General features: G+C 43.9%; 2 protein-coding genes and 1 long non-coding RNA gene across 11 annotated transcripts in view; 2 read left to right on the top strand and 1 right to left on the bottom strand.

The window, feature by feature from the left end:
- The first annotated feature begins 62,267 nt into the window (after positions 1–62,267).
- plekhh1 (pleckstrin homology domain containing, family H (with MyTH4 domain) member 1) lies at positions 62,268–125,821 on the top strand. 4 transcript variants are annotated; one of them, XR_005037696.1, is made up of 32 exons: positions 62,268–62,595; positions 77,887–78,102; positions 92,489–92,551; positions 92,880–93,032; positions 93,264–93,347; positions 94,223–94,304; positions 94,401–94,586; positions 94,682–95,283; positions 97,312–97,443; positions 97,622–97,834; positions 98,914–98,992; positions 99,293–99,384; positions 99,505–99,652; positions 101,012–101,151; positions 101,232–101,342; positions 101,463–101,549; positions 105,458–105,619; positions 106,573–106,653; positions 108,468–108,647; positions 110,267–110,378; positions 110,816–110,928; positions 113,552–113,728; positions 113,943–114,040; positions 114,317–114,494; positions 114,686–114,841; positions 115,360–115,457; positions 115,629–115,770; positions 115,908–116,098; positions 116,309–116,438; positions 118,977–119,060; positions 120,746–120,861; positions 123,847–123,872. XR_005037696.1 is itself a non-coding variant. In XM_036954593.1 (32 exons), the coding sequence occupies exons 2-32, from the start codon at positions 77,950–77,952 to the stop codon at positions 124,045–124,047; spliced, it is 4,575 nt and encodes a 1,524-aa protein (XP_036810488.1). In that variant the 5' UTR covers positions 62,272–62,595; positions 77,887–77,949; the 3' UTR covers positions 124,048–125,821. The 4 variants fall into 4 exon arrangements, 3 of the variants coding, with proteins under 3 accessions (XP_036810488.1, XP_036810489.1, XP_036810490.1); XM_036954593.1 differs by having other exon boundaries at positions 62,272–62,595; positions 120,715–120,861; positions 123,847–125,821; XM_036954594.1 differs by lacking the exon at positions 92,489–92,551 and having other exon boundaries at positions 62,272–62,595; positions 120,715–120,861; positions 123,847–125,821.
- An 8,933-nt stretch (positions 125,822–134,754) lies between these two features.
- slc25a21 (solute carrier family 25 member 21) overlaps positions 134,755–144,179 on the top strand; it is a 276,710-nt gene continuing 267,285 nt past the window's right edge. For 2 of the 6 annotated variants that reach the window (XM_036954588.1, XM_021573850.2), the window contains exons 1-2: positions 134,761–134,888; positions 135,196–135,283. In XM_036954588.1, coding sequence (XP_036810483.1) covers positions 134,855–134,888; positions 135,196–135,283 — 122 coding nt within the window. In that variant the 5' untranslated portion in view covers positions 134,761–134,854. The other 4 variants (XM_036954592.1, XM_021573854.2, XM_036954590.1 and 1 more) reach the window with 3 other exon arrangements.
- On the bottom strand, positions 137,527–140,329 carry LOC110497618. The gene is made up of 3 exons (XR_002469692.2): positions 139,304–140,329; positions 139,011–139,081; positions 137,527–137,583 (listed from the first exon to the last, which is right to left on the bottom strand). It is a non-coding gene; the product is annotated as an uncharacterized LOC110497618 (long non-coding RNA).

The following is a 144,179-nucleotide window of genomic DNA, read 5'->3' as shown; positions in this document are numbered from 1 at the left end:
TAGGAAGTTAATAGTTGTATCCCACTGGAGAAAATCACTTACTACTTGAGGAAAAAGTTAGACATTTTACAGAATTTGGCAACCTTTTGTTGACTATATGGAGAATCTCCCCCCACATCACATTGATTGAATCTCTATATAATCCTCACATAATGTTTCACACGTAATGTATAATATGTAGCTTAAGATCCAATGTCTCATTATTATTTTATTTTTTTGTATGTTTGTATATATAATATATATGTATATTCTTTGTTACGCTCGTCTGTTACTGTCACTTTGTCCTATTGTTGTCTAATATCTTTTCACTTTTGTTTTGAATGTTCTTAATTGGAAAATGCTAAAAATATATATTAAAAAAACAAAAAGAACATGGTGAGATTGTAGACTCCTAAATTGATAGTGTAGTTTGTTTAGCCGATTTTACAGCTAACTATCTACCTTACATGCTGATATGGTCTTTGGTATGATTGTGTGTAGCTAAGTTTTGCTAGCTAGCTAGCCAGCCAGCCTGGAGAGAGAGCATTTCATTTTCGATTTTGTAGTCGACTTGAGCTGCTGCTTGTTTATTTATATACACAAAGACATACTTTACAAAGGAAGCATTTGTGTTTAGTGAGTCCACCAGTTTAGGGGCAGTAGGGTTGACCAGGGATGTTCTCTTGATAAGTGAGTGAATTGGACCATTCCTGTCCTGCTAGGTATTTAGAAATGTAACGAGTACTTTTGGGTGTGAGGGAAAATGTAAAAAATAAATACATAATTTTATTTAGGAATGTAGTGTAGTGAAAGTAAAAGTTGTCAAAAAACATAAATAGTGAAGTAAAGTACAGATTCCCCAAAAAATACTTTGAAGTATTTTTACTTAAGTACTTCACACCACGGAATAAGCCTAAAAACAACCAGTCCATACAGCCCTCTGACCTCTGTGATGCCCTCAGACTTCATAACCTCAGACCCAAGTTATAACTCAGGGTCATTACACTCAGAGATGGAATCTGTCGGTCACAAAGTTGTTCTAGAACATGTTTCTGGTCGACAGCAGCAGCTCTGTGTATCCTTTGTCTCCCTCATCTATTTCCCTGGACCCTCTCCTGGTGCAACACCAGACTGGTCACAGATCTGTTTGTGCTGTCTTGCCAATTATGGCGTTTGGCTATTTCACGTGACAATGACCGCATTAGAGTTGGCAAGAAAGCACAAACAGATCTGGGACCGTGTTGGTGCAACACAATGGTGCTCCCTATACACAAGATACAACTAGGTTCTTACCAGGTAAAGATGCTAAATCACAACAAGAGTTGATGCTTTGAAAATGGTGACGCAGGACCAGGAACCAAATTCCACCTGGACCACTCAAACCCATTGCCCAGAGCATTACCACCCCTCATTGCATAGGCCGTGGTGGAGGTTACATTACATTAAAGGAAGGGCCAGACAGGCTCATTGGTAAGTTTAAATAGTCCTCCACTACTTCCTGTTAATGACAGAAACAGTTCAAAACGAGCTTCTGGAAAACAACGAGCCAGAATGTTTTACGGTTCTTTAAAACCCCCAGACAACATGTTGCATTACTGTGACCTTGTTGTGTTGTTACTGTTCTCAGAGGTGGAAAGACAAAAATGATGTCGATGCTGTTACTCTAAAGGTAACATAGGTTTTAGTATAGTGCATGTAACTGACTACTACTTGTTGTATTGTTTGTTTCTTGACTGTTGAATGTCACATTTTACTGAAACACAAGTGTTTGGCAGCAAACCTAGAGGTAAGCCTAAGGGTCCTTGCAATCTAGAATCCTTGGGACGTCCCTACGCCATTGAAGTTGACATTTAAAATGGTTAAGGTAAGGGTTACGGTTCAGGTTCGGGTTAGGGTTAGGGTAAGGGTAGGGGGTTAGGTTTTAGGGTATGGACGTCCAGAGGATACCGGATAGCACTATTCCTTGCCGAAGGGGGTCAGGCAGAGGAGGATGTTGAATGTGGCTGGGGCTCACTAAAATGCTAATGTTAAGAAAATAATGTCCCTAATTATACCATCAAGCCTGGATAATTTCCTGTAGTGATGCTTGAACTCTGCTATTTCTGCCTGGTTTTATTTATTTTCATAGGGTAGGAGGAGGAGGAGAGGAGGGGGGAGGCTGTGTGTGGACATATCACCCTCTCTGAGAAAAAAAATGTATTTATTTGTTAATTCCAATACAGAACCTCCCATTCCTGGTCTCCTCTTCCTCCTTATTCCCATCTCCTCCCTGCTCTCCCTTCTCCATTCTCTGGCCTGCTCCTTGCCCTGCTTCCAGCTCCCTTCTCTACTCCTCTCACAGCTCCCTTCCTTGCTCCCCCATCCTCTCCTCCATCCTTCCCCATTACTCCCACTCCCCTCCTCCTTCCCCCTCTCCTCTCTTGCGAGCTTAACCGGCCTGCCAGAACTCTGTTGGCTGATGTTTACTGGAATGGATGGGCTATTTCCCATGGTGCACGGTGCCTGCGGTGATATCTTATTTATACAAGGCCCGATATGGTAGAACAGAGGGTTTATTTTGGTATATTCCCCATAGATGGATCTAATTTCTCCTGATTCATTCGTTTCCCACATACATGCTGCTCTTCAGGTTGGAGAGCCTGCTGGACCGGTCGCCTGGCTACAGTTGACTGGCTACGGTCGGACAAAGTTTGTGGTCAATCGGCAAAGTTAAAAGGGCTGAGTGAGTGGCCTCCAAATCGTAAGGTCGGAAATCTAAAAAGTTAGATTTACGATAATGGAGTGACTTCAGGCACTTCACAGGGAGTTGACTGTTAAACAACAACAAAAAACAAGCACTGTTTGTATTGAGTTATTACATAGAGCTTCTTATCTTGTGGTGGAGCATAGTTATTGGTCAATAGAATCACTCTATTAAAGTTTATCTGAGGACTACAGTCTGGAATGAATAGATTAGATGATGTACAAGTAACTGCCAAAATAAAGGAAACACCACCATAAAGCGTCTTAATAGGGCGATGGGGCACCACAAGCCAGAACAGCTTTAATGCACCTTGGCATAGATTCCGTAAGTGTCTGGAACTCTATTGGAGGGATGCGACACAATTCTACCATTAGAAATTCAATCATTGGCCTCCTGAGTGGTGCAGTGGTCTAAGGCACTGCATCACAGTGCTAGCTGTACCACTAGAGATTCTGGGTTCGAGTCCAGGCTCTATCGCAGCCAGTCGCAACCGGGAGACCCATGGGGCTGCACACAATTGGCCCAGCGTTGTCCGGGTTAGTGCGCGTTTCCTCCGACACATTGGTGCGACTGGCTTCCGGGTTAAGTGGGTATTGTGTCAATAAGCAGTGTGGCTCGGTTGGGTTGTGTTTTGGAGGACTCTTGACCTTCGCCTTTCCCGAGTCCGTACAGGAGTTGTAGCGATGAGACAAGACTGTAACTACCAATTGGATATCACGAAATTGGGGAGAATAAAAAAAAAAAATGAAATTCAATAATTTGGTGTTTTGTTGATGGTGGTGGAAAACCCCTGTCTCAGGTGTCACTCCAGAAGTGTTCAATTGTGTTGAGATCTGGTTACTGTGAGGGCCATGGCATATGGTTTACATTGTTTTCATGCTCATCGAACGATTCATCGACTACTCATGTAATGTGGATGAGGGAATTGTAACCCCATGGAGGTATAGCCATGATAGCCAAAATGAATGGCCTGCCCAGCAATTTTTATACATGACCCAAATCATGACCCTAATCATGACCCTAAGTTAATTGATGAATTAACTCAGGAACCACACGTGTGTGGAAGCACCTGTTTTCAATATACTTTGTATCCCTCATTTCCTTTATTTTGGCAGTTACCTGTACACAATGAGATTGTTCACAATATAGATATTGCTGTTATTGACTGGATGATGTACACCGAGTTATTGGGTTGTTTTCTATTCTGAAATATGCAGTAGTTCAAGAGGGTATGAGGAAAAATCCCCAGTTTAAGTGTTGTGTTAAAATGTTCTAATGAAGACAAGCAATGATAAGTTATGGGTCTTAAAATAAACTTTTTCTTCCGCAGCTTGACTCAACATGTGCTCATGTATTAAATGATGGAGATAATATTTGTAATGCTTGGCTCTGGCGGTGTCTCTGAAAATGCTTTCGCTATGAAGCACAAACAAGCAGCAACACACACATGGCACGTTTGAAGCATTAGACTAGCATCTGCCTTTTATAACCTCTCTTGTTATAATTAATCTCAGACCACCACTGGTATAGTGCATGATGATGCCAGTTAGGATGAGGTACCCTACACCTCATCCTAACTGGCATCATCATGCACTATGCCAGTGGTGGTCTGAGATTATGATTCCAGGTAGGATTGGGTGTAGGATGTATGATTCCAGGTAGGATTGGGTGTAGGAGGTATGATTCGAGGTAGGATTGGGTGTAGGATATATGATTCTAGGTAGGATTGGGTGTAGGATGTATGATTCCAGGTAGGATTGGGTGTAGGATGTATGATTCCAGGTAGGATTGGGTGTAGGATGTATGATTCCAGGTAGGATTGGGTGTAGGATGTATGATTCCAGGTAGGATTGGGTGTAGGATGTATGATTCCAGGTAGGATTGGGTGTAGGATGTATGATTCCAGGTAGGATTGGGTGTAGGATGTATGATTCCAGGTAGGATTTGGTGTAGAGGTATGTAGGAGTTTCCGGTTGTTCTGTTGAGCTGAGTGAGCTCTCTCTCAAATCTCTTCATTCTCGCTCGTTTCTCTCTCTCTCTCGCTCTTTCTCTCTCTATAATTGTATTTTTCAGGTTGTGGCGTAGTCATACTACTATGTACTGATTGTTCTGTGCTCTCTCTGTCCCTCCCCATCTCTCCCTTCCCATCTCTCCTTCCACATCTCTCCTTCCATATCTCTCCCTCCCCATCCCTCTCTCTATAGAGCACCCAAACAGAGTGAGAGGTATTTGCAGGCCAGGACACAGAGAGCATTAGCAGTGAGCTAATGACTGAGGATTGAGCTCAGGAGCACAAGAATTTCTGGTGGATGATGTGAAAGCAGACCAGAGCGGAGTGCAGCACCCCTGACTGTGTCAACACCCTGGCCCAGATGTGCTGCATCGCTCCCAATTATTTAACATAATCTCTCTCTATCTATCTCTCTATCTATCTTTCTCCGAGGCTGTCACCCAGAGAGCTTAGCCCCAGTCAGAAGGCTGCTGCATTGCAAGACTGTGTGTCCATGTATCCTATACTACCAAGTTAGGAATAGGGGCTAGAAGCCCAAGGTGGCACCTCCCCAGCAACAACATCTGGTGCGGAGCAGAGCGAAGCAGCGTGCTTTCCTCTGATCGCTGCTCTCTGATCCAATGATTTACGAGTCCTGGATGGGATAATTACGACCCGACTGGAACACAGCTTTTCCTAAACATATCATCCAGGCCAATTTGTAACACTCCCATCTCTTCAAAACCTTTTAAAAACAAGATGGATCACAGCTCCTCTTAGTGCTCACAATGATAACAGGGAACTGTGTGATGAGATGAAGGGAGAGCTGTCTGTCTGTCTCTCGGTCTGTCTGACCATAAGCCACAGCGCTCCGTCCATCCAATCCATGGGGAGTCTCAATTAGCTCAATACCACGTTTCCTGGTTTAGATGAAACAGATGTCTTTCTATTCCCAAAATATGAATGTGGGTGTTTTTCCACACCCTATATCCAACTCTACACCTAAACACACATACAGCACAAACTACACACACACACACACACACACACACACACACACACACACACACACACACACACACACACAGACACAGACACAGACACAGACACACACACACACACACACACACACACACACACAAACATAATGTTTCTGTTTTCTAATTATACACATAGGAAGTATGTGGTTCGCAACACCTGAGACCGTTATATTGGTTTGAGACATCATCCAGACTCAGGGTCTGGAGAAAAAGGTGCTTGACCATAGCATGAACCGTGACCATAATCCTAGAACCATGACCAGAAACACGACCATATCTCCGGAACCATGACCCCACAGGCTCATAACCATGACCATAGCTTCAGGACTGTGACCAGGGCTGTGGTAGTATAGCATTCACAGGGGGTCTTAAGTTCACTGCCCAGATGAGCTATTCCCGTGTGCATGGCGCTCTACCGGGCCTTAACCCAATACAGGCCAGTTGTGTAAAGCAATTTGGACCAGGTGAACCAGCAGAAATCTACACACACTCCTCAGAAGAACCAGGAGAAATGGAGGTGTTTCACTGATCAAATCAAATCAAAGTTTATTTGTCACGTGCGCCGAATACAACAGACCTTACAGTGAAATGCTGACTTACAGGCTCTAACCAATACTGCACAAAAAAGGTATTAGGTGAACATAGGGAAGTGAAGTAATAAAAAGAACATTAAGATGACAGTGAAAAATAGGCTACATACAGTAGAGAGGCTATATACAGTAGAGAGGCTATATACAGTAGAGAGGCTATATACAGTAGAGAGGCTATATACATTAGAGAGGCTATATACAGTAGAGAGGCTATATACAGTAGCGAGGCTATATACAGTAGAGAGGCTATATACAGTAGAGAGGCTATATACAGTAGAGAGGCTATATACAGTAGAGAGGCTATATACAGTAGAGAGGCTATATACAGTAGAGAGGCTATATACAGTAGAGAGGCTATATACAGTAGCGAGGCTATATACAGTAGAGAGGCTATATACAGTAGAGAGGCTACATACAGTAGAGAGGTTATATACAGTAGCGAGGCTATGTACAGTAGAGCGGCTATATACAGTAGAGAGGCTATATACAGTAGAGAAGCTATATACAGTAGCGAGGCTACATACAGTAGGGAGGCTATATACAGTAGAGAGGCTATATACAGTAGAGAGGCTATATACAGTAGCGAGGCTATATACAGTAGAGAGGCTAAATACAGTAGAGAAGCTATATACAGTAGCGAGGCTATATACAATAGAGAGGCTATATACAGTAGCGAGGCTATATACAGTAGAGAGGTTAAATACAGTAGAGAGGCTAAATACAGTAGAGAGGCTATATACAGTAGCGAGGCTATATACAGTAGAGAGGCTATATACAGTAGAGAGGCTATATACAGTAGAGAGGCTATATACAGTAGTGAGGCTATATACAGTAGCGAGGCTATATATAGTAGCGATGCTATTTACAGTAGAGAGGCTATATACAGTAGAGAGGCTATATACAGTAGCGAGGCTATATACAGTAGAGAGGCTACATACAGTAGCGAGGCTATATACAGTAGCGAGGCTATATACAGTAGAGAAGTTATATACAGTAGCGAGGCTATGACAGTAGTGAGGCTACATACAGTAGCGAGGCTATATACAGTAGCGAGGCTATATACAGTAGCGAGGCTATATACAGTAGAGAGGCTATATACAGTAGCGAGGCTATATACAGTAGAGAGGCTATATACAGTAGCGAGGCTATATACAGTAGAGAGGCTACATACAGTAGCGAGGCTATATACAGTAGCGAGGCTATATACAGTAGAGAAGTTATATACAGTAGCGAGGCTATGACAGTAGTGAGGCTACATACAGACACCGGTTAGTCAGGCTGATTGAGGTAGTATGTGCATGTGGATATGGTTAAAGTGACTATGCATATATGATGAACAGAGAGTAGCAGTAGTGTAAAAGAGGGATTGGCGGGTGGTGGGACACAATGCAGATAGACCGGTTAGCCAATGTGCGGGAGCACTGGTTGGTCGGGCCAATTGAGGTAGTATGTACATGAATGTATAGTTAAAGTGATTATGCATACATGATATACAGAGAGTAGCAGCAGCGTAAAAGAGGGGTTGGGGGGGCACACAATGCAAATAGTCCAGGTAGCCATGGTTACCTGTTCAGGAGTCTTATGGCTTAGGGGTAAAAACTGTTGAGAAGCCTTTTGTACCTAGACTTGGCACTCCGGTACCGCTTGCCATTCGGTAGTAGAGAGAACAGTCTATGACTAATAGTATTGATACTCTTGTTCAATATCCAAAAAAGGCCTCTACATCACTACTGTGAGACAAAGATCAAAGACCAGTAGACAATAAGCACAGTGACAAGTGTCAGCCAGCTCTGGCCTGACAGTCCCCTGGCCCACATTTGTATTTAACTAGGCAAGTCAGTTAAGAACAAACTCTTATTTACAACGGTGGCCTACCGGGGAACAGTGGGTTAACTGCCTTGTTCAGGGGTAGAATGACAGATGTTTACCTTGTCAGCTCGGGGATTCAAACCAGCAACCTTTCCGTTACTGGCCCAACGCTCCAACCACTAGGCTTCCTGCCACTACCTGTTAAGCCGCGAGAGGAGAAGTTCAACGGCTTGTTCTATTTGTGCCATGTCATGTAAACAGACTAGAAACACAGTGACAGGAGTTATGTGATTGTGGATGGATGGACGGACACTTTCCCATCCTCCATTATAAGACTCATTCCTCTGCGTTGCGTCTCCGACAGCCCATAACAGAACAACACAAAGCAGATGTGAGTGAGGGTGTGCTCAATGTGGCCTGAGTGGTGCAGGGGTTTAAGCCGCCGCCTTTCAGTGCAAGAGGCGTCACTACAGTCCCTGGTTTGAATCCAGGCTGTAACACATCTGGCAGGGATTGGGAGTCCCATAGGGTGGTCCTACCACTCTCGTCTCTCCACACACACCCTGGTCATCCTACCACTCTTGTCTCTCCACACACACCCTGCTCATCCTAAAACTCTCATCTTTCCACACACACCCTGCTCATCCTAACACTCTCATCTCTCCACAGACACCCTGGTCATCCTACCACTCTCGTCTCTCCACACACACCCTGCTCATCCTAAAACTCTCATCTCTCCACACACACCCAGCTCATCCTAAAACTCTCATCTTTCCACACACACCCTGCTCATCCTAACACTCTCATATCTCCACACACACCCTGCTCATCCTAACGCTCTCATCTCTCCACACACACCCTGCTCATCCTAAAACTCTCATCTTTCCACACACACCCTGCTCATCCTAACACTCTCATCTCTCCACACACACCCTGCTCATCCTAAAACTCTCATCTTTCCACACACACCCTGCTCATCCTAACACTCTCATCTCACCACACACACCCTGCTCATCCTAAAACTCTCATCTTTCCACACACACCCTGCTCATCCTAACACTCTCATCTTTCCACACACATCCTACTCATCCTAAAACTCTCACCCCTCCACACACACCCTGCTCATCCTAAAACTCTCATCTCTCCACACACACCCTGCTCATCCTAAAACTCTCATCCCTCCACACACACCCTGCTCATCCTAAAACCCTCATCCCTCCACACACACCCTGCTCATCCTAAAACTCTCATCCCTCCACACACACCCTGCTCATCCTAAAACTCTCATCCCTCCACACACACCCTGCTCATCCTAAAACTCTCATCTCTCCACACACACCCTGCTCATCCTAAAACTCTCATCTCTCCACACACACCCTGCTCATCCTAAAACTCTCATCCCTCCACACACACCCTGCTCATCCTAAAACTCTCATCCCTCCACACACACCCTGCTCATCCTAAAACTCTCATCCCTCCACACACACCCTGCACATCCTAAAACTCTCATCCCTCCACACACACCCTGCTCATCCTAAAACTCTCATCCCTCCACACACACCCTGCTCATCCTAAAACTCTCATCCCTCCACACACACCCTGCTCATCCTAAAACTCTCATCTCTCCACACACACCCTGCTCATCCTAAAACTCTCATCCCTCCACACACACCCTGCTCATCCTAAAACTCTCATCTCTCCACACACACCCTGCTCATCAATATTATTATAGTAAAGTAAAACTGAAACTAAAACAAAAATGAATGATGAAAAAACAATTTTGTAAACTAAAATAAAGTAATTAACAACTATGATCTTTTACTCCAAAACGAACTAAAATCAAATAAAAAGCATGATTTTTGTTAAATTTGATATTTTATGAGGGGAAAAACTTGAATGGGGTTTTTAATGGGGTTTTCAAGCTTTTTTCTAGTGGGTTTTCAAGCTTTTTTCTAATGGGTTTTCAAGCTTTTTTCTAATGTGTTTTCAAGCTTTTTTCTAATGGGTTTTCAAGCTTTTTTCTAATGGGTTTTCAAGCTTCTGAATCTGGCAGGTCACATTTACTGAGATTTACTTTAGAATTTAAAGGTAGACTCAGGGGCATGATATTGCCACAAGCAGCACCTCAGATATTGGGTGCGTTTTAGTGGTAAGGCTAAAGCAACCGACTGTGGACAAACATCGAGGAGTGAAGTCGAAGGAGGTGCATCTGTGACAGCCGAAATTCGGACTCTAATGTGTCTCAGATCAACATGGCAGTGTTGCCATTATTTTAAAAAAGCTTTTATTTGTAATGTTGAAATGAACATGGCTCCAACCTCTATATCACACTCTCACAAACTAAAATCATAATATAATATGTGTACATTGCACAATCAATTAGTGAGAGGAGCCTCAAATATCACATTTATTCAAATCAAATCAAATGTTATTTGCCACACGCGCCGACTGCAACAGAGGCAGTAGACCTTACCGTGAAATGCTTCCTTACAAGCCCTTAATCAACAATGCAAAAAGTAACACAATACATTTACATAACAATAATGAGGCTATATACAGGGGGTTACCGGTACCAAATCAATGTACAGGTTAGTCAAGGTTATTTGTATGTATCCACTGTATGCATAAATCTCAGCAAATACTGCATGTTGCTGTTTTAGTCAAGTCTTTAGTCAGGCAAAAAAAAAAACTGATGATTGCTTGACAATAGAGCGTCCCACAATGCAGGCGATAGCTGGAGGATGACCTTGGTGAAGATCAACTGCTGACACTTGTAGTCGACTGCAGTTTAAAAAGAATCATGACCTTTAATCACATGATTTTTTTGTCAAGTTCATGCCGTCGACACGCAAGTCGCACAATTTTTTTGGGGACCACAGAATGCGTCACACTTTCAAAGGCGGTGACGATGGACTTTGACAAAAGTGATGAGCTCAAACGCATTGAGATGCAAGACTTTGCTCTCAGGCAGTTACACGTGTGCACGGGTGCGCTTCATCCTGCTACAGCGTGGTCGCTACGAGAACAAACCAGCAGAGAAGTTTAGCATCGCCCTTCAACGCTGCTGGTCATTGCGGAAATAGACACTACTGTTTACTTGGTGCATCTACGTCTACCTTCAAACCTAACCTCTAACCTATGACCAATCACCTTATGCATTACTGCCCCACAATGGCAAGAAGTGACATCCCCAAAAAAGACAACGATTGTAAAATATACTTTGTCTGTAAAATGTATATAGTATGTATAAACTGGAAGTAAAAGCCGAAATATTGTTGTCCATTGGTTTAGTCCAATTAGGGGAGGGGTGGTAGGGTTAGGGGGAAGTGGAGGGGTGATGGGGTTAGGGGGAAATGGAGGGGTGGTAGGGTTAGGGGGAAATGGAGGGGTGGTAGGGTTAGGGGGAAGTGGAGGGGTGATGGGGTTAGGGGGAAATGGAGGGGTGGTAGGGTTAAGGGAAAATAATAAAGAAGGAAAATATATTTTTTTATATAAACTCTTCACTTTTCAGGACCCTGTCTTTCAAAAATATTTTGTAAAAATCCAAATAACTTCACAGATCTTCATTGTAAAGGGTTTAAACGCTGTTTCCCGTGCTTGTTCAATGAACCATAAACAGTTAATGAACATGCACCTGTGGAACGGTCGTTAAGACACTAACAGCTTACAGACGGCAGGAAATTAAGGTCTCAGTTATGAAAACTTAGGACACTAAAGAGGCCTTTCTACTGACTCTGAAAAATACCAAAAGAAAGATGCCCATGGTCCCTGCTCGTCTGTGTGAACGTGCCTTAGGCATGCTGCAAGGAGGCATGGGGACTACAGATGTGGCCAGGGCAATAAATTGCAATGTTCGTATGGTGAGACGCCTAAGACAGCGCTACAGGGAGACAAGACGGACAGCTGATTGTCCTCACAGTGGCAGACCACGTATAACAACACATGTACAGGATCGGTACATCAGAACATCACACCTACGAGACAGGTACAGGATGGCAACAACAACTGCCCAAGTTACACCAGGAATGCACAATCCCTCCATCAGTGCTCAGGCTGTCCCCAACAGGCTGAGAGAGGCTGGACTGAGGCCTGTTGTAAGGCAGGTCCTCACCAGACATCACTAGATACAACATCGCCTATGGGCACAAACCCACCGTTGCTGGGCCAGACAGGACTGGCAAAAAGTGCTCTTCACTGACGAGTTTTGTCTCACCAGGGGTGATGGTCGTATTCACGTTTATCGTTGAAGGAATGAGCTTTACACAGAGGCCTGTACTCTGGAGCGGGATCGACGGACACCGGGGCCTGCCACTCCTCTTTCTATTCAACAGTGCAACAGTTTGCATTCAACAGTTTTTATTTTCCCTATTTTCGACCTTGATATATTGCAAACATTTTCCCTCCTCTTCATTGTGTGTGTGTGTGTGTGTGTGTGCATGAGAATCAGCACAGACCATGTAAGGCCCATGCACGTACCTCCCCATCACTCTCTCTTCACTAACTCAACTCCTGCCAATGTGATCCAGCTGGCCATACAGCATTACCCCTGGGACTGGAAAATATAAGCAGTGAGGACTGTAGAACACACACACTCACACACACACACACACACACACACACACACACATATAAACACACACACACACGCACACACACGCACACACACACATAAACACACACACACACACACACACACACACACCTGGGACTGCAGATTATAAGCAGTGAGGAGTGCTAGTTGGCTCAGAACCCTGCCTTGTGTCCAACAGTCTTCCTAAACCCCTTCCCCCCTCTGTTTCTGTCGTTCTCTTTATTTGTGGAAAAAGCCATAAACATTTGTATATGATTTGTGGAAAGCGGCTGGCTGGGGGGATACAGGGGGAGTGTGTGTGTGTGTGTGTGTGTGTGTGTGTGTGTGTCTCTCTGAGTGCATGCATGTCCAGCTTTTTGAATGTACATATTGTTCATGTTTAACAGCCTCTTATAAAGCCAGTGTAGAAGATGTGAGGAGATATATAGAGCTACTTTGGACGTGTGGTTGGTTGGTGTGGTGTTTGGAATATGTTGTGAATAGTACTGGTCTGGTTTGGTGGCCAAAGTAGCTCAATAGAGGTTAGGTTACTCTGATAGCTATGTTAGAGACTGATGGTTGTCTAAGGTTAGTTCATGGAAGAGATGTATTGGAGAAGACAGGTCTTGTTTGTGTTGTCCTATTGATGAGCGCAGCACTCTGGTGTTGTGCTGAAGCAGATCTCGATAGTGGAGACTGGGTCAACTGCAGGGCACTACTTGCGTCATCTTGTGGGGTAAATAGTTCTGTTTTTGGCAACGGAGAGACATCCTCCTCCTTCACTGCTTTCCTGAAAATCTGTAGAAAACTCAAACATGGTTGACTAAAAGTAGGGTGTTAAGTGTGTATTTCTGTGTGTGTGTGTGTGTGTGTGTGTGTGTGTGTGTGTGTGTGTGTGTGTGTGTGTGTGTGTGTGTGTGTGTGTGTGTGCGTGCGTGTGTGTGCGCGTGTGTGTGTGTGTGTGTGTGTGTTTGTGTGTGTCCTGTCCTGTCTATCTACCATAAACCTTGTGGAGGGAAAGGAGGAGGCGAGAAGGGGGAGGGAGCTGGGGAAGAGGCCAGTGTGCTGCTGAATGAGGGATGAGCTCTTCTGTCGCTCCCCATGATTGAGCAGATCTACGTTCACACTATAAGGCTGAGTGCACACTCACAGACCTAGCTAAACTTTCAAGTCCTGCCCCATACAAACACTATGAAGACATGGACTAGTGTCTTCTACACTGCGTGAAATAAACATTAGGAACACCTGCTCTTTGCATGACATAAACTGATCAGGTGAAAGCTGTGATTCCTTGTTCAGTGGTGTAAAGTACTTAAGTAGAAATACTTTGTTGTACTACTTAAGTCGTTTTTTGGGGGTATTTGAACTTTAGTTTACTATTTATATTTTTTGACCACTTTAACTTTACCTCATTCCTAAAGAGAATGATGTACTTTTTACTCCGTACATTTAGCCTGATACCCCAAAGTACTCGTTACATTGTGACAGGACTAATGGTCCAATTCACACACTTATCAAGAGAACATCCCTGGTCATCCCTACTACCTCTGCTCTGGCTGACTCATTAAACGCTCACGCTTCGTTCGTAAATGATGTCTGAGTGTTGGAGTGTGCCCCTGGCTATCCATACATTTTTTGTTTTTTAAACAAGAAAATGGTGCCATATTGTTTGCTTAATACTTTTACTATTGATACTTAAGTGTATTTTAGCAATTGCATTTACATTTGATACTCGAGCACATTTCAAATCAAAGACTTTCAGACTTCAACTCAAGTAGTATGTCGCTGGGTGACTTTCACTTTTACTTGAGTGATTTTCTATTGAAGTATTTGTACTTTTACTCATGCGTAAGAATTGGGTATTTCTTTCCCCCGCCGATGTCCTTTTTTGATGTCACCTGCTAAATCCACTTCAGTCAGTGTAGCTGAAGGGGAGGAGACCGGTTAAAGAAGGATTATATCAAACCAAGGCAACCATGTGGACGAGTCTCTGAAGTTCGCCCCATAAACGTCACATTTCGAATGGTTTAAGTTGAGGCGTTCATTCCAAAACGGTTATAGTAAAGGGTTAAGGTTTTGGACAGGGTTAGAAACATAAAACGTTAGAAATGATGGCCTAGACTGGGGATTGAACACGCCACCCTCGGAGCCAACGTGGTGGACTAAAAGAGTTACCTGGTTTTCACACTGGATCTTGAGCGACCTGGCTGCTCACTGAACCAGTGAGATGAGGTCATTTTTTTTCTGTTGTACAGGAGAGAAGAACGCTGTGGAAAAGTTTACTGAATCAAATCTATGTCAAGCTACCACTTCTAGGAAATACATTTCCCACAGGGAACAAACTGGTTTAATCAACTTGTGTCAATGTCATTTGTCAACGTATTGTGACGTGGGATCTACAGGGAATATACACTGGATTTGGAAAAAGAGGGTGAAATTTCAACCACAGGATTATGTCATCATGGTAACCAAATTTCGACATAGACCAACCTTGTATAAAATATGTTGAATTTGTACCTTTAAAGTACATGGTGATCACTTGCACCATGTACTTTGAATGTAATCTCAGCTGCAATCCAGGTCATTTGGTTCTGCTATTAGATGAAGCACTGTGATAACACATGAATCTGTTTTATAAATTACCAACATATCTGACATTGTATTCCCCGTTTGAACTTTGCTGCGCTTTTAAATGGTTGAAAGTGCAGTGATAGACATTTGGGTGGCAACTAAACCAAAAAGCTGTCATTGTTTTTTCAAAAGAATTTGGTTGTGATTTTAGATGGTTGAAAGCATGGTGATAACGCATTCGGTGTTCAACTAACTTTTGGCTGCCTTTTTGAGTGGGTGAATATAGGTTGTAATCTCATTGATCAATGTCTCAACCAAATATTACTCAATTATCCAAGTTGAAATTGCGTTGTGTGCCCAATGGGTTTCGTCTCCACTACCTTGTCAATGAGCACTTGTACAGCAGGGATCACAAATATCTACAATTGCAACAGCATATGCTGCCAACTACTGTTGACTCTGTGCCACTGCAATACAATACTCATACTTTCAGTATATGTGATGCTCAGATATTAAACGCATTGATATGGGGTCAGCACAGAGTTGAGATGGAGTGATGTCCGAGATAACAGTCTCTGCCAGGTTTAGGTTCGTAGGTGAGGACTGTCAGTGGTCCAGGTGGACTTTGTCCAACTCTCTGTGTCAGCCAGGGTCCACCACATCTCGCCTGTCTCTGGCTCCGGTACCCATAGCGCTGTTCTGCGTTAGGATTAAGGTCAAAGGTTAATGGAACGGAGTGGCGCCGGGCAGTCATCCCCCAGGATCCTCGGTGGATTTGGTAAACAGTGAATCTGTCACAGGAGATGAATAGTAGAGAGAGAGAGAGAGAGAGAGAGAGAGAGAGAGAGAGAGAGAGAGAGAGAGAGAGAGACTCTGTATGGGGGTTAATGGCTCCCAACTCAGCCGTGAAAGTGCTTGTCCACTACTCTCCACTCGCCATCGCCTATCAACCCCACAAGGTAAGCCCCTCTGGCTTAGGGGGATAGGGAAGAGAGGGAGAGGGGTAGACGGTGAGAGGGGGAGGAAGAGAGGACAGAGGTGGAGAGAAAAAGTAGGAGAGAAAGAATGTAAAAGCGGGAAACAACTTTACGTTTTTTTAAAAATCTGGATCATGGCCTGCAGGTCAACCTCTTTTATCTGGGATTGAACACGCCACCCTCGGAGCCAATCGCCAACTCTTTCTTCATTGGGGGATCTCCGGGGGAATTTTATTGAATGTTTGTACGCAGCAAGTTTCAGCATTGCCCTATCTGTCCCTTTCTGCAGCTTTGGTATGAGGGGGGTTGCCCCAGCCCTAGCTAACACCTCTCTAACATCACATTTTTAACGCAAAGGATGGCAAAAAAAATAATAATCACCGCCACACGAGAGAAACAAGAAGTATAGAAAGAAGAAAGAAAAAATAAATAGGGGATGAGGCTTGTAAAAATGTTTGGCACCATCAACCTCGATAACAGATGTATGTCCATACATGGAAAGGGTTGAGTATGAGAGTCCATCATTTATTTGACATTTATTTAACTAGGCAAGTCAGTTAAGAACAAATTCTTATTTGGCCTACCCCGGCCAATTGTGTGCCGCCCAATCGTGGCCGGTTGTAATACAGCCCAGGATCAAACCAGGGTCTGTAGTGACACCTCTAGCACTGAGACGCAGTGCCTTAGTCCGCTGCGCCCTCCGAGAGTGCATATTTTCATTATGGAATCACGTAGGCCTAAACCTAATATACAGTCAGTGTCCCCATATTGCTCTGAGTCTCGACTGAACAGGGAGTCTGAGAGAGTTTCGTTCGGACAACTATACTTGAATGTAGTGTACACACCCCCACCCTTCCTTATTCCTCCAATTAATCACCCCCCACTGGGCTGTCAGTTGGCCAGCAAGGGGGTCAGACCCCCCCCCCCCCCCCCCTGCTACGGCAACAGCTTCCATTGTACTGCCTCACAATGGGACAAAGCCTTTGATGTCCGAGGGGTGCACTCCTCCCCCTTCCCCTCCTCCTCATCCTTCCTTCTTCTCCTCTTTCTCCCTGTTTCTGATTTTCAGTTTGAGCCTTGACCTTCCACTCACCACGGCGGAGAGAATGAGAGGAGAGGAGGAGGAGAAGAAAGGAAATAAAAAATTTGACAAAATGAATGAAAATATAATGAATTGGAGAAAGGGAGTGAGGGAGAGAGAGAGAGTGATGACGAGACAAATATTTCTGTACCCCAAATGGTAGCATGGTTATGGCTAGTGGTGAGTAGGATTCAGGTGGGAGGAGGCTGGGAACAGGGATGTTGGGAGCTTCACTATCTGGGACAAGGACAACTGTAGCTCTTCTGATCAGGGCTGTGTTCCTCTTACTGTTACTCTTTGAGGTGTTGTGAATATTGTCATGGTCATGTCCGCAACGTTCCCTCTTGCTGTTACGGCCTATGTACTTGTGAATTGTGAATATGAATATTGGAGGGGCATGTCACCATGTACTGTAGCCCCATGCAGTCACAATAGAGCAGCACAGGCTGACATGTCTATAGTACTTGAACCACACACACACACACACACTGGGCCTTGCTTGGACAGGAATGATAATTCTGTTGCCCCAATACCCTACCGCCCCAATGCCCCACTACCCGCCTTCTCTGTAAAGCGCTTTAGAAAAGACAGCTCCAGTGAGTCTGTAAAGAGACCTGGACCTGCAGTGCAGTGTATTGTCTCTCCCTCTTGGCCCTCTGCCAATACCATGCCCAGCTTTGGAGAAGGTTGTATTCCACCAGCGTACTAAATCCTTTCTTTTCTTCTCCTTCTTTTCTTCCCTTTCTTTCCCCCCCTCGCTTTTTTTTCCTTTCTGCTTTCTGCTTTTTTCTGCTATTTTCCTCATATCGTGCCCAGCTGGTCAGTATTTACCGAGGCGCTGGCATTGAGAGTTGTTGTGCTGTTAAATGGATGGAGAGGGCGGAGGGCAGAGAACGGACTGACAGTGGTAGAAAAAGTACCCAATTGTCATACTTGAGTAAAAGTAAAGATTACTTCATAGAAAATGACTCAAATAAAAGTGAGTCACCCAGTAAAATAATACTTGGGTAAAAGTCTAAAAGTGTTTGGTTTTAAATATACTTAAGTATCAAAAGTAAATGTAATTGCTAAAATGTACTTAAGTATCAAAAGTAAAAGTATAATATTTTCAACTTACAGTATTAGCCTTTTCTGAGACTCACTTAGACATTTAATTTGATGATACAGCAATAGCAATTCAAGGATATAACATCTATAGAAGATACAGAAATGCTTATGGGGGAGAAGTTGCTGTATATATTCAGAGCCATGTCCCTGTAATGCTTAGAGAAGATCTTATGTCAAGTGTTATTGAAGTGTTGTTGTTGCAGGTTCACTTAGCACATCTAAAGCCTTTTCTTTTGGGATGTTGCTATAGGCCACCAAGAGCTTACAGTCAGTATCTAAATAATATGTGTGAAATGCTTTATCGTGTATGTGATGTAAACAGAGGGGTTTACGTTCTTGGGGACCTGAATATTGACTGGTTTTCATCAAGCTGCCTGCTCAAGATGAAGCTTCTCACTGTAACCAGTGAATGTAATCTGGTTCAGGTTATTAATCAACCTTCCAAGGTGTTTACAAACACTACAGGAACAAGATCATCCACATGTATAGATCACATTTGTGCTAATACTGTAGAACTTTGATCTAAAGCTGTATCCATACCCATTGAATGCAGTGATCACAAAATTGTGGCTATATCAAGGAAAGCCAAAGTTCCAAATGCTGGGCCTAAAGTAGTACACTGCTCAAAAAAATAAAGGGAACACTTAAACAACACAATGTAACTCCTTGTCAATCACACTTCTGTGAAATCAAACTGTCCACTTAGGAAGCAACACTGATTGACAATAAATTTCACATGCTGTTGTGCAAATGGAATAGACAACAGGTGGAAATTATAGGCAATTAGCAAGACACCCCCAATAAAGGAGTGGTTCTGCAGGTGGTGACCACAGACCACTTCTCAGTTTCTATGCTTCCTGGCTGATGTTTTGGTCACTTTTGAATGCTGGTGGTGCTTTCACTCTAGTGGTAGCATGAGACGGAGTCTACAACCCACACAAGTGGCTCAGGTAGTGCAGCTCATCCAGGATGGCTCATCAATGCGAGCTGTGGCAAGAAGGTTTGCTGTCTCTGTCAGCGTAGTGTCCAGAGCATGGAGGCGCTACCAGGAGACAGGCCAGTACATCAGGAGACGGGGAGGAGGCCGTAGGAGGGTAACAGCCCAGCAGCAGGACTGCTACCTCCGCCTTTGTGCAAGGAGGAGCAGGAGGAGCACTGCCAGAGCCCTGCAAAATGACCTCCAGCAGGCCACAAATGTGCATGTGTCTGCTCAAACGGTCAGAAACAGACTCCATGAGGGTGGTATGAGGGCCCGACGTCCACAGGTGGGGGTTGTGCTTACAGCCCAACACTGTGCAGGACGTTTGGCATTTGCCAGAGAACACCAAGATTGGCAAATTTGCCACTGGCGCCCTGTGCTCTTCACAGATGAAAGCAGGTTCACACTGAGCACGTGACAGACGTGACAGTCTGGAGACGCCATAGAGAACGTTCTGCTGCCTGCAACATCCTCCAGCATGACTGGTTTGGCGGTGGGTCAGTCATGGTGTGGGGTGGCATTTCTTTGGGGGGCCGCACAGCACTCCATGTGCTCGCTACAGGTAGCATGACTGCCATTAGGTGAGTTCCTCCTAATGCAAGACAATACTAAACCTCATGTGGTTGGACTGTGTCAGCAGTTCCTGCAAGAGGAAGGCATTGATGCTATGGACTGACCCGCCCGTTCCCCAGACCTGAATCCAATTGAGCACATCTGGAACATCATGTATCGCTCCATCCACAGACTGTCCAGGAGTTGGCGGATGCTTTAGTCCAGATCTGGGAGGAGATCCCTCAGGAGACCATCCGCCACCTCATCAGGAGCATGCCCAGGCGTTGTAGGGAGGTCATACAGGCACGTGGAGGCCACACACACTACTGAGCCTCATTTTGACTTGTTTTAAGGACATCAAAGTTGGATCAGCCTGTAGTGTGGTTTTCCACTTTAATTTTGCGTGTGACTCCAAATCCAGACCTCCATGGGTTGATAAATTTGATTTCCATTTATAATTTTTGTGTGATTTTGTTGTCAGCACATTCAACTATGTAAAGAAAAAAAGTATTTAATAAGAATATTTCATTCATTCAGATCTAGGATGTTATTTTAGTGTTCCTTTAATTTTTTTGAGCAGTGTATATTAGAGATCATACAAAATATTTTTATGTGAATCTTAAATGGATGATGTTAAAAATAAATGTTGGTTTTATGTGATTAATAAGGAGCATCCAGATGCTGCACTTGATGAATTTATGAAATTGCTTCTTCTATTGTTGAGCAATTGAAAAACTGTATGGTTGAAAGAGATGGGCAAAAAGGAGTGGCGCCTAAGTCTGGCTGCACATTTGACTGGCTGACCTACTGCAAATTGAGAAGTTATGTGACTAAACTCAATAAAAAAAAGAATAAACTGTATTATGAAGCCAAGATCATTGATATGAAGAATGATGGGGGGAAAATTGATTACTTTAAATGAAATTGTGGGCAGAAAAACAAATTCAACTCCATCTTTCAGTGAATCAGATGGCATGTTCATCACAAAACCATTTGACGTTGTGAATTATTTTAATGATAACTTCATTGGCATAGTGGGCAAACTTAGACAGGAAATGCCAACAATGAACAGTGAGCCATCGTATTCATGCATAAAAAAATAAAAGAAAGAAAGAAAAGCATTGCAAGTTTGAATTTTGTAAAGTTAGTGTGGGAGAGGTGGAAAATGATTGTTATCGATCAATAAAGAAAGAAACGGATAATAAGAAGATCTGTACTGTACTGTTAGATTTCAGTGCAGCCTTTGATATTATTGATGATAACCTGTTGTTGAAAAAACGTATGTGTTATGGCTTTTCAACCTCTGCCATATTGTGAATTCAGAGCTATCTAATAGATCTCAGAGGGTTTTCTATATTGGAAACTTCTCTAATGTCAAACATGTAAAGTGTGGTGTACCGCAGGGCATCTCTTTAGGCCCTCTACTCTTTTTTACCAATGACCTTCCACTGGCATTAAACAAAGCGTGTGTGTCCATGTATGCTGATGATTCAACCATATACGCATCAGCAAACACTGCTGATGAAGTCACTGAAACCCTTAACAAAGAGTTGCAGTCTGTTTTGGAATGGGTGGCCAGTAAAACTGTTCCTGAACATCTCTAAAACTAAGGGCATTGTATTTGGTACAAATCATTTCCTAAATTCTGGACCTCAGCATAATTAGGTAATGAATGGTGTGGCTGTTGAACAATTTGAGGAAACTAAATTACTTGGCGTTACCATAGATTATAAACTGTCATGGTCAAAACATATAGATTCAATGGTTGTATAGATGGGGAGAAAAAGCAAGTCCTGCAGGCTCTAGTTTTGCCTTACCTTGATAATTGTCCAGTTGTGTGGTTGACTGCTGCAATTAAAAAATTGGTTAACAACTTCTTGCTCCTACCTGAGACGCAGATGTCTCATCTAGACACCTGGAAATGCAAATGCGCTACGCTAAATGCTAAATGTACTCGTTAAAACTCAAACGTTCATTAAAACACACATGCAGGGTATTGAATTAAAGCTACACTCGTTGTGAATCTAGCCAACAAGTCAGATTTTTAAAATGCTTTTCGGCGAAAGCATGAGAAGCTATTATCTGATAGCATGCAACACCCCAATATATCTGAAGGGGACGTAAACAAAAGAATTAGCGTAGCCGGCGCTACACAAAACGCAGAAATAAAATATAAAACATTCATTACCTTTGATGATATTCTTTGTTGGCACTCCTATATGGTCCATAAACATCACAATTGGGTCTTTTTCCCGATTAAATCCGTCCATGTATGCCCAAAATATCCATTTGTATAGCCTGTCTGGTTCAGGAAAAAAGCTCCCTTCCAACACGCAACGTCATTTTTTAAAATTATATAAGTTGCCTATATTCTTTGACAAAACACTTCAACCTACGTTTGTAACCCAACTTTAGGTATTTGTAAACGTTAATAAGCGATCTGTATTCAATAGCAGCTACTCAAAATCGATTGCTGTATGCTGGACGAAATGAAGGATCTATTTGTCATTACACAAAGGATTTTTGTCAATGAAAATTACGTTTTTGGCGACATAGTGTGGAAGTTGTAGGAACTGCAAGCTCCCTGCTATATATTTTTGCTTGCAATAAACAATTCAGAGACTGGCGGATTAATACTTTTCTGGGGTTTTTGTGACCAGGTTTTTCTTGGGATTTCGCTTGCTGTTCACGTTCTGTTATAGTCACAGACATTATTTAACCAGTTTTAGAAACTTCAGAGTGTTTTCTATCCACACATACTAATCATATGCATATACTATATTCCTGGCATGAGTAGCAGGACGCTGAAATGTTGCGCGATTTTTAACAGAATGTTCGAAAAAGTAGGGGGTAGACTGAAGAGGTTTTAAGCTGCAGCTGGCCAGAAACAGAGTGGCACATCTTGGTCTTCATTGTGATCAGAGGGCTGATATAAATACTATGCCTACCAGTCTCTCTTGGCTAAGAGTTGAGGAGATACTGACTGCATCACTTCTTCTTTTTATAAGAAACATTAATGTGTTGAAAATTCCAAATTGTTTGCATAGTCAACTTACACACAGCTCTGACACACACACTTACCTCACCAGGCATGCCACCAGGGGTCTTTTCACAGTCCCCAAATATAGAACAAATTCAATAAAGTGTACAGTATTATATAGAGACATTATTGCATGGAACTCTGTTCCATCTCATATTCCTCAAATAAACAGCAGACCTGGTTTAAAAAAACAGATAATGCAACACCTCACGGCACAACGCCTCCACCCTATTTGACCTAGATAATTTGTGTGTATGTATTGATATGTATGCTCTGTGTGCCTTTAAAAAAAAAATGAATTTGTAATTTCTTTAAATGTATGTAGTTCTGTCCTTGAGCTGTTCTTTTCTATTAAAGTTCTGTATTATGTTTAATGTTTTGTGTGTAACGCAGGAAGTGTAGCTGCAGCTTTTGCAACAGCTAATGGGGATCCAAATAAAATACCCCAAAAATACCAGCAAACCAAAATTGGTTCTGTGAATGTTCCTAGAACATTTGTTAGGTCGCACCAAATGTTCGCATAACAAAAAAACTGTTCTGTCGTGGTGATGATTATAGAATGTTTGTATAAAACATTTGCCTGATGCTGCAAGGACTAGAACACATTTAATCTGTTCTTTTAAGGTTCCCAGAATGTTTCATTAGGTTGTGTGAACAGTCTGGGAAAAACATTGTGGGGACATCACAAGAGATGTGTTCCCAAAACAAGAAAACTGTCCGGTTGTGTGGATGATTAAAAATATATTTTAGGGTGCAATGGTTTATACAAACATTTTGCTATCATCACCATGATTGGACAGTTTTTGTGTTATGACAACATTTGCCGCGACCTAACGATTGTTCTGGGAACTTTCACCGAACCAACTTTGGTTTGCTAGGGAAGACTTTAGAAAAGCAAGCAATAATGTACTGAATAAAACCTTTACCCAGATTTTAGCAGAGATGCAGAGAAGCATATTTAGTTTCTTTAAAAAAAAGAAACACCAGTCAGGAGGATACAGACAGCTCAAGACGTAGGCTTAGATCTTTTTTTGACATAGAATTAAGCACGATGATTATGGCTCTAGATTGCAGGGAAAATATGTTTTGGGTGTTTCAAAATGCAAAATTCTCCAATTGAACCCTACAGACGAAGAACCACATATGTGACAATTTTTCAATTTTAAGATAATCAGTTATTTTTAAATTATTAATTGTGTGTACCACATTAGGTGTTTTATGGTTGAGAAATAATTCACCATACCCATATCTTCCAACAACAATTTATATATTTTTTTGTTATTTCAAATAATACTTTTTTTATTGCCGTTTTAATTTTTAGAATGTGGAAGAACAGTATATCTCCAGTGATGATTTCAGTTTGTAGAAGAACAGTATATCTCCAGTGATGATTTCAGTTTGTGGAAGAACAGTATATCTCCAGTGATGATTTCAGTTTGTGGAAGAACAGTATATCTCCAGTGATGATTTCAGTTTGTGGAAGAACAGTATATCTCCAGTGATGATTTCAGTTTGTGGAAGAACAGTATATGTGACATTTTGCATGACTCTTGTAAGATGTCCTTTTTTAACACCTGATATGATGTTTTAAGTACTTTCAAGTACAGATGCCCTTCATGTAAATAACTTAAATGCAATATGTAGTTAATTCATTTGTATGGAGGTTCATTTAAAGGTGGTCTATCAACTTTAGCACTGATGACTATTCTTAAAAGTTGAGTCATGAAATCTTAGTCTCATTTAAAATGAAGCCCTCGATGTGAACATACCATAGAACTACAAAAATAGAATACAATTAAATTAATTCAATCAAAACAAGCACAACTTGTACATATCAAATATGGATCAACGGTTCATTATGTAGCTTGGTTTAACAACAAATTATTCACTCTGCAGTGATTTATAAAAAGAGCGTGCAGCAGCTGGCAAGTCGTTGAGCAGGTCATCAGATCTTGGTACTTGTTTTTTTTGATGGGCAGAGGACTCTCATATTGGGGCGGCAGGGTAGCCTAGCGGTTAGAGCATTGGACTAGTAACCAAAAGGTTGCAAGTTCAAATCCCCGAGCTGACAAGGTACAAATCTGTCGTTCTGCCCCTGAACAGGCAGTTAACCCACTGTTCCTAGGCCGTCATTGAAAATAAGAATTTGTTCTTAACTGACTTGCCTAGTAAAATAAAAAAAATAAATATGCTCTAGGGTAGTGGCTTGCAAAATAGGGAGGTTGAGGTGTAGCTCCTTGTTTTGGTTTGGAGATCAGCCACGACTTCCATCCCTCAAATAGACTGTGGCTCTGTCTGGCGTACAGATTCCAAGGTTCCTCAACTGAAATTAGAACAGAAACATTTGAAGTTCCTGACATCAATAACAACTTTCACAGTCAAGCATTAGGATATTTTATTGTTAGAACAACATGTTGCATGTTGATGGGATGTTAGTAAACTATTCTCTGTGCAATACCTGTGACTTTTAACCACCTCACTGAGGTGATCTGTAGTCCAGCTGGTCGCTTGAGGACAGAATCTGGGAGGTGCCTGAAGTCTTCACATTGCATCCTGATCACTTTGAATGGTTTTGCTGGTTGTGCTTCAAGTATCATCTTTGAAACATCATCAGGTGTATGAAGGACTGACACCTTGCGCCTCTTCTCGATGGTGGCAAAAGATCGATCACAAGGAAGAAAAGAATGACCAGAGACCATGAACTTCTGCTCAACTTGGGTAAAGTAACCCATAGAGACGAGCATCGACATCAGATTGAGCATCCGCCAGTTGTTATTCTGCCCACAGCATCTGTCAGCATCTGTACAGAGAATACAATATGTTTGTAATTGATATTCATATAGACATTAATTCACATGTTCACTTGCCTGAAGATGGCTGTTGGTTAGCTGGAACACAGACATGAAAGTAACCTTGCACACATTCAATCTCTGGCCTGCTTGCTGTACATGGTATTTGAAGGTTTGTTTCCGTCGTTTGTTCTCCTTTGTATCCTCAGGTTTACGTCTCCGTTTCACCTCATGCTGCAATAAAAATTGACAATGATGAATTCAGAATTTAATATACTGTAGCACATTCAGGATATTGCTTGATCAGGACCTCCATCTTTCACACACTCCGAATCTATACACAGAATGAGTTTGTATTGCACCATTGTGTAACACAGCACTTTTAGAGTTAACGTTAATTTACGTATCATTACTGTCAAAGTTAAACTATGCAAGTGTTCAATATAGCTATTATAATAATAGGCGTTTTGTCTTATTTCTAACCTGTTCTAAGCCGGAGAGAATCAACGCTTTGTTGTTTCTCGTATGGGACAGTGTAGAAACTGTTGAACAGATGCAGCTTGCGCTCATCAGTCACTTTCCACACTCCTTTCTGCACGTCGTGGAACACGCTCTTCCCTGCAGGATACAGTGTAACTAGCTAGCTACTGTAGCCATGTCGAATCATCCGGTGGACGGAGAAAAAGTAGCTAGCTATGTTTCTTCTATAATCTAGCAATAACATTTGTAACGATAATGTATGAGTTATTAGCCAACGAACTTTAGCTAATATGTTTTCTCTATAGTTACAAATTAGATAACCCACAAGCTTGATTGTTTGATATACGGTTCTTCCACATACCTCTTTTGGACAGCTTTTCCCAGTTTTTTCTTGACCCTTACGATTTGTATAGGGTTTTCCCGCATCCCGTAAGATCTTCCTTTGCGTGTCTTTCCATTCTTTTTGTTTTGTTTTACGTTTCTTTCCCACATTTCTGCGATTTTCATCAGCAACAGAAAGGTTTTGCGCTTGTCCGTCCATTCTGAGTGGTGCACATAAACGGTTATTCCACGAGAGCCTATCTTTAAATTTAAAATTATTGTTAATTAGCGCGTGGAAAGCTTGTGAAACCGGTTCACTATAGAAAAATGGTGTCCAATAATGATTTTTCATGTATATCTCTTTTTTTTTTTTAAATGTCACATATATGGTTCTTCGTCTGTAGGATGAATTTACGGACAGGGGGCATAGCTAAGAATTTTGGGCTGCATGAAGTCCCTGCACTGGCTACATGATCGTACTCATGTTTTGCCCAGTGAGAGACCCACTTGTGCTACTCTAGAATTGTGTCACTTCAAGCTTTCCAGAGACACATCAGAGTGCACAAAGACCTTGTGTTTGTGATGTGTTTCCTGTGAAGACTTTTGTGTATTCACCAGACGCTCCCACTGAAACAGGATGACATGGACAATTGGCTGCTCTTGCTTCATCCGGGCTGACCCAGCTCCCTCTGACCCCTAACTTCCTGTCTCAATGTGTAGCTCTGGCTCGGGCACTTCCTTCATACATTAGTTTCACAATCGTGTTGGTGTGTGTATGCGTGTGCATGTGTTGCTGACGTCGTCGGTCCTCAATCAAGGCACTGTGCTGTTCGCTCACTCAACATGTAGGCCTGGTGAGCCACAAGCATCTGATTCACACACACACACACACACACACACACACACACACACACACTTTCCTCATCTGTGCTCCACAGATAAGAAGGCTGAGGAAACCAGAGTATCCCGCTATGGGGGAATCTTATGGATAAATTAAGCGTAGCCAGTTCAGAAGGGAAAACCAAGTGTGAATGCTTCAGCTGATATTGCACCAATTGGATTCAGAGTCTAATGACATGCAATTTATTTAAGTTGACCAGTTCTACACGTGCTCCTCAATGCCGGATGTCACGCGCTGCCGTGCTGCTGCAAGCTGCTGCTCGCTATGCTTGCCATTTCTGATATCCCACCAGCACTCCAGCCTTCATCTGTCTGGGTTCTGTGATTCTTTGTTCAGGGTACATTGTTATCTTTTCCAATAAATGGTTAACAAACGTACACGTGGTGTTTTCTTGGTTGTAATGGTAAATAGAGGCTTCTCTGGTTTTAATGGAAGACGCTCAGGGTTAGGTGTAGATCGGGCTTTCTGAGTCTCACTGTTTTGTTATCTTATAAATATTATTCTGAGACACCTGATACTGTGTGTGGCCCATTTGTCAGCCGTGATTATGTCTGGGGTGCAGAGTTGGGTTGGAAAAGCTTGCTGTGACAGACAGAACTCCAAGAAAGCTGGGGTTGATACATGTAAAGTGTAAAGATACATGTATACATGTAGAGTGTCTTTAAATCTTATATGCTCATATAAACTGCCCTCTGGAGAGGAAACATGTCTGGAGACAACACACAGGGAAAGAGACGTGGATACAATGCATTTAGAAATTCATTGAGGCCGATTGTTAGGGCATTATTAGGGCTTCTGAAAAACTATGATCAGTCAATGGGAAATACCATTACACTCTTGGGTATATTTAGAGCAATATTGGTAGAAATGTGAGTGCTAGCCATTTAGACAGATTACCTTGGCGTTCTCAGGCCTGGGGACTATGGTGGTGTCCGTGAGAGGTTGAACATGTCAGTGAATACTGCATGCTCTGAGTACGGGAATGTTAACCTGTTGAAAGGTCTTACTCACATCGGCTACGGAGACTGATCACACAGTCGTCCGGAACAGCTGGTGCTCTAATCATGGTTAAGTGTTGCTTGACTCGAAGCGAGCATAGAAGGCATTTAGCTCGTCTGCTAGTCTCGCGTCACAGGGCAGCTTGCGGCTGGGCTTCCCTTTGTAATCCATGATACTAAACCCTGCCTCATCCGACGAGCGTCAGAGCTGGTGAAGTAGGATTCGATCTTTGTCCAGTATTAAAGTTTTGCCTGTTTGATGGTTCGTCGTAGGGCATAGCCGGACTTCTTATAAGCATCCGGATTTGTGTCCCGCTCCTTGAAAGTGGCAGCTCCAGCCTTTAGCTCAGTGTGGATATTGCCTGTAATGGCTTCTGGTTAGGATATGTAGGTACGATCACTGTGGGTACTACGTAATTGATGCACTTATTAATGAAGCCTGTGACTGATGTAGTAAACTCCTCAATGCCATCGGATGAATCCCGGAATATATTTCAATCTGTGTTAGCGGAACAGTCCTGTAGCTTAGCGTCCGCTTCATCACACCACTTCCATATTTAGCGCATCACTGGTACTTCCTGTTTGAGTTTTTGCTTGCAAACTGGAATTGGAATTATGGTTAGATTTGCCAAGTGGGGGGCGAGGGAAAGCTTTGTATGAGTCTCTGTGTAGAGTAGAGTTTTTGTATCCTCTAAATGAGGTAAAATGGATATTGTTTCCCTGCATTAAAATCCCCGGACACTAGGAGCACTGCATCTGGGTGAGCATTTTCTTGTTTGCTTATGGCATTATACAGCTCTTTGAGTATGGACTTAGTGCCAGCAGTTTGTGGCGCTATATAGACAGCTACGCAAAATATAGATGAAAATTATCTTGGTAAATAGTGTAGTCTACAGCTTATCGTGAGGTATTCTAACACAGTTGAGCAGAACCATGTGAACCTCGAGATGTTAAGATGGCGCCAAAGAGCATTGCTGACGTTTTACATGCTCCTAATCAACTGTGCTATTTTTTATTTTTTTTTTGCGTTGTTTGTAACTAATGTTTTATTTAATGTTGCTGCTACCATCTCTAATGACCGAAAATAAATTCTGGACATCAGAACAGCGATTACTCACCTCAAACTGGAAGAAGCTTTTTCCTTTATCGAGTCCAACGAGAAGGACATACTGCTTCCCGGGAACAGGCCCAAATCCCCATCATTTGCGTGAAGAGAAGACAGAGGCACTCCTAGTGGCCGGAGACTTTAATGCAGGCAAACTTAAATTTGTTTACCAAATTTTTACCAGCATGTCACATGTGCAACCAGAGGAAAAACAACTCTGGACCACCTTTACTCCACGCACAGAGATGCATACAAAGCTCTCCCCCGCCCTCCATTTGGCAAATCTGACCATAATTCTATCCTCCTGATTCCTGCTTACAAGCAAAAACTAAAGCAGGAAGTACCAGTGATTCGCTCAATATGGAAGTGGTCAGATGACGCAGATGCTACACTACAGGACTGTTTTGCTAGCACAGACTGGAATATGTTCCGGGATTCATCCAATGGCATTGAGGAGTATACCACCTCAGTCATCGGCTTCATCAATAAGTGCACGACGACGTCGTCCCCACAGTGACCGTACGTACATATCCCAACCGAAAGCCATGGATTACAGACAACATCCACACCGAGCAAAAGGCTAGAGCTGCCGCTTTCAAAGAGCGGGACTCTGATCCGGACGCTTATAAGAAATCCCGCTATGCCCTCAGACGAACCATTAAACAAGCAAAGCATCAATACAGGATTAAGATTGAATCCTACTACACCGGCTCTGATGCTCGTCGGATGTGTCAGGGCTTGAAAAATATTACTAACTACAAAGGGAAACCCAGACGCAAGCTGCCCAGTGACGCGAGCCTACCAGACGAGCAAAATGACTTTTATGCTCGCTTTGATGCAAGCAACACTGAAGCATGCACAAGAGAACCAGCTGTTCTGGATGACTGTGTGAAAACGCTCTCGGTAGCCGATGTGAGCAAGACCTTTAAACAGGTCAACATTCACAAAGCTGCGGGGCCAGATGGATTACCAGGACAGGTACTCAATGCATGTGCGGACCAACTGGCAAGTGTCTTCACTGACATTTTTAACCTCTCCCTGACCGAGTCTGTAATACCTACATGTTTCAAGCAGACCTGTGCCCAAGGAAGCGAAGGTAACCTGCTTAAATGATTACCACCCCATAGCACTCACGTCGGTAGCCATGAAGTGCTTTGAAAGGCTGGTCACGGCTCACATCAACAACATCCTCCCGGATACCCTAGACCCACTCCAATTCGCATACCGCCCCAACAGATCCACAGATGGACAAAAGGAACACATGTGAGAATGCTGTTCATTGACTACAGCTCAGAGTTCAACACCATAGTGCCAACGAAGCTCATCACTAAGCTAAGGACCCTGGGACTAAACAACTCCCTCTGCAACTGGATCCTGGACTTCCTGACGGGCCACCCCCAGGTGGTAAGGGTAGGCAACAACACATCTGCCACGCTGATCCTCAACACTGCGGCCCCTCAGGGGTGTGTACTTAGTCCCCTCCTGTACTCCCTGTTCACCCACGACTGCGTGGCCAAACACGACTCCAACACCATCATTAAGTTTGCTGACGAACACAACAGTGGTAGGCCTGATCACCGACAACGATGAGCCTATAGAGAGGAGGTCCGGGAACTGGCAGTGTGGTGCCATGACAACAACCTCTCCCTCAATGTGAGGATGAAGACAAAGGAGCTGCACGTGGACTACAGGAAAAGGCAGGCCGAACAGACCCCCATTAACATCAATGGGGCTGTAGTGGAGCGGGTCGAGAGTTTCAAGTTCCTTGGTGTCCACATCACCAACAAACTATCATTGTCCAAACACACCAAAACAGTTGTGAAGAGGGCACGACAAAACCTTTTCCCCCTCAAGAGACTGAAAGGATTTTGCATGGGTCCCCAGATCCTCAAAAAGTTCTACAGCTGCACCATCAAGAACATCCTGACCTGTTGCATCACCGCCTGGTATGGTAACTGCCCGGCATCTGACCGTAAGGCACTACAGAGGGTAGTGCGTACGGCCCAGTACATCATTGGGGCAAGGCTTCCTTCCTTCCAGGACCTATATAATAGGCAGTGTCAGAGGAAAGCCCATAACATTTTCAGAGACTCCAGTCACCCAAGTCATAGACTGTTCTCTCTGCTACCGCATGGCAAGCGGTACCGGAGCGCCAAGTCTACAACCAAAAGGCTACTTAACAGCGTCTAGCCCCAAGCCATAACACTGCTGAACAATGAATCAAATGGCCACCGGACTATTTACATTAACAACCCACCCCTCCATTTGTTTTACTGCTGCTACTTGCTGTTTATTATCTTTGCATAGTCACTTCACCCCTACCTACATGTACAAGTTACCCCAACTAACCTGTACCCTGTACCGGTATCTCCTGCATATAGCCTCGTTATTGTTATGTTATTGTGTTACTTTTTATTCTTTTTTACTTTACTTTCTTTGGTAAATATTTTCTTAACCCTTCTTGAACTGCACTGTTGGTTAAGGGCTTGTAAGTAAATATTTCAAGGTAAGGTCTACACTTGTTGTATTCGGCGCATGTGACTAATAAAGTTTGGTTTGATTTGACTTCCTGAATACTGGAGATCGCGCACCAACAGTTGTTGCCCAAGAGACACAAAGAGACATTCCCCTCAGCTTACCGGGCACAGCTGTTCTGTTCTGCCGATTTATATTTCCATGTCCTTGTTCAGCCACGACGCTGTGAAACAGAGGTTAGTACAAAGCTCATCCAGTTTATTTTCCAGTGGTTGCATGCCAATAGAACGGAGGGTAATGGCGACTCATCCACTCGCTGTCGCAGTCTCGTTGATATATCAGTAATGCACTATCAAAACCACAGTGATTGATACCTCTATTATACCAACACAATCCATGTCATTTCTTAGCCTTCGTTTATTATGGGGAACACAGAGAAGTACAGAGGTCAAAGCAACCTTCTGTGACAAGCCAGGCCCCAGGGTCGGGGCTTTCCCTCTCGGCAACCCATACAGGTTAGTGATTGGTTGACAGGGCAGGACAGGGCGGGTCTGGGGTGGTTATTGACAGGTTGTCGGAGGGGATCTGTCGAGGGACAATGTGACTTGTGAGAGGAGGAGAGGTCAGCCATATAACAACGCCAACACACACACATACAAACACAAACATAAACACAAACACACACACACACACACACACACACACACACACACACACACACACACACACACACACACACACACCACGCACACACACACACACACACACACACACACACACACACACACACACACACACACACACATACACATACACACAAACACACACACACACACACACACTCACACACAATGTGCCCAGTGAAAGAGAGATCAACCACCAGTTTGCTTATATGTGAGGAGACCAAACCTTTCATCTATACCACTCATTAACAGAGCACATGCCCCCCACTGCCTAGAAGAAGGCTCCCTGTATGTGTGTCAGTGTGGGTGTGTGTGTGCGTTGTACCAGTACCCCTGTTTTGCAAGAAATGGAGCAAACACAATGTCAGATCACACAGTGATTGACCTGCATGGTAGATCAATGACAGGCCACAGAAGAACGAGAACACATGACTTCCTTTGTCTGTTGTAGCTGTCAAACCTCCATTCGATACATTCCCATACTTGTCCCAAGCCTAACTGTGAACTGTGAATGTTTATTTGGTCATTTACAGTTATTCTCAGTCAGAGGAGGAAGGGATGATTAAGAACGGGCCATGAAAGACGGTGCTGAACATAAGAGGGAGACACAAAATATATCGGATTGAAGCCCAGCGGAATCAGGACGAACAGTGGAGACACTGTGGAATAGGAGAGAGAGGAGGAGAAGACCAGATAGGTAGAGAAGGAGGGTACACGTTAAAGAAGAAGAGAGTTAAATGGAGTCACAGAGCAGAGACAGACAGGCTTATTGCTTTGAGGTAAAGAGAGAGAGAGACTGCAGGGGGGATGGGTCAGCTTTGTGGGTCAGCTCTAGCCTCTGCAGTGTCCCTGGAGAAGAAAGCAACCCCCTGTCCCCGTGCTGTCCTGTCCTGGGTCTAGGCTATAGGTCTACAAGCAGGCCCAGGTCGTTCCATGGTCTGACTGAAGCTCTGAAGCACAGCCTTGTTCAGACCTGCTCTGTTTGTTCAGCTGGCCCACCAGCAGCCGGGGGGGGGGGGGGGGGGGGGGGACTCTGACCAGGGACTTCCAGAGACTCAAAGCCCCCCACTCAGGTCCAGACGGACACCTCAGCCACCCCACCCACCCCACCCACCAGGGTCAACCAACCCTGAGCTCTGCTGACCCTTTACCCCAGGGCTATTTGCTGTGAGGTTTAAGAAGGGCATTATGTTCAGGCCTGTCAGGACTGAGTCCTCTGGCTTAGAGACTTGTCATCAGGGCCCTATTGATCTATTCCTAATGAGCTGATTATTAGGATGAGTGGGGTTTGTCCTGGTGAGTGAACTGGGCTTGCGTGAATGAGTGCCTGAGGGAAAGAACAGGCATGTGAGTGAGTGCGTGCGTGCGTGTGTGTGTGTGCGTGCGTGCGTGTGTGTTTATCTGACAGGCGACCATATAATCACAGCCTTAGTGTAATCTAAAACCCCTACCACTCCCTGTATAAACTCTAGTCCTCCTCCCCCTGGTTGCTGAAGGATTATGAACTGTAGGCTTTAGGAAGGGCAGCTAACACACACACACACACACACACACACACACACACACACACACACACACACACACACACACACCTTAGGAAGGGCATTGTGTGGATTTTAGTGTGGATTTCAGTCTACAATGCACGTGTAAAGATGTTTGTGTTATGGGGCCATTGTACAGATGCTGTGTTTAATAGTGAGTAAGCGTCAACTCTAATGACTAGATAAATAAAGTCAATTTAGATTTCTATGGTATAAGCACACACATAGGAGTCATTTCCCCCAATGTCACCCTGAAACAGTAGACTGGGGAACACAGTAAAGGCTTTTTGTCTGTGGTTTTTAAGGAAAGAGTTCCTCACCAAATTGTGTTTATTGAGCTCATTGTGCTTCAACACTCTCTCCAGTGGGATAGTGAGACGGAAATGTGTTGGAAGGAACTAAGTGGGATTATTTAGAGGGTTTTGTAATGGCAGTGTTCATTGGTGAAGAAAGCTCTTACACACACACACATACACACACACACACACGCACGCACACAAGCACACACACACGCACACGCACACGCACACACACGCACACACACACACACACACACACACACACACACACACACACACACACACACACACACACACACACACACACAGAAACACAGTTCAAAGACGTGCAGGGAAACACATTCTCTGGCCAGATCTCTTTCTCAGCTGGTGCTGGACTATGCTGTCATAGGTCAGGGCATGTGTGTGCGTGTGTGTCATAAGTCAAAGGTGACGGGGTCATGATGGACGACGGTCCTGTTTGTCCCAGCAGTCTACGACGTCCACACATCTGTCTCCTTCACAGTGGCCTGGAAGTCCTCATCGTGTCTTCACTCCCCAGGCCTCCGCCGTAAACTCTGTCTCTGTCTCTCCTTTCCACCCCTTACACTATCACTTCATCTCTGTCGGATAAACAAGGGGCCAATAGCAGAGAGGGCTTAGCAGTGTCAACACTCTATCAACACTGATATACTCTGGAGTAAACACATTTGACATTACATCACATTTGACATAAATGAGTTACTTAGCAGACACTCTTCTCCAGAGCAACTTAACAATAAGTTTGTTCGACATTAGGTGACATTAGGACTACAGTCAGTGAGTCATATAGTCTATGTTGTTTAAGCACCTGTTTCAATACGTTTCATTGTGGCTGATCTCATTAACTGTGGTTAATATGTTGTCGGCTACCCGTCTCCCAACTCAAGTCCTCAAGTACAGGAACAGCATGACGCTGCTGTACAGACTGGCTGAGTCAAGGGGCCTATCCCAAATGGCGCCTTGTTCCCTATATAGTGTACTACTTTTGAGCAGGGCCCACAGGGCTGTGGTTGAAAGTAGTGGACTATATGGGGAAAGGGGTGTCCTTTGGGACACACACACAAGCTGTCCTCTGTCTGTATCCAAACCAGACAAGACACAGCGCTGTGTGACTGTCCCTTCTCTACCAATAAGGACCTTGTCATAACAATGACATCACTCTGGGCATGCTTATTCTGAAGTGCTGAGAGAAGAGACAGAGAGAGCGCGAGAGAGAGAGCAAGAGAGAGAGCGAGAGAGAGAGCGAGAGAGAGAGAGAGAGACAGACAGACAGACAGACAGAGAGAGAGAGAGAGAGAGACAGACAGACAGACAGACAGACAGACAGACAGACAGACAGACAGACAGACAGACAGACAGACAGACAGACAGACAGACAGACAGACAGACAGAGCGGGAGAGAGAGAGGCAGAGAGGGAGACAGACAGAGCGGGAGAGAGTGGGAGAGAGAGAGAGAGACAGAGAGACAGAAAGAGACAGAGAGAGAGAGAGAGAGAGACAGACAGACAGACAGACAGACAGACAGACAGACAGACAGACAGACAGACAGACAGACGGACAGAGAGCGAGAGAGACAGAGAGCGGGAGAGAGCGGGAAAGAGACAGAGACAGAGAGCGGGAGAGAGAGAGGCAGAGAGATAGAGAGATAGAGAATGGTGAGATTTCAGAAAGAGCTCACTCAGCTCAGCTTAGCTCAGTGCTGTAGCTTGGCTGAACTCACCATGAACTGGGGCAGATTTATTTTCTCCTGAGCCTGTTGCTCTCCCGAAGGAGGCCAGATTTACACGCCTCTCTCCCTCGTTCCCCACTCCCTGGGCCGCTGAGGACCTGGGCTGGGGAGGTTGGGAAGTGAGGATGGGGATGGGGGGGTTGCAGGGATTGGGAAGGAATGGGAGGGGGCTCTGGATGTGATAGTGATGAGATGGGGGATGTGGAACGAGAGGGAGGCAGGGAGATATGGAGGCAAGGAGGTAGTGGGGAGGGGGGGGGGGACTCTGGATGTGAGTCGATACAGCAAGGCCTGCTGGCTATATAGCCTGCACTCGGGGCCTAAAATATTCTCTGAGCTGAGTGTTCACCAGGTCTGTGTTCTAACCAGAAACACTCCATCCATTACCAGGGGTGTTTCATTTAAACATCATTTAAAAACCTGATTCATGTCCTTCTCACAATGAGGTGGGCTATTAGAGGCCTGGTGCCAGAGACCCTGTGTAGAGGAGTGTGGGCCTCTGGTTCTCTTATTATTTCCCCCCCTGAAATAATCAGTATACTGACTGTTCACTCAGAACGTACAGTACAGTCCCTCACATACTGTTCTAGCCTACTCCTGAGCTAAAGTCAATCGACAGTACCACGTCAGTTTCCCAGTGGCAATCCCCACTCACAGCTTACTCCTACACACACAGTGGATCTGTCATGCCAATGTGGGATACCCACAGCGTAGTGACCTCCACTCAACTTCCTCTTTGGTCTGTTACTATTTTTACCTTAAGGAGAAATATGAAATATTTGAGGGCAAATATTGTGGTTATATATTTTGCATTCTGAACACGTTGATAGAGGATATGGCTGATTTGGACAGCAGTTTCTTTCTGTCCTCTCTTTTTCTGTTCATCTTTCTCCTTGCCTTGCTGTAATGCCGTAGAGTAGTCATATGCAGGCTCATGATACAGCCACGCTAACCGTCCCCCACAGACCTAACTCAACTCTCAGTGAACTGTAGTGTAGAGTTGGAGGTCAGCCTCATTGGGTTTCTCTCCTTCACTCCATCCTTCTCTGTTATTTCTCTGTTATTGTTGGGAGTTCGGGGGGGGGGGTGGCGGAGGCAGGAAGCCCCTCAGCTCCTGACCCCCAAAGTTCAGGGGCGTGTGTATGTGTGCGTGTGTGCGTGTGTTTGTTCTAACCCCCTCCGACTGACAGGTACTGTTCAACCCCCCTGGAGGAGAAGTAGAAGGACATATCTGACCCACAACAGAGAGAAAGAGAGAAGTGGGGGGGGGGGGGGGGGGGGGGGGGGGGGGGCTGATATGTTATTAGACTGGGATTTAAATGTTTATTTAGCTATTTGTGTGTGCGTGTGTGTGTGTGTGTGTGTGTGTGTGTGTGTGTGTGTGTGTGTGTGTGTGTGTGTGTGTGTGTGTGTGTGTGAGAGAGAGAGAGAGAGAGAGAGAGAGAGAAAGAGAGAGAGAGTGAGTGAGTGAGTGAGTGAGTGAGTGAGTGAGTGAGTGAGTGAGTGAGTGAGTGAGTGAGTGAGTGAGTGAGTGAGTGAGTGAGTGAGTGAGTGAGTGAGTGAGAGAGAGAGAGAGAGCACTGCGAAAAAGATTGATTTAGACTTGGATAAATGTAGATCAACTTTTTACGCCAGGACTTATACAGCATATTAACCTCAACATTAAAACCTTCAATCCAAATCAAAATTCTATACCTAAAACCTTGATTTTGGACAAAATGACCTGAATGGACTATTACTAACAAGGACTATCAAGGAAAAAAACTTCTAACAAACTAAAACCTGCAGAAGAAACAGTGGAACCTGGAAATACCCTCCAACACAAAACTGAGTGAGTAATATTCAGTCCGAAGCTACTAGCCAAAAATGAAAGGACAATAATCTCTAGGTAATTTTGTTATGTAAAGCTACTGTAAACAAGTATACTAAGCTTCCAAGCTGCTAGGACAGAACAGCCCTGGCAGCCCCTTCAATTAGCACTGAAGTCTGATGTGTGAAAACTCTTGAGCCCAACAATGGCAGGAGAGTTTCACAAACAAATCCAGAGGCCTTGGAAGCCCCAATGGCTTCTGCCTGTCCAGAGGTTATTACAATACCACATGGATATTAAAAATTACCCTGCGCCTCCCGGGTGGCGCAGTGGTTAAGGGCGCTCATTTCGCACCAGCGACTCCTGTGGCGGGCTGGGCGCAGTGCGCGCTAACCAAGGTTGCCAGGTGCACGGTGTTTCCTCCGACACATTGGTGCAGCTGGCTTCAGGGTTGGATGTGCGCTGTGTTAAGAAGCAGTGCGGCTTGGTTGGGTTGTGTATCGGAGGACGCCTGACTTTCAACCTTCGTCTCTCCCGAGCCCGTACGGGAGTTGTAGCGATGAGACAAGATAGTAGCTACTAAAAATAATTGGATACCACGAAATTGGGGAGAAAAAGGGATAACATTTAAAATAAATTATTAAAAAAACCCCTGCAAGGAATAAGTACAAAAAAGCTCCTCAAGGACAATTCAGAGACACTATTTGCTGAGCACTACACATTTCCACACAGACCATCCCCTGGCATGGCACAGTGCTATAAGAGCACACTACCACTATGTCAAGAGAGAGGATATTGGCCCAGAGTGGAAACTCCAAATACTGGAGGAAATTGAAACAACCCCCCCCCCCCCCCCCCCCCCCTCCAGCACTGAACACACCCAGGTCCCACAACTGCACTGCTCCTCTATCACTGAGAGAGATACATTCACAGAGCTGGAGAGAGACATGGTGGAGCTCAGAGAGAGAGATGGTGGAGCTCAGAGCGCTGGAGAGAGACATGGTGGAGCTCAGAGAGCTGGAGAGAGACATGGTGGAGCTCAGAGAGCTGGAGAGAGACATGGTGGAGCTCAGAGAGCTGGCGAGAGACATGGTGGAGCGTAAGAGAACCTAAAGAGGTACAGATGGCACTGGAGGATGCGGTCAGAAAGCTGAGGTGTGACAGAGAGCAGGACAATCCCCCAACCCAACAGACCCCACCCCCTCCTAACAGCCCCCCCCCCCCCCCCCCCCCCACACACACACACACACACACACACACACACACACATCCACTGAGGACACACATGACAGAGATTGTGCTCCTCATTGACTCAAATGGCAAATACACTCAATAGGATAAACTTTTTCCCAAACAAAGTCTAAACCCTGGTCCCCAAACACAAGGCATGTCCTGGAGCTATTGTCAGAGGACAGACTAGGGTCCCCCAGCCACATCATAATTCACACAGGCACAAATGAGCTGAGGGCCCAGCAATTAAGGATGGCAACAGCACTCAAGGGAGTGATTGAAAAAGCTTCTTCCACTTTCCCCAACGCACAAGTGGTAATCTCCACCCTGCTACCACAAAAATACATTCACACTGCCACCTTACAGCGGGTGAATGCAAGCATTTCACGAGACTGTGCCTAAAAACATAATGGTTCCAAAGCCTTGCAAATGTATTCACCCCCTTGGCATTTTTCCTATTTTGTTGCATAACAACCTGTAATTTAAATGGATTTTTATTTGGATTTCATGTAATGGACATACACAAAATAGTCCAAATTGGTGAAGTGAAATGAAAAAAATAAATTGTTTTAAAAAAAAAACATTTAAAAAAAATGGAAAAGTGGTGCGTGCATATGTATTCACCCCCTTTTCTATAAAGCCCCTCAATAAGATCTGGTGCAACCAATTACCTTCAGAAGTCACATAATTAGTTCAACAATGTCCACCTGTGTGCAATCTAAGTGTCACATTATCTGTCACATGATCTCAGTATATATACACCTGTTCTGAAAGGTCCTAGAGTCTGCAATACCACCAAGCAAGCGGCACCATGAAGACAAAGGAGCTCTTTAAACAGGTCAGGGATACATTTGTGAAGATGTACAGATCAGGGTTGGGTTATAAAAACATATATGAAACTTTGAGCAACCCACGGAGCACCATTAAATCCATTATTAAAAAATGGAAAGAATATGGCACCACAACAAATCTGCCAGGAGAGGGTCGCCCACCAAAACTCACGGACCAGGTAGGGAGGGCATTAATCAGGCAACAAAGAGACCAAATATAACCCTGAAGGTGCTACAAAGCTCCACAGCAGAGATTGGAGTGTCTGTCCACTTTAAGCCGTACACTTCACAGAGCTGGGCTTTACGGAAGAGTGGCCAGAAAAAGCCATTGCTTAAAGAAAAAAATAAGCAAACACGTTTGGTGTTCGCCAAAAGGCATGTGGGAGACTCCCCAAACATATGGAAGAAGGTACTCTGGTCAGATGAGACAAAAATGTAGCTTTTGGGCCATCAAGGAAAACACTATGTCTGTGCAAACCCAACACCTCTCATCACCCAGAGAACATGTTTTTCATCGGCAGGGACTGGGAAACAGGTCAAAATTGAAGGAATGGTGGATGGTGCTAAATACAGGGAATTTCTTGAGGGAAACCTGTTTCAAGTCTTCCAGAGATGTGATACTGGGACGGAGGTTCGCCTTCCAGCAGGACAATGACCCTAAGCATACTGTTAATCAACACACTAGTGGTTTAAGGGGAAACATTTAAATGTCTTGGAATGGCCTAGTCAAAGCCCAGACCTCAATCCAATTGAGAATCTGTGTTATGACTTGAAGATTGCTGTACACCAGCGGAACCCATTCAACTTGAAGGAGCTGGAGCAGTTTTTCCTTGAAGAATGGGCAAAACTCCCAGTGGCTAGATGTGCCAAGCTTATGGAGACATACCCCAAGAGACTTGCAGCTGTAATTGCTGTAAAAGGTGGCTCGACAAAGTATTGACTTTGGGGGGGTGAATAGTGATGCACACTCAAGTTTTCAGTTTTTTTTTCTTATTTCTTGTTTGTTTCACCTTAAAATATATCTGGCATCTTCAAAATGGTAGGCATGTTGTGTAAATCAAGTGATACAAACCCCCCCAAAATATATTTTAATTCCAGGTTTTAAGGCAACAAAATAGGAAAAATGCCAAGGGGGGTGAATAATTTTGCAAGCCACTGTATCTGGCCCACCACTCCACCCTGGACTTGAACAGCCTTTACGACCAAATCCACCTCTACAAGGCAGGAATCCTAACTTTTGCCAGGACTCTGAAGGACATCACCCTCAGCTGCAGCCCCAGCACCTCACACAGGAGCAACAGAGCAAAAGACACCCTGCCGAGACCAGCGAGACACCCTCCTTGACCTGCAAGACCCCCTCCCGAAGGACATGCACAGAGAGAACCCACGCCAAGGGGACCTACACCCAGACCACAGCATCACCAGCCACACCCTAACCAGCTAAGACCACCCCAAGCATACCCTGGCCACACCCTATATAGGCCACCCCATATCAGACCTATGACCCTTCTGCCCTGCCCATGCCCCCCGCCCTTGCGGGACAGGACCTTAACATGACAGCAACCCCCTGCTATTACACCAGCCCAAGCCCCATCCTGCGACCTAAAAGGTATGTATCAGAGGCTCAACATGCTCTGCTCACACCTACTGTGATAGTCTGTACCTAAACCACACAAAAACAACACTAGACACTATGGAACACAACGTTTTTACTATCTCATCTTGGAATATATAAGGTCTGAGGTCATCTGCCTTTGACCTAAAGAGCAGGAACCCAGACTTCATCAAAGAAATCAGAAATACAGACATTGTCATCCTGCAAGAAACATAAAGGAGACGGACCCACTGGTTGCCCTCTAGGTTACAGATAGCTAGTAACCACCAAACGACCAGGTGTGAAACAGGGAAGAGACTCAGGGGGTATGCTAATTTGATATAGAGCAGACCTATTCCACTCTATTAAATTAATCAAAACAGGAACATTTTACATCTGGCTAGAAATGAATAAGGAAATGATCTCAACAGAGAAAAATGTCCTCATGTGTGCTACCTATATCCCCCAATAGAATTCCCTTACTTTAACGATGACATCCTAGAGGAAGGACATTTTCAGGCTCAGGGACATGTGCTAGTCTGTGATTGACCTAAATGCCAGAACTGGACAAGAACCCAATACCCTCAGCACACAGGGGGACAAACACCTACCTGGAGGTGACAGCACTCACTCCCCCATATGCCCCTCTAGACACAACTACGACAACATACTGTAACCAACAAAAATGGTTCACAACTCCTGCAGCTCTGTCGGACGCTGGGTATGTACATAGTCAATGGTAGGCTGAGGGGACTCCTATGGTAGGTACACCTATAGCTCATCTCTTGGCAGTAGTACTGTAGACTACTTTATCACTGACCTCCACCTAGAGTCTCTTAGAGCGTTCACAGTCAGTCCACTGACACCCCTATCAGATCACAGCAAAATCACACTCTACTTAAACAGAGCTGTGCTCAATCATGAGGCATTGAAGCCAAATAAACTGAATAATATTAAGAAATGCTATAGATGGAAGGAAGAATGTGTGGAAAACTACCAAAAAACTATTAGGCAACAACAAATTCCATCCTTTCTAGACAATCCCCGGACAAATGGTTTCACTGTAATAGTGAAGGTGTAACCTTGGCAGTAGAAAACCTAAACAGTATATTTGACCTCTCAGCTTCCCTATCAAATAAAACAATGTCAAGCAGACAACCTAAGAAAATTAACCAACAATAACAAATGGTTTGATGAAGAATGCAAAAACCTAAGAAAGAAATTGAGAACCTATCCAACCAAAAACAGAGACCCAGAAAACACGAGTCTACGCCTTCACTATGGTGAATCACTAAAGACAGAAATACACTACGGAAGACGAAGGAACAGCACGTCAGAAATCTGTTCAATGTAATTGAAGAATCAATACAAATCTAACCACTTCTGGGAAAATTGGAAAACTCAAAACAACACAAAGAGTTATCTATCCAAAACGGAGATGTGTGGATAAACCACTTCTCTAATCCTTTTGTCTCTATAACAAAGACCAAACAGCTAAAACATATACATGATCAAACACATACAGTATCTTAGAATCAACTATTAAAGACTACCAGAACCCACTGGATTCTCCAATTACCTTGAACGAACTACAGGACAAAATAACAACCCTCCAACCCAGAAAGGCCTTTGGGGTAAAATATACAGACCACAAATTCTGATTGGCTATACTTAAACTCATTAACATCATCCTCAGCTCTGGCATCTTCCCCAATATTTGTAACCAAGGACTGATTACCCCAATCCTTAAAAGTGTAGAAACATTTGACCCCAATAACTACAGAGGGATATGAATCAACAGCAACCTTGGGAAAATCCTCTGCATTGTCATTAACAGCAGACTCGTATATTTCCTCAGCGAAAACAATGTACTGAGCACATGTCAAATTGGTTTTTACCAAATTACCGTACGACAGACCACGTATTCACCCTGAACACCAAATTGACAAACACACAAACCAAAACAAATGCAAGGTCTTCTCATGCATTGTTGATTTCAAAAAATCTTTCGACTCAATTTGGCATGAGGGTCTGCTATACAAATTGATTGAATATAGTATTGGGGGGGAAAACATACAACATTAAGAAATCCAAGATGCAACTTAAGCCCCACCCTCTTCAACATATGTTTCAACGAATTGGAGAGGGCACTAAACAAATCTGCAGCACCTGGCCTCACCCTACTAGAATCTGAAGTCAAATGTCTACTGTTTGCTGATGATCTGCTGCTTCTGTCCCCAACCAAGGATGGCCTACAGCAGCACCTAGAACCTAGAACCGATTCTGTCAGACCTGGGCCCTGACAATAAATCTCAGTAAGACAAAAATAATGGGTGTTCCAAAAAAGGCCCAGTTGCCAGGACCACGAATGCAAATTTAATCTAGACACCGTTGCCCTAGAGCGCACAAAAAACTATACATACCTCGGTGTAAACATCAGCGCCACGGGTAACTTCCACAGAGCTGTGAACGATCTGAGAGACAAAGCAAGAAGAGACTTCTATGCCATCAAAAGGAACATCAAATTCAACATATCAATTAGGATCTGGCAAAAAATGCTTTAATCAGTTATAGAACTCATTGCCCTTTATAGTTGTGAGATCTGGGGTCCACTCACCAACCAAGAATTCACAAAATGAGACAAACACCAAATTAAGATTCGACATGCAAAATTCTGCAAAACTATCCTCCGTGTACAACGTAAAACACCAAATAATGCATGCAGAGCAGAGTTAGCCCGATACCCGCTAATTATCAAAATCCATAAAAGGTCCATTAAATTCTACAACTACCAAAAAGGAAGCGATTCCCAAACCTTCCATAACAAAGCCATCCCCTATAGAGAAATTAAACTGCAGAAGAGCCCCCTAAAGCAAGCTGGTCCCGGGGCTCTGTTCACAAACACAAACAGACTCCACATAGCCCCAAGACAGCCACACAATTAGACCCAAACAAATCATGAGAAAACTAAAATAATTTACTAAAAAACTGAGCAAACTAGAACGCTATTTGGCCCTAAACAGAGAGTACACACTGGACTGACCCTAAATGAAGGAAAACTTTGACTGTGTACAGACTCAGTGAGCATAGCCTTGCTATTGACAAAGGCCGCCAGAGGTAGACCTGGCTCTCAAGAGAAGGCAGGCTATGGGCACCCACAAATGAGGTGGAAACTGAGTTGCACTTCCTAACCTCCTGCCAAATGTATGACCATATTAGAGACACATATTTCCCTCAGATTACACAGACCCACAAAGAATTTGAAAACAAATCCAATTTTGATAAACTCCCATATCTATTGGGTGAAATACCACAGTGTGCCATCACAGCAGCAAGATTTGTGACCTGTTGCCACAAGAAAAGGGCAACAAGTGAAGAACAAACACTATAGTAAATACCTATATTTAGGTTTATTTATTTTCCCTTTTGTACTTTAGCTATTTGCACATCATTGCAACACTGTATAAATACACAACATTACATTTGAAGTGTCTTTATTATAATTTGGGACTTTTGTGAGTGTGTTTAATGCTCATTTTGAATTGCTTATTTCACTTTTTTTTATTATCTATTTCACTTGCTTTGGCAATGTAAACATATGTTTCCCATTCCAATAAAGCCCCTTAAATTTTAATTGAGAGAGAGAGAGAGAGAGAGAGAGAGAGAGAGAGAGAGAGAGAGAGAGAGAGAGAGAGAGAGAGAGAGAGAGAGAGAGAGAGAGAGAGAGAGAGAGAGAGAGAGAGAGAGAGGCTGAGTTGTTATACTTAGCTGTAGATGTATGATACGGTACACACACACATTCCAGACACACGTGTATGCCCCAAAGGTATTTTTATGTGCCCCAATATATCAATCATAAAGTCATCTTCACACACACACACACACACACACACACACACACACACACACACACACACACACACACGCATGCTCGCACACACACACACACACACACACACACACACACAAAAACTGTCACCCAAGTCATAGACTGTTTTCTCTGCCACCACATGGGTAGCAATACCGATGTACCAAGTCTGGAACCAAAAGGACCCGAACAGCTTCTTCTCCCAAGCCATAAGACTGCCAAATAGTTAACCAAATAGCTAACCTTGCCAAATAGCTAACCTTGCCAAATAGCTAACCTGCATTGACCGGACTATAACACTTTGTCTCACCACATACGCTGCTGCTGCTGTTTATTATCTATCCCGTTGCCCAGTCACTTTAAATCAAATCAAATCAAGTCCAAGTTTATTTGTCACGTGCGCCGAATACAACAGGTGGTAGACCTTACAGTGAAATGCTGACTTACCTACATGTACTGTACATACCGACCTCAATTACCTCGTACCCCTGCACACCGACTCAGTACTGTTACTCCGTGTATATAGCCAAGTTATCGTTATTCAATGTGTATTTTATTCCTTGTGTTATTCTTTTTCTATTCTTTTTCTCTCTGCATTGCTGGGGAAGGGCCCGCAAGTAAGAATTTCCCTGTTAGTCTACACCTGCTGTTTACGACGCATGTGACAAATACAATTAGATTTCACATCTATCGGAACAGGGTGGGGAAGAGTGAAAACACATGACACGCGCAGAATGACAGAGTACAATCATTCATTACTGTAATTACAACCCGGGCCTGTTCCCTATTGCATTCAGTGAGAGGAGAAAAGAGAGGGAGGGAGTGCTCCTGTGAGCAGTGGTGTTTAACACAGAATGCACTGGCCAAGCGAGCACTGATAACTGCGTTCCAACCACTACCTGCCTCGGATGGAGAGGCCGGAACCTAGAGATGGTTCCCTTGTCAACTCCCTGGGAGAGCGAGACAGAGCACCAGTGTCCCCTGCTGGATAGAGCCAGTACTACAACTTCACTTCTTCAATTGGGATAGACACTGTTGGAAGAGGCAGGCAACAGTCTGGGCGATGCTCAATCGGAGAGTTTGCTCTCTACTCTTCGCCGTGACCCAGGAACCGATAAGTGACCGCCATATGTAGGAGACTGTCAATTCACATTTGATCCTTTCCTCCACTGCCTCCTCCTCCGGAATAGAAACACTCAGGCGTATCCTACCCCGGAAGAGTTTTGAAATCCACCACACCCCCTTTGTGTCAGCAGTGGTGTTCTCGGAGAAGAAAAGCACGCGCACATTTAAAAACATCACCTACCGCTATAAAACAACTAGAACAACTAGCCAAGAAATACCACTTCACACACGTGTTTTGGGATTCCTCTGTCAGCGTCACTCGACTGATGCACGAGTGGAGAAGTAGCCTCACGTCACACATGCGCATTATTTCCACGGTTCCCTCGCTTTCCCGCCCCTCCTCGGTTATCTTTGACCTTACTTCTAAAGGAGGAGAGCAGAGAACGGAGGAGACGACTCGAGGGAATCCAATTGCAGTTCTCCCTCTGTCTGGTTTTACACTGACAAACAGAGGATGACCGTGACCCAAAGCAAAGCAAAGCAAATAGTAATATGCCCTCAGTCAAGTCACTCTTTTTGTATAGTATATGCAGTATAATAAAAATATATAAAGTGCCTTGAGACCAATGCGAAATGCACTGTATATAAACCTGGATTGACTGTGTAAGGAAGAGTTAACAGGAGTAGCCTATGCTACGCTGGGTGGTGGGCTGTGTCAGGAGCCGGGCCTGTATCGGTCAGGGCTGTAGTGGGGAATCAGGAGGTCTGGACCAGGACTTGCAGTTCAAAATAAGATTCCGTTTCATTTCCCTATTCATTCACAATTCTAAAGTTCGGGAGAAAAGGGAATGCTAATGAAATCACAATGGAATTATCGCGCTCTGCTGGCCTTCTCCTGCCCATGAGAACATTCTAGTTCTCAGTAACCCACACTGGTGTGTGGAATCTCCGTGCTCCAGTGAGGATGCATCCCACTGATCCCCATACTGTACAGCCCTGACCCCTCCATCTCCCTCCTGGTCTCAATTACTTATAATGGAGAGGCAGGGGTCTGGTGATCAGTGGTATGGGCCCAGTCCTCCCTCCTCTCACTCTGGTTCTGCTCTGGCCCATTGTAATCCACACGCACATGCACGCATGCACGTGTCCGCGCATACTCACAAACACAGCCTTCCATTGGTTGGGCAGCTGTGTTCCAGATCTGTGCGTGGTGCTCGATGTTTTGGATTGGGGTGGATGTACGTGTCTGCATTAGTGTGTGTATGTGTAATCTGTTCACCTCGGTCTCCTCTCCTCTGGGTTTGGGGGACCAGCACGTCCCTTACCATGGTAACTCAGAGCAGATTTGGCACGCTGAAACAGGCGCGGCGACAAAATTCCTGCTCAGCGGGAGGGAGGCACGGAGGGTTTGTGTGTATGCTGTGACCACCCTGCCCATCTCTCCATCCCACCAGGCTGACACATTAGTTAGTCACAGCTGCTATGGAGAATGTGGACTCAAATCCCTATGAAGGCAGAAGAGCTGGAGAGGAGAGGAGAGGAGAGGAGAGGAGAGGAGAGGAGAGGAGAGGAGAGGAGAGGAGAGGAGAGGAGAGGAGAGGAGAGGAAAATAAAAGAAAAGAGAGGAGAGGAGAGGAGTGGGGAGGAGCAGTACACACCACCATTCACTTCTTTAACTGAATCAGACAGAGGTAGAGAAAATGGGGGAGAGAGAGGGCATGAGAGAGGGAAGGAGAGAGAGAGAGCTGGAATCCATCTTTGATCAAAGTGACCGTTACTCAATGAGAGTTGGCGGTGGAGGGGCAAAGGGAGTGGGGGCGTGGAGAGACAGAGAGAGAGAGAGTTCTTTGTTTTTTCCCTTTCTTTTAAGGATATGAAAATGCCCCAGGGAGGTCGATACAGGGGTCATGACCTTTCCACCCCTGGGGGGGGGGGGGGGGGGGGGGGGGGTTGAGGCTTGCACTTGAAGAGGACGCTGGCTGTCGTGTTAACTGTCTAACGGTCCTTTCAAAGACTCTCTCACTAACTGTCTTCTTATAGACAGGCACTTCTGTCTCTCTTTCTTGCTGTGTCTCAAGGGGGACTGTGTGGGGCAGGACTTGAAGAACCTAGTGGGGTCTAGGTTCTTCAAGCATCTGCTGTTGGTGTGTGTTGGGTCAAATAAGAGAAATCAGGAAGGAGGGGAGGGGGGTTGAGAATCTCATAAGACATGTGTAACTGTTATAGACACGGTGTTATTGACTCTTTTGTTATATCTGCCTCCGAAAACGTTGACCCGGGATGTTTGGTTATTAAAGGACCTGTTTGAAAGCTGCTCAACACATTCTGTACCAACAGCTGCTGTAAATGTGTCATGTCAGTTATTTCACTGTAGGATTCTCAAGAATACGACAGGCCTGATACTTTTATTTAACCCCTTAGAGTCTATTGGCGCACCGCTGCGTCAATTTAAGTAACATAATTTTAAAAATCCCCATCAACATCCGTCAATTCAGTCCACCCGCATCTGCCTATGGCAGCCATCTTTATCTGCTGTGGAAGGTGCCAGGTATTTGATCAAATATTTGTGTTGCATTTTTTTATACCTAAAGGAGTCCTACAATTCAAACTCAAATAGCCAAATGATCCCTGGTATGACCATCTTAAAACGATTCCATTTGTCAGCTTGGAATCCCCCACTCCTAATGGCTTAGACTCTCTTAAGAACTCATTTCAAAAACGGGACCAAATGTAACATACCTACAACCCCACCGCACAATTCAAAGGATCTCTAACCATCGAAATGATGATCTCTAACCACCGAAATGATGATCTCTAACCACCGAAATGATGATCTCTAACCACCGAAATGATGATCTCTAACCACCGAAATGATGATCTCTAACCACCGAAATGATGATCTCTAACCACCGAAATGATGATCTCTAACCACCGAAATGATGATCTCTAACCATCGAAATGATGATCTCTAACCACCGAAATTATGATCTCTAACCACCGAAATGATCAAATCAAATTTCAAATCAAATTTATTTATATAGCCCTTCGTACATCAGCTGATATCTCAAAGTGCTGTACAGGAACCCAGCCTAAAACCCCAAACAGCAAGCAATGCAGGTGTAGAAGCACGGTGGCTAGGAAAAACTCCCTAGAAAGGCCAAAACCTAGGAAGAAACCTAGAGAGGAACCAGGTTATGTGGGGTGGCCAGTCCTCTTCTGGCTGTGCCGGGTGGAGATTATAACAGAACATGGTCAAGATGTTCAAATGTTCATAAATGACCAGCATGGTTGAATAATAATAAGGCAGAACAGTTGAAACTGGAGCAGCAGCACGGCCAGATGGACTGGTGACAGCAAGGAGTCATCATGTCAGGTAGTCCTGGGGCATGGTCCTAGGGCTCAGGTCCTCCGAGAGAGAGAAAGAGAGAAGGAGAGAATTAGAGTACGCATACTTAGATTCACACAGGACAACGAATAGGACAGGAGAAGTACTCCAGATATAACAAACTGACCCTAGCCCCCCGACACATAAACTACTGCAGCATAAATACTGGAGGCTGAGACAGGAGGGGTCAGGAGACACTGTGGCCCCATCCGAGGACACCCCCGGACAGGGCCAAACAGGAAGACAAGAGACAAGGCTGAGACAAGGCTGAGTATAGCCCACAAAGACCTGATGATCTCTAACCACCGAAATGATGATCTCTAACCATCGAAATTATGATCTCTAACCACCGAAATTATGATCTCTAACCACCGAAATGATGACCTCTAACCACCGAAATGATGATCTCTAACCACCGAAATGATGATCTCTAACCACCGAAATGATGATCTCTAACCACTGAAATGATGATCTCTAACCACCGAAATGATGACCTCTAACCACCGAAATGATGACCTCTAACCACCGAAATGATGATCTCTAACCACCGAAATGATGATCTCTAACCACCGAAATGATGATCTCTAACCACCGAAAGTGCAACGTTAGAAACATTAGATGACAAGACGTTTGACTGATGTAATGTCCATTAGACAGAGAAGAACCTGGATGACAGTGATCTTATTTCTCTCAGATTTTAGTGAGCATTTCTCCTTTGCCAAGATAATCTTAAACCCTGCAGTCGAATGAAACGTGAGATCCCCCATTCATTCTGTTGGGTGGATTATCTTGGCAAAGGAGAAATGCTCACTGAAATCTGTGAGAAATAAAAATTTTGTGCATCTGGAAAATATCTGGGATCTTTTATTTCAGCTCATGAAACATGGGACCAACACTTTACAGGTTGAGTTCATCTTTTTGTTCGTTGTAGAATATATATGTATATTAATAGTTTGTTCTATTTTGGCGGACTCTTGTGGTTAGTTTCCTTCAGTTTATTCAGTCAACAGCAGGGGGCACTATGGGGTAACACTTCATTTGGATAGTCCATCTGCAGACTATCAGTATCATTTCAACTATCTACTAACCCTAATCCTTAACTTAACCCTCACCTTAACCCTCACCCTAACCCTTAACTTAACCCTCACCCTAACCCTTATTCTAAACCTAACTCTAACCGTAACCTTACCAAGCGGTTGCTTACCGACAGAGAGTTTGTTGATAGTATGACCGTCTGTGGAGCATCTACAGATGGAAAATCCTGACCATCCAAATTAGTGCGCTTCTAAAACTGTGAGGTGACAACACAATCTATGATCTAGTATTATTGATATCAATTCAATTGGAGGGAGGGATGTTTTTGTTGTTGTTGTTCGAAAGCACTAACACCTCTGTCCTCCCCCAGATACATGCTCATGAAGACCAATAGGAACGTCAGATACTAATGCATAACTCACTCATTTTTTGCACAAAGCTCTGGGTTACCACCAAGGTGTGAAGAACGGCTTGAGTCTCAAGCGAGGACCTCCACGAGCCAAGGCCAGTACTGCCAAATATGCACAATGTGGGCACAATAGACACAGGAAAACACCTACTGTGACAATAGAATATAACAGTAGAATTTCACAGTAGAAACTAACAGTAATATCGCACTGCAGAATCTCACAGTAGAGTCTAACGACCAGGGCAGAAGTGTGTTTTCTCCTGTGGTTTAGCACAGTGCTAGGGTTTAACCTTGGCTAGATCACTACAGAGGGAAACACCCATTCATTACATAAACAAGCCAGCGACTGAGGAAGGCCAGAGAGTGTGTACAGACACACACGCACACATACACACAGGCACACGCTCGCATGCACCACGGATTGAGTGGTATGGGTTTGTGTTTGTCTATAAAACTCTGTACTGTACAGCTGTTTTTCCCTCCTCTCTCCTCTGCTGTTTTCTACTCCCTCTCCTCTGTCTGTGTCTGGTATAGTCATCACTCTGCCCCCCTCCAGCCCTACAACCCTCCATCCAGCCTTACAACCCTAAAACCCACACCACTCTGTTTTTCAGCTCGCTCCATGAAATCCAGCTCAGCCCCCCCCCCCCCTCTGTCTCTTTTCCTCCTCTCCCATTCTTCCTCCCTTCCCCTCTCTCCTTTCTCTCTTTCCTCCTCTCCCCCGTCTTTCTCCGTTCTCTCCGCCTGCAAGCTCGATCTCTGTCTTCAGCTGAACACTGTCAAGGCGATTGACTGTCTGTCTATGACATCACCCCGGGTATCAGTGCTCACCGCTCATCTCCTGTTCACCTCAGAAGAAGCTGGCCCAGGGACATGAATGTGACACCTGATGACTCACAAAGGAGTAGAGGGGAGGAAGTGAGGGGGTGTTGTTTCCTGGACAAGCCGGACTTGGCTCTCCGGTTCGCTGTCCCTTGGAAGTAGAGAAGTCACATGAAGAACCTGTGGTGGGTCTCTCTCCCTCTGACAACAACAATAGACAGCCTGGTGTTGCTTCAACACTCCTCCTCTCTGTAACTCCCTTGTCTTGTGGATGTCTGTGTGGGCTTTACACCTCTACCGTCACACAGATAGTTACACACACACTGCAGTCTCATTCCCTATCCCCACGCCCTCTCCCGCTTTCTCTCTTTCCCTCTCTACCCCGCTCCCTCACTTCCCCGTCTCCTCCATTCTCTTTCCTCCCATCTCTCTCTTTCAAACCCCTTCCTCTCTCCTGTTCTCTTCTTCCAGTTGATTTCCCTGTGGTATTTCCCAAAGTAAACAGACGGCATGTTGTGTGTAGACAGATCACATCTGTCCACAGTACCGCCGCGCTGCTCGGCACACACACACACACACACACACACACACACACACACACACACATACACACACACACACACACACACAGTCTGTCTTGTCTGTGGCAAACACCATGAGTGATTGAGATCTCCCGATGCCTGTGGATCCGATGTGTGCAAGCGGATGTTTTCACTCAGCTCCTTCAGTCTGTTTTGACAGTCAGCAAAACAACACCATGATTTGGTTAGTCCATCTGTAAAACCAAGGGAGGAAGAAGAAGAACACCCTGCCCGGAAAATATTTAGGACGAGCTTCCTTCCTTTTTAGAATTTGCATCTATAATTATAATGCAACTTAAAGTACAGTAAGCGCATGCAATTTAGTGTGTGTATGTGATCGATGAAGGAAATGAACCCATGACCTTGGCATTGCCACACTTCTACTAACTGAGCCCTGCACGAGCTGTAGTAGCCTACTACTGCAACAGCCCCAGCCTCTGTCTGTCTTCTTGACAGCGTGCTGTGAACGTGGCTAGTTTTACAGATCCAAGCAGGATGGAAAACACTGCTCAACAATTATGGCTAGTGGTCCCTGGATAAGCTGTGGATGGTTGAAGTCGACGCACACGCAAACACACACACACACGCATGCACGCACACACACGCACGCACGCACGCACGCACGCACGCACACACACACACACACACACACACACACACACACACACACACACACACTGAGGCCAGCACTGACCAACAGAGTGTAAACATGTTGCCTGCATGGGGTTCTTCTGGTTAGTCCCCCTCACATAGAGAATCCACAAGATGAGAGCGTGCATTGTAGTTTAGATCTTTATACTGACATCATCAAGAAAACCGCGAGGAGACGCATGTTACTGTACTCACACAAACAAACACACGTAAAATGAAGCCTCTCCTGAAAGGCGTTTTTGTGTGATCCTTTAGCCCCAGTGATTTAAAGATCACCGTCAAGCCACACTCACACGGTCTGCATACGAAGCCACTGTCCTACACGCTCACAAACACACGCACACATGACGTACACACACACAGTACACACACAAACACACACATACACAGTGCACACACGCGCATACGCACACACACATTCTGCACCCACTGCCACCATTTTGCTGGCCTAACGTCTCACTCATACTCACTTGACCAGAGTGGATTTTACAGGCTGGTGGAGAGATGAGTTTGTTGAAAATGTGAACACAGCCAACTCAACCACTCACTATAAACCCTGTTACAAAATGGCAATGGTGAATCATGGGATGTGAATATTGAATATGATATATATGATTATAACATTATTATACAGTATACATATTGTGATTAAGAGTGTAAGTGGAGGGTAGAGGGTTTTTTTTCTCCTGTTTCCATTGCAACGCCATCGACCACAGTAACGCTAACTAGCCTTCACCCGCAGGTGTCTGCTTTGTCAGCTCCAGCACAACACCACAGCTAAACAGACCACACACAGAGTTCCTAGGAAAGGAAGAGGGAGAAGAGGAGGGGAAAGACAGAGCCAAAGAGGGAGAGGTAAAGCTAATGGCCTTGTCTTAAAGACAGAAAGACAAAAGAAAACCGTTTTTTTCCCCCTCTTTCAAACATTTTATTAGACATTTTCAGTACATCTCAGTCACCAACAACAATGCAAAACAACCTAAACATACTTTGTGTAACACGTAACACGTAACACGTAACACAAAGCAACAGGAGATGTCGAGGTCTTCCAAAAATAAAACATGTCAGAATAAAGCAAATGAGCAAATAATGTCGTTGTATTTTACTCAACTCATTACTCTGGTCCGAGGTATAATAACATCATTCATGAACACTGCCTGTTGTCTCTTTCTTAATTCTCTCTCTCTCTTCTCCTGTTCTCCTCTCATCTTTAGCTGTGTGTCGTCCTCCCTCACGTTGCTGCTGTAAAAATGGGATTTTGTTTATTTTCTTTTTATAGTGAGTTTCCATCATGTTGTTCCACTCCTCTCTGGCTGTGGTTCCCTCTGCCTGGCCAAATGGCAGTAGCACAGCTCCCAGGACATCAAGAGGGAAAAACAGACCTATTTGTTGGCCTAACTAAGAAAAGCTCTCCAGTCTTCAAACAACTAGTCAACACGTGAAATGGTGACATGGACGAGCCAAGGTTGTTCAATAAAAAGCTGTGGCAAGGTTAGGGGCTTCAATATTGCAACCTGTAGTGGCCAATCACAATCTTCCTTTCAATCCAGGTCACTGGCGTTGACAACCAATGAATGGGCGCCGAACTGGGTGATACTACTGGCTCAGTAGTATAAAGGTTTCCCTTTCTTCAGTCCTGGTCTAGTACAAGCCACAGACGCATGCAAACGACAACGTCGTACAAACATCAACGACATCACACCCTGCCCAGAGCCACTAGCACACACCCCCATCACTTTCCACCACCTGGCCTGAAACTGCACCTTTTTGTTTCTCTCTGTAGCCCACGCACTTTCAATATTTCAATAATAAATCAGTCGATTTTTCATTATGTTAACGGTGGCGTATTGATTCGTTTCCACGTTTTAGTATATGTTTCTCAAGATGAGTGATGAGAAGAGAATCGTCCAGCCCATTGGGTGTCTCACTACACCCCCATATGCCATGTCTTGAAATATGCAGACAGGCGGATTAAAAGTATGTTTACATTGTCATACTTCAGACAGTCAGCTTTCTAGCTCCGCCCACAACTGCCAGACTTTAAGGCATTCCCAGAAAGCATGGATTATTGAGTCAGTAGTCGGCTAGGCGAACCGAACGAATGTGTTCGCAAACTCCCTTAAAATACCTCTGCTTGAAAATAAAATGTAAAAGTGGGAAAAGTACTGTTTGTTGTCATGTTCTGACCTTAGTTCCTTTGTTTTGTCTTTGTTTTAGTATGGTCAGGGCGTGAGTTGGGGTGGGCAGTCTATGTTCCTTTTTCTATAATTTGGGATTTCTGTGTTTGGCCTGGTATGGTTCTCAATCAGAGGCAGCTGTCAATCATTGTCCCTGATTGAGAACCATACTTAGGTAGCCTGGTTTCACTTTTGAGTTGTGGGTGATTATTTTCCTTGTCAGTGTGTGTTCCACACGGAACTGTTTCGGTTTTGTTATTTCACGTTGTCGTTTATTGTTTTTTCACGTTGTCGTTTATTGTTTTGTTCAGTGTTCGTTATTCTTATTAAACAATATGGACACTTACAATGCTGCGCATTGGTCCTCCAATCCTTCCTACTACTCCTCCTCGCCATTTTGAGAAGTTGTTGCCAGTATACACTTCCTCAAAATAGTCTGAAATTATCTAAAATAACTCAAGAAATCTTTCTTTAAATATTTTTGCTGAGGAGATCTTAGTTCTGCAATTTTACATCTAACCAAGATGTTTAGTGCAGTATTTCTCAAAGAAAAAATGTCCATGAAAAAAAGTTGTCGTTGAATGACAACAAAGACTTTATTGAAGAATCCCTCCTGTTGACCAATCACCTACGAAGGGGCGTACACTTCTGTTACCGACTTCGGCTTGCATCCATCATTTTTTGTGTCCCAGCCGGATTCAGAAGTCCAAAACGAACAAAAAAGTCACAAAATGTGGTCATAATATATGCACGAACTCTTCCAAACTTTTTTGTCTCAGAATGCTGACTCCTTTACTGCACTGGCAACTCTAGAGCAGAGAGAGCAGACCACGTAAACCAGGGTTCCCCAAATGGCGGCCCGTGGGCCCGAATTCGGCCCACAGTTGATTCTATTTGGCTCCCTAAGTTTCCCCCAAAAATAGAGATAAATGTGATCTTATACAAATGTAAGCAAGGTTTGAAATGATTATGTTTTAGTAAAATATTATACACCACATGGCTAAAAGTAGGTGGACATCAATTAGTGGATTTGGCTATTTCAGCCACACCCGTTGAACATTGAGCACACAGCAATGCATTCTCCATAGACAAACATTGGCAGTAGAATGGCCTTACTGAAGAGCTCCGTGCCTTTCAACATGGCACCGTCATAGCATGCCACCTTTCCAACAAGTCAGTTCATCAAATTTCTGCCCAGCTAGAGCTGAAATGTCTAGGAGCAACAATGGTTCAGCCATGAAATGGTTGGACCGCCGAGTGCTGAAGTGCGTAGCGCATAAAAATAGTCTGTCCTCGGTTGCAACACTCACTACAGAGTTCCAAACTGCCTCTGGAAGCAATAACTGTTTGTCGGGAGCTTCATGAAATGGGTTTTCATGACCGAGCAGCCGCACACAAGCCTAAGATAACCATGTGCAATTCCAAGCATCGGCTGGAGTGCTGTTGGACTCTGGAGCGGTGGAAACGCATTCTCTGGAGTGATGAATCACGCTTCACCATATGGCATTACAACTGACAAAGCTGGGTTTGACGGATGCCAGGAGAACGCTACCAGCCCCAATGCATAATGCCAACTGTAAAGTTTGGTGGAGGAGGAATAATGGTCTCGGGCTGTTTTTCATGATTTGGGATATGACCCTTAGCTCCAGTGAAGGGTAATCTTAACGCTACAGCATACAATGACATTCTAGATGATTCTGTGCTTTCAACTTTGTGGCAACAGTTTGGGGAAGGCCCTTTCCTGTTTCAGCATGACAAAACCCTGGGGTGCACAAAGCGAGGTCCATACAGAAATTGTTTGTCGAGATCAGTGTGGAAGAACTGACGTCAACCCCATCGAACACCTTTGGGATGAATTGGAACACCAACTGCAAGCCAGACCTAATCACCCAACATCAGTGCCCGACCTCAATAATGCTCATGTGGGTTAATGGAAGCAAGTCCCCGCAGCAATGTTCCACCATCTAGTGGAAAGCCTTCCCAGAAGAGTGGAGGCTGTTAAAGCAGCAAAGGAGGGAACAACTCCATATTAATGCCCATGATTAAGGAGCAGGTGTCCACATACTTTTGGTCATCAGGTCAAATTATTTTTATTATGTTCCAGCCCCCTGACCATTCGCTCAAGAAGAAAATCAGCCCGCGGCTGAATCCAGTTGATGATCCATGATGTAAACCCTGTAGGCCTGACAGGCAGACATTGTTGTGACTGGGAGCACTGGAGCACATTGTGCAACTCAGGCCAGACCAGCCATCCAGCCATTCTCCTTTCCAGCCAGGCCCCTAGATAGTTCTCTGAACATTTCCTCTGCAGCCCCAACAGACAGACACAAGCCAGTGATAAACCAGCGGCTGAGCTATTATACCAACAATGGGCTGAGAGAGAGAGAGACAAAGAGAGAGAGAGAGAGAGACAGAGACAGAGAGAGAGAGAGAGAGAGAGAGAGAGAGACAGAGAGAGAGAGAGACAGAGAGAGAGAGAGAGAGAGAGAGAGAGAAAGAGAGAGAGAGAGACAAAGAGAGAGAGAGAGAGAGAGACAAAGAGAGAGACAAAGAGAGAGACAAAGAGAGAGAGACAAAGAGAGAGAGAGCGAGAGAGAGACAGAGACAAAGAGAGAGAGAGACAAAGAGAGAGAGACAGAGAGAGAGAGAGAGACAAGGAGAAAGAGGCAAAGAGAGAGAGAGAGACAAAGAGAGAGAGAGAGACAAAGAGAGAGAGACAGAGAGAGAGAGACAAAGAGAGAGACAGAGAGAGACAGAGAGGGAGAGAGAGAGAGAGAGAGAGAGACAAAGAGAGAGAGACAGAGAGAGAGAGAGAGAGAGAGAGAGAGACAAAGAGAGAGAGACAGAGAGAGAGAGAGAGAGAGAGAGAGAGAGAGAGAGAGAGAGAGAGAGAGAGACATAGACAGAGAGAGAGAGAGAGCGAGAGAGAGATATTATGACTGGTGAGCTGGCTGATGAGTGCTGGCTAAAATAAGGAGTGTTTAGAGTAGCAGAGGGGAGAGAGTAGCAGCACAGTACATTAGCTCTGTTCAGACCCAAGTACATATATACCATATACAGTACACTCAAAGAATCAATCATGATGTTCTGAGGACTTAATAAAGACTTTATACACCGAGTATACATAACATTAAGAACACCTGCTTTTTCCATGACATAGACTGACCAGGTGAATCCAGGTGAAGTCTACGATCCCTTACTGATGTCACTTGTTAAATCCACTTCAATAAGTGTAGATAAAGGGGAGGAGACAGGTTAAAGAAGGATATTCAGGCCTTGAGACAATTGAGACATGGATTGTGTGTGTGTGCCATTCAGAGAGTGCATGGGCCAGCATCCCTGTGGAACACTTTCGACACCTTGTAGAGTCCACGCCCTGACAAACTGAGGCTGTTCTGGGGGCAAAAGGGGTGTAACACAATCAGTGCCAGGGGTTCCTGATGTTTGGTATACTCAGTGAATATGTGTTACAGAAGTGTGTTTGTGTGCTTTACTGTACTACATGTCATTTAATGTTCCATTTCTTTACACCTACCACATTGACCATGTGTGTGTGTTTGTGTGTATGTGTGTGTGTGTTTGTGTGTATGTGTGTGTGTGTGTTGTATATGTGTGTGTGTTGTATATACAGGTGTGTGTGTGTGTGTGCGTGTGTGTGTGTGTGTCTGTGTGTGTGTGTGTGTGTGTGTGTGTGTGTGTGTGTGTGTGTGTGTGTGTGTGTGTGTGTGTGTTGTATATGTGTGTGTGTTGTATATACAGGTGTGTGTGTGTGTGTGTGTGTGTGTGTGTGTGTGTGTGTGTGTGTGTGTGTGTGGATGTGTGTGTGTGTGTGTGTGTGTGTGTGTGTGTGTGTGTGTGTGTGTGTGTGTGTGTGTGTGTGTGTGTGTGTGTGTGTGTGTGTTGTATATGTGTGTGTGTTGTATATACAGGTGTGTGTGTGTGTGTGTGTGTGTGTGTGTGTGTGTGTGTGTGTGTGTGTGTGTGTGTGTGTGGATGTGTGTGTGTATGTGTGTGTGTGTGTGTGTGTGTGTGTGTGTGTGTGTGTGTGTGTGTGTGTGTGTGTGTGTGTGTGTGTGTGTGTGTGTGTGTGTGTGTGTGTGTGTGTCTGTGCTTAGTGTTGAGCGATTATTGCTTTTTGAGGTCGGTTGGATTTCGTGTTTAACATTTTTGGGGGGACATTAAATGCACTATGCATTATGAGGGTTGAATACTGTAACAACAGAGAACACATAAATTGCTAAAAGTCACATGATGGTAGGGACTGCCCATTGCTGCTTATCGTTTAGCAACCATCAATCATCCACCTTACTTTAATCAAATATTTCAGTTGTTGTGTGTATTACATGTGCTTTGTTAGAATACTTTATTATTTCATTTCATGTCATCGTCTCATCATTATAGAGCTGCTGCCTATGCAGCAGTCTGTCTGAGAAAATCCCAATTACTTCTTCAAAGGAAGTAAGCCATTATTTTATGACTGCTGAATACCAAGTATCAATCACTCAGGTAGAGATACCTCGATACCTCGTGAAGCAAATGCTTTTTATATCTCTCGATCGCACAGTCTCTCTCCGTCTCCGTGTCTGCTCCTCGCAGACCCGACAAGTGGGCGCTCGTGCAATGGATTATGGTCTTTGTAGTTAATTACCATATTTTCTGCTAAACTACGTCGAATATTGGCCTGTCGGAAACTACAACTCCCTGCTACATCACACAGTTCGGGCTTGATCTGATTTATCTCTTGAGAAACATTGTGTTTACATTGTGTTTACTTGATAGCTACCTACACAAATAGCTAGCTAGAACAAAGTGTTAATAAGATAAATTCATTAAAAAGATTAAAAGCAAAACAAATAAGTACTCCAGTAGGCATCACAGAAGAAGAAATAATTTAACCAATGTTGGTTAAACTAATTGAATCAATTAGTTGTTTAAAAACGGAAAAATAACCGACGTTTCGGGTTAATCGCTCAGCACTAGTGTGTGTGTGTGAGTGAGTGTGTATGTGTGTGCGCGGCTGGTAGTGACCTCATCTCTCCGTGCTCTTTACTGTAGGTCATAAAGCCCATAAAAACTGTGTGTGTGTGTGTGTGTGTCATCCTGTTTTTAGCTGGTCTTTTATAATAGCGTAGATTTAGGCATTTGTATATTCCACTTATGGCACCTAAACTGTGAATTATGTGAATTATTTGGGTATATCACACACGTGTAACCGGTGTAAAATGGCTAGCTAGTTAGCGGTGCGCGTTAGACCTTGAAGGAGTTGTTCCCCTTGCGGAGGCTTTTGGAGCGATAGGTAGTGATGCGTGGTGGGAGGCAGTTGTTGAGGTGCTCAGAGGGTCCTTGGTTCAAGCCCAGTATGGTGCAAAGAGAGGGACGGAAGCAACATTGTTACACACGCAATGCAACAATCTAAATGCTTCCAGATTGCTCTAGCCTGGTCCCAGATCTGCTTGTGCTCTATAGCCAACTTCTATGGTCATTGTCATGGGCTTGTACGAGATGTTTTGTCCTGGACAGCCAGTCCTATGTTGTGTCAAAACATGACAATGACCACAGGCGATGACAAGTCAGCACAAACTGATCTGGGACCAGGCTACCATCGCTTTACTCACTGAAGACAACTTCTATGTGCTTATGTATCTATATGGAATCAAATCTCTTCAACATCAGCTCTGCTGATGGAACTGCTATGTGCTTATGTTTCTATATGGAATTAAACCTCTTCAACATCAGCTCTGCGGATGGAACCACATTTGTTGACAAACCACTGAATATCTCAAATCAGACTTCAAACCATTGAAACCAGGTAGATCGACTGAACTAGGGCAGGTATTGTAGGCTACCGTGTGTATCTGACGCTGAGGTGGAACGTAGTAGTGTTTAGTCGGTAGAAACCCAGGTCTAAAACAGGCCTGATTATCCCCTCACAAAACCTTTACAGCCAGGCTAATGATTCATTAATAGTTCACTCTCACACCACAGTCTAAAATCTTTCTTTCCAGTAAAACTGTAGGTGATTAAACAGAAATAAGACATTAGGCTATACTGGACACTCACAGAGGACAGACTTATAAACAAAACAATACAGTCTACTGATTCGTGAAATATTTCAGGTTACTACTAGTTTATTGAAACGTTTGTGGTCAAACGCACACACTTAAACCATCATTAATCATCATTAAAAACATAGGTGCTGGGCTATAAAAGAATACCAGTATAGAACAAGAAGGCCGCACGCTGTTAAAGCTCCCAATTCGTTCGATTTATTGAGAAAAAACGGAAAAACGAATCATCCTCTCATATTCTGTTTGTACTATAGTAATAAGCTTTCTACCACTTACAACACAATCAATTCTCAAATAAAATCAGCGTTGAGCTCTGATGCAATATCCTGTACAGTTCCTACCATAGTTCCTGGCACAAGTGGGCTTGACTCCCTGCGAAATCTGATCCTGCATTTGGCCCTTTAAAGGAATATGGGATGCATTTAGGGACTGGAGAATCGGGATCCACGGCACGGTGACACAGTCCCCTGAACTCTCCCAGTCTCTCTACGTGCAAGAGAGACGCGGACAACCGGGGTTATACCGGACGATACTACAGCATGAAACGTTGAAAGAAGAGGAATAAGTAGGCTAGGAATACAGTCAGAGAGTGAGTGTTAATTGCAGCGTGATGTGATTTACCAGGGCGAGTTTACTAGGCTACGTGAAGCAAGAGAGAGCGAGAGGGAGCGGACTGACTGCAGGACTACAAAGTCACAAGGTGAGAGGTACTGGTGTTAGAAATAGGTCCGCTAGAAGCAGCAACGCGTAAGTTGTTGTCTGTTTCCGATTGTAGCATACTGCTCATCCGCTTTGATTTATGCTCTCTGACAGGGACCTACAGTAGTTATTACGAGTCTGCGCTATTGTAGTCTTACTATTCGTTTTACATCGTTAGAAGAGAAATGTAACACGAGTTTAGGATTGAACATTGATACTTTGCTATAGACGTTTTCATGGTGGTTTATAGTCCATGTGTGTGTGTGTGTGTGTGTGGCACACCTGTGCGTTGCTTGCGACCATTCTTGGACAATATCACACCAGCAATGTAACTTTGACGTCATCCTCTTGGCATGCAAGAAGATGATATACAGAAGATGATTTTTTATGCAATAAACATACACATTTTTGCAGTTTGTGTGTGTGTGTGTGTGTGTGTGTGTGTGTGTGTGTGTGTGGGCGCATGCATGTTTGCGTGTTTGTGTTGTGGAGTGTTTTGGTGTGTATCTCTCGCCAGCTAGCCAACTGTCTGTGTATCACATTCACATCCATAATAATGGTCATACTAAATGAATACATGTATACCTAAACAGCCCAGGTGTTATCCAAGGGCAGCAGGGACAGTGGCCTACCATCTGTCCTGTACTGCCACTTCCACACTAAATGCATTCGGTTGGGTGTTGGCTTTTTCCACCATCAGAATTGGATCATGTGGTATGTACAGTACAGTAGCATCTATTTGATCGGAGTGATAAATCAGTCTTATTTATGACATGGGTATTAACCATGACGGTATTTCATTTCTTACCTCCTTTTCTTTCTAACTGTAAATATGTAGGCTACAGTCGGTACAGACAGAATCCCAAGCATGGCAGATGTGCACTTCTTAGACCAGTTCAGACTCCACACCTAGTTCCCCATGTTGAGCTTTCGTTCGAGGACCTGTGTCAAGGCATGCGCGGCTATATGCCTCTACCCTACTGTATGTCCGAGCTGGGGATTATGTTTACACTGCTGCAACGTTTTCCCCACAGCACAGTCCTGCTCCCTCCTCTCCTGTAGTTAGTCATGCATTGTTGAGGGGAGACAGGATTGTGTGTGTGTGTGTGTGTGTGTGTGTTTTCCGCTATGGGACAGCAATGCCCTGGTCTGTATTTACGGCAGAGACTGATAATGAGTGTGGTCAGTTTACAGAGAGCCTGTCATTAGACTACCCTGCTTGCACACTCAGCTTCCTATAGAGGTAGGGAGGGAGAAGAGGGGGCGAGGAGAGAATGAGGAGAGGGCAGGAGAGGAGGAGGGCAGTAGAGGTAGAGAGGAGGAGGAAAAGAGGAGGAGAGAAGGACAAGGGGAGAGGTAGTGAGGAGAGGGAAGGAGAGGAGGAGGGCAGGAGAGGTGCAGAGGAGGAGGACTAGAGGAGGAGAGAAGGACAAGGGGAGAGGTAGTGAGGAGAGGGAAGGAGAAGAGAGGAAAGAGGAGGAGAGGCGGAGAAGAGAGAAGATAAGGAGGAGAGGAGAGAGAAGGAGGAAAGTAGAGGAGGAGAAAAGAGGGGGAGGATAGAAGAAAGGAGGGGAGGAGATGAGAGGTGGAGTGGAGAGGGAAGGAGGAGTGGAGTGGAGGAGGGAAGGAGGAGTGGAGTGGAGGAGGGAAGGAGGAGTGGAGTGGAGGAGGGAAGGAGGAGTGGATAATAGAAAGGACAGGAAGGAGATGGGGGGTGGAGTGGAGAGGAGAGAAGAGAAGTGGAGAGAGGTGGAGAGGAGAGAAGGAGGAGATGAGAAGTGGAAAGGATATGAGAAGAGGAGAGGGGAGGAGAAGAGAGGAGAGGAGGGGAGGAGAGAAAAGGAGGAGAGGAGCGGAGATGAGGAGAAAGGTGGAGAGGAGAGAAGGAGGAGAGGAGAGGAGGGGAATAGAAGAGAGGAGAGGAGGAGAGAGAAGAGGAGGAGGAGAATAAAGGGGGAGAGAGGAGAAGAGAAGAGGGGACGAGAGGAGGACAGAAGAGGGGACGAGAAGAGGGGATAGGAAGAAAGGGGGGGGTCCTACATTGGCTCTTAGGTGCCCCTGCACATGCCAGTCTTTGAATGTACAGCTGTAACAGACCCTTGAGCTGCATAATGTGTATAAAGCTGTATTCATAAAACCACTAAAGTTGGGGTTTGGACAGTATACCATGTAGAGGTCGACCGATTATGATTTTTCAATGCTGATACTGATACCGATTATTGGAGGACCAAAAAAGCCGATACCGATTAATCGGCCAATTCTTATTTATTTATTTGTAATAATGACAATTACAACAATACTGAATGAACACTTATTTTAACTTAATATAATACATCAATCAAATCAATTTAGCCTCAAGTAAATAATGAAACATGTTCAATTTGGTTTAAATAATGCAAAAACAAAGTGTTGGAGAAGAAAGTAAAAGTGCAATATGTGCCATGTAAGAAAGCTAACGTTTCAGTTCCTTGCTCAGAACATGAGAACATATGAAAGCTGGTGGTTCCTTTTAACATGGGTCTTCAATATTCCCAGGTAAGAAGTTTTAGGTTGTAGTTATTATAGGAATTATAGGAATATTTCCCTCTATACCATTTGTATTTCATTAACCTTTGACTATTGGATGTTCTTATAGGGAAGCAGCGTTACCCATGCAGAGCAAGGGAAACTAGAAGAAGGTACTACTAGAAGGTTCAGAGCGAGTGACGTTTGAAACGCTATTAGCGCGCGCTAACTAGCTAGCCATTTCACTTCGGTTACACCAGCCTCATTATATGCAACACAGGACACGCTAGATAATATCTAGTAATATCATAAACCAAGTGTAGTTAACTAGTGATTATGATTGATTGTTTTTTATAAGATACGTTTAATGCTAGCTGGCAACTTACCTTGGCTTACTGCATTCGCGTAACAGGCAGTCTCCTTGTGGAGTGCAACGAGAGAGAGGCAGGTCGTTATTGCGTTGGACTTGTTAACTGTAAGGTTGCAAGATTGGATCCCCCGAGCTGGCAAGGTGAAAATCTGTCGTTCTGCCCCTGAACAAGGCAGTTAACCCACTGTTCCTAGGCCGTCATTGAAAATAAGAATGTGTTCTTAACTGACTTGCCTAGTTAAATAAAGGTATAAAAAAGAGAATATTAATAAAATTTAAAAATCAGCAAATCGGTGTCCAAAAATACAGATTTCAAATTGTTATGAAAACTTGAAATCGGCCCTAATTAATCAGCCATTCCGATTAATCGGTCGACCTCTAATACCATGTTCACTTCACCGTAAAGTTGCACGCTTCTGTTTAGACGTCTAGAGTAAAAGGCTGGTAATTTAAATCTCTATAGTTTAGTGTTTATTTTGTTTCCAATAACAAACCTCCTCTTTAAGAACACACTCAAAAACAAAGTAAGGAAACCCATAAAAGGTGTGTGCGTATGTGTAATCTTTCCTTTCTGCTTGCTAATCTAAATGGAATACTGTAGCTACTTTGGTGGTAAAGTGAGGCACTGAGACCAAAACATTGAGTCATAGTTTTAAACAAGAGTGTATGTGTGTGTGTGTGTGGGAGGGGAGGGGAGGGGGGGGGCTCTGTCCTAGATAGTTATGTGAACCAGACAGGAAGACCATACTGGATATATCTATGTAATGTAACCTGTCCCTGACCACTCCACATCTATAAACATAACTCTCTCCTTGTGTTGTTTTCTGTCTCTTTTTCTCTATTACACGCACACACACACACACAAATTTAGACACTTGGTCCTCCCTGATCTGAGTCATTCTGGTTAAAAGACAGTGGGGATTTGAAATGTCTACTGGGATGATATCATCCCATCATCGGTCCAATCACCTAATCTATTACATCACCCCAGCTGCATGCTCAGCACTGTGTATGCATGTGTGTGTGTGTGTGTGTTTGTGTTTGTGTGTGACAGTGAGAGAGAGAGAGGGAGAGAGAGAGTGGGTGTGGGTGTGTGTGTAAGTGTGTGTGTGTGACAGTGAGAGAGAGAGAGGGAGAGAGAGAGTGGGTGTGGGTGTGGGTGTGAGTGTGAGTGTGGGTGTGGGTGTGGGTGTGTGTGTGTGTGTGTGCATGTGCTTACCAGTGTTGAAGAGTTATGGCTGGCTGGGGAGTGTGTGTTTGAAATGGTTGCTAATTGAAGAGGTAGTGGTTGAGTATGTGATCAACTAGCGAGCTCTCTATGCACTAGAGACCAACACACGCCCTCCGACCCAACACACACACACACACACACACACATACACACACACATTGTCCAAAATGTTTAAGCAGTGAGTTAGCCACGTCAATTTTTGCACATAGCTCATCATGCTCAGATTATTGCCAAACATTTCAGTCAATAGCCATTGTCATGGAGCCAGACGTTTTCAGCGTTACTGAGTCAGTGTAGCTCATATGTAGATTACATGTACACTGCCGTACAAAGGGGGTCACTTAGAAATGTCCTTGTTTTTGAAAAGAAAAGCACATTTCTTTGTCCATTAAAATAACATCAAATTGGTCAGAAATGCAGTGTTGACATTGTTCCTTGTTGTAAATGACTATTGTAGCTGGAAATAGGCGTACAGAGGCCCATTATCAGCAAACATCACTCCTGTGTTAGCTAATCCAAGTTTATCATTTTAAAAGGCTAATTGATAATTAGAAAACCCTTTTGCAATTATGTTAGCACAGCTGAAAATTGTTGTTCTGATGAAAGAAGCAATAAAACTAGCCTTCTTTAGACTAGTTGAGTGTCTGGAGCATCAACATTTGTGGGTTCAATTACAGGCTCAAAATGGCCAGAAACAAATAACTTTCTTCTGAAACTCGTCAGTCTATTCTTGTTCTGAGAAATAAAGGCTATTCCATGCGAGAAATTGGCAAGAAACTGAAGATCTCATACAACGCTGTGTACTACTCCCTTCACAGAACAGCGCAAACTGGCTCTAACCAGAATAGAAAGAGGAGTGGGAGGCCCCGGTGCACAACTGAGCAAGAGGACAAGTACATTAGAGTGTCTAGTTGGGAAACAGATGCCTCACAAGTCCTCAAATGGCAGCTTCATTAAATAGTACCCACAAAACACCAGTCTCAACGTCAACAATGAAGAGGCGACTCCGGGATGCTGGCCTTCTAGGCAGAGTTCCTCTGTCCAGTGTTCTTTTGCCCATCCTAATCTTTTATTTTTATTGGCCAGTCTGAGATATGGCCTTTTCTTTGCAACTCTGACTAGAAGGCTTCTTTAATCAGCCCACAGTTTTCAGCTGTGCTAACATAATTGCAAAATGGTTTTCTAATGATCAATTAGCCTTTTTAAAATGATAAACTTGGATTAGCTAACACAACGTGCCATTGGAACACAGTGATGGTTGCTGAAAATGGGCCTCTGTACGCCTATGTAGATAGTCCATTAGAAATCAGACGTTTCCAGCTACAATAGTCATTTACAACGTTAACAATGTCTACACTGTATTTCAGATCAATTTGATGTAATTTTAATTGACAAAAAAATGTGCTTTTCTTTCAAAAACAAGGACATTTCTAAGGGAACCCAAACTTTTGAATGGTAGTGTGTATCTTGGTTCCAGCGAACTGCTTGCAGCAGGGTTTCAGTCCAGTATCCCCCAGACAACTAGTGTTTTCTCAACTCAGTAGGTGTTTCAAGGTCTCCCAGCTGGAGAAGAAGGGAGCAGAGGAAGGAAGACCCACAGAAGGCCTAGACAGGGACCAAGGGAGAGAAGGCCCAGGGAGGCAAGACCCAGGGAGGGAAGGCTCAGGGATGGAACACCCAGGGAGGGAACACCCAGAAAGGGAAGGCCCAGGGACGGAAGGCCCAGGGAGGGAAGGCCCCAGCCGAGGCTCCTTGCAGCAAGAGGAGAGGAGAGGGGACCAACCCTGGCCCACTCTCTCCCCCCTATGTTAAACAAGCATGCAGTGCTAAAGGAACTAAATTAATTGTTCCATGGAGAATTAGCATGGTCGTGCTGAAAGTGTTTAACCAGCAAATGGTTTGTTTGCACCCATTAGCTAGCGTACTGGTGGAGGTGGCCTGGCCTGGGCTTACCATAGCAGGGATGTTTTGGCCTGGTCTGGTCTAGCCTGAATGGACTAGCAGGGCCTACCATACCAGGGTTGGCCTGGTTTGGCCATAGCTAGCTGGGCCTACCGTAGGAGGCCAGCTCTATGCTAGGCTGGCAGGGTCTAGCATGGCTGTCGGCTTTCACTCCTGCTGACCTCTCCTCCCTTACACACCGTGTTTCCCTTTGCCTGGCTGGTTCTCCTAAACCTCCAGAGAGATCCATCCAGCACTCGACCAGGGTCTAGGCCTTGTGGTGGGCCAGAGGAACCTCTGGATATATGGCTTCTGTAATTAGCCTGCTAGCCGGTGCTAACCCTACACTTATGAGCAGGCTAATTGCAGAGAGTACAGAGAGAACTGGCTCAGTTTCAGCAGCCATCTGTTTGTCTGGCCGGCAGGCTGGTTAGCTAAGTGGCTGGTTGTCTATCTGTTTGTCTGGCTCTCTGGCTGGCTGACTGGATGGCTTCTCATCTGTCCGTCTGTCTGTCTGAGTCTGTCTTTATGAGTTACACATTCAACACTTTGTTGTCATTACTATAATCAACTTTTCCCCCATTGAATTCCCGCTTGAGCCTTTACGAATAAACATGCTAGAGTGTCCGTCTAGCCATAGAAAAAATTAGAACTAGGCAAATCATTTTATTTGTCACATGCTTCACAAACAACAGGTCTGGACTAACAGTGAAATGCTTACTTACGGGCCCTTCCCGACAATGCGGAGAGAAGAAAATAGCAAAATAGTCAAACAAATAAATAGGGCTAAATAATAACACAAGGAATGAGTACACAATGAGTAACGATAACGTGGCTGTATACACCGGGTATCAGTGCCGAGTTGATGTGCAGGGGTACGACGCAGTCGAGGTGGATATGTATGTTGAACGCTGAGCTCTAGTCGATGAACAGCATTCTCACGTAGGTGTTCCTTTTGTCCAGGTGGGAAAAGGGCAGTGTGGATTAGAGACTAGGTCATCTGGGGACCTTTTGGGGCGGCATGCGAATTGGAGTTGGTCCAGGGTGTCTGGGATGATGGTGTTGATGTGAGCCATGACCAGCCTTTCAAAGCCTTTCATGGCTACAGACGTGAGCGCTACGGGGCCATAGTCATTTAGACAGGTTGCCTTGGCATGACGGGATTTCTTAATAACAAGTTTCCGGATTAGTGTCCCACTCCTTGAAAGCGGCAGCTCTAGCCTTCAGGGAGGTTGCCTGTAATCCATGGCTTCTGGTTGGGATATGTGCATAGGGTCAATGTGGGGAGAACGTCGTCGGTGTACCTATTAATGAAGCCGGAGACTGATCTGGTAAACTCCTCAACGCCATCGGAAGACTCCCGGAACATATTCCAGTCTGTGCTAGCGAAACAGTCCTGTAGCTCAGCATCCGCTTCATCAGACCACTTTCATATTGAGTGCTGTTGCTTCCTGTTTGAGTTTTTGTTTGTGAGCAGGAATAAGCATGATAGAGTTATGGTCAGATTTACCAAATGGAGGGAGAGCTTTGTATGTGTGTGGAGTAAAGTTGATCTAGAGTTTTTTCACCTTTAGTTGCACAGGTGACATGCTTGTAGAAACACTATTGTACCGGCCTGTATCCCGTTTCACTCCTGCCCTGTAATTAAGAAGGGATTGCCTTGGTCTGGCTGGGCTGGGGAGAGCTGGGGGCTGGGAGTGGGGGTGGAATACAGGCATTGCATGGCCAGGCTGCGCTAGGCCTTGGCAGCAAATATACTAAAGCTATGGAGATCTTGGTGTGGGACTGACACTGGGGGTGGGGCACAGGGACTGGGTTACGAGGCATTAGGTCATTTAGTTAAAAAGCACGGCCTGGGCCTGCTGTGTGTAGAGCTAAAGACAGTTTGAGGTTCAAAGAGGAAGCTTTTATTTAACTGTCATGATGAAGTCATCGCTGAGAGGTGAGTGTTTGCTTTTCTCACATTGCCCCACTGAGTCACAGGAAGTGAAATGAGGATGAGTTGTAAGGTGAAACTATTTCCATAAGATCTTCAGAGGGGTTTCACATGATTTTGCTTAGCAAAAGATGCTGTATCTTAATTTGATCATCCTATTGTTGCAGGGATTTTTCTGTACAGAAAGGAAATGCAAGCTTGTATTGTATTCAAGGTTTAAAAAGGCTTCTAAAGTTTGTAATTTCCACTTTAAAATGTCAGACTGGATTTACTCTAATAAATCATTTATTTACTTGAATGTCCATTCATTATAATCCACATAATAATAATGTCCTGTTCAGTGTTGTGATTAGTTACTTGAAAGTAACATATTACATATTTCTAGTTAATGCGTGACATTAAAACATGACTTTGTGCGGAAAGTAACACGCTACATTACTAGTTCTATTACTTTGCGTTACTTTCATGAAAAAAATCGGACTGTTTGAGGGAGCAAGGCGAGCCGCACACACACACATACCAAAGATAGACTACTTACTAACTCACCCAATGATGCGCAGCTCACGCACCAGAGATGACGATGTGCTTGTGCCAAAAACCTCTCTCTCTTGTTAAACAATGCTGTTGGCTCAATATGCCTATTTGGAAGTTGATAGGATATTTTGGAACAGACAGATTAGATTGTTCTATTTTCAACAGGGGAGCTATTTGCTTTCCAACCAGTTTTTTTTCTTCCCGCGATTGTATTTGAAATATTGTGATGGCCTGTTTTGGCTGCATGCTGTTCACTAGGGCTGGGCGGCATTCTGTATTTTACTAGGGTTGGGTGACATAACATTTGATTTGATTTGATTTGACATACCGTATTTGACTATATACTGGTGTAGCAATATTGATGTTACACAGGAAACGGAAACCAGTTGTTACTTACTTCATTAATGTGCTGGCTGACAACATGCCTAGTAAAGTTTGCTTAACTATCTATCTTTGTGTGTCGTGACCACAATACAAAGCATATTGAAACATGGTGGCAGCGGTACACGAAAGAACCTGGATCTCATCGATGTAAATGAAGGATACATCCCAGGCGGCAGTTTGAAAAAGTGCCGCGTTTACAGGCTAGTCATCGTGCCGAACATCTACGTTAGCTGGCTATCGTGAGAGACTCCGTGCTAAAAGCTAGCTGGCCATTGGACACAAGCAGATTCGTGAGTAGCCAACGTTCCATTCTACCAGTAAATCGCCATTGGAAACTGCACTGAAACCTCCGGGAAAAATAGACTTTGATGATTGTAATTTAGCACTGACCTGGAAAAGTTGGAAAGAGGAATTCAATTTGTACACGGCTCTTACAATGAGAGAAAAACCTGAGGACTACAAAGGGAAGCTACTGTATTATCTCATTGGGGGAAAAGGCAGAGAGATTTGTGAGACCCTATGTTTGGGCATTACAAAAGACAATCTCTCTGTTGAGGAAGTAATTGCATTACTGGATGCAGTTTGTGATCCCACGAAACATGAAACAATTGAGAGAGATAATTTTTTCATGCGAAGTCAGGGCCAAGATGAGAGTTTAGACAAATATCTCACTGAATTGAGGACTCTAGTGGCCACCTGCAACGTTGGAGTAATCACAGACTCTCTTATCAGGGACAGGATTGAGTGTGGCACGTGTGACCCACACTTAAGAGAGCTCTTACTCAGAGAGACTGATCTCAGTTTAGAGAAATGCATACAGATTGGAAGAGCTGCAGGACTGCCCAGATGGAGAGCTAAAGTCAGAAATGTACAGGGCCTTTGAGTCAGCATCAGCTGACTCAGAGAGCGGTGAGGATGTTCTGTGCATCACACTAGGGCCAAAGTCAGAGAGCATCAACGTGGTGCAGGAGAAAACCACAGACCCCAATGCAGATCTCTTTGCAACCATGCCGGTCAACAAAAAGTCAGTCAGATTTCAGCTAGATTGTGGTGCTAGTTGTAATGTTGGCCCTGCAAACCTCATACAAGCCAGTCACCTAGAGCCCTGCAGTCGGGTATTGGTGATGTACAACAAGTGTACTCTGACGCCACTAGGCCAGTGCACACTTAAAGCGATCAATCCATGCAATAAGAAAACCTACCGAGTGGAGTTCATCGTAGTCAACAAGAATGTGCACAGGCCCATTCTAGGCAGTAAGGCTATCCAGGCAATGGAGTTGATTACTGTGCAGCATCACAACATCCTGGCCATCGAGAAAAGAACAGGATCCTGGACTAAAGAGCCAATTAAACTGGACTACTCTGATGTATTCCAGGGAGATGGATGCTAACCCGGCAAACTGAAGCTGGAAGTGGATGAGCGAGTGGAGCCTGTCCAGCTGTCAAAGAGAAGAGTGCCAGTAGCACTATATAAACCACTCAAAGAGGAGCTCAGTGGTCTAGAGAAAAGAAGGATGATTAAAGCAGTTGAAAAAGCACAGATTGGATTAGCAGCCTGATTGTAAGTGAAGAAACCGTCTGGAAAACTAAGAGTGTGTATTGATCCGAAACCTCTCAACAAGGCGCTCGAGGGGAGCCATTACCCACTTCTCACTATTGAAGACGTGCTGCCAGATCTGAACAGGGCACGCATGTTCTCTGTTTGTCATGTAAAAAAAAACGGATTTTGGCATGTGGAACTGGAGGAGGAATCCAGCTATCTCACCACGTTCTCTGCTCACATGTGATGCTACAGGTGGCTGCGCCTGCCAATGGGAATCAGTCCAGCCACAGAGATCTTTCAGACGAAGTTCAACCAGGCAATGGAAGGTCTTCCAGAAGTCAAAATCACTGCAGATGACATCCTGATTGTGGGACAAGGAGACAACGATGAAGAGGCGACTCTGGACCATGACAAAAACCTGAAAATGCTCCTGGACAGCTGCAGGAAGCTCAATATCAAGCTGAATCCGGAAAAGCTGCAGCTCAGGCTGAAGGAAGTGCCCTACATTGGCCACCTGCTAACATCGGAGGAGTTGAAAGTGGACCCAGGAAAAGTGACAGCCATCAAACAGATGCCTAGGCCTACAGATGTGCAGGGGATGCAGCGCTTCCTGGGCATGGTAAATGACCTAGCCAAGTTCTGCAGCCATGCCACGGAGCTCTGCGAGCCACTGCGACAGCTAACACTCAAGGACTCACTGTGGGAGTGGTCAGAGAGACATGAGCAAGCTTTCAATAAAATCAGGGATACCATTGCACAGACCCCTGTGCTGAAATAGTACAACCCAACAGAGCAGCTACAAGCAATAGCATACGCCTGCAGAGCCCTGACAGACTGAAAAAAGGGTATGCACAGATAGAGAAGGAGCTGCTTGCAGAGCCCTGACAGAGACTGAAAAAGGGTATGCACAGATAGTGAAGGAGCTGCTTGCAGAGCCCTGACAGAGACTGAAAAAAGGTATGCACAGATAGAGAAGGAGCTGCTTGCAGAGCCCTGACAGAGACTGAAAAAGGGTATGCACAGATAGAGAAGGAGCTGCTTGCAGTGGTGTTTGGCATGAAGAGGTTCCACCAGTTCACACATGGACGAACTGTGGAAGTGGAGTCAGATCACTCTAGAGAGCATCATGACAAAGCCTCTCCACAGCGCACCAAAAAGACTACAACACATGCTCATGAGGCTCCAAAACTACAAGGTCAGTCTCCGATACATTCCGGGAAAACATGTGGTGCTGGCCGAGACCCTGAGCAGGGCGTACCTCACAGAACAAGCCAACAGAGGCCCTGTGGAGGTCGAAGTGGAATCAATTAATATGATACACTACCTCCCTGTGTCAAGCGAGAGACGAAAGCACATCCAGAGAGCCACTGAGCTGGACCGGGAGCTCCAGACACTGAAAAATGTTGATCCTGCAGGAGTGACCTGAAGTGAATAGACATGTACCCTTGGAAGTAGCCATGTATTTTCACAACAGAGATGAGCTGAGTGTGCAAAATTGAGTTATCTTCAGAGGTGAGCGAGTCATTGTGCCTACTGCCCTCAGGTCAGAGATAATGCAGGGAATCCATTCGTCACACATAGGAACAGAGGGATGTCTGAGAATAGCTCACGAGTGTGTCTACTGGCCAGGCATGAATGCACAGCTGAGAACATACATGGCACAATGTAGCACCTGCACTGCATGGGGGTATGAAGCAGCGGTAAGAAACGTTGAGGCCACACGAAGCACCAAAGTGTCCCTGGGTAAAAATAGGGACCGACCTGTTCCAGTTCAACGACAGAGACGACATGGTGACAGTTGATTATCTCTCCAACTTCTGGGAAGTGGACCATTTGGAGAACACGCAGTCAAAAACGGTCATTCGAAAACTGAAGACACACTTTGCACGCTATGGGATACCTGACATCCTTTACTCAGACAATTGTCCCCAGTACTCGTCAGACGAGTTACAAAGTTTCAGCAAGGCTTGGGACTTTACACACAAAACATTGTCTCCAGGATACCATCAAAGTAATGGGAAAGTGGAATCGGCAGTGAAAACAGCCAAAAGACTGATGGCAAAAGCAAAGAGAGCAGGTGCTGACCCATACCTGACCATGCTGGATCACAGAAATACCCTGTCACAAGGAAAAGACAGCAGCCCTGTAATGGTGCTCATGGGAAGACGTACAAAGACTACTTATAATGAGTGAAAATCTTCTGAGACCGGGGATGGCAAACTGTCAGCTGGAGAAGTTCAAAGACAGACAACAGAAACCGGCAAAGTACTACGATACCTCTGCTAAGGATCTCACAGAGCTGCAACGAGATGACAGGGTGAGAGTTCAGCCACTCACAGGACAGAAACAGTGGTAGCAGAGGGCCACAGTAGTCAGACCTGTGGAGCAAAGGTCCTACGAGGTGAAGACAGAACAGGGACAAGTCTTCAGGACGAACAGGTGACACCCGAGGAAGAGTAGAGAAATAGAGGAGGATTTCCCCACTGTTGAGGAGCCTGGCACAGAGCCAGTAAACGGAGCACCAGCTGACGCCCGGCAGGGTGCTGAACACAACCTAGAGATGAACGCTGCACCTCAACAAGAAGATCCAAACATCTCAGGTCAAGCACCTCCTGATGTAATCAACACTCCCCACGCAAGGTCTGGTAGGGCCATCCGAAGACCTGTACATCTGAAAGAATTTGTGTGAAGGTAAAAAATGATAATAATTAATAGACAGTCAGAGACAGTAAACAAACATTCAGTTCACATTCCAGTTTATTGCAGACATGGACTTACAATCCAAAGTTAGGTGGAGTCTCCCCTTGTTGTAAAAAAAGAAAGAGAAGAGAACATGTAGCAATATTGATGTTACTCATATTGATGTTACACAGGAAACGGAAACCAGTTGTTACTTACTACATTCATGTGCTGGCTGACAACATGCCTAGTAAAGTTTGCTTAACTATCTATCTTTGTGTGTCGTGACCACAATACAAAGCATATTGAAACAACCGGTATTTATGCACGGACCGGTTTGGGTTTTTACTTTACCTTCTACAATGGCATTTTAATGGTTGGTTTGTTAAATGTAATGCGCCGTGTTTAACGTCCATTTTTTATAGTTTACACCGCTACTTGAGCCATCCTTCTCCGCTCTCTCTCTCTCCATGCGGCTTTCCACACAGACCTAACCCCGCCCCCGTCACTCAAGGAGTGCGTTTGTTGTTGCTTGACAACGAGACACTTGTGTTCAGTCTGCATGGTCAATGCAGCACATGCAACAATGTTGGTGACAACGATGCGGTTTCTACTTTGATCTTAATGTAAATCCACCGGCGTTCTATAATTACAATATTTGTTTGTGTTTCTTACATCTGCAAACAGCTAGTTTTGTATTTTCTTTGCAAGTTAAGGTAAATCGTGTTAGCCACTAATGCTAATCGCTAGTTAGCTGACTAGCATGTTGTTTGTGCAACAGTATTTTCTAAATCAAAGAGCAATAGGCAAAGCATGAATATGTTGGCTATATGAATGAAGATGTAATATAGCCAAAGATTATAGGGTCCACTCGAAAACACTGATCATCACCTTGGTTCCTACCCTGTCACAATAACTAATTCGCTAAATTATAGGCCTACTCCTGGTGTAGTATTCTGAATTATTACATTTCTTTCTGAACAGACAGCAGTAATTCTATAAATTTGGCAAATGTATTTCAATTTATCAGTGGTGCTGCAGTACCCTTCCCACAGCTATGATTCTATAGAGAGATGGTAGTTGCAGGCGCATGTCTATCAGAACAGAGAGAGGGAGAGAGATAATAGAAAGTTAATCTCATTCTAGTTCTGCGACTATGCATGCTTCTCTCTCTCACCGCAGCAATGGGCCACACATTGGTCTCTATGCTACAATGTTGTGCAAACCATACACCCGGGCCGACCAACCCAAATCAATTCTAGCAATATCAGGAACGGGCTGAAAATCTACATTTTCACACTATGTTTTTTTTAGGGGGCATTAGAATTACAGAGTAGTCAACTTGACTGAACTCTGGTCGCTTTTATTCAAATTTTCACCTCTCGGTGAAAAAAATTGTTCTTGCCACAAGCGGTACCGAATCCTGGCAAATAGGTTCAAGAACGAAGCCGAGAGGTGATGATCCAGCAGGATCCAGCTCAAATTACCCACAGTTGTAACTTTTGTAAGTCGTTACCCCCCCCCCCCCCCCCCCCCAACAATCTCTCACAGGCTCACGTCAGAATTAGAAGTTCATTCATGTTTGTCAAACGTAAAATGTAGAAGTTGTTCCAAACGTCACATTTCAAAGTGTTTAAGGTTAAGTTTAGGCATTAACTCTGAATGGTTACGGTTTGGGATAGGCTTAAAACAAAAATATTAAAAACAACTTTCTATCGCTGGATTTGAACATGCAACCTTTGGAAACAGAAGCAGATGCTTACACACCCATCCACCATCCCTGGCCACAAAACCCTAGTAAAACCTGCTTGAAAGTAACAGCACTCACTGTTGCCCCAAGTGTCTGGTTTCCACATCATCTCCCATTGTCCTCAGACATGGATGGACGTCGAATACTGACTTGTACCACGGGTGATCTGGCTGTACCCCCAACACTAGTCCTGCAGTATTATTAAGAAGCTCCATCTTTAGCTATCTGCTCATCCATTCCTGTGGCCTGACGCTTGACATCTCTTTGTGTGAGAGACGTGGTGCTATGTGTTGTGTCTGCTTAATACTGTTTAATATGCATTTGTAATGTTGTGTATTGAGCTGACCAGGGTAGTGTGTGTGTGTGTGTGTGTGTGTGTGTGTGTGTGTTTGTGTTAATCACTGTGTGTTGTTTGGCAGGTCCGGGTCAGTCGGTCGGCTACCAGTCTGCGAGTTCTGTCCGTCTGTCGGTCAGCGGTCAAGATGGCGGACGTCTTGGAGAGTGGCGGGGCGGGAGCAGGCTCTGTAGGAGGAGCCGGCAGCGTGGATTGGCAGAAGCATTGCGTTGCCTTGGAGATGCAGCTGCTCAGGTTCCGTCTGCAGGCGGGGAAGATCCGAGAGCTGCTGGCTGAGAAGGTGAGAGAGGGGGGCATCATGGGTAATGTAGTGTATCCACCATCACGTGCCGTTGCTACTGTGTACTGTCTAAGGCAGTGTTTCTTTATCCTGGCCAAAATAGGTGCCCATTTTGTTTTTGCCCTAGCACTAGACCTGATTCTACTAATCAACACATCATCAAACCTTTGATTAGTAGAATCAGCTGTGTAGTGCTAGGGCAAAAACAAACGGTGCACTTAGCTGTATTTGAGTCCACAAGACCAGGATAAAGAAACGCTGGTCTGATGGAAAAGAACAAACAGTTGTACCCAAATCTACATGATTTTGTCATCACATAACATAAAGTACCGGATTATGTTTCCCACCCACGGGGCAGCCTTGCCAGTGTGTGTTTTAACCTGACATTGATTTGTTGTGCATGAATGAACTGTACTATGTCCAAAATGCACTGTTTGTTTACCATTATACAGCCAACAGACACAGACCGTGTGGGATCTGGTTATGCTATGATGATGATCATTTGTGTTGATTTAGTAGAACCAGCTGGTTCATGAACATTTTCTTTGAGTATTCCTCCTTGGCCAGCTGCCACACTGACACAAAAGACTACCTGTGAATGAACACCTACAACCTCCCTCCTCCTATCCCTTTTGTCGTCCTCTAGACTCTGTCATGCTGCATTGACCTCTGTGTTGCAACAAATGGTTAACTGTCTGTTCCTTGTCTGTTCCAAACAGCCCTGCATGAAAGCAAGTAAACTTGTGTGAATGAGTGCCTGAGGGAAAATACAGGTGTGTGTGTGTGTGTGTGTGGTTTGTGCTGTGTGTGTGTGTGTGTGTGTGTGTGTGTGTGTGTGTGTGTGTGTGTGTGTGTGTGTGTGTGTGTGTGTGTGTGTGTGTGTGTGTGTGTGTGTGTGTGGGTATCAGGGAGGCTGCTGAGGGGAGGACGGCTCATAAGAACGGCTTGAACGGAACAAATGAAATGGCATTAAACGCATGGAAACCATGTATTTGATACCATTCCACTGACTCCGCTCCAGCCATTACCACGAGCCCGTCCTCCCCAATGAAGGTGCCACCAACCTCCTGCGTAAGTGTTCTGAGAAAGTTCCTTATAAAAATCCTTCCAGGAACAGTATAGCAACATTTACGAGGGATAGTTCTTCACATTTTTAATTGTAACATGAAACAAACATTTTCCTTGCTTGTTTCAAAATATTTGAATAATGTTCAGAGTATATAAAAAAAGGGATAACCTAGTCATTTTGCTCTGGGACTGCTTCTTGCTAGCTGTAAGGGAGTATAAAACCAAGTATATTTGCATTGTTTTGGTAAGGAGGACTGTCATTTTAAGTTTCACCCCTTATCCTCCTGCTGTAGGTCAGTCAGCCGGATGTTTACAGGGCAACTTTAGGATTAATGATAAGATCATAAAGTCTCTCTGTTGCCCAGTGGCCTCTGTAGGGTTTTCATTTCTGTCTATTGTCAACCTATCAGCCCTCTACCTTCACTCTCTCTTCTCTCTCTTCACTCTCTCTGTCTGTCTGTCTGTCGGTGTCGCGTGTATGTGGCAGGGGCGTGAGGCAATCATTCCAAACAGCAATAACATGGCCGATTAGCACTCAACACCCTCCCCCTCCCCAGAGAGAACACACTCAGCAACAACACAGACCTCCACCCACCAGCCTTGTGTGTGTGCGTGTGTGTGTGTGTGTGTGTGTGTGTGTGTGTGTGTGTGTGTGTGTGTGTGTGTGTGTGCGTGTGTGTGTGCGTGCGTGCGTGCGTGCGTGCGTGCGTGCGTGCGTGCGTGCGTGCGTGTGTGTGTGTGTGTGTGTGTGTGTGCGTAAAAGATGCCTTGTTTGCTCTTTATAGAAGAGCTGTTTTCTATTAGTGATGGGTTGACTACAGTAAGTAAACACTAGGCATGTGGACTTAGGAAGAAATTCATGTAACTATGAATGTCTTCCTAATGGCCCTAAGAAGTGGAGACGTGCTCTATCATGTGATGCAGGTCAATGGTCACCCCAGAGAGGAAGTCTATAGAAGGCAAAAGGCTACTGGCTCTGAGTGCACTGCACATATAAACATGATTTGTTGGGTTAGTTTGTTGATTTTATAGTGCTGGAACCAAACGTGTGGAGCCTAAAAACATAGGATGAGGATAGTGCAAGGGAGACTAGAAGCTGTGTTCTCCAACCAAATTAGGTCTCACTGGACTCACTGGGAAGAAACCTGAAATAAGCTTTTGGACTGGAAGATTAGAGAGAAAGGACTCTTTCTCTGTCTCTCCCACCCATCTTCCCTTTGTCTATCTCTCCTCATGTAACATGTTGACCTCTGGATGTCCACTTAATGATTGAGCCAACTTTTCACTAAACCATCAACAGTAACAATGGCTCTCACTAACCATTAACAGCCATATCACTGGGTTAATGATTATACTGTAGTCAGTTGCAGCTGAAACACTGAGGTAGATGGATGTTGGAGTTTGGTGAAGAACAGCCTGCGCTCTCTCTCTCTCTCTCTCTCTCTCTCTCTCTCTCTCTCTCTCTCTCTCTCTCTCTCTGGTATTAAGACAATATAGTATAAGTTGCAGGTATGGCTAACCTACAGACCAGCAGCAGCTTTCTGAGGGTCTGCAAAAAAGGTGTAGAATGCAGGCATACGTTCATGGGAGTATTCTTAGATGTGTGTTACTGCTAGCTGCATTTCCAGGTCCCTCTTTCAAATACTCGTTTCGACGTCTCACTATGGGATTCCCTGATAGGCGGATCACTGCAGGAGGAACCAATCACACAACTCCTGTCAGGGAGACAGACCGGGTTGAGTGGCAAAAGCGGCGAGTCCTTCCCTGCCAGTCGCCCCACCGCTGGTTATTCTCGCTCTCTTTCTCAATAGCCTGTGATTGGGGCTCGTAATTCGGGGCATTCCTGCATGTGGCAATACCACCACCTACTGTACTGGAGCGCCCGTGGCCCCGCCCCCGCCCCTGCCTGTGTACTGGAGGCCTAGCTTAAAAATGGACCACTATAAGTATGAAGAGGGGTTCCTGCAGGTGCAGGAATTCCTACAGAATGGTGCATGAATGTTTTACTTTTTAGTTTTGGTCCACCAGCTTTTCTACCTAGCCAGACTGTAAAAATGCTAGCTCTCCTCTCTCATTTAGTTCAACCCACTTTCCCTCGTGACGCGTTGAGTAGACAGCTGTAAAAAAAAATATATATATATTTTTTTGTACTTGAAAAGAAATGTCACAGCCATTTAGACGTTACAATGATTCCCTACACTAATCAGTGCTTGTTTTCTCACATAAACTGAAATTGAGCAAACAGTATAGAATTTTTGCAACCAGAAAAGGACCAAGCGATTTCCACTAGATAACACAACCACAAAGTCAGAACAGCTTTCCCATTTTGACAGATGCTGCTCCGGCGGGAGAAATCAATAGGAAAATATCCCAATACTGTGAAACACTATCATTTCACTATTACTGCAGACACTTCATATATATATATATATTTTGAAAAATTTCTGAAATTCCAAAGCAAAAATCCTATGTGTTGTACCTTTAAACATACAAAAAAGGCTAGTGAATTTGCCAGCTTGTCCCAATGACTTAGCATGAGTTTAGGTTAGCATGCTAATCGATTAGCATGCACCCCAGCCTGGATATTTTTGTCAGTTAAACATGACGAACTGAATACATTATGTACAGTATATTAACGCATTATTATCAAATATTGTAATGAGGAAACATTTGAGAAGTGAATGGCCAACATATTCACAACAGTAGTTGATTTTCTCTCAACTCAGCTCAAAAACATCTGCCATGTTTTCTAAAATATTTTAGAATGGCAGACTCATCACATGACCAATATCTGTTCTCTGATTGGAAGATTCCAAATAATTGCCCACTAGGTGGCACTGCTGATCAAAATTGCTCAGTTTTATGGAAAAATGTTGCAGCAACCATTTCCGCAAGGCCAGCTAAACCACCAAACTAGCTTTTCTACCTAGCCAGACTGTAAAAATGCTAGCTCTCCTCTCTCATTTAGTTCAACCCACTTTCCCTCGTGACGCGTTGAGTAGACTGACTGACCTAGCTTCACAGCTCGACTGTCAAGAGCGATGCTTTGTTCATTGAGAGACAAAGAAAGCACATGCTTTCTCCAGCTGGCATTGTGCTAATTAGCTAGGTTTTTAGCTTTTTTTTTAGCTTTTACCTTTCTCCTCTTTCTCTACGTTCACTTGTTTGTGTTAACTAGACCGACCGGTTTAGCCTCACTGCATTAAGTTCATGAGAGAATATCAGCCCAAAGTCGAACAACACAACCATTTAGGGATGCAGGATGGGTAACAGTGGTTTTGACCGCGGACCAACCCAATCGTTCAAAATGTAACAAGTAGTTTTGGGTGTCAGAAAAAATGTAAAAAGTGCATTCTTTTCTTTAGGAATGTAGTGGAGTAAAAGTAAAAGTTGTTAAGAATATAAATAGTCATGTAAAGTGCAGATTACCTAAAAAACTACTTGAGAAGTACTTTAAATTATTTTGCTTTACACAACTGGAGGAAGCTCATGTTCCGTATGCTTACGCTTAACATGCTGTCTCACTCTGTTCGTCCAGGCAGCTGGTTCACTTCAGTCGACATACAGGACGCTTATTTTCACATTAGCATTCTACCAGCACACAGGACGCTTCTCAGGTTTTCCTTTCAGGGCACAGCCTATAAATATCTCGCTGTCTCCTTCGGGCTAGCACACGCTCCACGGACGTTCAGCAAGTGTGTTGGACAGCTCTAGCACCCCCGAGTATCAGGGGACGAAGAGTCTTCGCCTACATCAATGATTATTTGCTTTGCTCCCCGACACAGGAGCCAACCGTGTGAGACACGGTTTCCCTTAAAACCCACCTCTTCGAGTTCTGGTTCAAGATCAACCAGAAAAAAATAGCTGTTTGGTGCCCACACAGAGAGTAGAATACCTAGGTGTCACGTTGGATTCTCTCCTCTGTTCCACAGTGGTGCACTCGGTCACGTTCAGTACGCATCTCAAAGTGCTGGAGTTGATGGCGCCCTCATCTCCGTAGTACCACTAAGACTACTGAGGATGAGAGACCTCCAGCGTTGGGTATCTGCCCAACATCTGTGCACACCACGTCACCTCAATCGAAAGTTAAGGGTGACCACAGAATGTCTCTCGGCTGTCCGACATTGGAGAAGCCCCTCGATCTTTGATTCAGGCACTCCCCTACGGTTAGTATCAATGAGGAAAGGGGTTATAACAGGCACACTCACGGTGTGGGGGGGGCACAGTTTTACGAAGGAAGACCAGTAAACGGATTGGGGTCCCCACAGTTACGCCATGCTATTATAAACTGCCTCATACTGCTGACATTGTTCCTTTCATTGAAACACTTTCAGCCTTTCCTTCAGAATTGTCACATCCTAGGGCCTCCTGAGTGGTGCAGTGGTCTAAGGCACTGCATCGCAGTGCTAGCTGTGCCACTAGAGATCCTGGTTGGAGTTCAGGTTCTGTCTCAGCCGGGTGCGACCGAGAGACCCATGGGGGCGGCGCACAATTGGCCCAGCATCGTCTGGGTTAGGGGAGGGTTTGGCCGGCAGGGATGTCCTTGTCCCATTGCGCTCTAGCGACTCCTGTGGCGGGCTGGGCGCGGCGCACGCTGACACGGCTGCCAGGTGCACGGTGTTTCCTCCGACACATTGGTGAATAAAATAAAAAAGACAAAATAATAAGGAAAAATATAAAAGAAAAAGAAAGATCCAATACGACTGTGGTGGCATGCATCAACTGCCCGGGTGGCACTCGCTCTCTGCGTCTACACAGACAAGCTGTCAATATTATTCTGTGAAGCAGAGCACACCTGCTCTCACTACGCTCGACTTGTCTCAGGCGTGCTGAATGTGGGAGCGTATTTACATATCTCTCCCTTATTAAAACTGCTTTGCTGATTGCAGACCTGCAAAGCGAGTGAGTGAGCTGCACGCACTGTCCGTCCCCAATTCGTGCCTACAGTTTTCCCGGGGTTATCCAAGGGTTACTTAATTGGATTTTGGTTTCCACCCGCCACTCTTCTCTTCTACGGAAGAGAAAATCGTCTCTACAGTTTGTGTCCACAACATGCTTTGCACACTTACTTGGATAGAACAAGAGCATTACGTAAGAGCGACCAACTCTTCGTTTTTTGGGCACCTTCCTACAAGGGTCGGCCCTTCTCTCGTCAACGGCTATTCCATTGGACCGTGGAGGCTATTATAATTGTCTTATAATACCAATTGTTTATGGACCCCGGACAGCCTGAGGGCTCATTCCACTAGAGGAATGGCTACCTCTTGGGCACTGTTCAAATGCATCTCTTTGCGAGAGATTTGCGATACAGCATGTTGGGCCACCTCTCACACATTTATGAGGTTTTACCAACTGGATGTCACTGCACCTTTGTTGGTGCATCCTGTCCTCAGTGACAAAGCCTCTGAGGCAGTGGTGGAGTGGTGCCTAGAGAAGTGGGTACACTTCAATTTAGCTATAAAAAAAAGGAAAAGCATCCTGTGTGAAAGTTTTTATGAGAAACAGTTATAAATCCTATATTGGTCTTTCAGAGTCAGGCCAACAACCCAAGCTGTACTGTGCAAGTAGGTTAATAGTAGGCCTACTATTGAAACAGATACAGTAAATGAGACTCAACTGAGTCAGGAGAAATTGACAGATTTCTTATTTTTCACATTTCTTTCAGGTTTTTGCTCTCAAAGTCACACTTCCATAGAAAAACAACAAATTGGGCGGTCTAAGTCAATAGCAATGCTTAAACCACATCAAGAGACAATTTTTGAGGTCTGGGAAATAAATGTAGATTTTTTTTCCCGTGTGTAATTACTCTTCAATTCAAGTGCACAGGCACTGCTGTTTGCTTAGGGGTGTTTCTGTAGCACATGAGATGTCGTTTCCAAAACAAATGGCCACTGGATTGATGCAAATCATCATGATATAATTTTGGCAGGTAGGCATAGGCGACTTTGTAGCTAGTTAACATTTAATTGAGAAGGTTTTTGGGAAAGCCTTTCCCTCTGTCATAAGCGCCGCTATATTTTTTCCTGTTACTTAATTGTTTGAAACCTGGACGTTTTACATCCTATAATGAGGCATGTCTTACGTTGCTTCAAAGTAGCCTATAGCCAAAATCCCACCATAGAAACCTGGATGCAATTATTTTACAGACTTCCTCATATGCATTCTCCTGTACTTATTGGTTTTCTTTCAACTTTCTTTCATTGTCTAGCAGCCAAAGGCATTATCCTAGTCATATTATCAACCCGTGATAGTTGTTGCATCTTTAGATCTCCCCTCTTTCTAAATTTAGAACAGATCTTTCCATCTTTGTTCATGAAACCGCTCGCGTGTGCGGAGCGCATTTAAGAACGGTGTTTTCCCACAAATGTTATTTTGGAACATTTGGGTGTAGGCCTACCGCCGCGTGCACATCCCCGGGCCTAAAATGTGAATAAATAATAGGTCAGCATTGTAAGCGAAACGTTCTGATCTGTTCCATCAGCCTTATTAATTGATACGGCGTAGACCTCCCCTACACTACTTCAACACACATTGTGGGGACTAAGAAGTGAGTATACGCAATGCCCACTGAAAGATTAAGTGGGTACCCCGTGTATACCTGCGTATACCCTAAACGACACCACTGCTCTGAGAGGTGATATTGTTGGGACTACCCTGGCTTCGGGAGACCACGTCTGTGATGCGAGAGTCGGCCATAACCCATTGTGAGACATCGAAACATGTATTTGAAAGAGAACTCAAGGTTACTTTTGTAACCCCCTGTACTCTGAGGATGAGTGAGATGTCCCAGCGCATTTCTCTGCTCGCAAGAGGGCAAAGAAGAGAGACATGCTCGAGAATAACCAGAGGGTCTCCGACAGACGTTGTGTTATTGGTTCTTCTTGTAGTGATCCTCCTATCAGCAAATCCCATTGTGGGGCATCTCACATCTCATCTTCTCAGAGAACCGAGGTTACAAAGGTGACCTAGTTTCTCCATTTGTTTACTCATGTCCAGATTCTTAAGATAGTTGCAGCATGTTAACTGCGCTGTTGTCTATGACGAAGCTATCAGCTGTTGGTGGATGAGATGACCCGCTGTGTCTCGTCCAGTCTGTTATCCTGTCTGTCACTCTCTCTGTCCACCTCCCTCCCTGGATACTATCAGCCCCTCTGGATTCCTCAGTATTAAAAGAGGAGAGGAGTACAATACCATCACCCGACCCACCTTCCAACCTTACAGCATTTACAACTCAGCTCAACTTTCGAAACACAAGAAAAAATCTAGGCTATTTTATCTTCCACACAAAGAAATACTAAGCATTTAAATAAACATTTAATAAATAGATTCATCTTAGATTCTATGCTCTTACATGTAACTTGGTTGAGGTACTTGGTGAAATATGAGATTGTATTAAATGTATCAGAAATATGATTCTGAAGTCAGTCAGAGTGAACAACAGTTGCTGGATACTTGAGATACTGTACTGTAGTTGTCTGGTCAGTGGCTGGGGGCACTCACCTGTTGATCACCTGTTGTTAGCCCTGCAGACACATGTGCGCACGCACGCACACACACACACACACACACACACTTAGAGACACACACAAGCACACACACAAGCACACACACACACACATACAAAACACAGTACTGTCAGCCTTCAATCCCATAACTCAAGTTGATTCCTTTTCCCAGCTCCTTCAACTTCTAACCTGCTCTGACCTCCTTTGTTTTCTAAAGGTTACTACAAGCTCCACTCCGTTGATCCACATGCGTTCGCGTGGGTAAAGTGGGATTTCGTGAGCAGCATACACATTCACAAAGGGGCGACAGCAAAGGTTTTTCTTCTTGTCATAATATTTTGTGAAAGAGTCACTTCACTAGCTAGTAGTAGCTAGCTGGCAGCCTGGCTAGCTGGCTTTAGACTGGCTAAAAACATAGCACGCTAGTTAGCCTTTTTAGCTCCCCACATCTCCATGTGAAATAATATGATTTATAATTAAAACAATATGCCTTGGCAAATATTTGTATCCTTGCCGGTGTAACCTAAAACATTATCCCATGCTGCTTATGTATTTATTCCCATATCAGCTAAAAATACAACATCATCGTGTTTTGGTCACGGAGAAAAAAAGCACATGGCTAGCTAGTTGGCTCCAGTAGCTTCTTCTTAGTTAATACTTGGATTATTTTTGGTTGGTTTAGTGTTTGAACTGTCGCTGGGATTATATTTGGCTATTCTGATGATCAGATATACTGGAGATCAGATCAAGGAACCAAACGACAACACTGCCCCCAGAGATGACTCCATTTTCAAAAGTATGTTGAATGCCGGAGCGTATATAAACTCGGCAAAAAAAGAAACGTCCATTTTTCAGGACCTTTGTCTTTCAAAGGTCATTTGTAAAAACCAAATAACTTCACAGATCTTCATTGTAAAGGGTTTAAACACTGTTTCCCATGCTTGTTCAATGAACCATAAACAATTAATGAACATGCACCTGTGGAACGGTCGTTAAGACACTAATAGCTTACAGACGGTAGGCAATTAAGGTCACAGTTATGAAAACTTAGGACACTAAAGAGGCCTTTCTACTGACTCTGAAAAACCCCAAAAGAAAGATGCACAGGGTCCCTGCTCATCTTTGCGAACATGCCTTAGGCATGCTGCAAGGAGGCATGAGGACTGCAGATGTGGCCAGGGCAATAAATTGCCATGTCCGTACTGTGAGACGCCTAAGACAGCGCTACAGGGAGACAAGACGAACAGCTGATCGTCCTCGCAGTGGCAGACCACGTATAACAACACTTGCACAGGATCGGTACATCCGAACATCACACATACGAGACAGGTACAGGATGGCAACAACAACTGCCCGAGTTACACCAGGAATGCACAATCCCTCCATCAGTGATCAGGCTGTCCTCAATAGGCTGAGAGAGGCTGGACTGAGGGCTTGTAGGCCTGTTGGAAGGCAGGTCCTCACCAGACACCACCGGCAACAACGTCACCTATGGGCACAAACCCACCATTGCTGGACCAGACAGGACTGGCAAAAAGTGCTCTTCACTGACGAGTTGCGGTTTTGTCTCATCAGGGGTGATGGTCGGATTCACGTTTATCGTCGAAGGAATGAGCGTTACACCGAGGCCTGTACTCTGGAGCGGGATCGATTTGGAGGTGGAGGGTCCGTCATGGTCTGGGGCGGTGTGTCACAGCATCATTGAACTGAGCTTGTTGTCATTGCAGGCAATCTCAACGCTGTGCGTTACAGGGAAGACATCCTCCTCCCTCATGTGGTACCCTTCCTGCAGGCTCATCCTGACATGACTCTCCAGCACGACAATGCCACCAGTCAGACTGCTCGTTCTGTGCGTGATTTCCTGCAAGACAGTAATGTCAGTCTTCTGCCATGGCCAAACGAAGAGCCCGGATCTCAATCCCATTGAGCACGACTGGGACCTGTTGGATCGGAGGGTGAGGGCTAGGGCCATTCCCTCCAGAAATGTCTGGGAACTTGCAGGTGCCTTAGTGGAAGAGTGGGGTAACATCTCACAGCAAGAACGGGCAAATCTGGTGCAGTCCATGAGGAGGAGATACACTGTAGTACTTAATGCAGCTGGTGGTCACACTAGATACTGACTGTTACTTTTGATTTTGACCCCCCCTTTGTTCAGGGACATATTATTCAATTTCTGTTAGTCACATGTCTGTGGAACTTGTCCAGTTTATGTCTGTGGTTGAATCTTGTTATGTTCATACAAATATTTACACATGTTAAGTTTGCTGAAAAAACTCTGAATCTTGCGTCTCCATAGAGCTTGTAGTAAGCTTTACTTGGATGTGTCAGATACTTTAATGTTCATTCCATTTGATAAGTACCTCCTATGTCCCCTCGTTGTCATCTTTGCCTGCTTAAAATCTTCCTGAGAGACTTGCTAACCATATGCTTTTTACTACTGGTTAATGTGTGGTGAAGACTTTGTTTACTTCTCTGACTCCTTTCTCACTCGGCCAGTAATGCCTTTCTTTGGACTCTTTCTCAAGGTTTTTGACCTTGAGGTGAAGAGTCACTTCACCACTAACCACTAACACCCTACGCCCACTCCTTCCCTCTGTTCCCCCCCTTCTCCCCTAGATTTAGTCAGTGTTAATCCAGCCGTGAGTGACTAAATCTGTTTCCTAAATGGCATCACATTCCCTATATAGTGCACTAGTTTTGACCAGAGCCCTGTAAGCCCTGGTCAAAAACAGTGCACATACATACAGTTGAAGTCTGAAGTTTACATACACCTTAGCCATATACATTTTAACTCCGTTTTTCACAATTCCTGACATTTAATCCTAGTAAAAATTCCCTGTCTTAGGTCAGTTAGGATCACCACCTTATTTTAAGAATGTGAAATGTCAGATTAATAGTAGAGAGAATTATTTATTTCAGCTTTAAATTCTTTCATCACATTCCGAGTGGGTCAGAAGTTTACATGCAGTCAATTAGTATTTGGGAGCATTGCGTTTAAATTGTTTAACTTGGGTAAAACATTTCGGGTAGCCTTCCACAAGCTTCCCACAATAAGTTGGGTGAATTTTGGCCCATTCCTCCTCGCAGAGCTGGTGTAACTGAGTCAGGTTTGTAGGCCTCCTTGCTCGCACACACTTTTTCAGTTCTGCCCACAAATTTTCTTTAGGATTGAGGTCAGGGCTTTGTGATGGCCACTCCAATACCTTGACTTTGTTGTCCTTAAGTCATTTTGCCACAACTTTGGAAGTATGCTTGGGGTCATTGTCCATTTGGAATACCCATTTGCGACCAAGCTTTAACTTCCTGACTGATGTCTTGAGATGTTGCTTCAATATATCCACATCATTTTCCTACACCATCTATTTTGTGAAGTTCACCAGTCCTTCCTGCAGAAAAGCACCCCCACAACATGATGCTGTTTCATGGTTGGGATGGTGTTCTTCGGCTTGCAAGCTTCCCCCTTTTTCCTCCAAACACAACAATGGTCATTATGGCCAAACAGTTCTATTTTTGTTTCATCAGACATTTCTCCAAAAAGTACAATCTTTGTCCCCATGTGCAGTTGCAAACCGTAGTCTGACTTTTTTTATGGCGGTTTTGGAGCAGTGGCTTCTTCCTTGCTGAGCGGCCTTTCAGGTTATGTTGATATAGGATTGGTTTTACTGTGGAGATAGATACGTCTGTACCTGTTTCCTCAAGCATCTTCACAAGGTCCTTTGCTGTTGTTCTGGGATTGATTTGCACTTTTCGCACCAAAGTACATTCATCTCTAGGAGACAGAATGCGTCTCCTTCTTGAGCGCGTGGTCCCACGGCTGCGTGGTCCCATGGTGTTTATACTTGCATAGTATTGTTTGTACAGATGAACATGGTACCTTCAGGCATTTGGACATTTCTTCCAGGGATGAACCAGACTTGAAGAGGTCTACAATTTTTTTCTGAGGTCTTGGCTGATTTCTTTTGATTTTCCCATGATGTCAAGCAAAGAGGCATTGAGTTTGAAGCTAGGCCTTGAAATACATCCACAGGTACACCTCCAATTGACTCAAATTATGTCAATTAGCCTATCAGAAGATTCTTAAGCCATGACATCCTTTTCTGGAATTTTCCAAGCTATTTAAAGGCACAGTCAACTTAGTGTATATAAACTTCTGACCCACTGGAATTGTGATACAGTGAATTACAAGTGAAATAATCTGTCTGTAAACTATTGTTGGAAAAATCACTCATGCACAAAGTAGATGTCCTAACCGACTTGCCAAAACTATAGTTTGTTAACAAGAAATCTCCAACCTAAGTGTATGTAAACTTCCGACTTCAACTGTATATGGGCTAAACGTATCCTTTTTCTAGTATTAATGTCAGAGGTCGAGGCAGTCTTTGCGAGGTTTCCACAGCTAAGCTTTAACTGACGTGTATCTCAATCGTTGTGCTCTATGTTTAGCTTATCATGCTCCAGTGTTGAAGTACCAGTCCTCTAGAAATGTAAAAACATCTGATCTCACCACAGATAATTCCTCCGAGACTCCCGTCACACGCGCACACCCACCCACACACACACACACACACACACACACACACACACACACACACACACACACACACACACACACACACACACACACACACACACACACACACACACACACACACACACACACACACACACACACACACACACTATCCTTGTGGGGACCAAGCAATTGATTCCCATTCAAAATCCTATTTTCCCTAACCCCTATCCTTAAACCTAACCCTTAACCTAACTCCAAATTCTAAACCTAACCCTAACTCCTAAACCTAACCCCTAACCCTTAACCCTAATTGTAACCCTAAACCTAACTCCTAAGCCTAAACTAGCCTTTTTCCTTGTGGGGACTGTCAAAATGTCCCCACCGTTACCTTGTTTTACGATCCTTGTGAGGTCCCATCAAGGATAGTAAAACCAAAAAATACACAGACACACACAGCCCCCTCTGATGAGCTCAGTATATGGCAATTTCGGGACCACCCTCCACTATAGGATGAAGTTAGGTTCAGTGTTTCCTGAAAACCCTCTGATGACCTTGCCTGATAACGTTCAAGGTTTTATTGTTCAGTAGAATTGCATGCTGTGAAGAGAAATGTCTGAGTTGAATTGGTATCGTGCAATGACTCTCATAAAAGTTGACAAACCAAGGGTCCTCCCTCCTCTACCCCCTCTCCCCTCTCTCCCAGACCCCCCACAGCTGTGTGTGTGTGTGTGTGTTTGTAGTCTATAGAGCTAACAGCCTGTGTGTGTGTGTGTGTGTGTGCGTGCGTGCGTGCGTGCGTGCGTGCGTGCGTGCGTGCGTGTGTGTGTGTGTGTGTGTGTGTGTGTGTGTGTGTGTGTGCGTGCGTGCGTTTGTTTGTGGTCTATAGAGCTAACAGAGTGTGTGTCTGTTCGTGGTCTATAGAGCTAACAGAGAGTGTGTGTGTGTGTGTGTGTGTGTTTGTTTGTGGTCTATAGAGCTAACAGAGTGTGTATTTGTTCGTGGTCTATAGAGCTAACAGAGAGTGTGTGTGTGTGTGTGCTAGCCTACATTGCAAGATGTGTCTTGTCTGAACCTGTGCATGGCAGCGTCTCTGAGTTGAGTTGTTGAGTTTGTGTAAGCACTAGAGCTAACAATTGTGATTGTGGAGGCTCAATAGTTACCCCTCAAAAGGAGGGCAGTGCAAACTCTCTCTTACACAACCACACGCACACACAGGATTTTCCAGTGACCCTCTTGGACCCCATACTGACACAGCTGACCCGTAAGAAGGAGTAACCATGGCAACCCTTTTGTCCCCTAGATGCAAGAGCTGGAGCAGAGGGTTACAGAGTCTGACCAACGGGCTGAGAGCGCCGAGAAACGGGTACGGCAGAGTTTTAAAACCACGGCTTCAGTTACTGGAGAAGCTTCAGTCGCCTCAAGTCGCCGCAGCACAGTCTGCCCAGAGTCAGGCTCGTCTCCACTACACACAAGTCAAAAGAGATGTTCAGAACGTTCTCTCTCCTTCACCTTCTTCCTCTGTCTTTGTCTCGCTCTCGTTCCTCTAAGTTCCGCACTATGCCCCGTATATCTATCGAGGCTCGACTTTTTTTGTCTCCACTACCGAGAGTCAGAGAAAGAGCCCGCTTATTCCCGTCTACCTTGCGAGTCTGTGAGCATGTAATCCTACTGTAGTTAATGATCTATTACAGGTCCAAGTCATGGAAGAGAAGCTGAAATCTGCAAACATGCTACAACCCAGCGAATCAGAGAACTCGTTGTACAGAAGGTACCAGGAGCTGACCAATCAGGTGCAGGAGAAAGATGCTGTGATAAAGAGATTAGAGGTGCAGCTGGAAAAACAGGTATGGAAGTTATAGGGTGAGTCACAAATGGTTTCCTATCCCTTATATAGTGCACTACTTTTGAGCAGAGCTCTATGGCCCCTGGTCCAAAGCAGTGCACTACATAGAGAATATGGTGCCATTTGAGAAGCAACCATAGATAAGGAACATACATGTTCATTTATGTTCATAATGATGTGGGTTTTGATAAACCCCTGACTAACCCTAAAGCCCTGTTTTCTTGGCCTATAGATCTTAGTCAGAGCCCAGGAGGCTAAGATCATTGAGGAGAAGGCTGCTAATATCAAAGACTGGGTTACATTCAAGCTACGAGAGGTAAGCTCAAATACAGCAGGCAGTATTGTTGTCACGATACCAGTGTGTATCACAATACTATGAAGTAAGGAAGAAAAGGACACAAAACGTGAATTGGACTTAATTTCCTGAGGAAAATAGTCCTAATGTAGGGAGAAAACAGCCTTGTGTTGTCACCCAGTGTCACATTTGTTTACTTTGCACGGTACAGATGTAGGACGTCTTTTCGAGACAGTTTGGAGGAAAATGACCTGACTGTGCTGCTGCTCCAGTTTCAACTATTCTGCCTTATTATTATTCGACCATGCTGGTCATTTATGAACATTTGAACATCTTGACCATGTTTTGTTATAATCTCCACCCGGCACAGCCAGAAGAGGACTGGCCACCCCACATAGCCTGGTTCCTCTCTAGGTTTCTTCCTAGGTTTTGGCCTTTCTAGGGAGTTTTTCCTAGCCACCGTGCTTCTACACCTGCATTGCTTGCTGTTTGGGGTTTTAGGCTGGGTTTCTGTACAGCATTTTGAGATATCAGCTGATGTACGAAGGGCTATATAAATAAATTTGATTTGATTTGATTTGAAAATGATCCTCCAGCAACAGGACATTTGAATTATTATGTGGATTATAATGCAGATGCATTTTTGTTTTTGAAGGACCATCGGAGTTTAGCCTGCTTTGTATGTTCTCTTTTTGGCAAGGAACATTTTAGTATCACAATACTGGCATTGTGTACAGTACATGTAAATCCTATATGGACCAGCCAAGTCAAAGATTTCTTTGCCATTATTTCAACTGGAACACAAACATAGGGTCATGATCAGTTGATAAAGACAATGAGAACAATTCACTCAAAACTTCTACTCATTGTTATCTTCTTTCTGTACGGTTCTTCAGATGGAGATTGAGAACCAGCAACTGAAGGTGTCCAACCTGAAGCAGGCAGAACAGATCATGATGCTGCAGGACAAACTCCAAGGTGATCCTCCTTCCACCACAGCTGTACAAAACTCATGGGAAATTCAGTTAATCTACCCAGAATACTCTCTGAGAGTGCCACACTCTGTTTTAATAGACAGACACCCTCGCCCAGAGGCCTTGGATGCTTGCCAGCTGCTAGTCAACTGTTTTCCCCGCAATAACAACTACAAGGATCTGTCCGAGTGGGAGTATGTAGATTATGAAGAGAAGGGGGCCCAGCACAGAGCCATGGAGCACACCCTATGTTACTTTGATAGTAACACCCTATGTTACTTTGATAGTATGTTGGCCTATGTTCTACAGAGCATGTTGTGATATTGCTAAAGCTGCAGTTGTGTCGCTAGATTGACTATATTTTCCCCTCTTGTTCAATAGCTATCTTGGAGAACCCTTCATCTCCTGGACCACCCACCTCTCCTTCCACCGACACCCACCAGGTACCCTGCAGCCCCTTATACCCCCCAAGATGTCCAGGGACCCCGCCTGTCCAGGAGGAGACAATCTGGGGAAGACAGACAGGCATAGGGGACAGGTCAGAGCAGCCCTGTAAACGGAGCGGTGACCGAGGGGACAGAGACACAACAGGCCACGGCACAGTGACAGTAACCCTGTCAAACACTCCCTGTCTGGGCAGCAGGGGCAGGGAGACTAGGGCTGGACCTGGTAGTCCTGTTCTAACCACTCGAGGTCAAGACCAACCACTAGGTGGTGCTATTCCCAGAGACCACTCCTCGGACGAGCTCAGCAGCAAGTTCCGCTCCCAAAGTCTCCGCTCCTCCTCCTCTTCCTCCTCCTCCTCTTCCTCCACCTATGAAACAACCCACGGGGGTCCCAGTATCCCTGACACCCCTACCCCCACCTCCACCCCTAAAAGCCCTCTCCTCTGCCGTTCTCCGTCTAACTCCCACCCCTTCCAGACCACCGCCCAGACCCTGGCTCTACCCTCCCATACTGGGACCAGCATGACCTTACCCAAGGTGTGATACGTTCTACATTCCTAACTAGTGGCCCTAATCACCTGTCATTACAGTGCTCTTTCCCTTGCTTGTATCTGTGCACCTGTGTCGTACATTCCTTGTGACTCAGGGATTCTTGGAAAACGGAACGATCTGTACTTTTTCCCCCACATTGTTTCTTAGTATTAACAACATTTGAAATACTGTATATATTTTGATAGACCAAAGTATCGGCTATCACACAATGTAAAGGAGCAACCTCCTAATTCTCCGTCAGACACCGTAAAAGGCATTTCATTTTACATTTACATAGGCCTTGATTGTTTAATTCTAACTTAATATGTAATACAAATCTCTGAACGTATTTTTGTATTGTTTAATAGCGCTATACACTGAGTGTCCAAATCATTAGGAACATCTACTCTATCCTTGACATAGACTGACCAGGTGAATCCAGGTGAAAGCTATGATCCCTTATTGATGTCACTTGTTTAATCCACTTCAATCGGTGTAGATGAAGGGGAGGAGACAGGTTAAAGAAGGAGTTTTAAGCCTTGGGACAATTGAGACATGGGTTGTGTGTGTGTGTGTGCCATTGAGAGGGTGAATGGGCAAGACAAAAGATTTAAGTGCCTTTGAACGGGATATGGTAGTAGGTACCAGGCGCACCGGTTTGAGTGTGTCAAGAACTGCAACGCTGCTGGGGTTTTTCACGCTCTACAGTCTCCCGTGTGTATCCACCCAAAGGACATCCAGCCAATTTGACACAACTGTGGGAAGCATTGGAGTAAAAATGGAACAGCATCCCTGTGGAAGGCTTTCAACATCTTGTAAAGTCCTCGCCCCGACAAATTGAGGCTGTTCTGGAGGCGAAAGGGGGTGCAACTCAATATTAAGAGGGTGTTCCTAATGTTTTGTGCACTCAGTATATAATGCTCCAGGTCTAATTTCATTAGTATTTAGGCATGTTTTTCTAGATTCAGAACTTGAATCAACATTTATAAAGCAAACATTCTGCCTCAGATCAAGCACAGCAAATACTTCAATAGTTTAAGCATATGTTGCAGAACAGTGGTAAAAATGATCTTAGGGGTCATCAGTGACGGAGCCATCAGTGACGGAGTTGACAAAGTTGACAACAAATACTCAAAACAGACACATTTTCGCCTCTAAATATAAAAGATGAAAATAAGCATTTGTTAAAATCCCCAGTGAAACTGAACCATTCTATCAGATCTTTCAGCAATCTGACAGAATTTAAGTTAAGCAAAAACCTGACAGGGTTTGTATTTTACAGAGTTGACAAAATGGCATTTTTCTTCTTCATTTCAAGTGGCATAAAGAAGTGTCAATGTAGAGTGGCGTTATGACTAAAAACCTCATTAAAATCAACATATGTGAACCAAAATTCGATTTTTAGGGAGCTGGAGTTGACAGTTTCTGCTTGCAACCATGGTGATTTAAAAAAAAAATGGTATGAAGAGAACTTTACAGACCTTGAGTGATCTTGTTGCACGACATGTAGTGAGGACATGAACAAGGGGTACTTATGGGGAAGCGAACCCTGCTCATTCCTGATTTCATTTAGGATTTTAAGACACATCTGAAGAGAAAAATATTCCTTAAAGTTAGAGAGAGCTATTACAAGAAACTACACAAGACCTTTTTCAGTTCATATTCATTAATGGCAGTTTCTAGAATTCTAAACACTTTTTGGGGGGGAGAATTGGGATCCTTTGCTTCGGACAAGGGCATTTCCAGGCATAGAGCCGACATGGAAATGAATACTCTCGAAAATATTTTGAACATTCTAAAAACAAATCTTTCCCCTTATAGAATTGCCCTAAATGTAATTTTTAGCTCAAATAATGTAACAAAATCAGACAAAGATTGTCCCAACTTTCAAGAATTCCTGCACTGTTTGACTGTACCTATGTGTGATGGCCGCTCTGGGAGGTAACCCATTAATAAACTTAGTTGAACTTGAACCACATCAATCTATCAATCAAATTTCAATCAGTCATGTCATCTTTATTTGTGAACTAACAGTTGCGGACGCCCCTGACCCCCCGCGATAGCGTCCAGCTGGTGAAGAAACACTACAGCCAGCCCCAGCCTGGAGGTCTGGACCGGCTGCACCACATCAATGTCCCCATAAACATGATGGCCTCCAGCACCCAGGTAAAGAGAGGGAGCCTGCTCAACTCTATCCTGTTGTACAAAAACAGTGAGAGGGGGCCTGAAGTCAACCGTCTGTCACGTAACAACGGGGGAAAAAAAGAGGACCTGACCTCACTCACTTGATGTAGTTTCAATTGTAGCATTTGTTTGTTGTATTTGCATCTTCTGCACCCTGTAGAGCCCTGTGTCCCCTTCCAACTGCAATCATGTCCTGGAAGAGACAGACATAGATGACGGGCTGCCTGACGGTATGGAGGGCGTGGTGGAGGGGGCCGGGGACAAAGGTCCTCCCAAGGAACAAGTGTTTGTTAGGTTGGCTGAGGATCTGGAACTGCTGGACCCAGATGTCCTGAAACCCCCCACTCCTCCTCTCCACCGGTTCCCCTCCTGGGTAAGATCAGTGTTGAGGGTAACGCGTTCCAAAAGGAACGCGTTACGTAATCAGATTACTTTCATGAGCAACGGAGTAAAGTGACGTGTTACTTTTTCAAGTTGGGTAATATTATTACAGTCGCTTTGTGTTTCCATGATCCGATCTCGACTTGTTCCCTCATTTAGTTCCCGAGCGAGCGGAGAAAGGCTGTTTGGAGAGAAATGTCGTAGCAGCTGCTGTCCATATAAATGTATAGAGGACGCACCGCTGATCATTGCCATGGATCACTTCTGTGATAGCAGGGCTTTCCCGTCTAGTGTCAAGTGTGTGGTCTCTAACCAGAACTAGTGGCTCGAGAGAAATATTTTGAATGAAAAGATAGGAAATCTGTCCAGATGTTTGGCGTACAGTATATTATGGCTAATTAAACAGCCCCTATATAGATATAGATATATATCTATATCTATATATAGCGCAGTACTTGTAGACTAGCACAGGAAAGCAGCGCCACAGGTAAAAGAAGCTAGTGATCAAACCTGAGTTAGTAAGTAACCTATCTTTTTTTCATGAAAGTAACGCAAACTAATATGCCATGTTACTTTCCACACCAAGTGATATTGTAAAGTAATGCGTTACTTTTGTTAAATGTAACGAGTAATGTGTAATATATACTGTATTTATAAGTGTTTTTTGCAGTTGTCTCATATCTGTGTATGTGTGTGTTCCTGTAGAGTGGCTGAGAGCAGCCAAAGTATCGTTATACAGATGAGGTCAAATATATTGACACCCTGCCACCATGTCTTCTAAAATAAGTTGGAATTGAAAAAACGTTCATTGTTCATATGTGTATTTGTTTGATTTACACGTGCATAGGACCCCCCCAAAAAAAATTATTGAATGATGAATAATTTATCATTCAAATGAATTTGGTTGGAGGCAAGTGATTCTTGTCAACTGCAAATCTATCTCACCTGTGGTAAGTTTCAGGGTAAGAAGAGAGAGAGAGAGAGCGAGAGCTCGATTGCCAATATATTTGACCACATCTGTGGAACACAAACACACACTCATGCTTGCACATTGATCTATGTGCTCTACAGGAGAGCCGTATCTATGCTGTGGCCAAGTCGGGGATGAGAGTATCAGAGGCGACTGCAGGAGCCAGAGGTCCTGGACGAGGTGAGTTACCCTGCTTATGTTGGAAAAGACTCTCTGTGTCTGTGGGGGGGTTACAGTATGGGATCTGTCAGTGCTCCTTTTGATGGTAACATCCTCTCAGCAGACCGGGCTAAGTAACACCTGTGCAGGTGCGATCTGGGAAGCTTTTATGAGCTCTCCAAAGAGATGTGTAAGGACGGAAACCTTGTTTTTTTTTAATCGGCTGTGATGAAACAATAGGACTTACACGCAGTAAGACACACAGCTATAATTATCACCTTGCGTTCTCTCTGGATCACACACATCTCGTGCTTTCTGCAGGATCCAGCTTACCGCAGTACCCCTCCACAGGACCGTTCACTCACCTGATTTACAAGAACATCAGTGTGCCCGTGTATACCACACTCAAAGGGGTAAGTACCATACTCTACGGTAGCTCGAATTGTGACAGACTGACAAGGACATGTCGACTTCCTATGGACTGTGGTATGTGCTGAGGAATATCTAAAAGTCGCTCCTGTGTGTGTCTGCAGAAAGCCACTCAGATCAGCAGTGTGCCCCTGCATGATGATGACTCTGGTTCGGAGGACGACAGTGGCTCTCTGGCCAGCCTCAGGACCTCCACCCTTGGCCCAGACAGGAAGGGAAGCACCCCTGGGAGCCCCCGCGCCGTCAAGAGGGGTGAGCATTGCTACATCAGCGTTGTTATCCTTCATAGTTCGCTGACACTGATTTAGTCTGTTCTCCGGTGCTTATTTTAATGTAAACGGCCTTCCAACTAGGAATAACTATCGGTTGTTGGTCCCTGACACAAGAAGAAACATATACTACTTGACCAAAAGTATGTTGAAACCTGCTCGTCAAACATCTCATTCCATAATCATGGGCATTAATATGGATGTTGGTCCCCCCTTTGCTGCTATAACAGCCTCCACTCCTCTTGGAAGGCATTCCACTAGATGTTAGAACATTGCTGCGGGGACTTGCTGAAACAGAAAAGGGCCTTCCCCAAACTGTTGCCACAAAGTTGGAAGCACAGAATAGTCTAGAATGTCAATGTATGCTGTAGCGTTAAGATTTTCCTTCACTGGAACTAAGGGGCCTAGCCCGAACCATGAAAAACTGTCCCAGACCATCATTCCTCCTCCACCAAACTTTACAGTTGGCACTATGTATTGGGGCAGGTAGCGTTCGCCTGGCATCTGCCAAACCCAGACTCGTCAGTCGGACTTCCTGATGGTGAAGCGTGATTCATCACTCCAAAGAACACGTTTCTACTGCTCCAGAGTCCAATGGCGGCGACCTTTACACCACTCCAGCTGATGCTTGGCATTGCGGATGGTGGTCTTAGGCTTGTGTGCGGCTGCTCGACCATGGAAACCCATTTCATGAAGCTCCAGACAAACAGTTCTTGTGCTGACGTTGATTCCAGAGGCAGTTTGGAACTCGGTAGTGAGTGTTGTGTGGCCTACCTAGATGTTTCCACTTCACAATAACAGCACTTACAGTTGACGGGGCAGCACCAGCAGGGCAGAAATTTGACGAACTTACTTGTTGGAAAGGTGGTATCATATGACGGCGCCACGTTAAAAGTCACTGAGCTCTTCAGTAAGGCCCTTCTACTGCCAATGTTTGTCTATGGAGATAGCATGGCGGTGTGCTCGATTATATACACCTGATAGCAACAGGTGTGGCTAAAATAGCCGAATCCACTAATTTGAAGGGGTGTCCACATACTTTTTTATATATAGTGTAGTTACTGGTTTTCTCAACTTTTTTTGTACTGTACCAGCTGTACAAGCTATGGTTCTTCTCTATGGAGGCCTGCTTACATGTAAACTAATACTAAACTAGTACTTACATGTAAACTAGTACTAAATGAGTGCTTGGCTAGCTAAGCATCTAAGGGACCATACAGCAACATCTTGAGGACCAGTTGAGAGACACTGGTCTAGTGTATGACAATAAGTCCATCAGCTGTCGGTCATCTGAGTCACCTGTCTGTCAATTTGTTGACCTCTTGACCTTCGATCTCTCCAGGTGTGTCCATGTCGTCCATCAGCTCTGAGAGTGACTACGCCATCCCACCTGATGCCTACTCTCTGGACTCTGACTACTCTGAGCCGGAGCACAAAGTCCAGAGAACATCCTCATACTCATGTGAGAGCCTGCGAGAGCCCGTGAGTGACCATTTACCGTACAATACAATGCAAAAAATACCATACCATACAATATAATAATGCTGGAGGTTACCATACAGGAGATGCTGGAGAAGTCAGGGTACCTGCTGAAGATGGGCAGTCAGGTGAAGGCTTGGAAAAGACGCTGGTTCATCTTGAGGAACGGAGAGATACTCTACTACAAGTCTCCTGTGAGTCGCCACACGTCACCACTATGTGCTTTTCTGACAGAATTAGTTCAACAATAGCCTGGTCCCAGATCTGTTTGAGCTGTATTGCCAACTCCTATGGTCTTCCTCGTGGTCTTTCAGAGCGACGTTATACGGAAGCCTCAGGGTCAGATGGAGCTGAACTCTTCCTGCAGGATCGTCCGTGGAGAAGGAGCACAGACATTCCAGGTGAGTGATATTGAAGAGGGACTGAAAACCAAGATTTTGGTTCTGGTTCCGAGAGCACCTCTACACACGTACACATGCACACACACTAACCTACCACCATTACCAAACTGGGTCAAAGAGAAAGGGCAGCATTCCTCTAGAGGGGCTTAACATCATAAGGGATAGCCTTGCAGGGAATGGAATGTTGTGTTCTAAAGCTGATTCTCATCTGTACTGATCTGGTGATCTGGTGTGTTTGTTTGTGTGTCTGCTGTGCGTGCGTGCGTGTGTGTATGCTTGTATGCGTGGCGTGCATCCGTGTGAAGAACGCCGCTGGAATGTATAGCGGCTGTTTTTTCGGGCTCCTGACCAGTTCTGCTATGTTGTGTGTGTTTTTTTGCGCTGAAATTAACTAGTTTTTTACATAATGTACCCTGATGAACTTGTGGGTACCCTGATGAATATGTGGGTACCCTGATGAACGTGTGGGTACCCTGGTGAACGTGTGGGTACCCTGATGAATGTGTGGGTACGCTGATGAACTTGTGGGTGCCCTGATGAAAGTGTGGGTACCCTAATGAACGTGTGGGTACCCTGATGAACTTGTGGATACCTTGATGAATGTGTGGGTACCCTTATGAATGTGTGGGTACCCTGATGAATGTGTGGATACCCTGATGAATGTGTGGGTACCCTGATGAACGGTGTAGGTACCCTGATCAGTGTGTGGGTACCCTGATGAACGAGTAGGTACCCTGATCAGTGTGTGGGTACCCTGATGAATGTGTGGGTACCTTGATGAACGTGTAGGTACCCTGATCAGTGTATGGGTACCGTGATGAACGTGTGGGTACCCTGATGAACGTATGGGTACCCAGATGAACGTGTGGGTACCCTGATGAACGTGTGGGTACCGTGATGAACGTGTGGGTACCCTGATGAACGAGTGGGTTCCCTGATGAACGTGTGGGTACCCTGATGAACGTGTGGGTACCCTGATGAACGTGTGTGTGGGTACCCTGATGAACGTGTGGGTACCCTGATGAACGTGTGGGCACCCTGATGAACGGCGGCGAGTAAGTAAAGCACCTCTACCCTCTGTTGTGTTGCTGAATGTACATTCACACGGGACAAGCTGGACAAGCTCTATCCTATCAACGGGACCTGAAGAATTGTAATATCCTATGCTTCTCTGAAAATTAGCTGAACAAGGAAATGGATCATGTTCTAGCTGGTTTTTCTATGCATCGGCAGGACAGAACGGCAGTGTCGGGTAAGCTCAAGGTGGGTGGTGTGTGTCTCTTTGTTAACAACAGTTTGTGCGTAATCTCTGATATTAAGGAAGTCTCGAGGTTCTGCTCACCTGAGTTAGAATACCTCATGATAAATTGTAGACCATACTATTTACCAAGAGAGTTTTCATCTATATTTTTCATAGCTGTCTTTTTACCACCACAAACCGATGCTGGCACTGAGACCGCACTCAACAAGCTGTATAGGGCCAAAAACGAACAACAAAATGCTCATCCAGAGGCGATGCTCCTAGAGGCCGGTGATTTTAATGCAGGAAAACTTAAATCCGTTTGACCTCATTTCTACCAGCATGTCATCTGTGCAACTAGAGGCGAAAAATACTCTAGATCACCTTTACGCCACATACAGTGATGCATACAAAGCTCTCTCTGACCATTACTTTATCCTCCTGATTCCTGCTTAAAAGGAAATCTCAAACAGGAAGTACCAGTGACGCGCTCAATACAGAAGTGGTCCGATGATGCGGATGCTAAGCTCCAGGACTGTTTGGCAAACACAGACTGGAATATGTTCCGGGACTCATCCGATAGCATTGAGAAGTTTACCACATTAGTCACCGGTTTCATTAATAAGTGAATTGATGATGTCATCCCCACAGTGACAATTTGTACATATCCCAACCAGAAGCCATGGATTACAGGCAACATCCGCACTGAACTAAACTAAAGGCTAGAGCTGCCACTTTCAAGGAGCGGTACACTAACCCACACGCTTTAAAGAAATCCCACTATGCCTTCCGATGAACCATTTGAAGGCAGCGTGTCAATAAAGGACTAAGATCAAAATCCTACTACACTGGCAATCGACAAATATGGCTGGGCTTGCAAACTATCACTGATTACAAAGGAAAACCCGGCCGCGAGCTGCCCAGTGACCTGAGTCCACCAGACAAGCTCAATGCATTCTATGTTTGCTTCGAAGCAAGCAACACTGAACCATGCATGACAGCACCAGCTGATCTGTATGATTTTATCATCACGCTTTCCGCAGCCAATGTGAGTAAGACCTTTAAACAGGTCAACATTCACAAGGCTGGATCAGGGTGTGTACTCAGAGCATGCACTGACCAGCTGGCAAGCATCTTCACTGACATTTTCAACCTCTCCTTGACCCAGTCTGTAATACCAACATGTTTGAAGCAGATCATCATTGTCCCTGTGCCCAAAAACGGCAAGTTGTCTAAATGACTATTGCCACGTAGCACTCACATCTGTAGCCATGAAGTGCTTTGAAAGGCTGGTCATGGATCACATCAATATCATCATCCCAGACACCCTAGACCCACTCCAATTCACATACCGGCCCAACAGATCCACAGATGATGCAATCTCTATTGCACTCCACATTGCACTTTCCAACTTGGACAAAAGGAACACCTATGGGAAAATGCTATTCATTGATGACAGCTCAGCGTTCAACTCCATAGTGCCCTCCAAGCTCATCACTAAGCTAAAGACCCTGAGACTGAACATCTCCCTCTGCAACCGGATCGTGGATTTCCTGACGCGACACTTATTCCTGACACGCCATGCTTATTCCCCTCCTGTACTCCCTGTTCACCCACGACTGCATGGCCGTGCACGACTCCAACACCATCATTAAGTTTGTCAATGGCACACCGGCGGTAGGCCTGATCACCGACAACAATGAGACCGTCTATAGGGAGGAGGTCACAGACCCCTGGCAGTGTGGTGCCAGGACAACAACCTCTGCCTCAATATCAGCAAGACAAAAGAGCTGATCCAAAATACCAACATGATCCAAACATACCAACACAGTCGTGAAGAGGGCACGAGGGCCTCTTATCCCTCAGGTGGCTGAAAAGATTTGGCATCAAAAAGTTCTACAGCTGCACCATTGAGAGCATCTTGACTGGCTTCATCACCGGTTGGTATGGCAACTGCTCGGCATCCAACCGCATGGCTCTACAGAGGGTAGTGCACTCCCTGTCATCCAGGACCTCTATAACAGGTGGTGTCAGAGGAAGGCCCTTACAAATTGTCAAAGACCCCAGACACCCTAGTCATATACTGTTATCTTGGAAAGCAGTAGTGATGCACCAATTCTGGAACCAACAGAACCCTAAACAGCTTCAGTTAACCAAATAGCTACCCGGATTATCTGAATTGACCCTTTTTGAACAAACTCATCACATATGCTGCTGCTACTATTTACTATCTGTCATTTTTATTCCTAGTTATATGTACATTTATACCTCAATTACCTCGTACCCCTGCACATGGACTCAGTACTGGTACCCCGTGTATATAACCAAGTTATCATTACTCATTGTGTATTTATTATTACTTTTATTATTACGTGTTTAACTTTATAAAATTATTGATCTATTTCCTTTCTCTCTGCATTGTTGGGAAGGGCCCATAAGTAAGCATTTCACTGTTAGTCCACACCTGTTGTTAATGAAGCATGTGACAAATTAAATTGTATTTGATTTGATTTGTGCGCCTGTGTGTGTGTGTGTGTGTGTGTGTGTGTGCTTGCTTACATGTACGTGTCTGTGCCTACCTGCTTGCACAGGCACACTTTCACCGGCACGCTTTCACAACTCAATAATGCATTTCTCTCATATTTTCTCCATCTCCTGTTCTAATCAGTTGATAACGGAGAAGAAGACGTTCTACCTGACGGCTGACTCTCCCAACATCTTAGAGGAGTGGATCAGAGTTCTACAGAACATTCTCAAGGTCCAGGCCAGCAGCCCCGTCCCAATGGAGACCACTGCAGCCAAACCTACCGTGAGGGGCTGGCTCACTAAGGTCAGGGGTCAATGCATCACTAGGCTGGAGGTGGGGCCTAAGATATGAGGGTTATGGAGATGAGAAACAGACAGCATGTTTAAGGGGATTGGCTTTTGAGCAAGGCGAGGTACAGAATTACTTATCTTGATCACATGGTGGGTGGTTCATTGGGATGTAAGCAGGATGGTTTGTAGATCACAGATTCTGGACACAGCCTTGCTCAGGCGATCCTTTCAGTTGTCATGGAAGCTTTTAACTTGTCTTTTTAACGGGAGACAATACAGAACAATACAGCTATTCTCGCCCAACATAGAGAGAGACCTGTTATATCAACCATATGTTTCATACTAGGACACAGGAAAGTTTAAACGAACCATTCTTTCAACTGCAAGTCACAGTTTGACAGAAGGCTCATTTGCGTTGGGACACGGCTATGGTTAGCACCCCTTACTGGTCAGGGTATGATGGAATGTTTGAGTGATATCCTCCCTTTCACTCCATCCCCCTCTGGCTCTTTCTTGTCTCTCTCCACTGAGGTGTATCTGTCAGTATGGTTAATACAGGGGGCTTGGCAACCTTCTAACATCAGAGGGGTGTCTGTTACGGCTGACTGACAGGTGAAACCTCCCTCTGCTCTTCCTTTAAAGAGGCTTTGATCTCGACACAATGACGTTATACACCTCAGAGCTCTATAGTTATGTACTGTCGGTTCACTACCTCTCTCGCTGCATATTTGACCTTTGACCCCGATGAAGAGATGTACAGCTGGGATTATGAGTCATGAGGACATGTGGCCAGGAATCCACAGACACACATACACACCCACTCTCTAGTGCCACCTGGTGTTCAAAGGAGAAATATGCGATACAGTCAGTGGTTAATGAGTGTATGACCCTCAATACTATCTCCTCGCTCTCTTTTTCTCTTTCTTTCTCTCACTCTCTTTCTCTCTCTCGCTCTCTGTCCTCTAGGTGAAGCATGGTCACTCTAAGCTGATGTGGTGTTCTCTGGTCAGCAAGGTGTTTTATTACTACAGGAACCAGGATGACAAGGTACTCCCTTCCTTTTCTCCTCATAAACTTACCCTCAAGTGTCCTCAATTGTTGCCTGTCTCTATATCAGGGGTGCTCACATTTTTGGGCTTGGTGGGATGCAGGCCGAACAATAAAGGGTAAGCTAAATATTTATATTTCTATTCAGAAAAATAAAAGGTAAGCAATAGCTTTTTAGGGTCTTGAATCAATAGCTTTTTAAAAAAATGTAATCATAAAATTACACTTCAAACATGAATCAAATTGTAGCCATATATTTTGACACTCTGATTACCAGTATTCAAGATTTATTCACATTTTTACAATTATAGTATAGAAACTGCAACCAAGTTTCTATGTTCATAAACCCTAAAACCCACTGTAGCGTTCAAGTTAAAGGTGTTTTGATTTTGTATAATGTTTGCATTGTAATTTCAGAAAATGTCCATCATGTATCAGGCGCTAATAGTGGAATGATAGTGTTTCACAGTATCACTTAACCTCCATTGCTGTGATTCGCTTGTTGATTTCTCTCGCGGGAGCAGCATCCGTTGTCAAAATGGGAAAACATACCCGACTTTGTGGCTGGGTTATCTAGTGAAAATCTCTGTCATTTCCTGGTTGCTAAAATTCTACACTGTTCGCTCAATTTCAGTTTGTGAGAAAACGAGCACAGAATAGTATAAGGAATCATTGTGCTGTTTAAATCGCTGTAAAATATCTTTCCAATAACAAAACAAATGTGTTACTACGGCTTTGGTCCACCAGCTTCAAACAGCTTTAAAAACTATATTTTCAGTTGTTGAAAATATATTTCATAGCGGTTTAGATAATATGGCAGGTAGCCTGGCGGGTAAGGAGCTCAGGGCCAGAAACAAAATGTTTGCTGGATCAAATCCCCGAGCTGACAAGATAAAAATCTGTTGTTCTGCCCCTGAGCAAAGCTGTTCCCTGGGCGCTGATGATGTGGATGTTGATTAAGGCAGCCCCCGCACCTCTCTGATTCAGAGGTTAAATGTGGAAAATACATTCAGTTGACTGACTTAGGTATCCCCCTTTCCCTACACTATTTAGTGCTTGTTTTTTTCACATAAACTGAAATTGAGCGAAAGGCTTAGAATTCTAGCAACCAGGAAATTAGTTATTTCCACTAGATAACACAGCCACAAAGTCAGAACAGCTTTCCCATTTCGACAACAGACGCCACTCCGGCGGGAGAAATCAATAGGTGAATATCCCAGCCAATCACAACAATGGAGGCTAAGTTATACTGTGAAACACAATCATTCCACTATTACTGCAGATATATTATAGATATGTTCTGAAATGCAAAAATTCTAAACAATCCTATGTGTTGCACCTTTAATGTCCTGCAATTCCACATATTTTGCCATGGGATGGAGTTTTGTTTTTGCAGTTTTGATGCTAATTCCCTGCATTTCTACATATTTTGCCATGACTTATGCCATGTTCAAATGATATCTGAGTGAGAGTGACTAAGAAAGTAAATCAATGGGGGCCCCCTGGAGGTCAGGACCCCTGGGCACGTGCTTTGGGTGCTCGGTCAGTCATTCAGAAATGATTACTACAAGGCTTAGATAGCTGGCTAGACTAACTTATCTAGAAAATGTTAGCTGACATGGGCTAATTGATTGACTGTCAGTGACTGACATAACATGAGGAACACTGCTGATGCACTAGCACATGTATTTGTTTTTTGGTCGGGGGCCCCATAGTGGTCCTGGAGGGCCAAATCAGACATCACCCTAGTTTGGTTGGCTCTGCTCTATATCATATGTGAATATATTCCCTAAATGTGTGTGTGTGCGTGTCAGCTCCCCCTAGGCCAGCTGCGGATGCGCGAGGCGGCGGTGGAGGAGGTGGACAGGTCATGTGACTCGGACGAGGACTACGAGGCTAGTGGGCGTGGCTTCTTGTCATCCCACTGTACCCTAGTGGTGCACCCCAGAGAGCAGAGCCCCACCTACCTGCTCATAGGCACCAAGCAAGAGAAGGTACAGCACTCTAAAACTACACAACCCATACACCCCCTCACCTACCTGCTCATAGGCACCAAGCAAGAGAAGGTACAGCACTCTAAAACTACACAACCCATACACCCCCTCACCTACCTGCTCATAGGCACCAAGCAAGAGAAGGTACAGCACTCTAAAACTACACAACCCATACACCCCCTCACCTACCTGCTCATAGGCACCAAGCAACAGAATGTGCAGCACTCTAAAACTACACAACCCATACACCCCCTCACCTACCTGCTCATAGACACCAAGCAACAGAATGTGCAGCACTCTAAAACTACATTACCCACACACCCCCTCACCTACATGCTAATAGGCGCCAAGTAAAACTCCACACTAAACCCTAACCTATGACCTCTTCCTATGGAGGTAGATAAGTGCCAGTATTATGTAAATAAGTACAGTGCAACTCACAATATTTGTAAACAGGAAACACAATACTCAAATGTAAATCGCAATCCACAGACAAATCAAATAAAATTTTATTTGTCACACGCGCCGAATACAACAGTGTAGACCTTACCGTGACAAGTGTACTTACACGCCCTTAACCAACAATGCAGCATAGTTTGAAAAGTACGAAAATATTTGCTCAAAACATTTATAAAAAATAAAAATAAACTAAAGTGTAAAAAAGTAACACAATAAAATAACAATAACGGGGCGACATACAGGGGGTACCGGTACCGAGTCAGTGTGCGGGGTTACAGGTTAGTCGAGGTAATTGAGTTAATATGTACATGTAGGCAGGGTTAAAGTTACTATGCATAGATAATAAACAGCAAGTAGCAGCAGAGTAGAAAAGGGGGTCAATGCAAATAGTCCGGGTAGCGATTTGATTAGCTGTTTAGCAGTCTTATGGCTTGGGGGTGGAAGCTGTTAAAGGAACCTTTTGGACCAAGACTTGGGTATCTGCTACTGCGTGCAGTAGCAGAGAGAACAGTCTATGACTGAGCTTTGAGGGCACTATGGTGTTGAATGCTGTTGAATGCTGTGCTGTAGTCAACAAATAGCGTTCTCACGTAAGTGTTCCTTTTGTCCAGGTGGGAAAGGGCAGTTTGGAGTACAATAGAGATTGCGTCATTTGTGGATCTGTTGGGGCGGTAGGCGAATTGTAGTGGGTCTAGGGTTTCTGGGATGATGGTGTTGATGTGAGCCATGACCAGCCTTTCAAAGAACTTCATGGCTACAGATGGGAGTGCTACGGGCCGGTAGTCATTCAGGCAGTTCATTTTGGCAGTTAGCTACTTCCATATTATAAACTGTGTGGTTCGAGCCCTGAATGGCTGACAACCGTGGTATATCTGACCGTATACCATGGGGATGACAAAACATTTACTTTTACTGCTCTAATTACATTGGTAACCAGTTTATAATAGCAATAAGTCACCTTGGGGGTTTGTGGTATATAGCCAAATACCACGACTAAGGGCTGTATCCAGAACAGCCCTTAGCCATGGTATATTGGCAATATATGGTATATATATGGTATATTGGCAATACACCCCCTCCGGCCTGATTGTTTAAATATAATACACGGTCACACTTTGACACTTACGTATCCCCATTCTTTCCCATTCGTTCCTGTCCAGGACACCTGGCTGTATCATTTGGCGGTGGCAGCGGGCAGCAGTGCCAGCTTCAAGGTGGGCACAGAGTATGAGCAGTTAGTCGGGAACCTACTGGACGTAGAGGGTGACCCAGGTAAGACATCTACAGTCACCAAATCCGTCAGTCGGTCAGTCAGTCAGCCATCCAATCAATCAGTCTGTATGTCTGACATCACAAAATATGACACATGAGAGGGCTACTGACTAACAGCAGTTGACTAGGAATACCTTAAAAGATCTGTATCAGATGCCAAGGATCCAGATTTAGTCAGGGGCTTTTTAATGTTATTTTCAACCAGGAGGACTGACTATTGAAACGTCTTTATCCAGTCGTCAATCTGCAGACAGTGTTTATGACTGGGCTCTAGTAGGGCTGTTCCTGGTCAGCTGTTGCACCACTTGAGTTTGTAACCCTGTGTGTGTGTGTGTGTGTGTGTGTGTGTGTGTGTGTGTGTGTGTGTGTGTGTGTGTGTGTGTGTGTGTGTGTGTGTGTGTGTGTGTGTGTGTGTGTGTGCGTGTGTGTGTTCTCAGACTCTGCGTTGTGGAGGAGTGAGTCTCTATGTTTCTGTAAAGACGGCCTGCGCTCCCCTCTCACCACTCTACCCTCTGAAGCTCTGCAGACTGAAGCCCTCAAACTCTTCAAGGTTGGTCCCTTCATCTCTCTCTCCTCCTCTCCTTTGCTTCCAACTTCCTTCACTTCCTTTCTTTCAGTCCCTTTGCTTTCTCTTCCTTTGTATTCCCTCAAGTCCCTCCTCTCTTTCTCCTCTCATCGGCTGCATTCATGTCTACTGCTCTGACTGAGGCCCCCAGCCCTTCTGTCTGTCTGTTTGAGGCATCCCTCCTTTTCTTCTCTTGGCCCCCTACTCCATGCCCCTCTACCCTACCGTCGCTCAGAGATCAAAGCCTCACAGTAGGGGTCTCAAGCTCATTAGAGCGGTAATGGGGGTGATCATCTCATCTGATTGAATGGAACCTTTCTTCTTGTACTTGTCCTTGTTGGGCGGTAGATGGATGTAATCAAATGAGGAGGGAGTGTGACAGACAGACAGCACGGTGAATGTGAGAAGTAGTTGGGAGAAGGGAGTGGGACAGGGGCGGGGGTAATAAAGTGGATCTGGAGGAGGATGGACCTTGATCTTGATGTATCCTGTTCCTCTCTTTTCAACCCGGCCGCCCAGTCCGCCTCCCCCCTCCCCTTCTCTCTATGCTTTACTGAGCTTTCCCTCTGCCCCACATTTCGGGTGGCTTTGTCTGATTTGGTGTTCCATATATAGAGGAATGGATTAATTGAGCTCACTCGCAACCCTTTAAAGTCTCTGTTCCTGTTCAAATACTTTGAACATGCACCCTTCTCTTCTGTCCTCCCCATCTTTGAAGTATAGTCCCTGATCCGACACGACTGGGTTAGTGAAAGGCCCTTTCATTTTCACAATATTCATTTATACAGTGCCTTGATCCTGATGGTGAACATTCTCTTGTTGCCCTCCAGCCATGACATGACAGGCTTGTTTGACGGCTGCATCCTGACTTGGTTTCATTAGAATAGTAATCAGTCTCCAAGTAGGAAACACCATCATGTTGCTGCATGTTTCATTACAATTTTTCTACCTGAGTTAGGTAGTCTCACAACCGTATGTATTTGCCTCCACCTGCTGGTAGGAAGGTGGTATTACGCTGACATATCATTGCAGGTGTTTTAGATTGACTTCGCGGTCTGACTGCACAGAGCCACTGATCTACAAATCAACCTTCTTAAAATACATCCAAAGTAACTACTCATTGTGTGCTCAAGACTACCGATTCTACCCCTTGCTTATACCCTTAAATACATTGATTATATTGTTTCTCAACACATAAACTCAGCAGAAAAGAAACGTCCCTTTTTCAGGACCCTGTCTTTCAAAGATAAAAATCCCCAAAACTTCACAGATCTTCATTGTAAAGGGTTTAAACACTGTTTCCCATGCTTGTTCAATGAACCATAAACAATTAATGAACATGCACCTGTGGAACGGTCGTTAAGACACTAACAGCTTACAGACGGTAGGCAATTAAGGTCACAGTTATGAAAACTTAGGACACTAAAGAGGCCTTTCTACTGACTCTGAAAAACACCAAAAGAAAGATGCCCAGGGTCACTGCTCATCTGCGTGAACATGCCTTAGGCATGCTGCAAGGATGCATGAGGACTACAGATGTGGCCAGGGCAATAAATCACGTCTGTACTGTGAGACGCCTAAGACAGCGCTACAGGGAGACAGGACGGACAGCTGATCGTCCTCACAGTGACAGACCACGTGTAACAACACCTGCACAGGATCGGTACATCCGAACATCACACCTACGAGACAGGTACAGGATGGCAACAACAGCTGCCCGAGTTACACCAGGAATGCACGATCCCTCCATCAGTGCTCAGGCTGTCCTCAATAGGCTGAGAGAGGCTGGACTGAGGGTTTGTAGGCCTGTTGTAAGGCAGGTCCTCACCAGTCATCACTGGCAACAACGTCGCCTATGGGCACAAACCCACCATTTCTGGACCAGACAGGACTGGCAAAAAGTGCTCTTCACTGGCGAGTCGCGGTTTTGTCTCACCAGGGGTGATGGTCGGATTCACGTTTATCGTCGAAGGAATGAGCGTTACACCGAGGCCTGAACTCTGGAGCGGTATCGATTTGGAGGTGGAGGGTCCGTCATGGTCTGGGGCGGTGTGTCACAGCATCATCGAACTGAGCTTGTTGTCATTGCAGGCAATCTCAACGCTGTGCGTTACAGGCAAGACATCCTCCTCCCTCATTTGGTACCCTTCCTGCAGGCTCATCCTGACATGACCCTCTATCTAGCATGACAATGCCACCAGCCATACTGCTCATTCTGTGCGTGTTTTCCTGCAAGACAGGAATGTCAGTGTTCTGCCATGGCCAGCGAAGAGCCCGGATCTCAATCCCATTGAGCACGTCTGGGACCTGTTGGATCGGAGGGTGAGGGCTAGGGCCATTCCCCCCAGAAATGTCCGGGAACTTGCAGGTGCCTTGGTGAAAGAGTGGGGTAACATTAACATCTCACAGCAAGAACTGCCAAATCTGGTGCAGTCCATAAGGAGGAGATGCACTGCAGTACTTAATGCAGCTGGTGGCCACACCAGATACTGACTGTTTCTTTTGATTTTGACCAGTGAGAGGACATTTGTGTTTTTGCTGAGTTTACATGTATCACAATCATTGCAAGTAAAACCTTCTTTATCCTCTTTATCCCTCCTTTCTTCAGTCCTGTCAGCTATTCATCAACGTGCTGGTAGAGTCTCCCTCCATCGACTACCACACATCCCTTGCCCAGAATGCATTGCAGGTGTGCCTGACGCACTCCGAGCTCCAGAACGAGATGTACTGTCAGCTGATCAAGCAGACCAACCGACGCACGCCACACAACTACTCCCTCACTCAGGTATGTTAGAGACCGGAACCCCTTTCCACTACTCAGCATGGCTGGCATGGTTACACATCCACTAAGTGTCGAAAAGCACTATCTGGTAAGCATATATCAGAGTTAGCACAGTTTGGTTCTGGTGAGCAGATCTTCCTGTCACTTGTTAAATGTTATGCTTGGTTGCTTTAGTGTTGTATGAGCTGTTGTGAATAGTGTGTTCTCCTCTCCTCAGTGCTGGCAGCTGTTGTCTGTGTGTGTGGCTCTCTTTCTGCCTCAGCAACACTTCCTGTGGTACCTCAGACAGTATCTGCAGCGTCATGCAGACCCCAGGTATACACAGCGATGCACGAACACACACACACACAAACCAATCGATTAATGATAATCCACTGTCAAAGATAATCCAACTACAGAATAGTATGATCATTGTGTGTGTGTGTGTGTGTGTGTGTGTGTGTGTGTGTGTGTGTGTGTGTGTGTGTGTGTGTGTGTGTGTGTGTGTGTGTGTGTGTGTGTGTGTGTGTGTGTGTGTGTGTGTGTGTGTGTGTGTGTGTGTGTGTGTGTGTGTGTGTGTGCGCGCGTGCGTGCGTGTGTGTGTGTGTGTAGGAGTGAGGTGGGGAAGTATGCAGTGTACTGCCAGAGGTCTGTGGAGCGTACCCTACAGAACGGGGAGCGAGAGGCCAAACCGTCACGTATGGAGATCCTGTCCATCCTACTCAGGAATCCCTACCACCACTCACTACCCTTCAGCATCCCTGTCCACTTTATGAACAACACCTACCAGGTAACCCACTAAACACAGACACACAGCCAACTAGCACGCAAACAATCAAACACCTACCAAGTCAGAAAGATGGAGAGGCACACACAAAAAGTTGGCAAAGTGCAGACCACTGGACAATAAACTATGAAAAAGCACACGTTCTGTTACACCCAATCATTTAAGAAGTCACACTCTCCTCTCCCGCCCTCTAGGTTGTAGGCTTCGATGGCTCCACTACGGTAGACGAGTTCCTGAGCACCCTGACCCAGAGGGTGGGCATGAGGAAACCACACCTGTCTGGCTTCGCCCTCTTCACTGACGACCCCTCAGGGAAAGACCTGGAGCACTGCCTACAGCCCAGCGTCAAGGTCAGTGTGGACTAACATACTCTGATTATATACCTGCACATACATTGTGGCAGTTGTTTTAATACCACACAATCAAAACTTTTAGTGCCCGCAACTAAGTATAAGGCGGTAAACAGACGGGTAGACTGGAATCAGAACAGGGAACAGGGAATAATGTACAAGAGAGCAGGGTCTGCCCGTAGAGATAGATAGAGGACTCATCTTTTTATCGGTGCCGTTATAGCATTTGTGACAGCATGGGCAGCGCCATTGAGGATATCTCCATTGTAAAGTAGTCAATTGTCTTCTTCGTTGGCTGATTGCGCCCAACTCGTAGGAATCCCCACCCACGTGACTACTTTAAAATGGTGGAAGCACTCAATTTTCAACGTCCATATTATAACAGGTTTTATCCACAGTGAGTCCTGTATCTATGTCAATGGGTCTGTCTGGTCAGTTTGCACGGTCAGGAAAACTCCTGGCTCCAAAGTAGAAGACAATGAACTAATTGATCTTTTAACTCTCACCTCTGCCAACAGATCTGTGATGTCATCTCCAAGTGGGAACAGGCCCTGAAAGAGCTGCATCCTGGGAAATATGAGGGGACACGCATCGTCCGTCTGACATACAAGAGCAGGTAGGCTTTGCCTTGTTTTAGTTCCTTGATGTGTTTCATTGTTGAGCTGAGGAAACCCAAAATGGATGACGAGGTGCAGACCAGCGGATGTTAGATTCAGATTTTTACGAATAACGTATCACTCAGTGCCACACACATCATGCGTTAACCATTGTGATGTCTGTTGTGTAGGTTGTGTTTCCGGGCCCAGGCTAAAGGGGAAATGGACCGTGAGCGCCTCCTGCTGGCTTACCAGGTGAATGACGAGGTCCACCAGGGACACTTCCCCGTCAACAAGGAGTTGGCTCTGGAAGTTGCTGCTCTCATGGCTCAGGTTGGTAGTGCTTTGGTAAGGAGAGGGGCATTATGGGAACTGAAGCACATCACGCCAAAGGTAAAAAAAAAAAAATGTATGGTCTAATACGATTGACTTCAAATGTGTTTTTATTACAAATCACACCCTCTCCCCAGGTAGAGCATGGTGACCTGGACCGTCCGGCTTCCTTCTCCCCCAGCAGTAGCTCCTCTCCTCAGCCTAAAGCCCAACAGATCTCCCCTAGCTGCAACTCTCCTCAGCCCAAAACCCAACAGATCCTCGTACAGGCCCTGGAGCGCTTCTACCCCAAACGCTACAAACAGGACTGCAGCATGGACCAATTCAGGTAATACGCCCATACGCACGACCAGCTCAGGTGATGCATTACCCTCACACACAGATGAAGTAAGACACAGGCTTCTACCCCAAAAACGCTACTAACAGGACTGCAGCATGGGTCAACTCGGGCAATACTGGCCACGTGCACGCATTATACTCAGATAAAGATGCCTATACAGACACAGACAAGACTAATTATTTATTCAACTCCCCTCAGAGACCTATCAGAGCGCCTGGCCACTAAGTGGTCAGTCCTGCGTGGCTGCAGTGCCTCAGAGTGTGTCAGAATCTACTTGACCGTCGCTAGGAAGTGGCCGTTGTTCGGTGCCAAGCTCTTCAGTGCTAAGGTACGTGGGGATGCAAGTAGACTGAACAACCTCTACCGCGTTCCTGAACGTGTATTCTACTGCAAGGGTCCAGCATAGTGTATCTGTACTGTATGTTTCCAGCTTTTGCTGAATCTGTGCCTCCAGTGACGTGGAAGGTCTCTCTATAATCAAATAATTGTTTCTGTCCTCTTTCCTCTTTTTGGAAGGCCAAGTGTTTCAGTATTTACCCAGATAATAGCCCATTCCTATTGAAACCGTTAGTAGCACCGATATACATGTAGCAGGTACCGGTGTATCAAGTCTGACACCGACAGGCTCCTGAACAGCTTCTATCCCCAAGCCATAAATCTGCTAAATAGCTAACAGATTTTCATCAAATCAAATTGTATTAGTCACATTGCGTGCCAGTACAGCGGGTGTAGACCTTACAGTGAAATGCTTACTTACGAGCCCCTAACCAACAATGCAGTTTAAAAAAATACGGATAAGAATAAGTAATAAAATTGACAAGTAATTAAAGAGCAGCAGTAAAATAACAACAGCGAGACTATATACGGGGGGTACCGGTCAATGTGCGGGGGCACCGGTTAGTTGAAGTAATATGTACATGTAGTTAGAGTTATTAAAGTGACTATGCATAGATGATAACAACAGAGAGTAGCAGCAGTGTAAAAGAGGGGGGGGGGAGCAAATAGTCTGGGTAGCCATTTGATTAGATGTTAGAAGCTGTTTAGATGCCTCTTGGACCTAGACTTGGCGCTCCGGTACCGCTTGCTGTGCGGTAGCAGAGAGAACAGTCTATGATTAGGGTGGCTGGAGTCTTTGACAATTTATAGTGCCTTCCTCTGACACCGCCTGGTAGGTCCTGGATGGCAGGAAGCTTGGCCCCAGTGATGTACTGGGCCGTATGCACTACCCTCTGTCTGAGTTGACCCTTGTACTTTATTCTCTATGCATACTCACAGGACTCACACACCATGACACTCCAACACACACATAACATGCACACACATTTATACTGACTCTACACACATACAATCATAGTTTACGCTGCTGCTACCCGTGCTACTACACCTGCATTGCTTGCTGTTTGGGGTTTTAGGCTGGGTTTCTGTACAGCACTTTGAGATATCAGCTGATGTAAAGAAGGGCTATATAAACACATTTGATTTGATTAGATTTTATCATATATCCTGATGTCACGCCCTGACCATAGCGAGCCCTCGGTTCTCTATGGTGTTTAGGTCAGGGCGGCAGGGTAGCCTAGTGGTTAGAGTGTTGGACTAGTAGCCGGAAGATTGCAAGTTCAAAACCCCGAGCTGACGAGGTACAAATCTGTTGTTCTGCCCCTGAACAGGCAGTTAACCCACTGTTCCTAGGCCGTCGTTGAAAATAAGAATTTGTTCTTAACTGACTTGCCTGGAAAAATAAAGGTAAAAAAATTTAAATAAAGAGCGTGACTAGGGGGGTCATTTATTTTCTATGCAGCTGGTTTGTATGGTTCCCAATTAGAGGCAGCTGGTAATCGTTGCCTCTAATTGGGGATCATATTTAGGAAGCCCTTTCTCCCACCTGCTTTGTGGGATATTGTTTTTGAGTGAGTGCATGTAGCATTACGTTTGTTCACGGTCTGTGTTTGTTTATTGTTTAGTTTAGAAGTTTCAGTTTAAATAAATATTTGGAACTCAAATCACGCTGCGCCTTGGTCCGTCTTTCCATACGATCCTGATGCCTAGTCACCTTACCCCTATACATACAGTATCTACCGCTATCACTCCAGTATCCCTTCACATTGTAAATATGGTACTGGAACTGACCTTGTATATACAAAGGTATTCGGACACCCCTTCAAGTTAGTAGATTCGACTATTTCAGCCATACCCGTTGCTGATAGGTGTATAAAATCGAGCACACAGCCATGCAATCTCCATAGACAAACATTGGCAGTAGAAGTGCTCAGTGACTTTCAACATGGCACTTTCATAGGATGCCACCTTTCCAGCAAGTCAGTTAGTAGAATTTCTGTAATGAATGAATAATGGTCTAATAATTGGCCCCTTAGTTCCAGTGAAGTGAAGTCTTAACGCTACATCATGCAAAGACATTCTAGACGATTCTGTGTTTCCAATTCCCTTGAGCCAGGCCTAAAGGCCCAACATCAGTGCCCGACCTCACTAATGCTCCTGTGGCTGAATGGAAGCAAGACCCCGCAGCAATGTTCCAACATCTAGTGGAAAAGCCTTCCAAGAAGAGTGGAGGCTGTTATAGCAGCAAAGAGGAGACCAACTTCATTTGAATGGCCATGATTTTTGGAACGAGATGTTCGATGAGCAGGTGTCCACATACTTTTGGTCACGTTGTGTAGCTTCTCACTTTCTCTGTTCTATCTTATGTTATTTTTAGTGCTACATTGATATTGATTACTGCATTGTTGGGTTTTAGATGGCAAGAAAAGGCATTTCACTGTACTTGTGCACGTGACATTAAAAAAAAACTTTAGGCTTGAGCTACTGTCTCTGTATACCATCTGTGCCTCTCCTCCGTCTCTGTCTGCAGCCCATACCTCCCTCGTCTGTGGAGCAGTCCCAGGTTTGGCTAGCCGTCAATGAGGATGGACTGTGTGTGCTTGACTATACCATGGTAAGTGTGTGTTTATCTACATGTTTATATGTCTGCTTCCTTAGCTCATTTACCATAGAGTAAGTGATTATTAACTGTAATCCAACCATGTGGCATTACTGGTACTAAAAGTGGCCACAAGGGGGGGCGTGTTTTGTTGCTTCAGTACCCACAGCCAGTGGTCAGAGGACCACCATCAGAAGAAATCTCTTGAACAGATAATGACATCATATTTCAACCATTAATTTACCTTCATTACACTTTTTTTTTTAAAGACAACAACCTTTCAGAATCCAACCAAAAGTTTTATGCTTTTGGTATTCTCTAATTCCTTTTTTAATCGGGCACAATCTTAGTTTATATTCAGAGCACTTAAGGTTTGGGGTTTCTCTTCTCTCTTTACCAGTCTGCCTGTTGCCAGACCACAGGGGCAGAAGCTTGTTGATCTACTGGTCTGGAATGATTTTCTACTGCAGCGTTTGAAACACCAGATCCCCACAGGGAAACAGAAACTGCTGGCCTACAATTTTACCAGACATGGGTTCAATTCAAATACTATTTGAAAGCATTTGAAATACTTAAGCTGGGCTTGATTAACCTGGCCTGGGTTTATAAAACCAATGAAAAGGACCCGAAAGTGCAAATCCCACCCATCTGGTTCTCAAGGCAGTTTAGAGAAAAGGGCCAAAGTATTTGCAAGATTTCAAATAGTATATGAAACCAGATCTGGGTCTACCCAGAGATCAAAATGCTGACTGAGATATAAACAACGTTAAACTTAAAACACTATAATTATCTTAGCCGTATTCCTGTGTCATTTCTAGTTTGGCGTCCTTTCATGCTCCAATACATTTACTAGTTCTTAGGGAGAAAATAAGGAAAATACACAATAAAGTATTAGAAATTATGTCTGGCTGCTTCATTGGTTCATGCTCAATTTGCCTGTTGAGAAAACAATAACAAGAAACCTGGCCTGTACCAGGAAGAGAGATGAGACAGATTACTGAAAGGAAAATTCCACTCAAAAACTATCTTTTGGTACTTGTTTCATTAGTCCACTGTTGATACAGTCCCAAAATGTTTTGCATGTCAGCAATCAACTTTCAAAATACAGAAAGTGTCACAGTATGATGAGTTTTGCATCATCATTTTGGGACAGTATCAACAGTGGACTAATTAAACAAATACCAAAATATTGTTTTTGAGTGGTATTTTCCTTTAAGGGCTTTTTACACTACTGAACCGAACAAGCCAAACGTGAAAAGATCAGAGTCATCAAAGTCAAAAGAGTACAATTTGTTTTCCTATTCACATACATACAGTGCCAGTCAAAAGTTTGGACACACCTATTTCAAGGGTCTTTATTTTATTTAGACTATTTTCTACATTGTAGAATTATAGTGAAGACATCAAATGCCAAGAGTTTGCAAAGCTGTCATCAAGGCAAAGGGTGGCTACTTTGAAGAATCTAAAACATATTTTGATTTGTTTAACACTTTAATGGTAACTACATGATTCCATATGTGCTATGTCATAGTTTTGATGTCTTCACTATTATTCTACAATGTAGAAAATAGTACAAATTAAGAAAAACCCTGGAATGAGTAGCTGTGTACCAAACTTTTGACTGGTACTGTATTTAAACAACTGAAATAAATCATCCATTCCTTTACAGCACCTTCTGGTCATGTACTCCTACCAATCAGTGATCACCTTTGGCGGTTGCCGTGACGACCTGATGGTGGTAGTGAGCCAGACCAAAGAGCAGGGTGGAGGGAAGAAGAGTGTGGAGAAACTGGTCTTCGCTATGGCTAAACCCAAGGTAAAGATACCTAGTCGTCTCTATTGCTAAACCCAAGGTTTATTTCACATGTCTGGGAATACAGATATGCATCTGTTGGTCACATATACCTTAACAAAAAGTAGGTGAGTAAATCAGAAAACCAGTCAGTATCTGGTGTGACCACCTCATGCAGCATTGATCAGGCTGTTGATTGTGGCCTGTGGAATGTCCCACTCTTCTTCAATGGCTGTGCGAAGTTGCTGAATATTGGCGGGAACTAGAACACGCTGTCGATCCAGAGCATTCCAATCATGCTCAATGGGTGACATTTCTGGTGAGTATGCAGGCTATGGAAGAATTAGTTAGTGGTTTGTATTCATGTATGCCAAGGAAGACAGGCTTCCCCCCAAAATGTACCAAATAATTCATCTTTCGTCTCCCTGTGGTTCATAATTTTCCTTAAATTATCATGATTCTGAATGTATCTCACTTGAGAAAGCATCCGAGTGAGCAAAACAGCGCCCCTCTGTTTCTATATGTGTAGGCCATCTATCTGATGCTGTCTGGTCATAATGAGTATGACGTTGTTGCCACCCGTAGCATTGAATGCAAAGGGAAGCCAGCGAGCATTTGGGATCCCTTGACAAAAAAAGTGAAAAATAATACCCAATCAGCGTTGAGCTAAACTGAGCGAGCTCAACTGTGAATGATCCTGGCCCACCTGGTTTAGGGAAGCCATCTTGGATTTGGCGTAACTCCTATCAAATTGCATTGAGAGCATACGTCATGGACAGAAACAAATTGAACTGTTGCATCTCGTTGTGTTGTTGTCCTCCAGTGGCTAGCTAGCTTGGTAAAATTGGCACTTACCTATATTAGCCATGGATGGAGATAGGGATTTGGACTAATTATCCATACTGGCCAATGATTATAATGGTAACTCTGATCCAATCATAAATTCATATATTGTGCCCCTGGCCTGAGAGGATGGAAGTTCAATATGTAGCTAGATGTAGAAGGCAAATGCTAACTAGCTAATGTTGCCCATGAAAGGAAGTTAGGCTAGCGACCAAACATTTTTGCCAGGTAGCCTTCGACAACAAAAAAATATAAGTGTGTGTCCTTGTTTTCCATGAAAACATACATGAAATGAGTTGCAAAATGAATAGGAAAGTCAAGACGTTGACAAGGTTATAAATAATGCTTTTTTTAGTTTAAATAATAATTGTGTCCTTCAAACTTTGCTTGTGTCAAAGAATTCTCCATTTGCAGCAATTACAGCCTTGCAGACCTTTGGCATTCTAGTTGTCAATTTGTTGAGGTAATCTGAAGAGATTTCACCCCAAGTTTCCTGAAGCACCTCCCACAACAGCTCAATAGGGTTGAGATCAGGTGACTGCTGGCCACTCCATTATAGACAGAATACCAGCTGACTGCTTCAACCCTAAATAGTTATTGCATAGTTTGGAGCTGTGCTTTGGGTCATTGTCCTGTTGTAGGAGGAAATTGGCTCTAATTAAGCGCCATCCACAGTCTATGGCATGGCGTTGCAAAATGGCGTGATAGCCTTCCTTCTTCAAGATCCCTTTTACCCTGTACAAATCTCCCACTTTACCAGCACCAAAGCACCCCCGGACCATCACATTGCCTCCACCATGCTTGACAGATCTTTTCATTTTTTTCTGCCCGTCTCACAAATGTTCTTCTTTGTGATCCGAACACCTCAAACTTAGATTAGTCTGTCCATAACACTTTTTTCCAATCTTCCTCTGTCCAGTTTCTGTGTTCTTTTGCCCATCTTAATCATGTATTTTTATTGGCCAGTCTGAGATATGGCTTTTTCTTTGCAACTCTGCCTAGAAGGCCAGCATCCCGGAGTCGCCTCTTCACTGTTGACGTTGAGACTGGTGTTTTGCGGGTACTATTTAATGAAGCTGCCAGTTGAGGACTTGCAAAAGTCAGTTTCTCAAACTAGACACTAATGTACTTGTCATCTTGCTCAGTTGTGCACCGGGGGCCTCCCACTCCTTTTTCTATTCTGGTTAGAGCCCGTTTACGCTGTTCTGTGAAGGGAGTAGTACACAGCGTGTTACGATATCTTCAGTTTCTTTGCAATTTCTCGCATGAAATAGCCTTCATTTCAAGAACAAGAATAGACTGTCGAGTTTCAGAAGAAAATCTTTGTTTCTGGACATTTTGAGCCTGTAATCGAATCCAAAAATGCTGATGCTCCAGATACTCAACTAGTCTAAACAAAGGCCAGGTTTATTGCTTTTTAATCAGTACAACAGTGAAAACAGTGAATACGATTAGTGGATAATTATCGTCATGGACCACAACAGCTCTGCCAACTTTCAGTCAGTCAATAGGATCTTACCGTGCAGAAAGCCAGTGTGAAAAGTGGGAGGTGAGCTCCTGCTATGTTGCGCGGTCCACAAGCAGCAACCAGAGGGTCATGGGTTCAATTCCCACAGGGATCACATCACTATACCTTAAATAGCTTTGGATAAAATCTCATATTACGTGATATAATAGCAAGGTTACCCTCCACTGCCTTGGGCAGATGTAGAAAGCAGGTTGATCCTCGATTTTATTTCATCTGTTCTGCCTCAGAGGAGCCAACGGGAGCGATTCAAAGAAACACAAATAAATGACCAGTGCACTGAAATCGTCTTTAAAAGGTGATTTTGGTTTGAGCCATCAGTTGTTAATCTGTGTTGGGTTGATGCCTGGCCTAAGCATACAGTAGAGTCAATTTACTACTGTAGGACGTGCTAATAAGGCCCTGCTGTATTCGTGACAGGTTGCTCAATATCAAGTCATTTCTATGGTTTTCTCATTGGCTTTAAACTGAACTTCTAAATGTGAGCATATGGGCATCCAAGCTCCCTTGGATCAAGTGAAATTCAATAACTCTGTCTTCTCCTCTCCCCTCCCGCCTTCTCCTTCTGTCCTCGGCTCTCTCCTCCTCTCTCTCCCCTGCACGGTCTCCCTCTGTCCTCCCTCCCTCTTCTCTCCTCCCAGATCCTGGAGTTGACTCTGTTAATGGCCAGCTATATTAACTACTGGACCCCCATCCTCCCTGGGGCCCAGAACCAGTCCCCAGGACCCTGCTCCCCTCTGGGGCCCCGTGGAGCTGGGGCTGAGGCCAGGAAGATGTGGGACGTGGATAGCAGACACTTTCCCTCCATGACCTACACAACCAAAGGACCCACTCTACTGTGAATACAGAAACAACAATCAACCCCCTGTTCCAGTGCATCTCTGGGAAAACATGGTCATGTTCCTTAGCCAATGAATGGAAGAAAACTGACTGAAACAAGGAGGATCTATACCTGGACATGTCAAATAAGAAATGCTCATTTTTGTTTTCCCATTTCAAACAGTTTTGCGACAGTGTACCCTACTGAACATGATCCAGGACTGAGAAACTACAGGGTATTGTGGGAGTGGTACAGAAGATATTTAGCTCCACAAACATTACGTTACACCTGAAAATGGCCATTGTTTTATTTTGCCCTCATTCCCTCTGGCCAGGAGTGGATTCTATTGCATATACACGTGACATTTATTTTTAACCATGATGAATGGGAGATCGTCGTTTGTGGAAGGGGACCATAGATAAAAGGGGTAATAGTTGGTCGGGAAAAGTGGGAGAGGATATTGTTTGTGGTTCATATGAAGATGTCGCTCTTCGAATGTCTGTGTTTTAGTCTTTAGATTGTTGTGTTTATTCCTGTAACAAGAGTGTTCACCTCTGCTTAATTTACAAAAATATGCTCACGTTTGCGGACTATTTGAAAAACAATTGAGCCTTGAAAAATGAGATTTACAGTGTGGGATCACTATAAAGGACCAACACACACAACTTGTTGACCTTGGTAGTCTGGCCATTAGCTATACAATGAGAAATAATAAGCTTCTCCCTCCTCATTTAAACCTGAACTCTCCCACACCCCCACCCTTGTCTGTTCCAGAGAGTGTATGCCAAATGGCACCCTATTCCCTTTATAGTCCACTACATGCAACGCATCCACTGTCTTTTGTTAAAGGGAAAAAAGCTGTTTGTTTTTTTAAAAGAGGAAAATACTGTTGATTTCTTCTGGCTCTTTGCTTACCTAATATGGATTGGACTAACGTTATTTAACATTAAACCAGTACAGAATAATTATAATATTCAAGAAATCAAATTGTACTTGATTTTTTTTCATCAAAGAATTGAACAAAATGTATGACTTTTATAGAAAACACCAGGCCAGGGCCTGAGGAGGAACCATCAAAGCTCTATAACGTATAATACAAGTGATGATTGTACCATTTTGACCAAGCAATGTTTTTAGAACCGTTTTGACCACATAATGGTTATCAATATATTTTTTAAAGATTATAGTGAAGAATAGAAATAGAGATGGAATACAATGTGTGATGTGTCTGTGAGATGTATGAACTCATTGGGTGGCATGTTCCTACTGAAGAAGCAGCAGCTGTTCTTCCTGGGGTCCACACAAAACGTAGAACGTGACATAATACAGAACACTAATGGACAGGAACAGCAACACAAATTTAAACGAACAACGCTACGGCAATACAATGGAAGGTCATGAGAACACAGCCAGGTAGGACGGATTACATGGAGAGGTCCAGCCACATACGACTGGTACGATTACAGATATTCAAATGTTATTAGTGACTTGAATTGTTTTGGATCAAACCACTTGTTTTTTGTATTTATTTCATTTTTGGTATTTGTGGCTTTTTTTTGTATGCTGTAAATTATGTTTGGCAGAACGGTTAGGTTTTCAACTGAAACATTCAAAACTGACAATGACTTTGTGTGTCTAAAGTAGCTGAATAGTTTAACTTGACAGTTTTACACTGTACGAATGCAGTATGATTTGCGAATTAGGGATGTTAAGTCAATGAAACAAGATTTCTATACGATGTGCTTAGCTGTTATTGAGATCCTGTGTTTAAAATCAAATAAACCGTACAATCTACACAACTGTTTTGTGTGATACATTTTCAATTCCACTTTCAAGGGACATTGAGCCCCATAATTATTTCTCAATGTGGGAAATAATCCTACATTTTTAGCCTAATTGGAAAATATGTTGACGTTGAAAAAAGTGCTTAAATCCAGTATGATGGAATTTGGCATGGCTTTGACCTAGGAAACATTACGAAAGACTTGAAACATACTGGCGAATACAATACGCTTGTTCTTATCTTGTTTTGTTGTTTTTTTACACCCAAACTATCCACATACATTGGCAAATGTGCCAGTGTGATGTACAGTAGGCTATGCATTGTGCATATATGTTGACGTAGGTGGGGTTTGGTAGCTAGGGTGGTAGTTGCTCTGATTTGCTTCATCCAAACAGGTCAAAGTGGTAATGATGTTTTGCTGCCAACAGCATTGCTACAAATCGTTCTCTTTTTATTGAGTGATTTCTCAAAACCTCATGTTTTTGTAGTTACTCTAATATGACCAACAATTATAGTAATTACTGTACACTGCCAACTTAGGAAAAAGACAATTGTTTGTCATTGTTTTTGCTTTCTGTTGAAGAGGATGGACGCATAGTTTGTTGTAGGTTTGGCCATTCCGTAACGTTGCTTTTGTGTTTGTCTCTATTTTAGCCTTTATGATTTTAAATAGCAGTGTTTTTCTTTAGGCCCTATGGGGGAAATTCAGACCAAAGTTACGCATGTATAAATGGAACTGTTCCCCTTTTTCTGCACTTTTCTCCCTATGCGTTTCTGACCTTCAACCTATGCACGGGGGTAAATGTCAACAAGGCAAAGAGACATGCCAAATGTTTTAATCATAGGCCCCAACTGTTTCCTTAAATGTGTAGGCTATCAGTAGCGGCCTTATGTAATAAGCATTTATATATAACTTTTCATTTAGTTTTTGTTCCCTTCCCTGCATTAGTATCATTCCATTACATTCTTTGATTCAGCCAACCTTTAATTCTTTCCCCTGTAAAACACTGTCACGTCCTTGTGGTTTTGGCTGAGGGTCAAGTAATAGTGGATACTAGGCCAAATACAAATCATAGTAAAAAAACAAATGTGGACATGTAGGTTTAATAAATCATTATGGAGCTCATTATGGAGCTCATTATGGCGCTCAAACCTGAACTTGACGCATGGTACAAGACTTGGCATTTGCCATCACACAGTTCCATGATCAGTGCAGGCAATTAGGGTATATTTATTATATCGTACCATTGCATACTATTCTCCATAGTATAAATATAGTGTAGGCTACATTACTTCCAATGTTACCATTGATGAACTGAACGTGGCAACTTTCAGAATTAATCAAAGCAACTTTTTGGGGTTTGTGCGTAAAAGCTCAATTTTTTTCCAGTAGGATCGGTGATTTTTCCCTAAACATAAATAATGTGTAATAATGTGTACATATGTTTTCATGGCTATCTTTCTGTGTTCTGAGCGCTTTCTCCATAGTCTACATTTTAGTCTTGTGCCAATCAAATTCTAATTAAAGGTACACCATATTTAAAGGAATTACTTGGAAGAAATTAACAGAAAAACTAATTGAACAAAAACTCCCTGATTAAATTGGTAGGCTACCCAGTGGGTGTGTTTTCTGGGGTTTAATTAAATGTATTCAGAGAAGGTTTTCCCATCTCCACAGAGGAACTCTATAGCTCTGTCAGAGTGACCATTGGATTCTTGGTCACCTCCTTGACCAAGGCCCTTCTCCCTCAATTGCTCAGTTTGGCTGGGCAGCCAGCTCTAGGAAGAGTCTTGGTGGTTCCAAACTTCTTCCATTTAAGAATGATGGAGGCCACTGTGTTCTTGGGGACCTTCAATGCTGCAGAAATGTTTTGGTACCTGTTACAGGAATTAAATTCCTTTATGTTTTATTTAACCAATTCAATTAAACACTCTGCCCACTCCTAAGAATTTGTAAGACCCTTATTTGCATAAAATGGACAGAGACCAGTCTCAAAATCAATCAGTAGCGTTTATTCTCGAGAGTACTGAACACGATACAGTTTACCACAGGTTATAAACTGAAAATGATGTCATTAGTTTTCGAACTGTCCCGTCTCTTCTCCACTCTGGTACAATGGCAGTATAGTTCTCAAGCCTTCCTACATCGACTCCCACCAGTATAGATAATTTATGACTGAGCCAAGGTCTTCCTGTGTAGATAAGCATTCTAGCCAGTTCATTCGTTTCTACCAAGGAACAGACAGTCATTGTTCTAATTCTTGATTATAATTACACACATTATATTCAGTACTAGGATTAAAATAAAATTCATACATCTATACAGTAACATAATAGTATTCTGATTAGTCAGTCCTGATTGAAATGTATACATAATTAGTCATTATTGATTAAAAAAAAATCCCTTAACAGTACCCTTCCCCAGATCTGTGCCTCAACACAATCCTGTCTCTGAGCTCTACGGACAATTTCTTTGACCTCATGGCTTGGTTTTTGCTCTGACATGCAACTGTCAACTGTGGGACCTTATATAGACAGGTGTGTGCCATTCCAAATCATGTCCAATCATTGAATTTACCACAGGTTGAATCCATTCAAGTTTAGAAACATCTCAAGGATGATCAATGGAAATAGGATGCAGCCCAAGTCTCATAGCAAAGGGTCTGAATACTTATGTAAAAAAGGTATTTCTGTTTTTATTTTTAATAAATTAGCAATAATTCTAAAAAACTGTTTTCACTTTATAATTATAGGGTACGGTGTGTAGAATTATAAGGGAAAACAATAATTTAATCCATTTTAGAATAAGGCTGTAACGTGGAAAAAGTTAAGGGGTCTGAATAATTTCCGAATGCTCTGCACATGTGTATTTAATACACAGCCCAAAACAAATACTTTTATTTGAATATTTAAATGGTTATAAAAACCAAATGTATTATTATTTATCTATTTCACCTTTATTTAACCAGGTAGGTGTCACGCCCTGGCCTTAGTTATCTTTGTTTTCTTTATTATTTTGCTTAGGTCAGGGTGTGAGATGGGGGTTTTATGTGTTTTGTCTTGTCCAGGGGTTTGTATGTTTATGGGGCTGTTTCCTGTCTAGGCAAATTGTATGTCTACGGTTGCCTAGATTGGTTCTCAATTAGAGGCAACTGTCTATCGTTGTCTCTGATTGGGAACCATATTTAGGCAGCCATATTCTTTGGGTATTTTGTGGGTGATTGTTTCCTGTGTCAGTGTTTGTGCCACACGGGACTGTTTCGGGTTTTCACGGTTCTTGTTTTGTAGTTGTGTTCATGTTGAGTTTTCCTATTAAAACCATTGACACTTACCACGCTGCATTTTGGTCCGATCCTTGTTTCACCTCTTCAGAGGAGGAAATCAGCCGTGACAGTAGGCCAGTTGAGAACAAGTTTTCATTTACAACTGCGACCTAGCCAAGATAAAGCAAAGCAGTGAGACAAAAAACAACACATAGTTACACACATGGGATAAACAAACGTACAGTCAATAACACAATAGAAAGTCTGCATACAGTGTGTGCAAATGAAGTAAGGAGGTAAGGCAATAAATTGGCCAATAGTGGCGAAGTTATTACAATTTAACAATTGACACTGGAGTGAAAGATGTGCAGATGAGGATGTGCAAGTAGAAATACTGGTGTGCAAAAAAAAGAGCAGAAAAAAAACGAAAAACAAATATAGGGATGAGGTAGGTAGTTGGTTAGATGGGCTATTTACAGATGGGCTGTGTACAGCTGCAGTGATCAGTAAGCTGCTCTGACATCCAATGCTTGAAGTTAGTGAGGGAGATATAAGTCTCCAACTTCAGTATTTTTTGCAATTTGTTCCAGTCATTGGCAGCAGAGAACTGAAAGGAAAGGCGGCCAAAGTAGGTGTTGGCTTTGGGGATGACCAGTGAGATACAGTGGGGCAAAAAAGTATTTAGTCAGCCACCAATTGTGCAAGTTCTCCCACTTAAAAAGATGAGAGAGGCCTGTAATTTTCATCCATGACATGCAAATAGCTATACTTATTTTCCACCATCATTTGCAAATATATTCATAAAAAATCCTACAATGTGATTTTCTGGATTTCATTTCTCATTTTGTCTGTCATAGTTGAAGTGTACCTATGATGAAAATTACAGGCCTCTCTCATCTTTTTAAGTGGGAGAACTTGCACAATTGGTGGCTGACTAAATACTGTTTTGCCCCACTGTATACATGCTGGAGTGCGTGCTACGGGTGGATGTTGCTATGGTGACCAGTGAGCTGAGATAATGCAGAGCTTTACCTAGCAAATACTTTTGATGACCTGGAGCCAATGGGTTTGGCGACGAATATGTAGCGAGGACCAGACAACGAGAGCATACAGGTCGCAGTGGTGGGTAGTATATGGGGCTTTGGTGACAAAACGGATGGCACTGTGATAGACTGCATCCAATTTGCTGAGTAGAGTGTTGGAGGCTATTTTGTAAATGACATTGCCGAAGTCAAGGATCGGAAGGATAGTCAGTTGTACGAGGGTATGTTTGGCAGCATGAGTGAAGGAGGCTTGTGAAATAGGAAGCCGATTCTAGATTTAATTTTGGATTGGAGATGCTTAATATGAGTCTGGAAGGAGAGTTTACAGTCTAGCCAGACACCTAGGTATTTATAGTTGTCCACATATTATAACTCCGAACCGTCCAGAGTAGTGATGCTAGGCGGGCGGGAGGGTGCGTGCAGCGATTGGTTGAAGAGCGTGCATTTAGTTTTACTAGCGTTTAAGAGCAGTTGGAGGCCATGGAAGCAGTGTTGTAATGGCATTGAAGCTCGTTTGGAGGTTTGTTAACACAGTGTACAAAGAAGGGCCATATGTATACTGAATGGTGTCGTCTGTGTAGAGGTGGATCAAAGAATCATCCGCAGCAAGAGCGACATCATTGATATTTACAGAGAAAAGAGTCGGCCCGAGAATTGAACCCTGTGGCACCCCCATAGAGACTGCCAGAGTTCTGGACAACAGGCCCTCCGATTTGACACACTGAACTCTATCTGAGAAGTAGTTAGTGAACCAAGCAAGGCAGTCATTAGAGAAACCAAGGTTGTTGAGTCTGCCGATAAGAATACGGTGATTGACAGAGTTCAAAGCCTTGAGCAGGTCGATGAAGACGGCTGCACAGTACTGTTTTTTATCGATGATATGATATATTATGATATAATTTAGGACCTTGAGCATGGCTGAGGTGCACCCGTGACCAGCTCGGAAACCGGATTGCAATGCGAAGAAGGTATGGTGGGATTCGAGATGGTCGGAGATCTGTTTGTTCACTTGGCTTTCAAAGACTTTAGAAAGGCAGGGCAGGATGGATATAGGTCTGTAACAGTTTGGGTCTAGAGTGTTTCCCCCTTTGAAGAGGGGGATGACCGCGGCTGCTTTCCAATCTTTATGAATCTCAGACGATACGAAAGAGAGGTTGAATAGACTAGTAATAGGGGTTACGACAATAGTCTACCAAATTGTAGGGTGAGTATTGGTAAAGTGGGACACTTTCTGAAAATGTAATTTCTTGAACACCTTACAGATTCAGCCCGTTGTCTTAACCCCCAACATGATACCATTCTAAATAGCTTAAGAACTCTACTACACTATACAAAATATTGTCTTTTTTCAGCCAATATTGGGAAATTTGGACAACTTGATTGGCAAAAATGGGACACAATTATTTATTGTAAAGAAGGAGAAATGAGCGTATATGAGTCATTTCTATATTTCAATGGTAAAATAAAATAATTCGTACAAATTAAATATATATTTTTGGAAATTAGCTATTTTTGTGGAACAATAATCATTGTCATTTGTTGTTAGTATTATTATTTAATTAGTATTATTAATATCATCATACTTGAATATAATTATATTATGTAGTAATTGTGTAGCCTATAAATTTATTAAATTAATTATACTGAATAAAAATCTAAACACAACATGTAAAGTGTTGGTCCCATGTTTCATGTGCTGAAATAAAAGATCCCAGAAATGTTCCATTTGCACAAAAAGCTTATTTCTCTCAAATGTTGTGCACATATTGTGTTTACATCCCTGGTAGTGAGCATTTCTCCTTAGCCAAGAGAATCCATCTACCTAACAGATGTGGCATATCAAGAAGCTGATTAAACAGCATCATTATTACACAGGTGCACCTTGTGCTGGGGACAATTAAAGGCCACTCAAAAATGTGCAGTATTGTCACACAACACAATGCCACACATGTTTCAAGTTTTGAGGGAGTGTGCAATTTCATGCTGACTGCATGAATGTCCACCACATGCAGACCACATGTTACCACTCCAGCCCAGGACCTCAACATCTGGTTTCTTCACCTGCGAGATTGTGTGAGACCAGCCACCCAGCCAGCTGATGAAAACTGAGGAATATTTCTGTCTGTAATAAAGCCCTTTGTGGGGAAAAACTAATTCTGACTGGCTGGGCCTGGCTCCCCAGTAGGTGGGCCTATGCCGTCCCAGGCCCACCCATGGCTCCGCCCCTGCCCAGTCTTGTGAAATCCATAGATTAGTGCCAAATTAATATATTTCAATTGACTGATTTCCTTATATGAATTGTAGCTCAGTAAAATCGTTGTAAATTGTTGCATGTTGCGTTTATATTTTTGTTCATTATACATTTAGGCTTATCAGCTCAACATTCTCAACATTAAACTCTAGTGGACATTTTGTTGAATGCAACCAGAAAGACCCCCTCACCCCTCAACAATTCCAATGACTGTTTTATTGTCACCCTAGTCAAATACTTCAAAATAAACGTTTTTAGTCATATACCTGTATGGTTATGAATATAGCTTGCTAGGGTTTTTTTTTTAAGTTGGTGAAGTCATATCTTTCTAAGTAAAATCCAGCTATGCTAGCTTTCACTATCAAGCTAGCTGATTGCAAATTTGAGGAAAATTAAATTGATCCTATTTAAAAATGGATTTCTGTTAAGAAACATGTATTTCACAAACCTCCCCCCAAAAATTCTCAATTATTTGACAGTAACAGGGTGTCCCAGTTTGACAGTGGGCGATTGGCATACTGGTGAGAGCATTGTTTACATCAGAAGGCTATATATCATTTTACTTACTATCATGCCGCTTGAGACGTGTGCCACGCCCACTCTGATGACGGTTTACCCATTGAACCCGTTTACAGAGAGGGGGTGATGCGAGAAGATAGTACTCCGCCCAAAATCTGTCCGCGTGAGATAGGCCCTTTTTCGGATAGAGGTCTATGGAGAGACTGTTGAATTATGTGAGGCTTATTTGATCGAATAGAAGTTTCGTAATGTTTAGGCTGTTACAAAAACGACGTATTGCACACATGTTTTATTTATTTAACTAGGCAAGTCAGTTAGGAACAAATTCTTATTTACAATGACGGCCTAGGAACGGTGGGTTAACTGCCTTGTTCAGGGGCAGAACGACATATCTTTTACCTTGTCTGCTCGGGGCCCAAGGCTCTAACCACTAGGCTACCTGCCGCACCATGACAGCTTAGGTATCACACTATGTTAGTAACTTAACAAATACTAACCCTATTTGAGATTATTTTCAAATACTTATTTCAAATACATGGTTTAAATGCATGGGAGTGTATTTGAGTCAGTGTATTTGAGTATCTTTCCATGTGTATTTCCAAATACATTAAAATATCTAATTACTTTTAAAAATACTTACTTCAAATGTATGTTAAAGTAATTGAGGTATTTTAAATAGTATTTGAACCCGGGTCTGGACAGTAGTCTGCCATAATACGCATGTTCCTCTGAATTACAACGTCTGTATCACCACCTGGTATGGCAACTGCACTATCCGCAAGGTTGTCTAGAGGTTGGTGTGGTCTGCCCAGCACATCACCAGGGGCACACTGCCTGCCCTCCAGGACATCTACAGCACCCGGTGTCACATGAAGATAATCAAGGACCTCAGCTACCTGAGCCACGGCCTGTTCACCTCGCTATCAACCAGAAGGCGAGGTCAGTACAGGTGCATCAAAACTGGGAAAAGAGACTGAAAAACAGTAAATATCCATCACTAGCTGACCTCCACCCAGTACCCTGCCCTGAACTTAGTCACGGTCACTAGCTGACTACCACCTGGTTTCTCAACCTTGCACCTTCGAGGCTGTGGCCCTATGTACATCTGTCCTTTGGTCTGATGAGTCCAAATTTGAGATTTTTGGTTCCAACCGCTGTGTCTTTGTAGGACCCAGAGTAGGTGAATGGATGATCTCCACATGTGTGGTTCCCACCGTCAAGCATGGAGGAGGAGGTGTGATGGTGCTTTACTGGTGACACTGTCTGCGATTTATTTAGAATTGAAGGCACACTTAACCTGCTTTATTCTTCATCCACCAAACTTTATTTGGCACTATGCATTCGGGGAGGAAGCGTTCTCCTGGCATCCGCCAAACCCAGATTTGTGTGTCGGACTGTCAGATGGTGAAGCCGGGTAAGCCTACACGAAACACAGCCCTTATTTTAAGTGTTTCTTAAAATCCCTATGGGAAAATCTATTGTGGAAAAACGTTTAGAACCATTTCCCTGTTTGACCGCTAGGTTTTATGGGTATTATGACCTCCACTGTGGGCTCTATAACAACTATCATGGCATTATTTTTTGCATAGCCTATAACTTAAACTTGAGGTTATATGTTTTGAGTTTTTATTGTAGGCTATGCTGTTACATCATGCACCACTACCGTAGAAACCTTACCATCGTCAAGGTTAAAATTAAACTGAGCGTGTCGAGTAAGGCTACACCATAAAGAATGATAGAGGCCTCTTGTGGACAGAAGGCCATTTTAGCGCCATTTAGGGCTTCCATTTTAACGTAGCCAACTGGGTGGGACTTCCAACTTCATTGGCTGATCCCTCCCGATACCCATTCTGCACAGTTACAAATGAGTTCTCTATCTATCTCTATGGGCTACACAACTCGGAAATGCATCATTTTGCTATTGCGCTGGTCAACGTTACGCTCGAAGCGAAATTGACAAGCCGCAGAATATGTCCATAGCGAGTTTCTATTGGATAAATTCAGGTAGGTCCCGCCCCGTTTCGTGTTCTTCCGTTTAAAACACGTTTTTCAACAGAATCGGTGTTATGAATATGCCCAAGCTGTCATTTCTGATCCACTAACAGGTAAACCCGAAGTTTGAATAGCCTGAAATTGCAGTTGCCCGTGTTTGGGACATACTCGACACTTTGGTCACCCCCCAAAAAATCACTAGGTCATAGTTACACATTGTATTTCACCACGTTGAAATGAACTTACTGTAGATTTTGTATCGCGTTTTTCTGGAAGGTATGTCAGTGAACTCATGTTGATGTGATGTGTGCTTTTGCAGGCAGACTAACGAAACAACATGACATCCCCCAAAAAGCAAGGTTTATTACGGGAGGCATCTCACCAGATCATTGCCGGTGGATCAGCAGGTAAGACAAACTTTAGGTTAGTAACACTTTTAGTATATCAAATAATGGTCTACAATCGGTTGTAATGGTTCAAATGAATAAGCGGCTGCGCTTGTTTAAGTACATTTTCCAACATGCCTACTGTAGAATGTCAGTTTTAGTGGGAATATTGCTTTCTATAATGTCTATCTGAATAGTTGTTTTTACTGTAGACATAATTCAAGAAGTGATATCATTGTTGTGATGAACTCTGAACTATTCAAACTGTTTTGTACCGGATGGTCTCCTTTTTTATATGCCTTCTGAAAACATTACTGTTCCGCATTGGGTTCCGCATTCCAGATTCCTTTCCACATACTGTATGCGGCTGCTTGTTGGTTTATGAAAATGTGTGCATGCAAGTCCCTCTCCCGTCAACGCCTCTAGAATTCAATCACCCCCCCCCCCCCAATATATATACGGTTGAAGTCGGAAGTTTACATACACTTAGGTTGGAGACATTAAAACTCGTTTTTCAACCACTCCACAAATTTCTTGTTAAACTATAGTTTTGGCAAGTTGGTTAGGACATCTACTTTGTGCATGACACAAGTAATTTTTCCAAGAATTGTTTAGACAGATCATTTCACTTATAATCCAATGTTTCACAATTCCAGTGGTTCAGACGTTTACATACACTAAATTGACTGTGCCTTTAAACAACTTGGAAAATTCCAGAAAATTATGTCATGGCTTAAGAAGCTCCTGATAGCCTAATTGACATCATTTGAGTCAATTGGAGGCCTACCTTCAAACTCAGTGCCTCTTTGCTTCAGCCAAGACCTCAGAAAAAAATTGTAGACCTCCACAAGTCTGGTTCATCCTTGGGAGCAATTTCCAAACGCCTGAAGTTACGACGTTCATCTGTACAAACAATAGTACGCAAGTATAAACACCATGGGGCCACGCAGCCGTCATACCTCTCAGGAAGGAGACGCGTTAGGTCTCCTAGAGATTAACATACTTTGGTGCGTAAAGTGCAAATCAATCCCAGAACAACAGCAAAGGACCTTGTGAAGATGCTGGAGGAAACCGCTACAAAAGTATCTATATCCACAGTAAAGCGAGTCCTATATTGACATATCCTGAAAGGCCGCTCAGCAAGGAAGAAGCCACTGCTCCAGAACCGCCATAAAAAAGCCAGACTACGGTTTGCAACTGCACATGGGGACAAAGATCGTACTTTAAAAAAAAAATGTCCTCTGCCCTGATGAAACAAAAATAGAACTGTTTGACCATAATGACCATTGTTATGTTTGGAGGAAAAAGGGGGAGGCTTGCAAGCCAAAGAACACCATCCCAACCGTGAAGCACGGGGGTGGCAGCATCATGTTGTGGAGGTGTTTTGCTGCAGGAGGGACTGGTGCACTTCAAAAAATAGTTGGCATCACGAGGAAAATTATGTGGATATATTGAAGCAACATCTCAAGACATCAGTCAGGAAGTTAAAGCTTGGTTGCAAATGGGTCTTCCAAATGGACAATGACTCCAAGCATACTTCCAAAGTTGTGGCAAAATGGCTTAAGGACAACAAAGTCAAGGTATTGGAGTGGCCATCACAAAGCCATGACCTCAATCCTATAGAAAATGTGTGGGCAGAACTGAAAAAGCGTGTGGGAGCAAGGAGGCCTACAAACCTGACTCAGTTACACCAGCTCTGTCAGGAGGAATGGGCCAAAAATAAATCATTCGCTCTACTATTATTCTGACATTTCACATTCTTAAAATAAAGTGGTGATCCTATTGACCTAAGACAAGGAATTTTTACAAGGATTAAATGTCTGGAATTGTGAAACTGAGTTTAAATATATTTTGCTAAGGTATATGTAAACTTCAACTGTACAGAACCAGTCAAAAGTTTGGAGTCACGTACTCATTCAAGGGTTTTTCTTTATTTTTACTATTTTCTACATTGTAGAATGATAGTGGAGACATCAAAACTATGAAATAACACATGTAATCATGTAGTAACCAAAATATGTTTGAGATTTGAGATTCTTCAAAGTAGCCACCCTTTGCCTTGATGACAGCTTTGCACACTCTTGGGATTCTCTCAACCGGCATCACCTGGAATGATTTTCCTACAGTCTTGAAGGAGTTCCCACATGCTGAGCACTTGTTGGCTGCTTTTCTTTCACTCTGCGGTCCAGCTAATCTCAAACCTTCTTAATTGGGTTGAGGTTAGGGGATTATGGAGGCCAGGTCATCTGATGCAGCACTCATCACTCTCCTTCTTGGTCAAATCGCCCTTACACAGCCTGGAGGTGTGTTGGGTCATTGTCCTGTTGAAAAACAAGGACAATGCGCAAAACAGATGGGATGGCGTATCGCTGCAGAATGCTGTGGTAGCCATGCTGGTTAAGTGTGCGTTGAATTTTGTCTATATATATATTTTATTCACTAAAGTAGTACACTGGGCCTTTAACATTCCTCTATTAGCAGACATTCTCTCTACCCCACCCTCATCACCCCCAAACTATGCTTCTATTGATTCCCTGTTTATCTGAGTTATTGCCATTTCAAGCATGCAGAAATCCATCCGGTATGATGTAGCACTGTGATAGTCACTCTCACTAGACTGATTCTCCATGTTGCTACAAACCTTACTATAATGCCAAAATGAAACATTTGTTCACAACAAAAACACTGTTCCCACATGTTGGTGTTATTTAACACTGTAAATTAAAGGAATGAGTGGTTTTGGGTGGATTTTTCCTTTTAATTGTAGTCTAGCATTTTTGGATGAAATAATAGGATTTCATTATTGATTCAAATAGATGCAGAAATACTGATATTCTTTACACTCTAATTCTTTACACTCTAATCTATATATTGTAGCCTATTTGTTCTGTGTGTAGCTTATGTTATAGGCACAGAGGTGGCACCACCGGTTCCAAAGTGGTGTGGCAAAATGTGTACTCGTCTTTTCTGGGGCCTGGAGTTTTTTCTGATCTAATGATCTGGTCAGGTAAAACTCTGGGTCCTATTCATAGGCTATGTCAAAATATTTGTATTATTATTATTATAGATAGCTTGCTTCCCTTTTAATCTGTGCTATGACTATAGGGTTGGGAGTTTTCTTGTCAGGTTATGTGAATTGGAAACACTCCTGGCCAAAGGTGGATGAAACCCTTTCAAATTATTATTCATTCTGAATTGGATATCAAATGAGCCAGAAACAACCACTTCAATGGACAGCATACTCTGTAGTTTAGCGAACTACTATAACACGGCTGAGCATTATGCAAAGAACGGTTACAATGTATTTAAATGTCTATTTCACTCTAGACACAATGTTAAACAGTGGACCTTGAAACAATAGACTTTGCAAGCTGCCTGTCTCTATTTGTGAAAGTTATGGTGGTGCTAGAATACAAATATATTCTCTCTCTCTGCATTAGATATCCATCTGTTATAGTTGGACAAATCTGTTCATATTGTCTGTGTAGACTGCTCTGTGGTGGATTTTTTTTCTCGTTTAAGACAGTGAAATTTGCACCACAAACATTTGCGAATTATCACCTGCAGTAAAAAAAAAAATATATATATATATATATATATATATATATATATATATATATATATATATATATATATATATATATATATATATATATATATATATATATATATATATATATATATATATATATATATATATATATATATATATTCCAACATTACTGGACTAACAAACTGTCTGACTCACCTTTCTCAGGAACGTCACTCACTATCCCTTAACCTTGGGTAGCAGAATCCGATCATTTCACCTTCTTTATCCTGTTCCAAACACATTTATTCGGTGAATCAAAGTTATTAATGTTAGCTGATTGCTGCATGATTGGATCAACCTAGCTAGCTAATGTTAGCTAGCTATCTACTGTAGCTAGGCTACTAAAGCTAACACTAGTAGTTTTGTTAGCTAGCTATAGATTGCATCAATGTAGCTAGTTTTAGAGGATGACTAAACTGCTTTTATTAGCTACTTTTATTAACACATACCTTGTTTTCCATTTAAAATGTGTGTTCATTCTCTCATGAGGCAAGCAACCAGGCAGGAGAGGAGCGTGAGCGAAGAAAGAAACCACGCGCATACTGCAGAGTCGAACAATGAGGTGCTGGTGAAACTACATTGATTTGTTGAGAGGTGTGGTTGATGAGGCTCTGTAGGCTGTAGCTAGAAGACCACTGTGACAGTGTGAAATCCCAGAGACAGGGTTGTATTCACTAGACCGAATAGAGGCAAACAGGCTGAAATTGGGGGGAGATACTGTGTAAACTTGTCTAATAAGAAACGCCTGCATTCTTCCCAGTTGAAAAACGTTTTTAAAAAATGTTCTATGATGTGAACTAATGAATATGTCTGGTAAAACGGGTTTGTTGCTGCTGCTTGAAAGTGACCAGATTGAAAAGTACTGGGGCAAATGCTATCTCGCGCCACGTTTTCTGGCAGCTCATTGATTATGTTTTTTTTAAAAGTTTTGTGGAGAACTTTGATGTGTGATTTGATGTGCCACCTGGTGTAGTTGTCCTCCTAGATTTTGTTTGCCATTGCTGGGTCTCAAGGAATAGGTTACAGCCAGTTCAAGCAAAACAAGGGATTTTGTTCTGTTAGGGGCTAAAGAACAAAGCACCTAGCCTGAACTCTGAAATTGGCTGGATGCCCAGAGGCCACTGACCTTGAACAGACAATAAAACACACACACCTGAAGTCAATTGTGAGATAAACACAGTGCATTCGGAAAGTATTCAGACCCCTTGACCTTTTCCACATTTTGTTACGTTACAGCCTTATTCTAAAATTTATGGGGGGGAAAAATCCTCAAATTACACACACTACCCCATAATGACAAAACTAAAATAGGTTTTTAGAAATGCTTGCAAAGATAGTAAGCATAAAAAGCAGATACCTTATTTACATAAGTATACAGACCCTTTGCTATGATTTGGAAATGCACATAAATCAAATCAAAGTTTATTTGTCACGTGCACCGAATACAACAGTGAAATGCTTACTTACAGGTCCTAACCAACAGTGCAATTTTTAAGTAAAAAATAGGTATTAGGTGAACAATAGATAAGTAAAGAAATAAAAACAACAGTAAAATAACAGTAGTCGGGCTAATTGAGGTATTATGTACATGTAAGTATGGTTAAAGTGACTATGCATATACAGTCGTGGCCAAAAGTTGAGAATGACAAATATTAATTTTCACAAAGTCTGCGGGCTCAGTTTGTATGATGGCAATTTGCATATACTCCAGAATGATCAGATAAAGAGTGATCAGATGAATTTCAATTAATTGCAAAGTCCCTCTTTGCCATGCAAATGAACTGAATCCTCAAAAAAACATTTCCACTGCATTTCAGCCCTGCCACAAAAGGACCAGCTGACATCATGTCAGTGATTCTCTCGTTAACACAGGTGTGAGTGTTGACGAGGACACGGCTGGAGATCACTCTGTCATGCTGATTGAGTTCGAATAACAGACTGGAAGCTTCAAAAGGAGGGTGGTGCTTGGAATCATTGTTCTTCCTCTTTCAACCATGGTTACCTGCAAGGAAACACGTGCCATCATCATTGCTTTGCACAAAAAGGGCTTCACAGGCAAGGATATTGCTGCCAGTAACATTGCACGTAAATCAACTATTTATCAGATCATCAAGAACTTCAAGGAGAGCGGTTCAATTGTTGTAAAGAAGGCTTCAGGGTACCTAAGAAAGTCCAGCAAGCGCCAGGACCATCTCCTAAAGTTGATTTAGCTGCGGGATCGGGGCACCACTAGTACAGAGCTTGCTCAGGAAGGGCAGCAGGCAGGTGTGAGTGTATCTGCACGCACAGTGAGGCGAAGACTTTTGGAGGATGGCCTGGTGTCAAGAAGGGCAGCAGGAAAACCATCAGTGACAGACTGATATTCTTCAAAAGGTACAGGCATTGGACTGCTGAGGACTGGGGTAAAGTCATTTTCTCTGATGAATCCCCTTTCCGATTGTTTGGGGCATCCGGAAGAAAGCTTGTCCGGAGAAGACAAGGTGAGCGCTACCATCAGTCCTGTGTCATGCCAACAGTAAAGCATCCTGAGACCATTCATGTGTGGGGTTGCTTCTCAGCCAAGGGAGTGGGCTCACTCATAATTTTGCCTAAGAACACAGCCATGAATAAAGAATGTTACCAACACATCCTCCGAAAGCAACTTCTCCCAACCATCCAGGAACAGTTTGGTGAATATCAACAAAACATTGATATTTTGGGTACATGGCCAGGAAACTCCCCAGACCTTAATCCCATTGAGAACTTGTGGTCAATCCTCAAGAGGCGGGTGGACAAACAAAAACCCACAAATTCTGACAAACTCCAAGCATTGATTATGCAAGAATGGGCTGCCATCAGTCAGGATGTGGCCCAGATGTTAATTGACAGCCTGCCAGGGTGGATTGCAGAGGTCTTGAAAAAGAAGGGTCAACACTGCAAATATGGACTCTGCATCAACTTCATGTAATTGTCAGTAAAAGCCTTTGACACTTATAAAATGCTTGTAATTATACTTCACTATTCTATAGTAACTTCTGACAAAAATATCTAAAGACACTGAAGAAGCAGACTTTGTGGAAATTCATATTTGTGTCTTTCTCAAAACTTTTGGCCACGACTATATGATAAACAGAGAGTAGCAGTAGCGTAAAAGAGTGGTTGGTGGGTGGCGGGACACAATGCAGATAGTCCGGGTAGCCAATGTGCGGGGGCCCCGGTTAGTCGGGCTAATTGAGGTAGTATGTACAGTGGGGCAAAAAAGTATTTAGTCAGCCACCAATTGTGCAAGTTCTCCCACTTAAAAAGATGAGAGGCCTGTAATTTTCATCATAGGTACACTTCAACTATAACAGACAAAATGAGAAAAAAAGTCCAGAAAATCACATTGTAGGATTTTTTTATGAATTTATTTGCAAATTATGGTGGAAAATAAGTATTTGGTCAATAACAAAAGTTTATCTCAATACTTTGTCATTGCCAACAAAGGGTATATAACAGAGGTCAAACGTTTTCTGTAAGTCTCCACAAGTTTTTCACACACTGTTGCTGGTATTTTGGCCCATTCCTCCATGCAGATCTCCTCTAGAGCAGTGATGTTTTGGGGCTGTTGCTGGGCAACACAGACTTTCAATTCCCTCCAAAGATTGTCAATGGGGTTGAGATCTGGAGACTGGCTAGGCCACTCCAGGACCTTGAAATGCTTCTTACGAAGCCACTCCTTCGTTGCCCGGGCGGTGTGTTTGGGATCATTCATGCTGAAAGACCCAGCCACGTTTCAACATTTGTGGGGGCGGGACAATGCAAATAGTCTGGGTAGCCATTTGATTACTTGTTCAGGAGTCTTATGGTTTGGGGGTAAAAGCTGTTGAGAAGCCTTTTGGTCCTAGACTTGGAGCTCCGGTATCACTTGCCATGCAGTAGAGGAGAGAACAGTCTATGGCTGGGGTCTTTGACAACTTTTAGGGCTTTCCTCTGATCACCGCATGGTATCGAGGTCCTGGATGGCAGGAAGCTTGATGTACTGGGCCGTATGTGCTACCCTCTGTAGTGCCTTGGGGTCGGAGGCCGAGCAGTTGCCGTACCAGGCGGTGATGCAACCAGTCAATAACAAAATTGCTCTCGATGTTGCAGTTGTAGAACTTTTTGAGGATCTGAGGACCCATGACAAATCTTTTTAGTTTCCTGAGGGGGAATAGGCTTTGTCATGCCACTCCAAGACACGACTGTCCATTCCAGCATATTCCTGTAGTTTAGCATCTGCTTCATCTGACCACTTTTTTTATTGACCGAATCACTGGTGCTTCCTGCTTTAATTTTCTCTTGTAAGCTGGAATGAGGAGGATAGAATTGTGGTCAGATTTACCAAATGGAGGGTGAGGGAGAGCTTTGTATGCGTACTTCGGTAAAGGTTCTGAGTACTTATGTAAATTTTATATTTCAAAATTTTATAAATTAACAAACATTTCTGAATCTGTTTTTGCCTTGTCATTATGGGGTATTGTGTGTAGATTGATGAGTTAAAACAACAATTTAATCAATTTTAGAATAAGGCTGTAATGTAACAAAGTGGAAAAAGTCTGAATACAGTACTTTCAGAATGCACTGCAATTGGTCCTGGCCTGTTTCCTTCTTCCAGGGGCTGGAGTCTTGGAACTATCTCCGAGGACTTAGAGAGCCAGGATCTGGGATCTAGGGGGCTGCACCTTGTGTAGAATCAATGACTGCAGTGTTTCCCCTCCTCACCTTCCTTAGGTGTGTGTGTGTGTGTGTGTGTGTGTGTGTGTGTGTGTTGTTAACATCCTTACTTCCCTGTTAACGAGGTTGGAGCGGAGACCGGTGTTTATTTATGTGCGACCCGGCCCGGTCTGTGTGTGACTAGTGTATACTATAAATGGAGTAAATCTACCTTGGCTTTGGTGCTCTCTACAATCTGCATGTGTGTGAGTAGTGTATACTATACATGGAGTAAATCTACCTTGGCTTTGGTGCTCTTTACAATCTGCATGTGTGTGAGTAGTGTATACTATACATGGAGTAAATCTACCTTGGCTTTGGTGCTCTCTACAATCTGCATGTGTGTGAGTAGTGTATACTATACATGGAGTAAATCTACCTTGGCTTTGGTGCTCTTTACAATCTGCATGTGTGTGAGTAGTGTATACTATACATGGAGTAAATCTACCTTGGCTTTGGTGCTCTTTACAATCTGCATGTGTGTGAGTAGTGTATACTATACATGGAGTAAATCTACCTTGGCTTTGGTGCTCTTTACAATCTGCATGTGTGTGAGTAGTGTATACTATACATGGAGTAAATCTACCTTGGCTTTGGTGCTCTTTACAATCT

The sequence above is a fragment of the Oncorhynchus mykiss genome, chromosome 19, assembly GCF_013265735.2.
Source record: "Oncorhynchus mykiss isolate Arlee chromosome 19, USDA_OmykA_1.1, whole genome shotgun sequence".
Lineage (NCBI taxonomy): Eukaryota > Metazoa > Chordata > Actinopteri > Salmoniformes > Salmonidae > Oncorhynchus > Oncorhynchus mykiss.
This window is presented reverse-complemented; position numbering and strand designations above follow the sequence as displayed.

Bases quoted from the DNA above. Each gene is read 5' to 3' on its own strand.
- plekhh1 (XM_036954593.1), top strand. From the start codon at position 77,950: ATGGCGGACGTCTTGGAGAGTGGCGGGGCGGGAGCAGGCTCTGTAGGA. The intron at 114,041-114,316 runs GTATACACAGCG...GTGTGTGTGTAG, and splicing joins CAGCGTCATGCAGACCCCAG to GAGTGAGGTGGGGAAGTATG. The intron at 120,862-123,846 runs GTAAAGATACCT...CTCTCCTCCCAG, and splicing joins TCGCTATGGCTAAACCCAAG to ATCCTGGAGTTGACTCTGTT.